The sequence below is a fragment of the Nelumbo nucifera genome, chromosome 3 (assembly GCF_055504915.1).
Source record: "Nelumbo nucifera cultivar China Antique chromosome 3, China Antique-T2T, whole genome shotgun sequence".
Taxonomy (NCBI): Eukaryota; Viridiplantae; Streptophyta; class Magnoliopsida; order Proteales; family Nelumbonaceae; genus Nelumbo; species Nelumbo nucifera.
This window is the reverse complement of record NC_142651.1, coordinates 98,676,284-98,798,179: the sequence shown is the minus strand read 5'-3', so window position 1 is coordinate 98,798,179 and position 121,896 is coordinate 98,676,284. Positions and strand designations below refer to the sequence as shown.

Below are 121,896 nucleotides of genomic sequence, written 5' to 3'. Positions count from 1 at the left end.
CATTATTTTGTTTTCCAATAATTTGGTAATTTATAATCATGCTAATTCCAATAATTACTATTATTTAAAATAATTTTCAATAATTTTATTATTAGATATTACTGAAAATAATTTAAATTTTGTTATTGAAAACAATTATTGCTAATTATTTTTATTCAAGAATTTCATAACTTCATAATTATGGTAATTTCAGAAATTTTATTATTAAAAATGACAATTATTCATAATTAAATAATAATTACACTAATTGTAAAACAGAAATTATCATTATATTATTTTCAATTTCTTCTTTTTATCTATTTTCATTAAGGGTAATTATGAGAAAATCAGTAATGATAACAAGGATTATTGAATAATAATAATTGTTATTAAAAAATAATAGTAATTACAATAATTTCAAATATGATAGTGACATAATAATAACAATTATAATTGTCCCATAGGCTCAGTTTGGAAGGAGTACAAATACAAATATATAGAGTGCAAAACCTTACATTTTGTATTACTTTGTATGTATTTATACTGTACATATTTGTATTTGCATTCCATCCAAACTGAGCCATAGAAATTATTGATAAATTCAACTTTATTGGAAATTATTGATAATTCAAAAATAATAACAGTAATTTTTAAAATAACTTTTGTTAAATTTAATTTTTTATTTAATAATTTGTTATTTTAGAAATTTGATAGTTATGGAAATTTGAATAATTACAGTAATTTTGTTATTCAATAATTTGATAATTTTGAAATTATTGAGAGTTTCAAAATGATTAAGGTTATCAATAATCAAAATTATAGATAATTATTTTTAATAAGGACTAATAAATTCATAATAAAAACTACTGAAATTACCATCATTATGAAATTATCAAATTTTGAATAACAAAATAAATATCAATAATTATTATTGAATTATCAATAATTTTCAATAGTTTTTGTACTAATTATAAAATCATTTTAAAAATTACTTTTCTTATTTTTTAACTATTAATACCCTCAATAATTTCAAAATTATCAAATTATATCCTGACATTTCTTTCCCATCATAATCTCCATAGTACCACCTCCAAATACATCTATTTTTAACAAGTTTACATGAAGTAGAAGTGGGTTCTCACTTCTTTTCATGTGGCTTCTGCAATGTAGAAGTAAATTGATAGAAATCATGTAGACTTTTTCTATACATATATTTGTGTTTTTGGGACACCTATCTCTATTATATGTAGGGGAAAAATAGAAGGCTGACAATTTGGTTGTCAATACATTCAAAGATGTATTAAAAGGGGTAAAATTGGTAACAAAAATCAGGGAAGGGATAAAAATGCTAACAAAAATAAGGGTGTTTGATCAAAGAAATTGATCATTCTCATTTTTTTTATAAATACTAGTGGAATGGCCCGTGTGATGCACAAGGTATTTGATATTGAGGGTGATGTATGACCATACTTTTATATCTTAGGCATAAATGAAAGTTTACATACTGTTCAAGTCCTAAGACAATTATACAATACATAAAAAAGACTATCCTCACAAAATGCCAAGATATAAATTTTATAATATGCATATAATGTTGGTTGCAAATACATTAGATTGAAACATTAATGCACCAAATCAATGATAAAATTACATTCAACAACATTATATACAAATATAGTTCATCCCAATGAAACACAAAATTTATGGAGAATAGGAGATGCCATTCTTAACTGATCTCCTGTTTTGTAATAACCTAAAACCTATGAAAATAATTACTATTAATGGTTAAAAGTAAACAAAGCTATTACGTTAATTTACACAAGTAACCATTGAATAGCAGAAGTCATTATCTAAGAAGCATTTTCTTCTTACTTTTTAATTAAGAGGAGATAAAGAAATTAGTTGGAAGCAAAATTTATCAACCAACCACTAAATGCAAACACCTTCTAGGCATGTTGAGCACCTCTGCACATTTATCCAAGAATAAAACAATCGAATAATTCATAATGTGTTACAATGTTGCATACAACTAAGGATATGAGTTGTAGGCCCTACTTAACAACCGCAGACATGATAACATACAGTTCTAGTGGCCAAATGCCCTTATAAGACCTAGGCCTAATTGACAAACATGTCCAGGGCCCATGGAATAAAATTTCTATATTTTCATTTTTCTGTAATTTATGGTTTTCTTTGTTTTTTGTAATTTTTGCTATTTTTCATCAATTTGTATCATTCTCTACATTTTTTGTGTGTTTCTTTGTTTTTGTAATTTATATTATTTTATTCATTTTCTATGTTTTTTATAATTATTTTGTAATTTTTTATTTTTTCTTTAATTTATGTTATTTCTACACTTTATATCTTTATTTATATATTATGTTTTTATTATAGTTATATTTTTCTAGAATTTATGTATTATGTGAAAAATTAATGGGTTGGGTTATGGTAGGTTTGGATTGAACCCAAAATAGGTCATTAGTGGGTTGATGGGTTAGGTGGGTTGGGTTCAAACTCAACCCAAACCAAAATACCTAACCCACCTAATTTCTTTGTAGAAAAGACAATGATTTTTTTTCCCAACAATTATCACGCACCCTCATATAGAATTGGGATGTTAGAATAACCAAAAAACTAAGGGGTAGAATTAGTAGGAAAAATCAAGGTCTTTTGACCACACTAACTGAATCATTCTCATTTTTTATATATGGTAGAAGATATAAATTTTTATTTTATTCTACAATTTTTGTTCATTTTTCTATAATTTATTGTTTTTATTTCTTTTTTGTAATTTATTTGTTTCTTCAATTTTTTTGATTTTCTGTATTTTCTTTTGTAAATTTTCTCTCTGTTTCTTTGTTTTTTGTAATTTATATTATCTTCTTCATTTTGTGTTTTTCATAATGATTTTGCAATGACATATATATAATGGGAAAAAAATAGAAAGTTGAGGGTAAAGTTGGAAAGTAAAATTAGGGTGTTTTGACCAAACCAATTGCAACATTCTCATTTTTTTTAGTATGGTATAGAAATTTCTATGATTTTCTATATTTTTTGTAAATTGTCTTTGTATTTCGTTGCTTTTTTGTAATTTATATTGTTTTCTTCATTTTATATTCTTCATAATTATTTTGTAATGACAATATGTACAATGGGGAAAGAATAGAAAGTTGAGAGTAAAGTTGGAAAGTAAAATTAGGGTGTTTTGACCAAACCAATTGCAACATTCTCAGTTTTTAGTGTGGTATAGAAATTTGTATGATTTTCTAAATTTTTGTAAATTTTTTTGTGTATTTCTTTGTTCTTTTTTTTGTAATTTATATTGTTTTCTTCATTTTGAGGAAAAAGGTGCGTAGGATAAGAAAGACGTCATTTTTGCTTCCTCCTTCCTACTATAAAGTAGGGGGAATGGATAAGATTATGCAGTAGAGGTGTAAAGTGGGCTGGCACGGCACAGCCTGTGGGCGGCCCGCGCTAAAGACGGGCCGTGCTACCCTCCCTGGTGGAAATTTTGGGGGTTAGCCCGGCACGGCCCACAGCTCAGGCCCAGGTGGGCCCGTGCCATGCTGTGTTGTGGGCCTGGGCCGAACCAGGCTAGACTCACTGAATGGATTATGGTCATATCAAGATCAGGATTCAGGACAGGATACGAATAATAAATTAATAATGAACTTACCATTACCCAAAGAATAAATAAATAAAAGTATAAAACAATTCAAATAAGAATTTAAGAATTTTATTTCATTTAAATTTTAATGAAAGATGATACAAATTACAAAGCATACAACTATACAAATATTGAAATTATGAAATATACAATGGTTGGATACTTCATAAACTTCATACTTGGATGAATGAAATATGAAAATGGAATAAATTAATAAAATATAAAAAATACAATATAGAATTATAGACTATATAGACTATATAGTTACAAATTGAAAATACAAAATTACATTAATAGCAATAAATTAAATAAAATTAAAACAAAATTTACAATAATTTGACAAAATAAAAAATTGTGGGTTATTTGTTAAAATTTACAATTTAAACAAAATTTACATATACATTATGATGAAAGCATTCACACACACTTTCATCATCTGCTTCAGATGAAAAATGAAATATCCGGTGTATGTAGACTATAATAGTTTGTAGTATCATGCCCTCCTTTGTCTTGTAATTGTAAAGTTGTAATTTATATTCTGCATCATGATTCATGACTGCATCTAGCCAACCCTGGTACAGTGGTAGTGTTGTAGTGTGGTACCTGTAGGTCCTGCACTAAAACAACTAAACAAGACTCAGATGGAAAATGTAGTCTGTAGACACCAGAGAGGTTAGTAGATCACGGATCACGTGCCATGGCGGGATTGGCGGCGAGAAAATGTCTGGTCAAATGGCTAGTACCACCCTTGCTATAATAGTCATTTCTTCTTCCTTGTGGGTTATTTCAAAAATTCATTTAAATTGTGGGTTATTTCTTCTTCCTTCTCATGTGTGAGAAAATGTCTGGTCAAATGGCCAGTACCACCCTTGCTATAATAGTTAAATTCTTTTCTATATTTTTGGCAAACTGCTCTTTCCCCCTTCCCCTCAACATCCTCTATTTTAAATATTCTCCAAATCGGGCTACTAAACTTGGGGTTTTGGGAAGAGCTGGCCTTTTTTTTTTCAAATTCTAAAAAAATAAAATTAATTTAATTGAACATACCCCCAAATCCCAGATTGCCGGTTCAGAATCCCAACTTGATTTCAACGGTTAAAGCCTTTCAACGTGACAATGTCCAAAGCTCCAAGCCTCCCAAATTGCTAACTTGGAAAATCAGCTAATCAGCCAATCAGACTACGAGACTATCAGAGTTCACTCAGATTGCAGAGAATGTATGAGAGACTGAAAGAGGAAAGATTGAAGAGATTAAGAAAATAACTTAATAGAAGAATTGTTGAATGTTGATTGTTGAATTGGTGTGATGAGAATGGTGGAAGATAGGGCTATTTATAGGAATTGAACATAATTTAATTGCCCAAAATACCAAAAAAAACTAGCTTTATTTAGTTGTTGTGAGGGGTATTTTGGCCATTGTAAAGTTATTTATAACTTTATCCAAAAAGCCCCCTAAACTAGTTGTTATACAGCTGTTGGGGGGCATTTATGTCATTTTTTAACCCCCATAAGCAAAAATGCAAAATACACAAATACCCCACTAATATGGTTGTTTATAGCTGTTGGGGGGGGGGGGGGGGGGAGGGGGGCAACGACTATATAGGATATAGCCTAGAGGTGTAAAGTGCGCCGTGCTGGGGGGCCCAACTGCTATATTCCGGGCGGGCCAAGCGTGGCCTACTACGGGCCCCGTGGGCCATGCCGCAGGCTAGGCCAGGTCGGCACACTGGCCGCAGGCAGCTCGACTGTCGTACCATGTCGTGCTGCCCCATGGGCCTCAAACCCCCGACCCAACATGGCACATACCTCTGTGCCAGGCCTGGCACGACCCGTGGGCCTTCGTGTCGGGTCGGACCGCACACCTCTACTATGCAGAGAGGGGTTTAAAGAGAAAACTAGGATTTTAGAATTTGTCATCGCTTCATGTACGAATGATGACATTTTGGCCTTTTGCCTCGTCATTCTACTCATCAATGGTGGGGCCATTATTTGCATATCTAATGGCTAGCAACAGGATATAGGTTGATCCTGATTCATTTTTATTCAGATTCGAATTGAACATCCATCCAATTTACATAGAAGAGTTTGGATCTCCTACCAACAAAATGCATTCCAAACCCCTACGATATTATGTTGGTAGGGTGTCAGATTACCAGATCACTAGATTGGCCCAATGATCGTCAAGAAAAAACATCCTAAAATGAATCAATATAATGATAAGATCATTTCCTGATCCAATACAACTTATTACATTAACGGAGACAATTGAAAAAAAAACAAGGAGAAAAAAAAGCTTCATTTAATCATCTAATTGATTGTTCCATGATGAAAAGAGAGAGGTTGAAAAAATCCATTCCTCCCTTCAATTCAAATTCGTGGTTTGGACAAACCATCAGATACTTGACACGCGTTGGCTCTAACCAATGAAGAGGTTCATCAAGTAGGCACTTCGGGAGCAGATTAGATAAGACGAGGAGTAGGCTCCACAACAGTCCTATTATTATTTTATTTGCTTTATCCAATTACAAGTGCTAACCATTAATTAAATAAAATAAAAAATATATAACAAAGGGTAAAATGGAAAGTGAAAATTAGGTTTTTTGACGAAACATTGTCACCATCCTCATTTTTATAAATGGTACAGAGATTATCCAATTACAAGTTTTAACTATTAATTAAATAAAATTGGAAAAATAAAAAAAAACATAATAATATAAAGGGTAAAAACAAAAAGTGAAAATCAAGCTTTAAAATAAAAAACATGATAAAGGGTAAAAATGGAAAATAAAAAATCAGGCTTTTTGACGAAACATTGCCACCATCCTCTCATTTTTATAAATGATACAGAAATAAAATAAATAAATAAATGGTAATAGATAACGGTTATAGGGGAGGTCTTATCCATTTTGGAAAAAAAGGAAAGTCTCGATATCTAAGAGAAATACTAACGGAGGTTTAAGTCTTCTAAAATCTCTCTCTCTCTCTCTCTCACGTTCCAATAAACTAAATAATCTAATATCCTAAAATTTCTCCTAAACAACCTCCCCCACTATCTTCAACTTTCTCTTAATTATCTCTAATTTAGTAGAGAGTTTCTCTTCTAAATTATCTCTAATTCTTATTTTTCTCCCCCACTTTTTATCTACATCTATCTAAAGAAAGTTTCAATTAATAAATTTAAAAATTACTTAGATATTCTAACAAAATTATATATAACTTTAAAATATTTATTAAAAAGACAAAAAATAATTATAATCAATTTAATAATATTCATGTTATTAATAATTATATACTTTTACAAAACTTATCACGAAATTGTGTACAAACAATATAAATTATGATTTTTCTTGATTATTCAATCTAAATGCTATTCAAATATTGCAATAACTAAATATCCTAAATAACAAAATATTAAAATTAATATTTTAAATCAACTAATAATATATTTTAAATAGTTAATGAATAACTTTCAATTATAATAAATAGATTAAGATTTTAAATATTTAGTTAAATAACTAAATATTTTAAATAACAAAATATTTAACATAACTATATTTTAAATAGTTAAAACAACAAAGTTATGTATTAATGGTACTATAATTTTATCGATTATTAAATTCAATAAGTAATTAATATTTCAAAATTTAAATAATGATATTATTTCAATAAATAAATAATATTGTAAACAACTATACAAATTAATATTTCTTGAAAATAACTTTCATAAAAATTAATGTTTATTAATAATAACTTTAAAAACTTAATCTATATTTATATATACTAAAATTAACATTCATTGTCTTTTAGTAAATATTTATTGTTTTTTGTGATAAATACATTTTCAATAATTATGTATACATCTATTTAATTATCCATAAAACCATAATTTATACTATTATTACGTAATTTTATTATTAATTTTGTAATATATTAAATTATTATTAATTTCAATATTATGTTCTAATTATTTTTCTACTTTAAAGAAATTTTTTAAATTTATTACATACTTTCGTTATTTGAACTATTTAAAATATAGTTATGATACATATTTAGTTATTTAAATATTTAAATAATCTATAGAATATTTAAAATTTTTTGTTATTTGAATTTTATTTATTTAAAGCTATTATATATTATTAAATATTTAAATTAATAATCCGAAAAAAATATAATTTAAATTGTTAGTACATAATTTCGTGATATATTTTGTAAAAATATAAAAATATTTTTTTTTGTATTTTTAATAAATATTGTAAAGTTATTATATAATTTTATTAGAATATTTAAATAATTTTTAATTTTTTTAATCTAAATTTTTTTAGATAGATATAGAAAAAATGTAGGGGAGAGGATAAATAAGAATTAGAGATAATTTTGGAAAAAGTGAGGGAAGTAGTTTAGGAGAAATTTTAGAAAAAAATATTATTTATCTTATTAGAAAAAGTGCATCTTGTTATTTCAAAAATGATATGGAATAAAAAAAAAAAAAAATTTCTTGACCGATTTATTTTAATATATTATATATATATATATATTTTTTTTTTCGAGGGGTAGGTGGCCACTGGCTACTTGTTAAATTCCACATTTGTCGCATTGATTCTCCTTATAAAAGCAGTTGAGCTGTGGCAGCTGGAAGAGTTTTCTGTGTCGCTGCCTTTACTGTATTTCATCACAGGAGCGGACGATCGAAGCCTACTCTTTCTCTGTCTCTTTCTAGGGGGTGTTCTGAGGTAAAGCCCATGCTTCTCCGGGCCTTCTCCGATTAGAAGCTTTTTATAGGGTCTAACACTTTCAATCGTTGTTTGTGTTTTAGGGTTTAACACTTAAATACGATTCTTTGAAGAACATATGCTCTCTAGGTTTTATGTCTATTGTTCTGTTTTTTACCTTTTTTCTGGGCTTGATCTGGACGCCGATCATTTGCCTTTTCCGACCTTTATCCTGTATTTTGATTTTTTTTTTCCAATTTTCTGTTTGGCTTCTCAGCATGATGGAATCGAGCTCATTTTCTGAACTTATAGATTTAGGGTCTGTCTCGTTCATTTGATACTTCCACTTGAAAGAAATTAAGAGTATCTGTTGATTTATTTCTGATATTTAAGGACCGTACGTATGAACTGCTTTGAACTCTATTCGACACTTTTGGTTCTTGCTTGGACTCTAATTTCTAAATCTTCTGATGTAGATCTGCTGGATATTTAGTTGAAATAACTAGAGATATCGAATATAGATTGAATGGACCGGAGTATTCTAATTATAAGAAAGGAAGAAAAAAAAGGATAGCCTCGTTGTGTTCTTTGTTTATTTTTCTAAGCCATTGACATGGTTAACTACTATTATAATTTGATGTACTTTATAGTCTTGACTGTTTTAAATGATAAGGTGTTTTCTGATAACCTTTGTTTTTTCACTGCTTTCTTTATTGTGAATCTTTAGAGAAAAAAAATGAAGAAATCACGATTATGCTAACAATCTGCACTAGAACTTTTGGGGATTGGAAAATGCAACTCCAACTATTGATTCTTTGACTTGAAATTTAAGAATCTTTACAGATTTTGCATCGTTTCCTCTTCTAGTTAACTATTGTAAGAGAATAACCCGTTATAATGCCAAGAAAAACTCCCCATCTCCTTTTGCCCTCTTTCCATCACTCCCCTCGTTTCCTCTATTCTTTTCTCTAGATTTTCTTGTTATTGTATATCTAATTAGGTTTTATGTTTAGATCACATAGAACGATGGTGAAAGCTGTTGCCGTTCTTAACAGCAGGGAGGGTGTCAGTGGCACCATTTACTTTACCGAGGAAGAAGATGGTAATTGCATTTTAGTTCATTTGTTTATTTAAAAGTTGGAAGTATTAACACTGTTTTGTAAGATCAAACTCATTTTTGCAGTTTCATTTTTTGTTTTAGGATCAACTAAAGTAACAGGAAGTGTCTCAGGTCTTAAACCCGGGCTTCATGGTTTCCATGTCCATGCCCTTGGTGACACCACAAATGGTTGTATGTCAACAGGTATTATGCCTTTCGAGTAATACTATGACCTTTTTGTAGCACCAAAAAACAGGAAAACCATGAACTTCCCTTTTTTTTTTTTAACTTTAAAGCTGGATTGTCTGCTGATTTCCTTTTAATATTGCTTGGTTGTTCAATTTTTAGGACCACATTTTAATCCTCAAAGCAAAGAGCATGGTGCTCCTGAGGATGAAAACCGTCATGCTGGTGACCTTGGGAATGTCACTGTTGGTGAGGATGGTAGGTGTTCTTCGGTTTTCTCTCTTTCTTGCATGGCCATAACCGTCATCATCATATTGCAATTCTTGTTATTTTAGCTTTTGTTTGGATGTTCTTTGGGTTGGGATTTCAGAGAGGGGGGTTCTTAGTTTTGCCAAAAGCATAAAATCCCATCCATATGGTTACAAAGAATTATCACATGTTCAGAGAGGTGGGTATAACACAACCGGCACAGCTATACAAGCAAAATCTATTTATTTTAGTACAGTACTGCAGTTACAGTGCTGTATAGACTTCATTTGTGTCTAAAAGCTTGGGTTTCTTATCATTCAGGTACTGTTAACATCACCATTGTTGACAAGCAGGTAATTTGCCTTATCTTCTATTTTTCCCTCAACTTTCATTTGTAAATGCCCATTACACTTGTTATGGTCCATTTCGTCAAATGTTGATTTATGTTTGCAGATTCCTCTTACTGGACCCTATTCAATTATTGGAAGGGCTGTCGTGGTACATGCTGATCCTGATGATCTTGGGAAGGGTAATTACTTAAACTTCCTTTTTTGTTGGTAATTTTTGTTTTCCTGGACAAAGAGAGGGTATCTGCAATTATCAAATAGCTTGAGTTAATTGCAGAACAATTTTAGAAACCGGGGGTTGGTGTTTGTTAGTATTGGAAACCCCAGGTAGTGAATTTGTAATTTACCCTAAAAAAGAAACAAAACAAAATAACACAGCAACAAATAGAAGGGATTGAGGAATCGTCAGCTATGGAGCTAGAAATGATGCTTTTTTGTTCTTCTAAAATGGTCAAATGGATGCAATTTCTAGAATTCCAGGTGTCTCCGTAATCTGATGAGTTGGCAGCATGGCTGAAAAGTACCCAGGTAGTGAATTTGTAATTTACCCTAAAAAAGAAACAAAACAAAATAACACAGCAACAAATAGAAGGGATTGAGGAACCGTCAGCTATGGAGCTAGAAATGATACTTTTTTGTTCTTCTAAAATGGTCAAATGGATGCAATTTCTAGAATTCCAAGTGTCTCCGTAATCTGATGAGTTGGCAGCATGGCTGAAAAGTTAATTGTGGATTTGATGCTAGAGCCTATAACTCTTTTTATGCCTGATCAAATGAAGGTTACCTGTCACCACTGGCTGTATTGAATGATTACAAATGGCTTTTACTGTTTACCAAAAGGTTTCTATGTATTTTACACAAAGGAGAAACCCCCAATATTCCACACTTCTGAATGAAGGGGAACAATACTAACAGCTAATGACTGACGTACAAAACAAGATCACCATATATTTACACATTAATTCCTTGGCCTGGTGCTCGCAGTTCAGTTCTGTGGGCCAGCCTATCACCAATTTACAATTGCATTCCTCCACCAATCTGTTCTGTTCCAGAGAATAGGCTAGTTTTAGGCTTTTGAACTGAGTAATAAACTGAGCCCAATGTATCTTCACCTGTTATACCTCGGTTGCTTTGCAATGTATTTCCAGTAGTCTCTAAAAATACCAACACCTACTTGAGAGGGTTCTGGGTTAACAAGGCAGCAGTTGTCAACATTCACTTTTATTCTTCCCTCCACTGCAAAAGCTTAGACCCTCTCAAATGGCATCTATATTTACCCTCACGCACAATTTTTTTTCCCTTAGTAGCACTCAATATTGCCACCACGATCAAATTTCAAATCAATAACAGTATATACATCTTGCTTGGTTTCAAATTTTGACTGGTGTTCCTAAAGTTTGGTATCAGATTAGATAACTGGGCTGTAACTTGAGTTGGTTTTAGCCTTACCTAACTTGAAAAAAAGTCAGCTTCGGTTGGATGGTTGAGAAATAGCTAACCAACTAAACTTCGGGTAAGGCAAAAATTAATGCTAAAAGCACCATAATTACGTCCTTGTACATATGATAATGTTGAAGTGAGTTGTGATTCTTAAGTCAAAGAAATAAAAAGGTTTTAGCAAAAAGAGGCAAAGTAATTGGGCCAACCCGAGCACAACCTAATGCTAACTCAACCCAAGAGCCTGTCCTAACCTGGCCCGACTTGTACCCTTAGTTGATTACTTGTAAGGTGGTAAGGCTTGGATGGTATGGCCTTTCTTTTTCTAGGTGGGCTAGATTCTTATTTTCTCATGGTAATTAGAAAGGTTGATCTTACCACTAAGAGTAGATTGTTTAGGCCTAAATGGTTTACAAATTATAATAGTTGGGTTTATTTATAGTAATGAATACTGTAAGCAATTCCACTAGCTTAGTCAACAGTGGAATTTGAGGATACTTAAGCATACTGTATCAATTGATTATTTAGTTAATGCTGATTATGTGCAAGTGTTCATTGGTTTATACTTTCAAAGTAAAATCCATTGGTTTATTTAGATTTTAAACTTATCTAAAGATGTATTTGTGCAGGAGGACATGAACTTAGCAAAAGCACCGGGAATGCTGGAGGCAGAGTAGCTTGTGGTATGAAATTGTTTTCCCCTGTATTCCTTACTATTGTTTGTTTCTCTTAGATCATGCAATAGACCAAATATGGAATTGATCTGGTCAAATCCCGATTAATATCTCAACAACAAAAAATGGTTTTGATTTGAAGGTGTACCTAGGTGCTTAGGTGGGGCGCATATTAAGGTGTGCGCCTAGGCATGCATCTGGTGCGCCTTTTTAATTGTTTGTCCCCTTTGTTCATTTTTTAACCTAACAGTTGGGACAAGAGCTCCAAACCCCTAACCAAGCCCCTCTAGGCAAGCCCAAACAAATCTATATCTATGTTAGGGTCTTAAGTTCTTAATCATTACACAAAAATAAATGATTTTATAATGTTAATTATCTTTTGAAAAGATAATTTACTAGGATGAATGAATGAACAACGTTAGTAAATAGGGGGTTCTCAAACCTTTGGTGAGCAAGCAAAGCGAGCAAACTATTTGAAGTAATGCAATTGAGGAGAAAAAGGAATTGTGGGTTTTACATGCTTGAAAATGTTTTATATGTTTTATTTTAATTTTAAATTTTCATTTGAATATGTTTTACATGTTATATTTATGTATTAATTTTAGATAATAGGTTTTTTAAAATAATCATTTTGAAATTAAAGTTTATTTATATTATTATAAGTATTTTTTTTTGAATTGTTTTGCCTTTTTTTTGTAATTTTGCACCTTGCTTCGAGAACGCATGCACCTCGAGCACAAATGTTGGATATCAATGTTTCTTTTGTATTTTTTAATTTTGTATGATTAGTATTTTGTATTTTTGCACCTTGCGCTTATTCTAGAATTAGCAAGTGTGCGCATGTTTTGCATGTGGCAATTCTAGATGATGATAATGATAGTAATCATATATCCAAAATTTTCTATAAACTTTATGTAATTTTTATTTTTTGTTTTTTATTATTAATTAAATGTGGATTGCAAAATCCAAGTCTGATTACATAAATACCTCATCCAAATATGTGATAGTTGGATCAAGTTGTGAAGCTTCAAGTATCATTGATACGCCTACCTACTTGTCTACTCTTCTTTTTGTAGTGTTTTATCCTTTTGGTGTATTTCTTCTTTTGTTCATTAATAAAAAAAAGTGTAGAGGAAATTGAATGAGCTGAAAAGTAATAGTTCAATTACAATTTAAATTCTATAATTAAATAGGGACTAAATTCAAAAATGAGTATTTTAGTTAAATTCTTTTGTTCAATAATAGTTTTTTCTATAATTTTTTTTATATTTTTGTGTAAAAATAATTTTGATACATCACACTTTTTGTTTAATATGATAAATATATGATATTATATATGTTCCCAAGTGCTTTTTTGTTGAATTATTTATTATTAATTTTTATATTTCATTTTTGGTCAGTTCTAAATTATGTTTTTTATTTTCATTATCAATAAAATTCAGTTTTGTTTATTACACTTTTTTAATTTGATCAATAAAAATATCATAAATGTGTCTAATGTTTTATATATTTTTATAATTTTTATAATTATTTTTTATTTTAAAAATGTTATTACCTAACTATGACTTCATAGGCTGATCAATATGATTTGGATGGTTGAATTGTTTAGTCACCACTTGGATAAAGAATAATTTTGTTTTTGAGTCAATTTTAAAATATATAGGTTTATATTGTTAAAAATCTTGACATAGATCTAATTAGTATTATTTATTAGTGAAAAGTAACTTAAAATATAGAATTTAACAAGAGAAAATTGGATTTAATACCTTAAGTATAAGACTTAATGAAAGGGGATTAAATGGGGTGAAAAGTAATAATTGAAGTTACATTTTTAACCCTTAGTAGCCTTTAAAGCTGTCATTTAAAGCTATAATAAATTGACTTTTATACCCTTTCTCAAACAAAGAAATAGAGGATAGTTTTAGCCAACAAAGTTTCACACTGTATCCACACTTTTATATATAGTATGGATATGAATTTTTTTGCAATCCACACCCAAATACTAGATTTGGGTGTCACAAGTACGCCTATAAACGGATCGAATTCGAATCGAATCAGGCTAGATTCGAATTCAATTCGCCGGATATCGAATGTTTCAATTCGAATTCTATTATTAAATCGAATATTCGAATTGATTTGAATTCGACCGGCATCAGGCCTATAATATTAAATGATTGATTTTGGAAAAAAAACAAGTAATTAGCTTGAGAAAAGAGGCAGGGGATTGACGGCGGTGGGCCAAGTGTGAGTGTGTGATGGTGACAGTCGTGGGTTCCTAACAGTGCGATGGTAGTGAGCAGTGCTGGCTGGTGATGCTGGACTGTTGCAGAACAATGACCCATGATGTTGGACAGTTGAGGGCCTTGAGGTGTTGAGTTTGAATTTGAACAGCGGCGAAGGAGATGGTAGTGGCTGGTGACTGGTGTTCGACTGCCATCACTGATGCTGCCATCGGTGCTGATAGCTTGCAAAGATTGGAAATAAAAAAAAATAGGGAGAGAGAGGAAGAGAGGAGAAGTGCTAATAGAAAAGAGGAGGAATAAGAATGAAATTAAAACTTAAAAGAAGGAGAGGAAAGGACAAGAGAGAGGGAGGGAGGGAGGGGAGAGGAGAGGAAGGGTCATCGAGAAGAGAGAGAGAGAGAGAGAGAGAGAGAGTGGGGGCAGGGGAAGGGTCATTGAAATGAAATGACCACTCGACTAGGTAGGTGTAGGTGATATCATTTGTTATATACATTTAAAATCTTAAAGAGGGAGCTTCACTTACCGAGAGGAATGAATTCGAGTAGTAGCCAGGGCTTTGAAAAAGAATGAAGTAGAGCCGCGAGCAAGAGCTAGAAAGAAGCCCTAGCCCTAGAGCTATAGCAAGAGCTCAGTAACTAATAGCGAAGGGCGGTGGGTGTAGAATTCGATTCAATTACGTCGGAAATCGGATAATTGGAAACCGTTTACACCCCTAGTCACAAGGATCGACTTTCCCTTGCTACATTGCATGCTGGAAAAGAGAAGTATGCCCTATTTATTATTGTGTGTGGGGGCTGTCAAAAGTACTTCATTCTCATCCAATATATCTTCGACTGGTCTTTACATTTGTGTGTAGTTATATAGAGATTATAATTAATAAATGTATTAATATGCATTCAGAAAAGCCTAATCTATATGTACAAGACAGTAACAAGTTTTTTCTTTCCTTTTTTTTTGAATCTTTTTTTTTCTCTTGGAAGATGATCAGTCTTAGGTAATATTGAAAATTCAAAATTCTGATAGGATCCAAATTGATAAAATACCCTAGAATCAAATCAACACCGCCTTCTCTCTTACACGGTGGTCCCAAGCCCAGATAGAGGATGGTTGTATCGGGTTGACAACCGGCATTAAAACCCCATACACTTGTAAACAATGATCTAATGGGGAGGTTTCTGTCAATGATGCAAATTATAGCCATATGTGTATGTAATGTGTGCCAATAATATCTATCCTGAGTGTCCAGAAAATAAACATACAATTAATAAACTTTAGTCATTTATTGAGGTTTAGGTGTTGATTTGCATTTGATTTATTTAAGCTTTTTTCTTGTGTAGGTATTATTGGCCTGCAGGGTTAATCTGCCACCTCTTACTGCTGTTCCATGAAAAATTCTCTCAGGGTTTCTACGAAAAAAGACAGGTGTTCCTTTGGAATAAAAGGATAGGCATGTTGCTAAAACCATGATAATATTATCACTTGTGTTTCTGTGCAACGTGTAGTTCGTACTCTTTTTTGTTAGAGCGCAGATACTAGTAGTCACTTCATCCACTTGTTATTTTTATTCAGTACATGAAACTACCAAATCTTGCACTCTTGTTTGCCTTTAAAATCACAATATTAGGCTTAGTTTGAGAAGAGTGCAAAAATCAAATATGGAGTGCAAAAACTGGTGTATTTCTAAACTTTTGTATTTGCATGGTACATATTTGTATTGCATTCTTTACAAACTAATCCTTGTAAAAAAAATTGAAACACATTCTTTAACGATGTTTTTGTTCTAAGAAATGGTTTTGCATACTAAGGATCAAAATTTTGTCACGTATCGGTTGATATGTATCATATCGGAGTCTTCCCGATATGCTCCTATAGGGGGGTGTTTTGGGTTTGCAAGTAGTTGAGAGGGTGGACTGGCCTTAAACCAGCTCCTCTGAATCAGTTTCGAAAAAAAAAATAAAAAACAGTGCCGATACAGGCCGAATGCCCTATTGGCGTATTGCCCTGTATCGATATTTTGAACATTTGCTTACAAAAAAGCAAACCATTCTCGTCTTTTTTAAACTATGGTAATTTTTTATTTTCTTTCAGTTTTGGAACAAAAGCATATACAACCAATTATTTTGGGGTGTGCGTCCTCGCTTAACCAATTTGTTATCAGCAAGGTTCAAAATATTGATATAGTTCGAAATGTTGGTAGGGCTGCATCAGCCCTCGCTCCCTTTTTTTTTTTTTTTTTCTTTTGTGAACTTGGTTCAAAGGGGTCGGTCTAAGGTCCTTTGGCCCCCTCTTAACCAATTTGTTATCAGCAAGGTTCAAAATATTGATATAGTTCGAAATGTTGGTAGGGCTGTATCAGCCCTCACTCCCCTTTTTTTTAGTTTTTTTGTTCTTTTGTGAACTTGGTTCAAAGGGGTTGGTCTAAGGTCCTTTGACCCCCTCAATCGGGTAAAACCTCAAAACACCCCCTGTAGGGTGTACGAGGCTTGAGGCTTCCGATACGATATTTATGTTTATGCTTATATAAATGTATATAAATAGAAGTATATATTTATATATATAATGAATATATATTTATATATAATACATAGAAAATATGTGACATGTATTAAATATATGTATAAAATATACATAAAATATATATATCGGTTGGTTCAGTTAACCATTGGTTTTTTTGTAGGTTAATCGAAAACCAAATCGGTCTTTTGGTTTTTCAAAAATCTCAAATCGAAACTGAATCGGTCGATTTAGATAACCTCATTTTGTAGTTTGGTTTTCTCAGTTCGGTTTTTCGGTTTTTCATGGACACCCCTACTCCCAAGAAACACTTAACATGGGAGAATGCCTCTAGTAGCCTCTTAGGGTAAGTAAATCAAATAATCTCTTTATGGCAACTATCCTATTGTTTCTTAGATGGTGCTGTATTTTTAGGGATGAATATAGAAGATTGTACACCAACCGGTAACCACCCACACCCATTAATAATTCATTTGGATATTTAAAACAATAAAAAAAGAATCTTTAGGTTTTTCCTGTAGTGTCGTATGTGTTTACCTGGTTGGTTTAACCCTAACACAAAAATTGGGCTTCATGAAAAATGAATGAGAAGGAGAAGGGAGAGACTAAAGAGTAGAGAAAGGGGGTGAGAGGAGAGAGAATTGGGGTAGAAACAATTTTGTTTTGTGGAGAGGGCAGAGGGATCTGGTAAGTGGATGGAAAGTTGGGAGGGTAGATCACTCATTTACAATTTGTAGATGACACAATTTTGTTTTGTGGAGGGGATGAGATTAGGTGGGTTAGAAACTTAAAAGAGATGATTAATGTATTTAAACATGTGACCAACCTCAAAGTCAACTTTGATAAGAGTTGTGTGATTGGTATTAATATGAGGGCCGGAGAGGTGGAAGAAAGGGCCCAAATATTGGGATGCAAGATTGCACAGTGACCACTGAAATATTTGGGACTTCCCTAAGGGGATAATCCTAGTAGAAGGGACTTTTAGAATCTGATGATTGAGAAATTCACAAAAAGGCTAGTTTCATGTTATAAAAACTATTTTTGGGTGATAAGATAATGTTGATTAAAGCAACCTTGGCGAACCTCCTAATATTCTGTCTGTGTTTAAGATTCCTGAGGGAGTGTGTAGGGTGTTGGAGAAATTCATGAGAGATTTCCTATGGGAACCTGGGGAGGAGAAAAGGGACCATAGAGTTAGGTGGGATAAGGTAACTGGAGCTAAAAAGGATGGTGGTCTTGACTTGGGTAACTTGTAGAAGAAAAATGAAGCTCTATTAGGGAAATGGTTATGGATACTAACAAAGGAAAAGGATAATCTGTGGGCTAAAATAGTCTTAAGTATTCATGGCCAAGAGGCAGACAGTTGGGACACGGGTGTTTCATCTAGGGCTACAAGAGCTTCCCCCCGGGAGTATATTCGTGCTGTTTTTCCATCCTTTTATCAGGTATGACCTTTGCTCTGGCAATTCTGTAAGATTTTGGGAACATATCTGGGTGGGCAACACACCTTTGGAAGAGTAGTTTCCTTCTTTGTTCTCTCTCTCAAGGTTTAAAAATGAGCTTGTTGTTACTTTCCTAACATTTTCTAATTCTGGCCCTGTTTGGAACCTGGGCTTCCGAAGGCCTCTTAGAGACTTTGAATTGGATTCCATATTTAATTTGATTAAGATTCTAGAGGAGGTAGTTGTTGACCCCTCTAGATTGGACAGTAGGATTTGGGCTCCTACTCCTTCGGGTATTTTTTCATGCTCTTTTTTCTTCAAGGAATTAACCCATTCCCATTCGGCCCTTCATTTTCCTTTCCCGGTTTTGAGAGTTTGGGGTAGACCAATTCCTCCAAGAGTAGGTGTTTTATGCTGGGAAGATGTCCTATGAAAGTGTAACACTTGTGACTTACTTCAAAAGAAAAGGCCAAGATGGTGTTTATCCCCGCACTGGTGTATCTTATGTAAGAGGAATGGTGATAGCTGTTATCACTTATTTGTTTCCTGTCCTTTTTGTTTTAGAAATCTGGTGTTGGTTTTTCTCTCTTTTTGGTTGCAGGTGGCCCACTCCCCAAAGTGTACGAAGCTTGTTTAACTCTACTCCAGTGAGGGGTTTAAAAAAGAGAGGTAAGATCTTGTAGAGATGTGTAAGAGCAGTTGTATGCTAGACAATGTGGGATGAAAGAAATCAACGAACTTTCCAGGAAAAAGAAAAGAACAAAGAAGCCATCATTGATTTAATCTACATTAGGGTGGTTCATTGGGTCAAGTCTATGAAGCTTTTTGAAGGCTTCTCAGCAAGAGATATCATTAGAAATTTGAAAGAAGATGCCTGGTCTGCTTGGTTGATTAATGCCTTTGTTCCAGCTTGGTCTCCTCCAACTATGGGGTTCACTAAATTGAATTTTGATGGCAGCAGCGAAAGGAACCCAAGCCCTTCAGGTATAGGAGGAGTGTTCAGGGATGAAGAAGGCTGAATTATGGCCATGTTTTTAGGGCCTATAGGTTGGGGGGAATCTCTGAGAGCTGAAATTTCATCAGTATTAGAAGGAATAAAAAGATCCAAACAACTGAATATTAGGAAGCTGCTAGTGGAGGGTGATTCCAAATTGGCTATTAACTGACTGTAGAAGGAAGAGGCTAGTTTATGAAAGTTCTCAAATGAAAAAAAAAAGAAAATTTACCAGCTCACTCAAGACATGCAAATTCAGTTTTAGGGTGGGGTAAGAGATTTTACCCCCCCCCCCCACCCACCCACCCCTTCTTGTTGTATATTTTCCATCTCCTTTTATTAATAAAAGTTTTTGTTATTGATAAAAAAAAGTTAGAGAGAGAGAGAGAGAGAGTTAAAAAAAGTAGGGGTGGCAAATGGTTGGGTGGTGGGAAGAACTAGTTTCTTTTGGGCTGTATTGTAATGTGATGTTTTATTTTTAGGGTGGGGTAAGAGATTTTACCCCCACCCACCCCTTCTTGTTGTATCTTTTCCATCTCCTTTTATTAATAAAAGTTTTTGTTTGATAAAAAAAAAGTTAGAGAGAGAGAGAGAGAGTGAGTGAGTGTGTGTTAAAAAAAGTAGGGGTGGCAAATGGTTGGGTAAGGGTTGAATACCAATCCACCCATATTGATACATCAATTCATCATCAATCCTTGTTAAAGGGTCATAACCCACCCTAACCCTAACCCACCCTGACCCACCCATATTGATCCATTTGACTCGTCCATATTGACCCTTAACCACCCTCACCTGTACTAACCCACCTACCCTCACCTATAAATACAAAATTGATTGAAATGGCTTGTATACCTAAAATAATAACTTTTGAGAGAATAATCTCTCTCAAGACTGTCACGTGACAAAAACGAGTCGGGTTAACTCGTATACCCAAAAATGCAAAAATTGTAGATAAATGCAGAAAATAGTAGAAAATGCAAAAAAGTACTAAAAATTTATAGAAAATTCAGAAAAATACAAAAAAAATACAGAAAATGCATGAAAAACACCATAAAAATGCAAAAATTATGCAGAAAAGCACCAAAAAATTGTAGAAAATGCAAAAAAATACCATAAAATTTTAGAAAATGTAGAAAAGTATTAGAAAATTGTGAAAAATGCATAAAAATATAAAAATTTACAAAAAATGCAAAAAATAGCAGAAAATTCAAAAAAAGAATAACTTTTATATAAGTGCTTTTGCAAAAGTACTTTTGTAAAAGTGCTTTCGTGTTAAAGTTCTTTTATTCTTTCATAAAAGTACTTTTATAAAAGTGCTTTTATGATTTCATGAAAGTGTTTTTGTAAAAGTACTTTCATAAAGTGTTTTCATGTAAAAGTGCTTTTGTAAAAGTAATTTCATAAAAGTGCTTTCGTAAAAGTCCTTTTCATAAAATTACTCTATAAAATTGTTTTTGTGTAAAATTGCATGTGAACATGAAAGTTAATAAAATCTATTTTATTTCACTTTTAATCTCAAAATGAAATATGGCATGGTGGTTTAGAATTGTAATGAGATGCAAACACGTTAAGAGGTATGAGTTCGTGTCACTTCAACTGTTGTTTTTTTTTTTTGAGATTTTGCGAGTATAGATGGACCTGACTTTGACTCAACCCATTTTGATCTGTGCAATCCAACCCACCTTGTCCCTTTTTCACTGATCTTAATGGGTTACTCGACCCATTTTGACCCGCCAATAGATTGGGTGGGTATGGGTGGTTTCCAAGGTGGGTGGGTCAAATGGGTTGGGTTCAAGATTGGCAGCCCTAAAAAAAGTCAAGCAAGAATAAATTTGTTCGTTGCTTTCATTTGAGTGGTTGAGGCCATTTCGTAATATAGCTTCATGGCCAACCAAGGCTTGGTCCGGCCATGAGTTTCAAAGTATCCATATGGAATATCCACGTGTACTTGGGGAACAATAGGATATGCTTGAATAATTTGGATGGATTTGGATGTGAAAAGAAATAAATATAAACTAGTCAGGGCCCATGTGATGCATGGGCTTTATTTTCAAGTAAAATTGAAGATGTAACTCTATGACATTTCTAATTAAATGGTGTCCATCTAAATTCAATTCAAGTATCATTTTTTGGGGCTATGTCTAGTTTATCTAATCACAATTTAAGTGGTGCTTTAGTGAGAGTGGCCAATTTTCTATTCCCTATATAAATTTGTGTTTTCCTTGTATCTTAATGCTAATTTTTATTAAAATTTTGAAAAGAATATTTATTAATTTATTATTATTTTTAGGTAAAATTATAAAAAAAATCCTCTTATAACAATTCTATAAGTTGCCTTTGTGTTTTGACCCTAACAAAGGCCTCCCCTATGGTTTTGAAAAAAAAAGGTGCAAATACCTCATTTCCCTTGGCTTTTCAATAATAAAGATATTGAAGTTACCAAAATACCCTCACCAGTCATCATTATTATGCATTATCATATATAATATTAAGTTTTAAATTTATCCTCCACTAATTTATTTTGCTAGACAACTTTCAAAGAACAATTCTCCTTACTTCTCTTGGACAAAGCAAGGTCAAAAGGCTGAAGTGAAGTAAAATTAATGCATTATGCCAACATTTTTTATTTGGAATGCTGATGTAAGGAAGGTATTTGCACCTTTTTTCAAAATAATATGCGAGGTTTTTGTTAAGCTCAAAACACTAGGGAGTTTCATAGGATTGTTAGAAAGCCCAAGGAGGTTTTTATAATTTTCCTTATTTTTAAATGAAATTTAAACTGATTTTAAAATAATTAAACTATATTTGAAATTAAAATTTTTATTAATTTTGTAAATTAGTAAAAAATGAATTTATTTAAGTATATTAAATTTTTATTGCTTATGAAATTTAATTATCTATATAATTTTTTTAATGGAACTTAAGTTGGTTTTAAATTAATAAAATTTAATTATAAAACTAATAATTGTTTGATAATTTTGTATTAGTTTTATATTAATGTTAAACCAATATTAGTTTTTTGTTTATCTTATTCCTTTTACTAATGATCTTTTTTATTATATTAATAAAAATATTTTTATCAATAACAATAATTAGTAATTATTTTTAATTTATCTTATTCCTTTTATTAATTAAATCCTTTTTATTATATTAACAAAAATATTTTTATTAATAACAGTAATTAATATAAATGGATTATAATTTTAAATTGAAGTAGATTATTTAGCACAATAATATATAATCGAATATCTAAATTTCAATATAATTAATCTTTACTAATAATTACAATATATAGATAAAGTTAATGTATTTTATACAATTTAATGGAATAATGGAGATGAGGGAGAATTAGTGGCATGAGTTGTTAGGGGTGAGCAAGAAAAATAAAAAAACCGAATCAAACCAAAAGATTGATCGAAATCGAATAAAAAATCCGGTTAACCAAACCGATCAACATACATATATTTCTATATTTTTCATATTTTCTATATAAAGCATGCTATATTGGTGGAATGGTCGAAACTCAATATTATTATCCATATCCATATACTAGCATAGGTCCATTATCGATTGATACAAACCGATGCTTTGAGGTTTGAGCATATTGGCTGAATTGCTTGAATTTTTTTCCCTATTTGTTTTGGTCTTCTTAAATTCAAATTCAAACATCTCTCTCCTAATTCATTTCTATATTTACCTGTTATTCATGGATACGCCTTTATAAGATATCTTTCCTAATTAATTTTCTTATTTAACCTCATTGACATGCCTAATAAAAAGGTTACTGGAGCCTGCATCAATGGGTTGCAAGCAACGTTCAAAGTATCAACATTCAATACTTATTTTAGTTTCAAGCATGTAGAGCGTATAATGTTGCTACGTTTTGTCTAATTGATTTTTATTAAAAATTTAAAATATAATTGATTATTAAAATTATATATATAGATATTGATAAGTGACATTGTTGCATCTACAGCCCCTCTATTATTTTGAGCTGATAGAAGTGGCAAAATTACTGAAATACCCAACTTTGACCGTTTGAATGGTAAACTGGCTTCTAAATTTGCCCTTCCCTACTATGATCATAAAATTCATAAAGTTAATGTTTTTTTTTATGAATTTTATGTATTTTCTACATTTTCTATTTTTTTATTGAAATATATATATATATATATGAACTTTTTGTCATTTTCCATGTTTTTTTTCTATATATTGAAAATTTTATCATTATTCAAACAGGATATAGATGACTCTATTGAGATATTTTGGTTAGTGTAGAACCACATATTCTCAATCTTTACATATAAAAATGTTAAGATGATGACATTAGCAATTTCGATTAACATTCTAACATCGAAATGATGGAGAGGTGTTGTAGATCAGAAAGTTGCTATTAGCATGAAATAGGGTACTGAACCACACCTGTCAAAGTACAGGGGAGGTTTCAGCAATTTTACCAAAAATAAACGAATTAAGATGTTTGATACAAATACCGCTCCTTGCTGATTAGAAAAACCAGATATGTAGAAAAAAGAAAAATGAAACTTATTGTTTTAGTAAAATGCCAAATAGGAAATTTGTTTTGTTAAATTACCAAATAGAAAGATTGGTAATGTTCATACAACAATGCTTCCAAGGAGCAGGAGACCTTCGCTAGAAGTTTATGCTCCCAACTGTGAATAGATTGGCCTGAATTAAATTTCAAAGGGTCATCTAACGAGGGTTTCAGCTTCTTTGTAATATCCACTTTCAAGGAGCTGGCTGCAGGAACATTTGTGCACATTCATGCCTCTAACTTCTTCCAGATGGGGAAGAAAATGCTACAACCAGCATGAAGAATAGCTCATTATGTCGCCAAAGCACACAATATCTCTGGCACCGATTAGGGGTTTTGATTCTGCTGCACGAAAACAGAATCAAAACAGAATTCCTGAAAATATCAAGCAAATTGAATCTTCTTATTCATGCCCAAAGAAGCCCATCAAAGCCAATTTCCAAATTTGAGACAGGGCTATCGCCAAGGTCGTGACTTGTTGCTTCACTGTCTTCTGATGGATCCACATATGGCTCCAAGAGGTCAGAAGACCTCTCAGAGGGAATCCCGTAATCCTTGAGAATGCAAGATGAAGCTGCAGCAGCTGCCTCCCGTTCCAAAACGACAAGGAAGTTGTCCTCGAACTCAAAAATCAAATATTTATCATTGCATGCTACACAGGAGCAAAGACAACTCAGAACATTGGAACAATTCAAGGAGAAAAGGAAAAGTGGTTGGAAATAAGGGCAACGAGTACATACAGTCAATAAGATGTGCAAGGTGCCGTATGTTTTTTATTGGTGTCCCATTGAACTTCAGTACCTGTTATTGTTTTTCTTTCGTCACCTCAAGTAACACTTCGTTTTATAAATGGGGGAAAAGGTTTAAAAAATGGTTAAGACTTGCCTGCTGATTACCCATGTCCTCATATCCGATATTTACTTCATTTGCTAAGACCTGTGGTAGATTAATAGATCAAAAATATTTGGTCATTCCCACAAGTCAGATGAGTGAATACCAATATTGCCCAATTTTCTTGACAGAAAAGGCATGAAGATAACCTGTGATAATATCACGATTTCTTCTCCTTTGAACTTTGCCAAAGAGTAACGTGCCTTTGCCAGTAGTTTCAGCTGAACATACAAGACATTATTGCATTTGAGACAATACATAGAAATGATGATGAAATACACAAGCAAGAGAAGGCGGAAACAACCCTTCACAAAGAATTATTGATACTTGTAGAACTTACCCCTATAGTGTCTTCACACTCCTCACTGTTAAAAACAAAACAAAATAAAATGTCATTTCTTTCCTGAAAATCATCTGGGAAATGCTATAAATGTAGAATACATTAAGAATATAAACAGTTATAAAGGGTAATTATCACTAAGTTGCAGAAATCCAGCAAAACATACTCTATCAGTGGTTCAGAGAGCGGAGTGAACACCAGTCCAGCAATTATCAGATATGAAGGCTGTCCTCCTTCAATGTGATATGGAACCTTCAAAGGGCATTAAGAGACCCATAACATTGAAATGTGCATATTTGACTAAATTATGATTTATTAAACAGAGGAGGCATAAATCATGCATTTTGCTTAACCAGAAATTACTAAGGGCATACCAAATGCACTCGTGGTTTTAGGACTGTTTTAACTTTCATGAAAGTCCCTTGTCGAATGATACCAAGCTCTGCCACATCACCTGAAAACCTGATTATTCAAACATCATTTGATTCAAAGGCCTCTATCATTGAGAGTAGATAAAAGGGAAATGGAAATGCTCCATACAAATTTTTACAGAATCATGCTAAAACCCAATCCCATGATCCCATCTATTTAGGACAAATTGCTAGAAGCAAAAAAAAAAAAAAAGTCTAGGACAGATCCTGGTTATCCACTTTGTAGACCCTTGTAGATGTGCTCAAAATACACCTAAGCACAACTTAGCTGATGCAGCCCAATCTAGAGTATCCTTGCCAGGCCCATCCTTTGTGGGCCTGACCTAGGGATGTCAATATGTCGGGCTTGCATGGGTTCACCGCAACCTTAACCTGACCCTACAACATTTCAACCCAAACCCAACCTGACCCAACTAAATAACAAGCATTTTCTAAGCCTGAAGCATTGCCTTTCAATTGTATTTTTGTAACATATTTTTTAAATCCCAATAGTCATTAATTTAACTTGAAATTTGGTTTGTGTTTCAAGATGTCACTTCCTCCACAGTAAAAGAAGAAAAATCCAAAAGAAACATAACAACGTTAATAGGGATCAGTTGTTTTGGGCTTCTTTGTAATTTGTTGCTTTTAGTTTGGGAGGGTGCACCTCACACCTCTCATTGAGCCTTGTACTGCTTTTCATTTCTCTAATAAAATTCTCTTACTATTGATCAAAAAAAATTTTAAGGTTAGGGTTAGAAGGCATGCAAAATTATAAGAATATGTAGGGGCATCATGACCCATTAGACCCAAGCCCGACTTGGATTGAAGGATTGGAACCATAACCTGACCATAAACCCAAATAAGCCCAAACCTAATCCGACTCTATAGGGTCGGGTCAAGTCGGATTTACCATTTAACCCAACCCATTGACATCCCTAGCCTGACCTGTGTGATTGGGCTGGGTAGCCCGATGGGTCGGCCCGACCGTGCCTGATCTAAGTCGGGCTTGGACATGATATCAGGCCCATGGACTCAAGCTCGGGCTTAAAACATCGAGCCCGACCTTTTTCAGGCCGGGCTCGGGCTTTCTCAAAGAAGCCCAGCCCGAGCCTAACTTGATAATGTATTTATATAATAAAATATATATAATGTATTTATATAATAAAATATATATAATGTATTTATATAATAAAATATATATAATATATTTTTTCTTTATTATTCTTATCTTTTTTCAAGTAATAGTGAGATCTTTCATTATTTTTTTGGTTTTGAGGTCTTTTAATATAAATAAAACAGTTTTTTATTGAATAAAAAAAAGAAAAAAATCTTTTTCCAATTTTCTGGCCGGGCTCGGGCTCGGGCCCAAGCCCAGGCCCAGGCTTTAGGCTTTATATAAGGGTCGGGCTCGGGCTCAAGACCTAGGCCCACTGGTTAGGCCGGGCTCGGGCTTGGGCCTAGGTATATTCTGTTAATATAGAGACAAAGCCTGGCTTGAACCCGGCCCAGCCCGGCCTGGCCCATGAACAGGTCTATGTGTGAAGATAGCCCAATCAAGGGCGGTTCAACCAGGCCCAAGTCCCTATGCAAGGGACAACAGTGGCCCCATACTCAAAATGATACTGAATTAGTGCAATGGTTAGCCTAGTTAGAGCAGAACCTTAGAAGAATCCAAAGGATATATATCAGCTAGTACAATAGCTGATCTTGATATCCTAGCCCACTTGAATGAAGTCCTCATTCAAGTTGAAGGCCATAAAGTTAACTACTTTTGTATGTTGACTAAGCTTTACTTCACAGAATAAGACTTATAATGACCCAAATGGATTAATTCCTTGCATAAGTGATCTTATGGGTGGGTACTTATTAATAAATAAATAAAGTGATCTTATGGGTAAAACCAAGTGAATATTTTCTTCAAGCCCCTATATCTATCTGCTGAAACACTTTGTTTCATTGCTGTACCACATGAGATCTATCACCAAGGGCTATAGTAATATGCATTTCCGTGTTCTTTTTTTTTTTTGCTAATTATATGCATCTCTATTGCAGCACTGAAAAATGCACATGACCACTAAAATAAATAAATAAATGTGGAAATCTTGAGAAACGTGCAGAGAAATTATTAGCATAGAGATTGTAGACCATTACTTTTGGCTTATAAGGTAGCGGAATGCAATTCGCTCAGTTGATCGAAATGGCACAGTTCCTTCACACCCTACAGGAACACCATCAAAGCTTACAATCACGTCCCCCTGGAAAAACATACTCTGCAGAGATTACTTTCAGAGTATTGTAATAATTCTTAGAATACTATTAACATTTAATTTCCTTTTAACAGACTAATAGATGATGGGGCTCAACAACAATATAGCAAAGGGCAGGCTCTATTATCAACAGAGCCCAACTCAACCCGCACCTAAGCTGATCCTCCCAAGTCCAAATGAATGGAACAGAGGCATAGAGATAATGGAAAAGCTTCAAATAAGAAAAGGAAAAGAAAGAAATAGAGAGGACACAATTGTTTTTTGTTTGTATGTATGCATGAGCCCACCAATTTCTGCTACATGGGGGGATCATGTGGCAGATCCAAACCTTCCATCAGATAGGGACCAGATGATTGGCCATGTCTGCAGTTCCACAGTTCATCAGCCCTATACCCAACCTTGTATTGGAGTTTAGCCTAATGAACAATAGGCTATTCTTGGACTAAACGTGGGAGACTGATGCAGGATCTTTGTGATTCAGCACTATTCTTGCAACCAACATATATCTAGATGTGTAGCACAAACAAAGAACTAACAGAGAAAAAAGAGAAGAGATGGAAATAAGATGAAAACCCTAGGCAATCACACCAAATTCTGTATAGAAACTTGTTCATTAACCAAAAACTGTTCTTCAAATGAGCCTTACAAGCTTAATAAGAAGAAACTTGCCCCTCCTCCAAGTTAGCTTGCACAAGGCACTTACAAAAAGAAGCTAGATTAGACTAAACCTGCCCCAAACAATTACAAACATAAAACTAAATAAAGGGAAATTACTAGACTAAGACTTGTCCCCAAACATAACCCTTAAACATGCAAAATTACAAAAATACCCTTGCTGTCCAAATGTAAGAAAGTCAAATAAGTCCTGTCCAGCAGCAAACTCAACCACACAAAGAGCATGTTAAGGTGGATTGAAGACTCTAGGGTCATCCCAAGTTGATCCACTGCTAACATAGCTCCCATGTGAGCCCCACATCATCATAATGATGCCAAATAAGCATAGGAGCAGCTTTGCTTCTCTTTTGATATGCCCTAAGTTGATCCCCATCAGAGACTCCTTTTGATTTCCAAGCTAAGTTGCCATTTGGAAGATTCTAATTCACTTGGTCATCTAGGGAAACTTCATAATACGGCCTAACCCTTCCCATACATACATAAATACGTGCACACATACTTCCATATTATCTTCACAAACCATTCTTGTAGGGCTCGTGCATGTCAAGATGTAGTTTGATATTTAAGTGCTTGCATACCTTCTTCAAAACATTATTTGCATCAGAAGTTGGTTCAACTCTCCGCACCAGTACACCCTGCAACAGACATGTCAAGGGGGCAATAAATATGAAAGAATTGGAATTATGATATGCAAACAAATGATCAGTGATAGGTTGGATGTGGGACAATTACAAGGGTTCCTGCCTTCCTGGTTACCACACCATCAGAACTTGGCAGTATAAGCTTTACATCCAGAATGAAAAGCTCATTCAGATGGATCTAGAGGCCAATTAACTTCATCACTAACAGTCTTAGCAGGGATTAAGATGGGGGTTAATTTGTATCTCTGTAGGGATAAGTTTTTTTTTTTTTTCATTCCAGAGCAGCTTTTTTTCTATGTTTTCTATCTCCTCCCAATATACCGCCTTCCAATAACTGATCCAAAACAATACAACACTCAGCTTAACAAAGCCTTGTCCCAGTAATGTGAGGTCTTAACAACAACAACAACAACGATAATAAGTTTGAGTTACCTAAAGAAATATACCTCATTATATTGCACTTTTAAGCATGAACGAAGTGCTGGATTCTCCAATTTTTGTAGCAAGACTCCAAGGCAAGGAAATCCTGAAAGTTCATGTCTAAAGGATTACATGGTGGATAGACCATGGATATGTAAAACAAGGCTGCTCTTAGTGTGATTAATAACGCTGAGTTAAAAGACCTGTAAATAATTAAAGAAGCATGTCTATAACAGGGTTGCAAGTTTATTATATTATGTATAATGAGCATATCCTCATAAGAGTTCTATATTCTAATGCGCATGTCCACAGGCATTCACATTTACTAGCCACATGGCACATGCATTGGACATACAATCTGTTACAAAGAATGGAGAGAGAGAGAGAGAGAGAGAGAGAGGTTGGACATAGGTGGAGAGCAGTGGAGAGAGAGGGAGAGAAACTGAGAAAGAGAGTTAGATTAAACACGGAACTTTTAAGCAAACCAAACATTTTTAATTCTACTCATGTTACTGGGCCAATCATGATAAACCACACCAGCTTCTTACACATGGGTCTCACATGTCAGGCTGATGTGGCCCAGTATCATCCAGAAACCATAGAGGATTTGGAATCAACCTTTTAATGGGTGGATATAAAAGGGGACACAAAAGGAAAAAATACTTTGGTAGAACTTTAAGTGGAATGTAGAAATTTAGGAGACAACCAAAAAGGGGGTTGAACTCTTCCTTTTATATAAGGCAAGAGTTGGGGTATAATGTGGAGACTCTATAACTTGATCTATCTTATTAGTATAGTCCTTGTTGTACATTACTTATACCTCTTGTTCTTCTTTTCTCTTTCAGCCCTATATGGGCATTCTTGTAATTGTAAATATCTTCTAATATATAAGAGACTCTTTGAGGTGGGGGTCATTCATCCTTGACACCTCTAAGATTATTCTTGTTCTTCTCTCTATTCAGACAAGAGTGTTGACATGGTATCAGAGCAGGTTGCTCTCTGATCTATTTTCTCTCTCGTGAAACTCACTAGAAGCAGTAATCCTGTCATATTAGGGCTGTTTTGATCAACCCTTTTCTGTTCAGTCTTCTTTGTGCAACCAGCAGGAGAGATTTCGTTAGATCTCTCTTGTGAGACATTGGTTCGAGGCCAAACTTCAGATCTGGTGTCACCTAGACCTGATCTACTCTTCCTACAAACAGCATCTGATTTGGTGAAGTTTTCGAAGGAGTTCTGATCTTCTTGGGGTGGCGACACTGCACAGTTTCCTTTTTTGAACTGCAACAGCTTTGGACTTCAGATCTGGTGTCACCTAGGCCTGATCTATTCTACCTACAAACAACATCTGATTTGGTGAAATTTTCGAAAGAGTTCTGATCTTCTTCTTGGGGCTGTAACACTGTACAATTTCCTTTTTTGGACTGTAACTCTTTTTTTTTTTGGACTTCTGGCCTTCTACATCAGCCTGCGATTTGAGTTTTTCTCTCCAGATTGAAGGATTCTCTCAAGCTCTTCTTAATCCTACACTCAGTTTCTGGTTTGGAGATTTCTAGGGACTGTTTCGATCAGCACAAGATATCTCCTTATTCTTGAAAAAGACGCCTGATGTGTTGGTAAATCACAATTTCCTCTCAATTGGCTGACTCGATCAACCTATAACTCTAGATCTGGTGTCGTCCTAGGGTTATCTTGCTTCCCATTTATTTGATTCAGACTTCAGATTCATGTTTGAATGGTTTTAGACTTGACAGTCTTAAAACTTGCATTTTTTGGACTGTCATCCTGAGTTCTTGATTGCTGAATTTGGTTGTATCTGATATCCTTGTGCCTGGACTGTTGTTTTCTTGCTGAAATGGCCTCCAATAGAGAAGATATTATTCCTATAAAGTTGGAAGGATCAACCTATGGAATTGACATTGCTACTGTAGCACATGGGAGTAAGAAATCTACTATTGGTGGTGATTCTTTTGTTAAAGGTGATTCTCTGGAATCTATGGTTGAGGAAAACATTCAACAACTGGTAACTTCTGCTATTTCTTCTGCTCTTTCTGCTATTGGCTTACCTGGTGAGTTTTCCGGTTATTGTGCTTCTTCTTCTCATACTTGGATCATTGACTCTGGAGCTACCAACCACATGACAAGAGCCTACCCTAACCAACCAAGTAACCTTACTAAAACCCATCACAAACATATTGTTACTGCCAATGGTGAAAAGTTAAACATCATTGGTAGTAGTGATCTGTCTCTTAAGCTTTCACCCACTGCATCTTTCCCTCTTACCAAGACCCTTCTTGTTCCTAATCTCACTACAAACTTGATTTCTGTTTGCTAATTAATTGATGAAGGTAACATTCTCATCTTCTCTCAGGCTGGATGTTTGATTCAAGACCAGAACACTGGGAAGGTGAAAGGGAAGGGGCGCAGGTTGGGTCGTCTGTTTGCATTGGAGTTCGAGAAGACTCAAACAGCAACATCATCAGTTTATTTCAGTTCCTCCACTTCTAGTTCCTTTTTGAGTCATAGAAATAATGTTTGGGACTTATGGTATAAACGTTTGGGTCATTTACATTCTGAAAAATTAAAATTTTTGTTTGATTCAGGCCTTATTAAGAATAAAGTTCCTTCCTTGCACACCTTTGATACATCTTATGTTTCTTGTTGCTTAAGAGTCGTACCTTACCATTTCCTCACATATCTGAGCATGCTACCTCTCCCTTCGAGCTTATACATAGTGATGTCTAGACTGCTTCTGTCTCTTCTCGGCTTAGATACAAATATTTTGTGTCGTTCATTGATGATTGTACCAGGTACACATGGATATACTTTCTTCGCCACAAGTTTGAGGTGTTCCCAACATTTAAGTTGTTTCATGCTATGGTGCGGGTTCGGTTTCAATCACAAGTGTGTATTCTTCGTTCGGATTCAGGGGAAGAATACACTGATGGAGATTTTTTATCCTATTTGAAAGACCATGGAATAAAGTGCAACAAAGTTGTCCATATACTCCTCAACAGAATGGCGTGGCCGAGCGCAAGAATGGACATATCCTTAGTGTTGTGAGGACATTATTGCAGGAGTCCCATACTCCACCTTCCTTTTGGGTAGAGGCAGCCAATACAACTGTGTTTTTGATCAACTATATTCCTTCCTCAGTTCTTGGTAATATGTCTCCCTTTCAGAAGTTATTTGGTCGTTCTCCAGATTTATCTATGCTTCATGTTTTTGGATGTGTGTGCTTTGTTCATCTTCCCTCTCGTGAACGTTCTAAATTGTCTACACAATCTGTCATGTGTGCCTTTGTGGGTTGTCCTGACCACAAAGGATTTCTTTGTTATGATCCCTCTATTTGTCACATTCGTACATCACGTAATATTGTTTTCCTTGAGCACTTTTCATTTTTTGCTGGAATTGCTAGACTGTCTGCACCATCAGTTTCTATTTTGCCAAACATTGATTCACAGGATGCTCCACCTCCTACTGAGAAGGACTTTCTCGTCTTCTCTCGCAAGCGGTTATGTGCTCCAGCTCCTGCGCCTGCAATTCTCCTTCCTCCCAATTCAGATCATCATCCTACCACTGCTCCTGTAAGTGATACCTCTACTTCAGACACTCTTCATACTTTTGTTCCTCTTCGTCGTTCTACTTGTATATCTAGACCTCCTGACCACTATGGTTTTCCTTTAAACCATAGCTCTTTGTCTATTGTCCTATCCTCCACAGATGTTCCTCGCTCCTACCAGGAAGCTAATAGTATCCCTCATTGGAAGGAAGCCATGGATGTAGAGATTCATTCTTTACATGAGTATGACACTTGGGATCTTGTGCCTGCTCCTCCAGATGCATCCATTGTTGGGAGTCGTTGGGTTTACAACATTAAGCTGAAGTCTGATGGATCTCTTGATCGATACAAGGCACGTTGAGTTGCCCAGGGATATAGTCAGGAGTATGGTATTGACTATGAAGAAACCTTTGCTCCTGTTGCAAAGATCACCACAGTCTGTGTTCTTTTAGCAGTGTCTGCTGCTCAATCTTGGACCATATGCCAGCTTGATGTGAAGAATGCCTTTCTTCATGGTCAGTTGAAGGAGACGGTCTACATGACGCCTCCTCCTGGATACTGTAGTGATCCTTCTTTAGTATGTCGCCTCAAAAAATCTCTATATGGTCTAAAACAAGCTCCCCGGGCATGGTTTGAACACTTTCGCGATGTTGTACATTACTTATACTTCTTATTCTTCTTTTCTCTTTCAGCCCTATATGGGCATTCTTGTAATTGTACATATCTTTTAATATATAAGAGACTCTTTGAGGTGGGGGTCATTCATTCTTGACACCTCTAAGATTATATTCTTGTTCTTCTCTCTATTTAGACAAGAGTGTTGACATATAATACAGCAACAAATAAATAGAAATGGCAAAATAGTGGGAAGCATGTTCCTATTGATTCTATGTTATGTTTATTAGGGTAGGGTCAGGTTTGGGTAAGAATAAGCTGACCCATGATAGGTTCCATCTGGAGTCATGTTAAGGCCAATCTGAGCTTACCCCCAACCCATCATTTTTTTTTAATTTTATAGTATATTAAAAGAAGGTACAAGGTTTCGATAGGGTGGTGAGATGCCATAAGAGATTTACAATAAAAACATTTGAGAACTAATACAATAACTTAAGGTTTCCTGATGCAGTTCTAAAATGGTCCAAAAGGATGACCCAAAAGCTTTTCGCTGGACATCTTTAAATTCTAGATGTAGAATAATCCTATCCAATATCGTGTTTCCCAATGACACGTACAATCATTGATGATTCTTCCAATACCATCGAAGATTCTTCTATTTCTCCCCTTCCAGTAGAGGTTTAAAATGTCGATGTCGATGGAAATGTCACTTACCAAAATATAGGATATATGTCAGAAATGTCGAGGGGAAATATTGTAAAAATTAGAGACATTGTGGAAATATGCAATGATATTTGAATCCGATCGAGAACCCCCTATTGCTAATGTTGTTCATTCATTCTTTCTAATAAAATATCTTCTTAAAAGGCAATTAAAGTTATAAAATCATTATTTTTAATGTGAGAAGTAAGAATTTGAAACCCTAACATAGGCTTGTTTGGGCTTGCCTCAAGGGGCGTGGCCGGGGGTCCGGGGGCGGAACCCCCGACCCAACTGTTAAACTCAAAAAAAGGCAAAAAGCGCAAAATTTTAAAAAGGTGCATGCCTGGGCTGAGGCACAAGGCGCATCAGGCGCAGCCTAGGCGCACCCCAAAATGCGCCTTTTGAAACGGGTGCGCCTAGGACCTGGGCGAGGCGCATACCCCAAAATGCACCTTGCCTGTGCGCCTAGGTGCGCCTTTTAAATAACTAAGAGCCCCAATCAGAAGTATGAGGAACTTCTCTAATTTTATTTCTAGACACAACTTGTGTGACCTCCCCCTTAATAATGGACTCTTCATCTGGTCAAATATGCAAGAAAATGTCATAAGTTATGCCGACTGACAGATTTTTGCTTTCTCATCCCAAAGAAAGGGGGAGCCTTGGAAGTTAAAGACTTTAGACCAATAAGTTTGTTGGCTAAGGTTTTGGCCAGAAGACTAAAAGAAGTCCTAGAAGATCTAATTTCCCCAAACCAATTTGCTTTTGTAAAAGGGAGACAAATTGTGGACTGCATTCTAATTGCAAACGAGTGTGTGGAAGACAGAAAATCTTTTGGGAACCCGGGGGTCCTTGTCAAACTAGATCTGGAAAAGGCGTACGATAAAGTGGATTGTGATTGTATTTTAAATTGCTTAAAGATGTGAAGCTTTGGTAGAAAATGTATCAGGTGGATTAAAGGCTGTATTGGTTCTTCATGGTTTTCAGTGTTGATAAATGGTGAAGCGAAAGGTTACTTCAAGGCTGCTAGTAGGGGTCTCAGACAAGGTTGCCCGCTTTCCCCCTTTCTATTCATTTTGGTAATTGGCATCTTTAACTATCTCTTTGATAAGGCTATTCTTCTTAATTTGGTGAAAGGATTTGAAGTGGGAAGGGACAAGATTCACATGTCACATTTACAATTTGCTGATGACATAATTTGTTCTTGGATGCCTCCATAACCAACATCAAAAACACTAAAAGGATAATTGAATGTTTCAAGCTTATCGTTGACTTGAGGGTTAACTTTTGCAAAAGTAGTATAGTAGCTCTTAACTCAGTGGGAGAGGAACTTCTAGAAAGCTTCAAATCTTTGTTGGGGTGTAAAAAGGAGAATCTTCCTATTTCCTAATTCCTATCTAGGGATGCCTCTTGGAGGGAATCCAAAACCTCTCAACTTCTGGAGGCCGGTGGTGGAGAAATGTGAGAAGAAACTAGCATCTTCGAAGAAGTGTTATCTTTCAAAAGGGGGAAGGCTTATTCTCTTGAAGGCCTCCTTAGCAAATTTGCCAATCTATTTCCTTTCAGTCTTCCAGATTCCAACCAAAGTCAGAAATCAGCTTGAGAAGCTTCAAAGGAACTTTCTTTGGGAAGGAGGTGGGGAAAATAGAAGCCACTTAGTCAATTGGAAACAAGTATGCAAGCCTAAAGAGGAAGGTGGTTTGGGAATTGGACACTTGAAAGAGAAAAATTCTTCTCTCTTAGGTAAATGGCTGTGGAGGTTCCCTAAAGAACCCAATGCTCTTTGAACAGCTGTCATCTCAAGCAAATATGGATCAAATGTAAATGGGTGGGATAGCAATCTCCATTTGAACAGGGTAAAGTCCACAAATCCCTAGAAAAGTATCATCTCCACCCATACTTCTTTCTTTCCTTTTATAAGATATAAAGTGGGAAATGGTTCTAAAATAAAATTCTGGAAAGACCTTTGGTGGGGGAGAAACTACCCTTGCAGCCTCATTCCCTAGACTTTTAACCTCACCCTTGACCAAGAAGCCACTATTTCTTCCTGCCTTCCAGACCAAACTGTTGAGAACACCCTAAACCATTAACTACTCAGAAGACCTCTAAGGGACCCAGAGATTTTTGAATTAATAGACTTAATTCAGACCCTTAAAGAAGCCTACATCTCCCCCTCCTATTCTGACACCCAAATCTGGACCCTTCACCCTACTGGCGAATTCTCTTCTAAGTCTATGTTCAAGGTTTTGATTGCTGATGAACAACATTCCTCTTTTCCATTTAAGAAGATCTGGTGTATCCACATCCCTTCAAGAGTCTGTTTCTTTGTCTAGAAAGCTTGTCTCCAGAAAGTAAATACTAGTGATCTCTTACAGAAAATGTATTTGGGAATATCCCTTCAGCGAAGGTGAATCAGCAGATCACATGTTTCTTCACTGCAAGTTCACCCAAAAGATTTGGTTCCATTTCTTGAAAATGGCAGGTTACAGCTGGATTATATCAGAACACATTATGGACTTTCTGCATCAATGGCAAGGAACAGGTTTAAGTAAAAGGGTAAAGTTTATTGGCAATCAGTGCTACATGCGGTCTTGTGGGGAGTTTGGGATGAAAGAAACAAACCTCTCTTTGACAACAAATTCAGGCCCCTGGAGGAGTTAATTTCAGACATTACTTACCTTTTCAACCTCTGGACGGTTAATTCAGATATGTTCAAAGGACTCCCAGTCAATGATCCCAATAGAGATGCTTACCCCTTTCTGTTTTTCCCTCACCTCCATCAAACAACCTTAAGACGTCCCGACCCCATCAGTGAAGTGCTTTAGGTAACCCTGGCTTAGCTGGTATTGGAAGCATAGTAAGGGATGAAAGGGGCAACATTTGTTGGATTTTCAGCGGTCCAATTGGTTTTTCTGATTCCACAAAGGCTGAAGTGATGGCTGCTCTCACAGGAATCAGAAAAATAAAAAGAATTGGGAATCCAGAATTTAATCATTGCAGGTGATTCAGCAAATACTATAAAATGGTTAAGAGACAAAGAGGGGGGACCTTGAAGACTGAGTCACTATTTGGCAGAGGCTAGGGACTCTTTGAACTGTTTAAATGTAAAATTAGTTTGGATTCCTAGGGAACACAATCATACAGCAGATGGCTTAGCAAAATGCGGCGTGTATTTGGATCATTTGTATAGCAACAAGCTTCCTCTTTTGTAATTTGTTGGGGTTCTTCCCCTGCTTTGTACATCTTCTCATGTACCTCTTCTTCCTTTAATGAATCCTGGTTAAATTTTTCTCAAAAAAAGAATATGGGAGCATGGGCACCACATGGAAACAAGTAGTGAGCTTAATCTTTCAAGGATTTAAACCATTGGTCGAAAACCAATAGAGCATTGGTATTATTAGTTTAGAAGCTAATTATGCATTGGAGCCACTATCGAGATTTGCAAGAAAACATGCAAATCTTTCTCTCTTTCTCTCCCTCAATTCCTCCACCTCTCTGAGGCATGCCTTTGAAAACATTGCTCCCTCTCCGTCTCTCTCCCTCCCTCTCTCTCTTTTGTTTTATGATTGTATATTAGAATGGTAAAGCAAGATAAAGCATGGACCAAAATAATTCAAATATCAATCACATCTATCATGGTGAATGTATTTCGTCAAAAGAAACTATAAGAACAATACTTATTGGTTTCAAATATGTTGGACTTTAAGAATGGAATACCAGTACAGGGAGTGAGTGAGAGACTGAAACTTCAAGAAGAGACAACAGAAAGATTAAATGCAAAAACCCAGACATAAAAATCATGAGGTAAAATCCAGAATAACATATATGGTTGGGTTGTGCATGGATACCCAGCATGCTGCACAAAAAATGTGTATAAATTAGTTCAAGAAAACAACTCACCAGTATATTTTCCATTCCTATCATAGTCATCTAAGAAATGAGACACAACAGTAGTGGGTATCACATATCCAATATTCTCAGCTTCATCAGATCTGAAAACCTAAAAGGAATGCCTGGTCAGAAATATAATATATAAATATAAAAGAAAAAGAAAAATTCACAGACTTCCAAGAAATATATCAAGGATCATTTACTTTAACCTAATAAGGATCAAGTAATATTCAAGATGTTTATCATTGGATAATGGGGTGCCCTGATTATACGATTTCAGATTCAGTGAATATATGGAACCAGGAAAACATTATCGTAATTGGTTTAGTTAATCATTTAACCTGCCCCTTTCTCTATGCAAGAACATTGAGTGTATAACAGAAAGCTACCTGAAATGCAACCCCTATGCACTCCCCTTGGTCATTGAATGCAGGGCCACCACTATTTCCTATAATATAACAAGTATAAGACATTGATGTCTGAAGAAACCAATCACAGGAAGAAAAGATCATAATCCTGAAATAGTCACATATAGCCACCCACAAACCAGGATTTATTGCTGCATCAATTTGAATTCCTAGCAAGTCAGATGTTCCATGAGCATATGATGTTACCTGATAGAACAAAATGGAACAAGCTAAATCTTTGTATGCTTTTTGGAAAAAACAATTTCACAATGTAGAAACACTTCACGAAAAGATAAATTGCTTGATCAATCAAGAGAGAGAGAGAGAGAGAGGTTGTGTTTGTTGTAGTTCCAATGTTCTTTATAGAATACCAAAGAATTTTTTTGTAGCTCCAATGTTCTTTATGAAATACCATAATTGCCATTAAGGTAGCATATTGGATTAAAAATTTGGAGGTGCTCCAACCTTTTTCTATCAATTAAATTATCAGAAGTTGACAAGTGGCAACATCTTCCTCAGCAAGAATCTCCCACAACCATCCTTGGAAGCCTCTATCTCATAACACAATCAAGCTGAACTTGAATGGACACAGTCTGGGAAACCCCAGATTTTCAGGAATAGGGGGGTTTAGAAACTATGAGGGAATCATTCTTGCTACATATTCAGGACTTATATGTTATGAGACATATAAGGGGGGTTTAGGACTTATATGGCAACTCAATCTGAGCTGAGCTTGAGGTAGTACTACAAGGACATCAACTGGATAAATCTCTTATATACAGCAATCTTTTGGTAGGAGACTCGTAAATATTATGGGATGGCTAAGGAAGAATGGTTTGGCCCACGGAAATATGGATGCATTATGAAGTAGGAAAGTTGGATGCTGTACTGAGAAAATAATTTAAATGTACTCTGAGATCTGCATATGGGGTGACAGATGTGTTATCAAAACAAGAGGTTAACAGTAATCAGCTGCATTTGGGACATGTTAAAAGGTCATAATTACCAATATTGTACTCTGAGATTTGTATTCCATTCCTTTTCACATATTAATAAAAGGTCATGGTTACCAATAAAAAAAAAACTTGGCATGGAGCATCTTTAATTGAAAATAAATACCTCCATCCAAGTGCAGAACATGTTTCTTTTAGATGTGAAACAGATTTTATTTGCAAATATAAACCAACTTGGAGAAGCATGCAGTTGTGAAGCTGAAATTTAAGACATTTGAATATATTGGTTTTGTGTCAGGCAAATGGTGCATGAAATCCATTATATTGTTTCACTTCAATTCAACAAAAATAAAAAAAGGGCAGCCCAGTGCATGAGGCTCCCACCAATGTGGGGTCTAGGGAGGGGCAGGTGTATGCAACCATAATATGATGGTCACCCAGTGATGCAGGATCTTTGTGATTCAGCACTATTCTTGCAACCAACTTAGGTTTAGATGTGTAGCACAAACAAAGTACTAACAGAAAAAGAAGAGAAGAGATGGAAATAAGACGAAAACCCTAGGCAATCACACCTAAGGGTGAGGACAATCACACCCCCAACTTGGCAATCACACCAAATTCTATAGAGAAGCCTTCATTGTTCATTAGCCAAAACTGTTTTCAAATGAGCCACACAAGCTTAATAAAAAGAAGCTTTCAAAGGAAGAAACTTTCCCTCCAAGTTAACTTGCCCAACAAGTCATTTACAAAAAGGAGCTAGACTTAGGGGTGCAAATGGATCAGATCATGGTCCGATCCAAGATTCCAATCCCTCCCCCCTCGATCCGATATATATGCCATATATTTATTTATATAAATATATATATATATATAATACATGTATATATATTATTTATTTATTTATAAATATATTATTTATATTGTATTTTTGTAAAATTTTTATATTATTTATTTTTTATAAAAACATGTATATATATGAAAATAATTAAAAAATACTTGTATTTTTTGCATTTCTTTAAAGAAGACAAAACAGATCGGATCAGATCCGAATATCTGACTTCCCGATCGGATTCAAATTCAGATCCATGTCTATCAAATCCGATCGGATCTTCGGGTCGGATCATATTTGCAATTAACAGTGTCGGATCGGATTCAGATATACCTTGGTTCGAATCCGATCCAATCCGATCCGTTTGCATCCCTAGCTAGACTAGACTAACCTGCCCCAAACAATTACAAACATAAAGCCAAACAAAGTGAAATTACTAGACTAAGACCAAGGTTCAAAATATGTCGGTAGGGGCATATCCTGTATCGAAGCTCATTTCTCCTATTTTTTTAGTTTTTTATAAACCTGGTTCAGAGGGGTCGGTTTAAGGCCTGTCTACCCCCTGAACTGGGTTAAACCCCAAAACACCCCCTATAGGGGCATATCGGGAAGCCCCCAATAGGATACGTATTGGCCGATACGGCCCAATACGTATTGAAATTTCGAACCTTGACTAAGACCTGTTCCCAAACATAAGCACCCCACCCCCTAAACATGCAAAATTACAAAAATACCCTTGCTGTCTAGAAATATAAGAAAGTCAAATAAGTCCTGTTTAGCATAAAATCCAACCACAAAGAGCATCTTAAGGTGGATTGAAGACTCTAGGGTCTTCCCAAGTTGATTCATTGCTAATCCAGCTCCCATGTGGGCCCCACATCATCATAATGATGCCAAATAAGCATGGGAGCAGCTTTGGTTCTCTTTTGATACACCTTAAGTTGATCCCCATCACCCAGGTCACAATGGGTGACCATCATATTATGGTTATGCCACCATCATGTTTTCTTCTTGCATGCACTTTTTACTTGATCCCCATCACCCAGCTCCCATGTTTCCTTCTTGCTGATGTTCTTCTTGCATGCACTTTTTACCATAATATGCCACCATCATATTATGGTTCTCTTTTGCACTTAAAATCTGATCAATGAGTTGGCTATCCTTTACAAATGCCCCTTTTCATCTCCTTAATCTCCCCCTTGTTTTATTTTATCCCTACTTTTTAAATTCTAAGGTATTTGCCCATAAACGTAATTTTGCATTTAATCCTTCATTGGTTTCATCAATTAAAACATCATTAGCAAACAACATATTTGTCAAGGCGGGCACCTAGGCAACAAGGCACCCTTGGAGGCTCACCTTGCCCAGTCGCCAAGTAGTTTTGTGCACTATGTTATAAAATACTTTTATATTTTTAATTTTTTGACATTATAATTATAAAATAGGCATTATATAAACTAGAATACTCATTTTATGTGTTTATGTACTAATTTCTTTTTATTATATTCCTATTTGTTAGGGTTTAATCAACACAAACATTGCTAACTACTGTATTGAACCCATGGTTCAAAGTATCAATACACCTCTGTGTATCGGTAGAGGTGTATTAGTACTTATAACAATACTCCCCCTATTTTTTTTATTTCTTTGGTTTTCAATTTCATTTTTCAATATATATATATATATATATATATATATTATTTTAAAAAATGGATTCATGAAAACACCTGTAAACATGTGTATTGGGGCGCCAAAGATACAATACAATACACCCGATACGGGGCGTATCGTATCAAAGTTTTGATCCTTGGTTGAATCCTCAAAGATTTCAGAACCTAAACCAATAAGCAAGGGAAGAACTTAAAATTTTCTCTAATCAACACATTTTCTTCTTACAGATCTTCTTCTTCCACATTTTCTTTTCTTCTTTTCCTATAACAAAAGTAGGGGTTCAGCCCCTATATTTTTTGAATTTTCTTTCCTTTGTTCCTTTTCTTCTCATAAAATGTTGATTTTCTGAACTTAAAACATGAAAATTATACTTCTCTTATGAAAATTATGGATAATTATTAAGGAAAGATGGTTATGGAACCTAAGGAACTACCCTAGGATATATGGTTTTACTTAAAAAAATCCATCACCAAGGTGACTAGGTGACAAGGCGCCCCTCTATTGCCTAGCCTCACCTTAGTGCCTTAAAAACTATGGCAAACAATATGCACCATGGGACTTCTAGGACCTCTTCCTGAATATGTTTAGTCAATTCATCTATGATAACTGCAAATAAATAAAGGCGAAGTGCTGAACTTTGGTGAAGACCCATGATGACTGTAAAATCCAATGTCTCTCCTATAGGTGCTCTAACATTGTTGTTGCACCCTCATACATGTCCTTAATGATCCATATACCCTATTTTTAACTCCTTTCTTTTTCAAGATCCACCATCTAGGGAATCTATCATGTGTCTTCTCTAAATCAATCAGCACCATATGAAGATCTCTCTTCTTCTCTCTAAACTTTTATATTAATCATCTCATAACAAAGATAGCTTCCATGGTTGAAGTCCCTGGCATAAACCCAAATCAGTTCTTTGATATACTTGATCCATCCACAGATCAATGGAGCTTGTTGAGTTCATTGGGACCCTCTGTTGATTCTGTTCTATGAGTGCACTTTTCTCCGTAAGCGCTTTCTACATGTTCTGCATGTATCCATTCATTCTACAAGTTAAATCTGTAACCAGATCGGAACCAGATGCATCAGCATCCACATCCGATTATCAAACCTCTAGATCTGCATCTGCTTCTGCATCCGATTATCATGTCAGATTTTGGATCAGATTTGGATTAATTCACAACTGTCTTATTGTGTTTAAAATAACCAAAAATTAAAAGCTAATTTTTTAACTTGTATATGTATAATAAATGTATATAAATATAAAATATTAAATTATCAATTATAAACTTTATACACATTATACTACATATATACATAAAATAATAAGTTTTTATCGGATTCAGCTTTTAATTGGATTAATTAAAATATTAAGTTTTTAATCAGACATACATAATTATACTACATATATACATAAAATAATAAGTGTTTTTCGGACTCGGATTTTAATCAGATCAGATAGGGTTAAATCCACATCCGACCCAATTATTAATTGGATGCAAGTTCTAACATCCAAATCAGATTCAGAGTCAAATTGGGTATCAAACTTTCAGAGTCCATTGACAGCCCTACCACAAGTGCACCTTATCCATTCCGCAAGCACACCATTCTCATCCCACAAATCATCACATTACAATTATTCTCCATTCCATGAAACCCATTCAGCCATATAACCACATTCTGCAAACACTTATTCCATAACCTAGTACATTCCCCCACCCTTATACCATATAACATATATATAAGCTTGTATGGACTATGAAAGTTTCACATACTAGTAATGAACTCCATAAGTTGTATGTGCTTATAAGTCTAAATACATATACCATAGGTCTTGCACAGGAAGAAGATATCACTCCTACATTGAGCCTTAATGTCAAGAGGATACTAATGCCACATAGTATATAGGGTGAAATATATATAATCATAAGCTATGGAAATAAAAAGTAACCAGAAATTAATGGTGGTGGATTGAGCTGTCTGTCACATCTCTTGCTCTGGTGATTGTATTGGGTTAGTTTTTTGTGGTTGGCTGTGCCTGCCTGGTGGCCATGTTACCTAGAAGCCTCCATTCGGTTTCTTTTTTCTTCTTTTTCTTTTTCTTTTTCCTTTTCCTTTTTTTCTTTTTGATAGAAGGGGTGAGTAACTGGTCTCTATGTTTCTCTTCCTTTTCTTTTAAGGTTTTCCCCTTGTATTCAGCTTGTACACTTGTCCTTTCTGGAAAAAAAGTAAAGAATCAATACAAGAGTGGTTTCCATGCAAAGTTAGGATGTATAACCATATGAAGGCTTCTAGATAATCACCACCATTCATATTGTAGTGTAAATAGGGAATATGTTTCTCTTAGAGCACATATACAAACAGCCTTGTAAAGATGGATTACCCTTCCCACCATGTGTTGCAGGCTTGCAGCTACACACACACTCTCTCTTCCAAATGTAGTTTTGTGCATATGATCAAGACTTTTTTTTGAAGTTAAAAAGAGAATTTTATTGAAAGAAAAAAGAAATACAAGAAAGGTAATAAGCAATCACCTGAGAGAAAGAAAGCCCAAGGAAAAAAAAACCGAAGAAAACTGAAACAAGCCCCTGATCACACAAGGACAAACCCTCCAAAAAAATCCCTTCAAAGAAAAAAAAAAAAACATAAGAAACACCACAACTCAAAAGCACCAAAGAGCCTGACCAACATCCCTCAAGAAACACAGTAGAAATCCTATCCCCCCAACTATCACCATTTTTTATTTCTTCTTCTCTGTTTCTTGAAGGCGGTCTTCTTGTCTTCTTTTGATTGATCTTTTTTCACTAACTTGTTAGGCCCAACCCCAAACAATCCTCCTTTTATCCCTATGATATAACTTTGCCATGTTCATCAATAAGAGTTTCATTCACATGATTGCAGTGCAAGTGCAAAACATGAGAACTATAACATCAAATATGAGGTAAAGAATCTAAAGATTCAAAGTGCAAAACAACCGATCATAGTAGCACATGACATCCAAGTGATAAGTAACAACGTTATAGTAACTGATACAGCTGAGGAGATCATTGGCATATAAAGACTTTATGATGGAGGGTGACTCATAATAGGGTGGCTGAAACAGAATTATCCAATTTCTTGGAAGCATAGAAACATTGTACGAGAAGAAAGGAATATAGCAATGGAGCTGAACACCATCTTTTCTTGGGTACCGAGTTCAGAAAACAGTATGGTGGTTGATATTCTAGCAAGACAAAGCGCTAGCAGACATCAATTATTTTGGGGTGTTGAATGAGGAAGGGTATTTTTATCTTTGTATATGCATTTGTAATGAGGCACCTAATGGAGGTTATTTATGTAATTGTGCTCATTAGTATAAATGAAAACATATTAGGGTGTGAGATGATTTTGAATCTCACCCCATTCTAAACCCTTTCTTCCTCATCTTTTTCTTCTTTCTCTCCTTTCTTCTTCTTTTTCTGCGATCTTTCTTTTCTTTCTTGTAACTTGGGAAACCAAGGATACAGCGATGGAATGATGTAATGTAGAGAAGGGTCAAACAAAGGGTTAGGTTGTGGGCAGAACATAAAACAATGTAGGGGTGTGCTAGGTACTACCTGCACCAATTGTGTTGTATTTACTTACTATTCTTTCTCACATATTAATAAAATTAATGACAAGTTACCAATAAAAAGACATTATAGAAACTGATAGTAGTTGTAACCAATCAAACCTCTATGCGTGACACCACCCCCTTTGTCACTGATATGGTGTCTCCTCCAAGTGGGTATCCTACAACAGTTACTGAATCCTGCTCCCAATCACAAGAAACACATGCAACATCTTAGATGTATTCATAATATCACTTAAGTATTTACATTATGGAATAGTAACCAAAGGTAGAAAATATATTAAAAAATTAGGTATTACATTTGGTTATGGATTTATAACAGCACCGATGACTGGTTCTATGCCCAATTCCAGTCATTAAAGAACCATGTCCTGAAATAGGGATGCAAGTGGATCGGAATCATCGGATCAGATTCAAATCAGGGTATATCCGAATCCAATCCAATAATGTAAATCCTACATCTGATACAAAGATCCGATGGATCTTACAAAGATTGATTTGAATTCGAATTTGCTAAGAATGCCGGATATCTGAATCTGATTTAATTATTAACAGGAAAAAAACAAAGCAGTCTATACAAAGAAAAAAAACACAAGCATGTTTTTCAACCATTTTTGTCATATATAGTTTAAACAAAATGGGGATATACATGTCTTTTTACAAAACAACATAAATAATATAGAAAATAAAAATTACAAAAATGCAATATAATATATTTATAAATAATGTGTGTACCAGATTCTTTGGATCAGTAGGGGTGATCCAAATTTGATCCAATTATTAAACGGATCCTATTTCTCAATCCAATCCAATCCAATCCGAAAATCCAACAGAGGGATATCTGGATCCAGAAATAGGATCAAATTCGAATTAGAATTGGATCATGATCCTGTCTGTATGCACCCCTATCCTGATATTCATATCAGATTTTTTTTTGAAAAAAGTAAGTATTGAATTAATATCAACTTTATAAACACCCATGTACAAAGAGCTTCTGTACAATCCACAGGGCACCAAGAAGAATTTTAGTATTATGAGTAATTGCTTAAAAGATTTTACAAACGAAAATTCTTATTTAGTTTAGGTCAGTGAAAACTGTACAAAAGTTTATCATTTATAGTAGAAATCACTGATTGCAGTTTTAGATAAATTCCTTGTGAAGAGAAAGAAAAAGAAAATGAAGAGTTTCAGCAGTAGAGAAGAAAATAGGAGAAGAAAAGGAGTAGGATGTCAACCAGAATTGAATTAGTTCTGGCCGCCAACCTCTCTTTGTATTATATACTTAAGTAGGGCGGCTACTTAAGTAGCTGAACAGTTACAACTTAAAAACATTAACTAATGGGCCTAAAGCCCAACAACTTCCTAACTTAACAACTTAAAAATATGAAATAAATAACTGGGCCCAATAACTAGAAATCGGCCCAACTCAACACTCCCCCTCAAGTTGGGAGTAAATGTCAAACATTCCCAACTTGCGTAGATCATGCTCCAACTCAACACTCCCCCTCAAGTTGGGAGTAAATGTCAAACATTCCCAACTTGCGTAGATCATGCTCCAACTTGTTTCTTGCAACACCTTTTGTGAGAACATCAGCAAGCTGCAGATCAGAAGAAATGTATGGGAGACAAACTTCCCCAGAAGTCACCCTTTCTCTGATGAAGTGTCTATCCACTTCAATGTGCATTGTCCGGTCATGCTGAGCTGGGTTATGGGCAATGTTAATTGTTGTCTGATTATCACAGTACAACATCTTAGGTTCTCCTGCCTTTACACCAATCTCTCCTAACAAGGAATGGATCCAAAAAAGTTCTGAAACTCCATGTGTCATGGCCCTGTATTCTGCTTCTATGCTTGATCTTGCCACCATGTTTGTTTCTTGCTTTTCCACGAGACTAGGTTACCCCCAACAAGGGTGCAGACTCCTGAGGTAAGTCTCCTGTCATCAAGGCATCCTGCCCAATCAGCATATGTATAAGCCTCTAGCTTCAACTGTCCATAATCAGCAAATAGTATGCCTCTGCCTGGGTGTCCCTTCAGATAAGCAAGAATCCTGTCAACAACCTCCCTATGCTGGACTCGTGGGGCATGCATGTATTGGCTCACCACATTCACTGCATAGGAGATGTCTGGCCTTGTCATACACAAATACAGCAAACGCCCCACAAGTCTCTGATATCTCCCAATGTCCTTTACCAGCTCACCTTCTGATACATTAATTTTGTGATTCTGATCAATAGGAGTACTGACTGCCTTTGTTCCAAGCTTCCCTGTTTCTTGTAGAAGATCCAGAACATACTTCCTTTGAGAAATAAAGATTCCATGTTTTGATCTTGCAACTTCAATCCCCAAGAAGTACCTAAGCTCTCCAAGATCCTTAATTTCAAATTCCCTGTGTAGATTCTTCTTCAAACTGTCAATCTCACTTAGGTCATTCCCTGTGACAACAATATCATCCACATAAACAATTAGGACTGACACCAAGGATGCCCTCCGCTTCACAAACAGGGTATGGTCAAATTGAGTCTGAGTGTAGCCAAAAGCAACCAAGGCCTTCCTGAACCTGTCAAACCATGCTCTGGGTGACTGCTTTAAACCATAAAGTGACTTCTTAAGTCTGCATACCTTTCCCTTTTCAGCATCACTGTAGAAATCAATAGGAAGATCCATATACACTTCCTCTTGCAAATCTCCATTTAGGAAAGCATTCTTTACATCAAGTTGAAATAGGGGTCAAGAGTATGTGGTAGCAAGAGAAAGAAGTATCCAAACAGAAGTCATCTTTGCAACTAGTGCAAAGGTCTCTAAGTAATCAATGCCATAGGTCTATGTGTACCCTTTCGCAACAAGTCTGGCCTTATACCTTTCTATACTTCCATCTGCCTTATATTTGAGTGTGTAAACTCATATGCATCCAACAATCTCCTTGCCCTCAGGTAGATCCACAATCTCCCATGTTTGATTCTTAATTAAGGCTTCCATCTCTTCCTGCATAGTTGTCTTCCACTTAGGTTTGGAGAGAGCCTCACTGACACCCTTGGGTATAGATACAGAGTCAAGAGAGGAAACAAAAGCACGGTAGGAAGGAGAAAGTCCACTGTAGGATAAATACTGTGAAATACAATGAGCAGTACACTTTCTCTTCCCTTTTCTGAGAGCAATAGGAAGGTCCTGGTTATCTGTAATGGGATTAGTAGAATCAATGGGAACTGAAACAGTAGAGGGGTCAAGAGGAATACCTGAATCCGTGTCAGCTGAATCTTGAGTATCCAAGGAACCGACAGGAAGTGATGTGAGTTCTGCTGCAATTGAATTAACCTCCCAGTGGAGTCTCTGTCATGAGTAACGCTGAGAAGCAGGATGCAAGGGAGGTGCTGAGGTAGGTGACATAGGAGTATCAGATGCAGTAGTGGACACAGGAACTGAAACCGGAAGAGGGATAGACTACTCACTCACTTCCCCAAAACACTCCTCCTAAGAAGGATTCTTCGAGAAGAAGGATGTGGACTCAAAAAAGGTGACATCCATAGTAACATACCAACTCCCAGAGACTGGATCATAGCAGCAATACCCTTTCTAATTTTCTGCATATCCAAAGAAGGCACACTTCTTTGCCTTTGGGGTCAAGTTTCGAACGATGAGGACCAAGAATATGTGCAAAGCAAACACATCCAAACACTCTGAGAGGAACATAGAACATCTCCCCCTCAGGAAAAAGGAGACTGAATGGGGTGCTAAATCCAAGTATACGGGAAGGCACCCTGTTAATTAAAAAGACTGTTGTGAGAACTGCATCACCCCGAAAACAAACTGGAACTGCAGATGTGACCATCATGCTCCTTGCAATCTCAACAATGTGCATGTTCTTCCTCTCTGCAACACTATTATGCTGTGGACTGTAGGAACAGCTGTCTGATGGACAACACCATATTCTAATAGATACGAAGCAAGATGTTTTTCAAAATATTCCCTAGCATTGTCTGATCTGAACACCTTTATTCGTATCCCAAACTGTGTTAGCACCATCTGATGAAATTGCCTTACCAAGGATGGTACCTCATCTCGGGATCTCATTAAGTAAATCCAAGAATATCGAGAAAAATCATCCACAAATAAGAGAAAATATCGATAACCACCCATAGAAGGAACATGATAAGGTCCCCACACATCAAAAGGAGATGAACATCTTTTATTACTAGCTTTAAAGGAATGTTTACAATGTTTTCCAAGTTGACAACCTTCACACTCCAGACTTGACAAATTAACAGACTCAGAAAGCTTTGGAAACAAGAAACTCAAAGAAGAAAAAGACAAATAACCTAAACGATTATGCCAAAGCATAATCTGACTCATAGACCCTGACTCACTATCCCTGCTGACATGATGACCCTGATGAGGAGGAAACACATCTAGGAGGTAAATTCCATTCACTTCACGACCACTCCCAATCGTCCTCTTTGAATCCAGATCCTGCAAAATACAATGACTAGGAGAAAAAATTACTGAACAGTTCAAGTTCTTAGTCAAACTACTAACAGGTTAGTACTCAATCTAGGAACATGAAGGACAGAAGGAAGGGAAATGGAATCACTAATCTTAACAGACCCCTTCCCAGCAATGGGAACATGAGATCCATCAGTTGTGGAGATTGTCTCTGCCAAAACAGAGCTAGTAAGAGGAAAAGATAGTGAAACTATGGGTCATGTGCTTTGAGGCTCCAAAATCTATAACCCAAGGAGGTCCCTCCTTACCTGTAGTAGAAACATAATTTGTAGTGGCATGTGAACTACCTATGTGAGCAAAGTAGAATGTGCTCCACCAAAACCACCTGTACCTGGTTGTCCACTTGTTACTAAATTAGAACTGATTGTATCCCGCTGATTCAGGAACTGCCCATATCTCTCAAGTTCGGCCCTCACTGCAGCAGTTGCAACAGACTCTAGAGTAGCTGTAGTGGGAGGGGCTGGTATGTCACCAGTGACTTCCATGTGAGCATTTCCCTTCTTTTTTTTTAATCTATTCGGCACCAGATGAGGATGAAGCTTCCAGCAAGTATCTCTTGTGTGTTTAGGCTTCTTATAGTAGTCACAAATCAAATCCTTTTTATCTTCCTTCTTGATTTCACTGCCACCCCAGTCTCCACTTTGTTTAGGTCTCACAGTGCTAACCATGGTTGATTGATCAAAACCAGAATTTTTCATCATCACATTTCTCCTGCTCTCTTCCCCTGACACAAAGGCATATGCTGGGAGAGTAACACTGTCCCTGGAAAGAATATACTGTCTTGCAATATCATACTCGGGATTAAGACTAGCAAGAAATTCAAAAACACTATACTTCTCTAGGAGCTTCTGGTAGGCAGCTGCATCCTTAGTGGTTTCCCAAACAACTATCTCTAGATGGTCAATCTCCTGCCACAGGGTTTTAAGGGCTGAAAAATAAACAACAATAGGTCTATCTCCCTACCTTGTAGCAATAATCTGATTTCTCAACTAATAAGTCCTAGCAACATTCTCCCTCTGTGAATAGGTTTCTGCAACCTCATCCCATATTTCCTTAGTTGTATTTGCCCACAAAAAATTTTTACTTATATGGGGCAGCATCGAATTACACAGCCAAGTCATCACCATATATTTTTCCTATACCCACCAGGAGCTGTTAGTTTCGAGTTTTACTTTTTCACTAGTGATATACCCTAACTTCCCACGAGCACCAATGGCCATCTTTGTAGATTGTGACCATTCTAAGTAATTTGAACCATCCAACTTAACTGTAGTAATGATTCTAGCCCCAAAAAGGTCTCTGGTACCTCCTTCTACTGGTCCCATTTCACTCCTAGGCTTGTTTTCAACTCCATTACCCTCCATAATTATCAAAAAGGGGGTAGAAGGTTACTGTAATATGCAAGAATATCAAATGAATCACTTTTGGTACCAACAACACCCTTCTGGTGCCCTAGATGGTCCTCCCACAAAAGATTCCTTTTTTGCGGGACGAGAGAAGAGGCAGTCGTTCTCTCCAGAAACCTCCAAAACAGGCAGGACTTGAACCGCCCCCCTCAGAAAACTCCCAGGAACCCTAAAAAATTAGGGCACCACTTCCTAGGTCAAAATTGAAGAGTCCAACGGAAACAAGACTCTCCCCCTTTCTCCAGTTTTTTCTGATTTTGATGGGAAACCCTAAACCAGCTACAGGGCAAAACAGATCCACCAAAAAAATCCAAAAACTGGGCTTACCTGATCTTCGATCAGCCTCTTAAATCACCAAGCAGTCGGCCGATCTAGGGCTGCATGATAGAACAGCTCAAGAAACCTTCGGCCTGCTCTGGTACCAAGTAGAAATCACTGATTGCAGTTTTAAATAAATTCCTTGTGAAGGGAAAGAAGAAGATGATGAATAGTTTCAGCAGTAGAGAAGAAAAGAGTAGAAGAAAAGGAGTAGGATGTCAACCAGAATTGAATTAGTTTTGGCCGCCAACCCCTCTTTGTATTATATACTCAACTTAAAAGAATAAGAGACTACAAGAATGCCCTTAGTAGGGCGGCTACTTAAGTAGCTGAACAGTTGCAACTTAAAAACATAAACTAATGGGCCTAAAGCCCAACAACTTCCTAACTTAACAACTTAAAAATAAGAAATAAATAACTGAGCCCAATAACTAGAAATCGGCTCAACTCAACATTTATCAAAAAAAAAACTGTACAAAAGTTTATCATCCACAAGGCATCAATAATAACTGTTATTTAGTTTTGGTCTACATTCCAAGGCACCGAGCCACCAACCACAATAATATACGCTACTTTTAATTTCTGAACAGTTCCAAAATTTGTTCATGAACTGTTTACAAATGAAAACATTTTACAGCAGCACTCTAAAGCCCTAAAAAAATCAATATAATAAGAACATTAGAACCATAATTTCTTGGAAATTCACAGTACACAGCAATTTAACGGCTTTCATGTATAGAATAATTTTTCGAAATTGTGCAAGTTTCTTATTGTATTGGTTTTTTACAAGTTCTTATGAACTGAGACATACATTGATATCAACTATATCTTCCAAAGAATTTTGATTCTCCAATGTCTACCTATTCCTTCATGGAATGGTTGTATTGATCTGTAGCCTGTGTAGATGACACATGAAACGAAACTGTTGCTTTTTTATAATCATATTATTGCATTTTAGTTTTCCATAAACTTCAGCCCAAAAATGAATTAATTTTCAAGAAAATTTGAAATTATAATGATTAAAAAAGAAAATCTTAAGTGACTTCATTCTAACATTTTATAAATAACAATGAATTCATTTTAGATGGTGAGCTGTGAAATGTAAAGGGAAACCACAATGAGATCATTTCATCTTACTTTGTGTTCAAACCTGTCAGTGCAGTTCGAACTAGAGAAGATGAACAGATTTGGTGGTGTGCCACATAATTCAACCACACCAAGAAAATGATATTTATATTAAAGAAAAATACAAGGACAATTCTGTCCCTAAAATACAAGAAGTAATACACAATAAAGAATAAAAGAATGTGCACAATGAGCAAGTAAAATTACAACTTTAACCCTCACTCTCCCTGTCTCAACAATGGTAAGCAATATCACAGAGGTTCGGCAAAATTTCCACAAAATCTCCCCATTTTGCTCAGTGGCAATACAAAATTTTCCAAGAATCTTTTTATCCTAATATTTTCAATATTTTGTCGATATGTTGGCAATGTTTCAGATTTGATTGATAAATCATACATTTAAGCTGTGTTTTAAGACTCAAACCGGACACAAAACCAGAATGCTTACTAAATCACGGGTCAAACAGTGACCATTAGTTGCATAAAAACCATATATAATAGATTTTGTAAATTAAAATAGACATGAAAGTGGCGGCTAGATGGTAAAAGTGTTGGTTTTTGATATAAATGGCCAGGGTTCAAATCTTTCAACTTGTATTTTTTCAAGGTATAGACGCATTTAATTATGTATTAAAAGAGGCAACAATAAGCACAGAAAACAAGTTGGATTGATGGTTTAATGCTAACACTTGTAATTAAGAGAACTTAGATTCAAATATTCTTACTGTTAGAATGCTCGAGTCAGGGGTATTTTGGTCATTCTGGTGTATCTTATTGAAAGTGAAATGTCTATTGTATCTGAGTTCAAGTTATGTGTCCCATCTTCTATGAGGGACAACATTGTCTTTCTTGTAACTTAAGTTTTATGAATAAAAGTCAAGTGGGTCGGCTAGGAGAGTGTAACTTTCACTTTTCTCTCTTCTAGTCTGGCCGAACATTCTTCTCCTTCTTTCTCTTTTCTTTCTTCTTCCTTCTTCTCTGCTTTAACCTAGAATCAACTAGGGTTTATTCACATGGTATCAGAGCTGTAAGGTCGTATACTTATTTTTTTCTTGTTGCTGTTCTCTTTCTGGGTTCGCCGCCAACTTTCACAGTCGTCTTCTTCTTTTTCGATTGACCTGAGTGGAAGTTCGATAAGGGGCTGAAAAGGAGCTGTCGTTTTGTGGGTCTGGAGGTGAGAATGCCTCCAGTCGTTGCTGTGGTGGTTGTTGAAGTGGTATACTAAACCCTCTATTCAGTATCGAAGAGGGCTGAATGTGGACAGGTATGAATACTACTGTTGTTTGTCCAAGTAAGGGACTGTAAATGTTTTCTTGTTGCTTCAAAAGTTGGTTGTGGTGATGCTTGGTGCGACTGATATGCATTTCAGTCGTATTCCTCTGCATTCATCTTCATATGTATGTTGAAAGAAGAGTTGTCGACTGCTGAGGTTCACAACAGCAGTAGTTTGGTGGTGGTTGTGTCGTGGTGATTGGTGGTAGTGGTGGTTGGGTCCTAGACCTTGTGTGTAATCAGTTCTGCAGTGTGCAACCCAAGTATTTGATGTGAAGACTGAGTGATTTCAGCCTTAGTGTGTGGTGGTGAATGGTTTTGCAGTGTGCAGCCCAGGTGTTTGATGTGAAGACTGAGTGATTTCAGCCTTAGTGTGTGGTGTGTAATGTGTATTTAAAGCTGGGTTTGGTGGTGCTATAAGTGAGATAAGCCGTGTGAAAGAGTGTGTGGTTGTGTTGTATACTTGAAGGTGAAATAACGGAGATGGCTTCTTCCGTAGATGGGAATGACAACAAAACCAGCATCATGCTTTCTTCAGATTATATAAGTGTTCAAATGACATCCATCAAGTTGAATGGTGAGAACTATGTACCATGGGCAAAATCTGTGGAGGTGTTCTTGAAGGCCAAGAGGAAAGTAAAACATGTGAGGGAGGAGAAACCTTCCTTTAATTCTCCTGGGTTCAGTGATTGGGAACAAGATGATGCACAGATAATGACATGGCTTTGGAACAGCATGGAACTAAAGATTAGTGTGAACTTCATGTTCCTAGATACAGCCAAAGAGATCTGGGATCATGCTAAAAAGTTGTACTCTGGACAAGACAACACAACTAGGGTATATCAGTTGTACCAAGAGTACTTCAATTTGAAGCAAGGAAGTCAAAGCTTAGAGGAGTACTATGCAAGTTTGAGGAACATCCGCAATGAGCTAAATGTGTATCACCCTCTAACATCAGATGTCCAGATCCAACAAAAGCAACGTGAACAGCTTGATGTGACTAGGTTTCTTGTGGGCTTGAAGGTTGAGTATGAGCCTGTCAGAGCACAAATATTGGGGGGATCAGCTCTCCCTTCACTTGAAGAAGTTTTTGCCCGTCTCAAAAGGACATCCATTGAGCCGGTGGAACATTCTTCCTTCTCTGATAGATCTAGTTTGGTAGTGACTAAAGGGAGTGGCCGTGGAAGTAGAAGTGGTGGTGGCAGCAGTGGCCCTCCAAGCAACCGTGGTGGACACATATTTAACCGGGCTAGTGGCCGGACTGGAGGCCGAGAGTCGGGGGGAGGCCGTGGAAGAGGAAGGAGTAATGCTCAGAGAAAATGTACACATTGTGGCTTACAGGAGCACACAGTTAATTTCTGCTACGATTTGCGTGGTCCACCCAACACTTGGGCTAACCATGCTACATCTAAGAGTAGTAGCACCATCACTGAAAGCCAGCAAACTGTCCCAACCCCCTCCACACCCGCTTGTGCTTCCGGGCAGGAAATGGTGATTGTACCACGGGTAGTGTATGAGCAGTTCCTTCAAACATCTCAGCAGAACATAGCTACACTTGCCCATTCAGGTATGGCTTGCTTGGCTTCCAAAGCCTCACCCTGGATCATTGATTCCGGAGCCTCGGACCATATGTCTGAGACTCTTGATATATTTTCTTCCCTTTCTCGCTCCTCCACATCTCAGTCAGTTACTCTTGCTAATGGTTCTACATCTATTTGTGGTGTTGGTGATGTTGATTTCTCCTCCATGTCTTTAGCATCTGTTTTATATGTTCCTAAGTTTCCGTTTAATCTTATGTCTGTTAGCAGATTAACCAAGTCTCTTGATTGTTCTATAACCTTCTATCCTTCTTCTTGTGTGTTTCAGGATCTCAAGATGGGGAAGAAGATTGGTGGAGGGCATGAAGCAGGTGGTTTGTATTACCTTGATGGTGGTGGCCCCCCAGTGGCTTTTCAGTCGTCTCTTACTCCTCTCCAATGGCACTGCAAACTCGGTCATCCCTCTCTCAAGTCTTTGAAGCTACTAGTCCCTTCGTTGAGTCATCTTTCATCGTTAGATTGTGAGTCATGTCAGTTGGGAAAACATCATCGAGTCTCATTTAGTCCAAGAATTGATAGTCGTGTCTCTAGTCCCTTTGCTTTAGTTCATTCTGATGTATGGGGTCCAGTTAAAGTTGTGTCATACAATGGGTTTAAGTACTTTGTAATCTTTGTTGATGACATTTTAAGGATGACATGGATCTACCTTATGAAAGACTGTAGTGAATTGTTCTCTATTTTTCAGAAATTTCATGCTGAAATACGCACTCAATTTGGTGTTCATTTGAAAACACTTCGCTCCGATAACGCCAAAGAGTACATCTCCTCACCATTTCAGCAATACCGAGAACATCATGGAATAATTCATCAAACTTCTTGTGCCTACACCCTGCAACAAAACGGTGTAGCTGAACGGAAAAATAGACATCTTCTTGAAGTTGCTCGGTCCTTGATGATCAATATGCATGTCCCAAAGCATTTTTGGAGTGATGTTGTTCTTACATCCTGTTTTTTGATAAATCGGATGCCCATGTCAATCCTTGGAAGTCAATCCCCTTTCTCCGTGTTGTTTCCCACTTTGTCTCCCTTTCCTCTCACCCCAAGAGTCTTTGGTTGTGTTTGTTTTGTTCAACACTTGGGGCCTGGAGTAGACAAGTTAGATGCTCGAGCTACGAAGTGTATTTTTCTTGGCTACTCGAGGACTCAGAAAGGGTATAAGTGTTATAACCCAAAATTTCATAAATCGTTTGTGTGCTCTGATGTCACCTTCTTTGAATCAGTTCCATTTTTCTCAGATGTCGGGGTCTCTTCTTCTCCCTCCGTGGTTCCTCTTCCTGTACCGGTTATGGACCCTCTTCCCATAGCTCCCATTCCTACTGCAGATGCACATCATATGCCTGTTACTACAAAGAAACCGCCAATTACTCAAGTGTATACCCGCAGAAGTGCTTCGGCCCCTCCTCCACTTCAGCACCTGTCGACAGATCCTGCTACTGCCCCTTCTCCCTCAAATCTTGATCTTCCTATTGCTTTGCGGAAAGGTAAACGTACTTGTACTTCTCATCCCATTTCAGACTATGTTTCCACTGCTCACCTTTCTGCTTCTCATTGCAAGTTTATATCATTACTCTCATCGGTTCCCATTCCCAAGACTGTACAGGAAGCCCTTAGCTCCTCAGGGTGGAGGCAAGCCATGGAAGAAGAACTCTCTACTCTACAACATAATCACACGTGGGAACTCACCACCCTTCCTCCTGGTAAGCACACTGTTGGGTGTAAATGGGTCTATACAGTGAAGCATCTTCCTGATGGCAGTGTGGAACGATTGAAAGCACGGTTGGTGGCCAAGGGCTATTCTCAGTTATATGGTGTGGACTATATGGAGACATTCTCTCCTGTGGCTAAAATTGGTTCAGTTCGGGTGTTGAACTCATTGGCTACTATGTATGATTGGCCTCTCCTACAACTTGACATCAAAAATGCCTTTCTACATGGTGATCTTGTTGAGGAGGTGTATACAACCACCAAGGTTTGTTGCTCAAGGGGAGGCTGGTAAGGTGTGCAAGCTCAAAAAGGCAATCTATGGACTGAAACAATCTCCTCGTGCATGGTTCGGCAGGTTCAGTGAAGTGGTGAAGGCCTTTGGGATGAAACAGTGTCAGGTTGATCATTCTGTGTTCAGCTATAACTCAAAAGATGGAAAAATCTTGCTAGTCGTGTATGTGGAAGATATTGTCATAACTAGAAGTGACAGCAATGGAATTGACAGACTGAAAAAATTCTTACAGGATCACTTCAATATGAAAGATTTGGGGAAGCTAAAGTACTTCTTAGGAATAGAAGTTGCGAGGTCAAAACAGGGGATCAACCTATGTCAGAGGAAATATGTTCTTGATCTACTTGAAGAAACAGGGTTGTTAGGTGCTAAACCAGCAGAGACTCCTATGGAACTCAATGCCAAGCTAAGTGTGGATGCAGGTGAAGAGTTTGATGATCCTGGAAGATACAAAAGGTTGGTGGGAAAGTTGAACTATCTGACCATTACCCGACCAGATATATCATTTGCTGTTAGTGTGGTGAGTCAGTTTATGCAACATCCCCGGGTTCCTCACTGGGAAGCTGTTCTGAGAATTGTTAGGTACCTAAAGGGTGCTCCAGGTCGTGGTTTGTTATACCAAAAGGGAGGAACTCTTGAGATAGTAGGGTACACAGATGCTGATTGGGCTAGCTCTATATCAGACAGGAGGTCAACCACAGGGTATTGTACCTTCCTGGGTGGCAATCTTGTAACATGGAAGAGCAAGAAGCAAACAGTGGTGGCAAGAAGTAGTGCGGAAGCAGAATACAGGGCTATGGCCCATACCACATGTGAACTAGTATGGCTGAAGAACCTACTACAGGAGATGGGTTTCTCAATTGACAAACCCATGAAACTATACTGTGATAATCAAGTTGTTGTTCACATCTCATCCAATCCTGTCTTCCATGAAAGAACTAAACATATTGAGGTGGATTGTCACTTTGTGAGGGAGAAAGTGATAAGTGGGGTAATAACTACATCTCATGTGAGCTCAGGAAATCAGTGGGCAGATCTCTTCACAAAAGGATTGTCTCGGGGAAGAATAGATTACATTTGTAACAAGCTGGGACTATATGATATATACTCTCCAGCTTGAGGGGGAGTGTTAGAATGCTCGAGTCAGGGGTATTTTGGTCATTCTGGTGTATCTTATTGAAAGTGAAATGTCTATTGTATCTGAGTTTAAGTTATGTGTCACATCTTCTATGAGGGACAACATTGTCTTTCTTGTAACTTAAGTTTTATGAATAAAAAGTCAAGTGGGTCGGCTAGGAGAGTGTAACTTTCACTTTTCTCTCTTCTAGTTTGGCCGAACATTCTTCCCCTTCTTTCTCTTTTCTTTCTTCTTCCTTCTTCTCTGCTTTAACCTAGAATCAACTAGGGTTTATTCACACTTACCACTATTTTAAAATTTGTAACACTTTAGTGACCCAGGTGGGTCGTGAAAACCAGCTAGGTTGTTGAAACCTAGTCAGTTTTCAATGGTCCTACTAGGTCTTGACCAGTTCTACCAGTTTTTCAGAAAAATGAAAACCGGGGGTTTGATAGACCACTTAGGCTCGGCTAGGGCAGGTAAGATTGATAACTGAAAGCTTGAAATTCAAGGTAAGCAAAGAAGAGGTCAAGGGCAAAGGGCATAGAAAAAGCAAGGACAACAAACAAAGAGACCAACCAAATGCAATAAAGTATGGTGCCCAACCAGAACCCATTCTGGTTCCTGGGTTGACTGGTCCGACCATCCCATCTGGTCCAAGTCTTAAAACACTACATTTAAGGTTTAAAATTTTAGAATATTATTAGAAACTTCTAATACTTCGTTGAATTCATCATAATTGACATACTATTTTGATATGACTCACTTACTAAGTCACTATAATTCAAAAGAAAAAGAAAAAGAAAGAGACGTGCAACTATAAAAAAGAAAAATGTTAAAATGGAAAGAAAATGACACACATAATGTAGAGAGGACAGATAAAAGACTGACAAGGGGGAGATGGGAAGATATCTAGTTAAGTCTCTTATCTTCTTTTGTTTGATCTATACAGTGCTTTTCTTTTTCTTTTTTTTTTTTTTTTTGAGCCTTCAAATGCAAATGTACAGTGCTTTTCTTTTGTTTGTACTTTTTCTAATGATTCCTTCAAGGTTTATTAACTAATTCCATGTTTTTAGAAAGTTTCACTGATTTTTTAGATTTCCCAAATATCTTAGCAGAATTAATGAAATACCTCTGAAATATCTCCATCTATGCATGGTGAAACATTATGTCAAAATTGTAAACCATGGTTCAAGCAGGCTTTTAATTATAAAAGTGAAATAATATAGGCAAATGACTGTGTTTGCATTTCCAGAAGTTGGTGTTTCAAATGCTGTGAGGACATATCAAAATAGGTATGTGTCATATTACCTGGTGTCTAGTTTAAGTGTGCAACTATTACTTCTTTCAAAAGGATAAGATCAAAACCTGAAGAAGTGGTAAGCGCCCAAAACGAAGTGGTTCAGATCCTCTCCAGAATTCCTCACTCTCAACAGTAAGCAAAGCAATGTCACATTCAATACCTCTAGCTAAAACCTGTAAATCATATCACAGAAGAAATAATTAGGAAATCCACAATTTTCAATAAGAATTAAAAATATCAAGGTTGAACCACGTTAGCAATCGCTCAAGTACATTAACACCTGCAAGTTCATATCTGCAAGCTGTTTTGCCACAAATATAGGGAAATTCTTGTGGTTCAACAAACAATTGTATAAATCAATCAGCCATGACAATCCCCTTCCCCCCAACAAAACATATTGCTCAATATGCAAGAATGATAAAATAAGGAGATTATCAAGGATCGAACATGAAATTAAATCCAATTATTAGATGGAAATATGGCAAGCAAACAAACAGGAAATAGCTCCTTTCTCAATTACAAAACACTATTGAACAAAAGATGGGGAAAGAATTTTTTTATAAGATTGATACAAGGATAAGTACCAATCAAGAAAAGAAGGGGAAAGAAGCAAGTTCTACTAAAATATGGCAAATATACAGCCAATAAATGCATTTATTAGGTCCTATAAATAGATCCGATTTTAATGATAAGTTCTACAGAACCTCTTCAGAAAGTCCATCACTGGAGAACTGCCATAATTATGAAGTTTTCCCTCACTGGAACCAAGAGGGATAAAGACACGTCCTCATGCAAGAGAGAAGGCCAATTGAACATGGCAGAACCTTCTAATTATTTGGTCCAAGATTGATGCCACCAGAGGAGGTTCTAACTATATTTGAGGGATACTCTATGGCACTAAGGCCCTTAAGCTATCCCTGAACCTGAATCACCATCTGTAAATCTCCCTCTACCTTGACTTTGTAACACTAATGCCCAACAAAGTACATCAATTGCAAGACTTCAGGAGGAGCAACTCAGCTTGAACAGAATCACCGTAGACAATGTCATTGGTATAAACCCAAAAAATCCCATGGCTCTTGAATACGCCTCTAACCCTTGAAGGTCCTAGAATACCCAACAAGCAATAGAGGGTATACAAAAACATAAGAACAGTGTATCTGGATGCAGAAGAGAAAGATAGGTAGAACATCTTCTCTCTATATCCTCCATGCTAAAATTCTGAACTCTTCCCTCGTGCAAACCCAATGGCCCAACCCCCCCCCCCCCCCGAAAAAAAAGTCACCATATTCCACTAAGGTTCCAGATGTCTGTTCCACTCCATTGAAGATTTTGGAATTTGTATCTTCCCAGACTGACCATAGAATAGCAGCTCTAGACATCTCACTTAATTTTCCTCCTAGATGTTTGAGGTGAAAATACTATATCTTACCACTTGGCTCCTGCATTATTAACACGTGACTAGAGCATTCAGTTAACTCCATGTTATATTCCTACAATCGGCTCACCACCCCTTCCTTTTTTAGCAAAACATAAGTTTTCTTTTTCCTCTTTTTATTAGGTCATTTCTTAGATCTTAACACAAGGTTTAAAATGTCGATGTCGATGGAAATGTCGCTTACCAAAATAAAGGACATATGTCAGAAATGTCGGAAATGTCGAGGGGAAATATTGTAAAAATTAGAGACATTGTGGAAATACTATGAAATATGTGGAAATATGCAAAGTTATTTTGTGAAATGATAAAAGAAGCATTAATACATATTTCTAGACTATTATCTTATTCCCAACCATTATATAAAGCTAAGAAACTAAGATCAATAAAAAATTAGTAAATGGCGACTTACTGATTTATTATGCATTTTGATGTTTTTACAAGGTTATCTGATATTTTCTTTTCCTATTTTTAATTCTGATTTATTATAAATGCTAATATAATTATTTCACACTAGTAAATAGAAATACATTTATTTTGATTTTTTTAAATATTAAAGTTATAATACATTATGTTTTATTATAAATTTAATAAACTGATTCTCCTTTTTGTAGTATTAAGATTATGATAAATTCTGATTTCTTATAAAACTTAATGAATTTATTATGATTTTTAATACTAAATTTATAATAAATTATGATTTAGTATAAAATTTATTAAATTTATTCTGATTTTTTATATTAAATGTAGAATATGATTTACTATAAAATTTAATAAACATTTTCTGATTTTAATAAATATTTTAAAAAATACTAACTAGTTAATATTTTATTACTTGAAAAATATTTTATGTTTTATATTATAAAGTAATTAATTTATTCTTTTGTTTTTATATTTTGTTAATTCTTTTTTATAAATATTTTATTTGAAATATTAAATAGAAATTATTAATGGAATAATCTTTATTAATATACTGTATTATATTAATATAATATACTAATATATTATATTTTTAATGTACATTAGTCGACATTAGTCGACATCTTGTCGGCATAATAGGAAAAACTGTATTTTTTTTTGTTATTTGGACCGATTTGGTCGAAATTTCCAAATATAGGAAATGTCAACCGACATAATGTAATTTTTATATTACCATCCATTTTCATGTTGGTGAGCCTCGACATCGACATATGTCGGGCAACATTAGCGACATTTGGCGACATTTGAAACCATGTCTTAACCTAAGTAGCATGATAATCATCATGATCACAAATATGAACCAACATATCCTGTTTAAGTAGGTATGGCAGCAAGAATCGTGCCTATTATGCTCTGCCAGAGACCATATTGTTTGTTAAAGAATGAGCTAAATATATCTTCAGCTTATAACAACCTAGTCCTTGTCAGTGCAATGACTGCTTTTTATTCTACATGGCAATGTCATTGGAGTTTACTCTTATCTCTCACCAATTGATGCTACCCCTAAATTCTCTCTAATGCACTTATTTCAACTATTATCTCTCCCAGTTTTTACCACTCATTTATTTCATTTTCATCTCTGCTGCACACCTTTTATGGATATGTTGTTTCTTGATCCATAAAATGAGTGTGGTGGAGAAGGGGATGTTGGCATGGACATGTGGTAAAACTAAGATGGATAAAATTTAATATTCAAGTAAATATTGTCAACATTTTGCAGAGGATCATTCATCTCCATTCTCTGCCTGCTTTACTAACATTTTCAGTGAAGTGCTTTTAGAAGTTTGAAAAGTTATGACTAATTAATCCGATTCATTAATGTTCATGTTTTAATATATCAAATATGAAAGTTGTGGCATGTCATCTTCCAGAAACATACAGATAGAATGAGAAATATCCTGTAGAGTTAGCCTTGGTACAAGGCACATCCTGCCTATACCATTCTTGGCCAATTAAGGGGTGCTCTATAGTGTGGATATTCCATCGATCAGTTGATTTTGGAACACAACACACCCATTGAATGTTCTTTTGAGGGTGTGGCATGTTTTAAAACCATCTATAGATGGTTCTAACCACAAATTTTCTGTCCACGGTAAAATACCATGGTTCTGTTCACACAACCGTGGATTGAATTTATTATATACCATCTTAAAAAAAAGATGGTGTTTGCAGATAACACAACCACACCACATTACAGAACACCTCATGGAGTGCACCGTGGTTCAAACCATGTCATTCCAACCATACCACAGCAGGGATAGGAGATTCAACCACACTACTGTACCAAACGTTTCCCTAATCAGCTATGGCTCTTTGGCTGATACTGACCTAGTGGAACAAGATGTTCCCTCTGGTCACCAGAGATCTAGCCTCATTTATAAAATGTCTAAATAGAATTTTTTTTTATTTTTTGGGATGGTGGAGGTATTTTGGTCATCTTGTTACTTTTCTTCCATTCTAGTTGGCGTCATAGTTAGGCTATGTATGAATTTTCTATTATAGTATAAATATTATCAGAAGTTAAGTAGTTTTCTTTGGTTTGAAGTTTACCAGTGGTATGATTATAATTGTGAATTCTTAGTCTAAGGAATTCTTATAGCCTTGTGCACGAAGTGGTAAGCAGTATTTTAAAAGTGCAAGATGCAAGAAAAGCACAAAGACGTTCTAGCACCCTAGTCACAAGGCGACGCATGCATCTTTTTGAAGCAAGCTCAATTTAAAAAAAAATAACAGTAATACATGAAAAATGCAAACCCAATTTTCAAAATAAGTTAAATGTGTTGTTAGAATGATTTATTAATTGTTTCTGCTGTTATAGTTTATGCTGTCAGTCCTAGAGTGTTGTCAGCTTGTTTACTGCTTTTTTTATTATTGTTTTATTAGGGTGTGCCGCCAGGGGCAAGCTTGTAAATCCTCATATTTTATTTTTCATCTCCTTAATATAAATATAAGGCTGGGCACCTCCAGCCTACGGTTTTGGCTCCCAAACAGCCGCTCTCTCTTCCCCTTCCTCTTCCTCTTCCTCTTCTCTTCTTCTTCTCTCTTCTTCTTCCTTTCTTCTCTTCTTCCTTGAAGAAAACATGCTATCAGAGAATACTTCTGGGCAATAGGAGGACTCTTCTCTGGGTTATTCCTTGGTCGTAACACCAAGGAAACCCTAGTTGGTGACAACCGATGCTGTGAAGGCTGTGTTATGGTTATGTTCACCATCGTACAGGTGCTGTATAGGGGGTTGTGTACTCCCTTGTGACAGTGGTGTTCCATTCTAGGAGGCAGATTTGTGTGTGCTTTGTGCCCTACGTGTGTTGGATAGTAGAAATAGGGTGGAGATTTATTTCTGTGTACATCAGTGGCTCTTCTTGAACTGTAAAACCTCCCTAATATGGTAACTGATGATTCAGCTTCATCTGGGGTTACATCAACCCGTGGTACAGTTGGCATGAATGCTGAGAATATGTTTTTCCCAATGCCAATCATCCCTTTGAATGGTTTGAACTACCTAGAGTGGGCTAAAGGTGTAAAACTATATATTACAGCTAGGGGAAAACCTGGATACATAAATGGGAGAGTAAAAGAACCTAAAGATGAGACAGCTGAACATGATAGGTGGGATCAGGAGAACAGTATGGTGAATTGGTGATGTCTTGGCTACTTGCAGCCATGAAACCAGGTGTAAAGAAGAATTTTATATGGGCAGAGACTGCAAATGAGATATGGGAACAAGCTAAAACTACCTGCTCTGAGCAAAGACACTATGCCAAGATTTATCAGTTACAGGCTGAATCCTCAACCTATAAACAGGGTGACCGCAGTTTGTCAGCATATTATTCAGCCCTTACTTCTGTTTGGAAGGAGTTGGATCACTATCAAACTATAGAATGGAAGAATAATGATGATGCCAAAGCTTATAAGAAGTTGGTATCTCAACAGTGGGTCTTTGCTTTCCTGTTGGGATTGAATCCTATGTATGAGCCTTGTGTTCTTTCCTGAGAGAGAGAGAGAGATGAGAGAAAGAAAAGAAGAGAGAGAGGTTCGATTGAGAACCAAAGACAAGGGCTGGCGGCTACCAGCTTGTTATTTATATTCTCATAAAATAATAAGATCAGAAATTACAAGAATGCCCCTGGCGGCAATTCCTAATAATAAACAAATAACAAAAAAGAAAAAAAAAAGAAAACTAGCTGACAGCACCTAGGTTGACTAGGCTGACAGCATACTAACAGCAAACCAATAAATAAGTTTCACAACACTCCCCCTCAAGTTGGGTTGCATATGTCTATCATGCCCAACTTGTCACACAACTCATAGTGCCGCGAGTATGGAAGTCCTTTTGTGAGGACATCAGCAAGTTGTTCATTGGAGTTGACATAAGGGATGCAAATTTCCCTTTTTTTCAATTTTTCCCTTATGAAGTGTTTGTCCACTTCAATGTGCTTGGTCCTCTCATGTAGGACAGGATTGTTGGCGATGTTAATGGCTGCCTTGTTGTCACAGTAAAGAGACATAGGATTATGAACAGCAACTCCAAGCTCCCCTAGAAGATTTTTTAACCAAAGAACTTCAGCCACCCCATGTGCCATAGCTCTATACTCCGCTTCAGCACATGACCTTGCTACCACACTTTGTTTCTTGCTTTTCCAGGTCACTAGGTTTCCTCCCACAAATGTGCAATACCCACTTGTGGACTTTCTGTCATCCACAGCACCTGCCCAATCAGCATCTGTAAAAACTTCCACCTTTAGATGATTATGCTTACTGAATAGTAGACCTGTTCCTGGATACTTTTTTAAGTATCTAAGAACTCTCTATGCTGCCTCCAAATGAGGTTTCTTAGGAGAGTGCATGAATTGGCTCAGGACCCCAACTGAATAGGCAATGTTTGGACAAGTCATGGACAAATAAATTAACTTCCCTACTAACCTTTGGAACTGTTTTACATCTTTCAGAGGTTCACCATCACAGTTACCCAATTTATGATCAACATCCATAGGAGTATCTGCTAGTCTTGCACCTAACTTGCCTGTGTCTTGTAACAGATCAAGAGTGTACTTCCTTTGAGAAATGAAGATACCCCTTTTTGAGCGGGCAACTTCAATTCCAAGAAAATACTTTAGAGGACCTAGATCTTTCACTTCAAATTTAGATGCAAGGAATTGTTTCAACTGTTGTATTTCTGAACTCCAATTTCCTGTGATGATGATATCATCCACATACACTATCAAAACAACAACTTGTTCCTGACATCTATTTACAAAGAGTGTGTGACCGAACTGACATTGCTTGAACCCTACTTGTTGAACTGCCATATGAAACTTACTAAACCAAGCCCTGGGAGATTGTTTCAAACCATAGAGAGACTTTCTTAGCTTACACACCTTATTCTCACTTTCCTTGGCATAGAATCTCAGGGGTTGAACCATGTACACCTCCTCCTCTAGGTCACCATTTAAAAAGGCATTCTTAATGTCTAGTTGATACAATTCCCAAGATTAGCAACTAATGATAGAAGAACTCAAATTGAGTTCAACTTAGCTACTGGAGCAAATGTCTCATCATAGTCAACTCCGTACACTTGAGTGTACCCCTTGGCTACTAATCTTGCTTTATACCTTTCAATTGTCCCGTCCGCCTTGTATTTAACTGCAAACACCCACTTACACCCCACTGGGTCTTTCCCCCTTGGAAGATCTACTGTTATCAGTGCAGTGATGGAAGAGAAAAGAAGAGAAGAGAGAAGAGAGAGAAAAGAGAGAGTAGAAGAGAGGAGAAAAGATTGAGAGTCAAAAAGCTTGCTAGTGGCGCCAGCTATTTTGTTATATATACTAGGGTGACAACAACGAAAATAATAAAAGGGTAAAAGTACAATAGTACCCCTGTGGTACTATACTTAGGAAAATAAAAACTTTCAACACTCCCCCTTAAGTTGGGACATAGATGTCAATCATGCCCAACTTGTCACATAAATCATGATGTTGTGAGTGGTGTAGCCCTTTTGTAAAGATGTCTACAAGTTGATCCTTAGAGCTCACATAAGGAGTACACACTTCCCCTGTGACAACTTTCTCTCTGATAAAGTGTTTGTTGACTTCGATGTGTTTAGTTCTACCATGCAGCACTGGATTAGCAGCAATGTTTATGGCTGCTTTGTTATCACAGGATAGGGTCATAGGTCTGTTCACTGAAAACCCAATTCACTCAACAGATTCTTTAGCCACATAATTTCAGCCACTCCATGAGCCATTGCTCGATATTCAGCTTCAGCACTGGATCTAGCTACTACATTTTGCTTTTTGCTTCTCCAGGTAACTAGATTTCCTCCTATGAAGGTACAATAGCCACTAGTTGACTTTCTGTCATTTAGGGATCCTGCCCAATCTGCATTAGTGTACACTTCAACTTTCAAATGTTCGTGCTTTTGAAACAACAAACCAGCACCTGGGAACTTCTTAAGATATCTAAGAACCCTTTCTGCTGCTTCAAGGTGAGTGGTCTTGGGAGCATGCATGATATGGCTAAAAACACCAACTGCATAAGCAATGTCGCGGCGGGTCATAGAAAGATATAACAATCTTCCCATAAGTCTCTGAAACTGTTTCACATCCTTGATAGGTTCACCTTGGCAATCACCTAATTTGTGGTTTGGATCAATAGGGGAATCAACTGGCTTCACTCCCAATTTTCCAATATCCTGGAGTAGATCTAGGACATCCTTTGGGAAATGAAGATACCCTTTTGTGAGCGAACAACTTCAATTCCAAGGAAGTATCTTAGAGGACCTAGATCCTTTACTTCAAACTATGTAGCAAGAAAAATCTTCAACTTTTGGATTTCATCCTTCCAATCGCTAGTGATAATTATATCATTAGCATATACTATCAGAGCAGCAATTTTTCCTTCCCCTCTTTTCACAAACAATGTGTGATCAGATTGACATTGTTTGTATCCTTTCTACTGAACCGATGCATGGAACCTGCTGAACCAGGCTCTCGGTGATTGATTCAGCCCATATAATGACTTCTTCAACCTGCACACTTTCTGTTCATTGCCTTGAACCCGAAAACCAGGGGGTTGTACCATGTAAACTTCATCTTCAAGGTCACCATTCAGGAATGCATTCTTGATATCAAGCTGATGTAGATCCCAGTCAAGATTAGCCGCAAGGGAGAACAGGACTCTAATGGAGTTCATCTTGGCAACGGGTGCAAAAGTCTCTGCATAATCAACTCCATACACTTGTGTAAACCCCTTTGCCACTAAACGATCTTTATACCTCTCCACCGTGCCATCAGCCCTATGTTTGACTGTGAACACCCATTTACATCCAACTGGATCCTTTCCCTTAAGAAGATCTACTAGTTCCCATGTGCCATTTTTATGTAGAGCATTAATTTCTTCCTTCATAGCATTTGTCCATTTAGGTACTGAAAGAGCTTCTGCCACATTCTTGGGGATAGGAACACTGTCAATGGAAGTAGGAAAGGCCCGAGAAGAGGGTGAAATGTTTTCATAGGAAACAAAGTGGGAAATGGGGTGTTTAGTGGTGCAAGATCTAACACCTTTCCTGTGAGCAGCAATAAGAAGGTCAAGGTCATTAGCAACAGAGGTATCAATAGTAATAGGGTCAGGGACATCGATAGGAACCAAGATACCTTGGTGAGTATAATCCGCCCCCGAAGAATTTGATGGCATTGGAGGTACAACTTCTAGGTTCTCCACAGCTTTTGAACCTGGTTAGCCTTTGTGACGACGAAAGAAGACACAAAAAGGAGGAGGATCAGGAAAAGGAGGGAGTTGAACCAGTTTCTCCTCATTCCTACACTCCCCCTGAGGAGAAACAGGGAAAAAAGGCTCACTCTCAAAGAAAGAGACGTTCATGGAAACATAAAATTTCCGAGAAACAAGATCAAAACAACGGTATCCCTTCTGAGTGAAAGAATACCCCAGGAAGATGCAAGGAATAGCGCTAGGGTCTAATTTTCCACAAGTGGGTGACAGATTTTGGACAAAACAACGACAACGAAACACACGAGGAGGAATGGAGAGAAAGGGAGCCTTAGGAAAAAGAAGCTGATGTGGGGTTTTGCACTCTAACCAATGAGAGGGCATACGGTTGATGAGATAGGTAGCACAAAGGACTGCCTCAAGTCAAAATCGTTTTGGGACATTCATATGTGTTACGAAATTATAGGCTGTAAATATGTAGTATTAGCCCAATTAGGAATAGCTTGATTATAGGAATTATTCTTTCTTTGATTTTCTTCCTATTTAGTATCTACCTTTTTTGTATCTACAAGGCTGTATGATTTTCTTCCTTTTTTGTATCTGCAAGGCTGTATGATTTTCTTCCTTTTTAGTATCTACAAGGTTGTATATATATGTACTACTTTCTCAATAGAAAGACATCAATTTCTTCTAATTCTTGTTCTATCACATGGTATCAGAGCTGGAGACACCAATTCCAGTATAAAACTAATTTCTGGTTTTCTTCCCTCTGCTACCCAAGTGAGCAGCTTTGAATTCTTTACGTTGCCCAAGTGAGCAGCAGCTGCGATCTCTAGGTCACCCATTCCGAGTGACATCTGCATCTCACCGCCCCTACCAGTGGAAGCGGAATCCCAGATCGGCCTACCCACCTTCACCCATCTCTTCTTCACTTCAATCGGGAGAGGGCTTTCAAGTCTGCAACAGGTCGGAGAGTAGCACAGCAGCCTCGGTGTTACTCCTGTGGTGTTTGTTTGCCCATTAGGAAAGTCTTTCTTCTCTGTTCTTTTTTATACAGTTGATATTTCGGTGTTGCCAGTTGTGGTTTCTTGCTGTTTGGGTGTTGCATCTGCTACCGATTCTGTTTTATTGGCTTTGCTGGTTGTTAAAAGTTTATTTTCCTATGTTTATGATGGCGGTTGAACAAAACAACTTGGCTATGCCAAGTGTTATCCCCATTCTGTCTAAGATCACTGAACAAAAACTAAATGGAACTAATTATTTAGACTGGAGTAAGACTGTTCGTTTGTATTTACGGAGTATCTCTAAGGACAACCATCTGACTAAGGACCCTCCTACTGATGAGACCCGCACTGAATGGCTAAGGATTGATGCTCAATTGTTTTTGCAAATCCGCAATTCTATTAAGAACGAGTACGTCAGTCATGTCTCTCACTGTGAGTTTGTAAAAGAACTAATGGAATATTTGGCTTTTCTGTTCTCTGGTAAAGAAAATATTTCCCGTATTTTTTATGTTTGCAAGACATTTTATCGGGCTGAACAACAGGATCAGTCTCTTCAGACCTATTTCATGAATTTCAAGCACACTTCTGAAGAATTGAACGCCTTGTTACCTTTCAGTACTGATATCAAAGTTCAGCAGACTCAACGTGAACAGACGGCTATTATGAGTTTTTTGGCTGGCCTTAATCCTCAATTTGATGGTGCTAAGTCACAGATTTTGTCTAATCCTGAGATTACCTCTTTAAAAGAGGTCTTTACTAGGGTCCTTCGTACAGATACTGGTTCCCATACCTCACCTGTACAACAACCTAGTGCACTTGTCAGTCAGAATAATGGATCAACTGGCCGGTCTCGTTCTCAGAACAGTAGCAGAGGTGGCAGTAATAGTGGTTGGAATGTTGGAACTCAGGCCATAGGAGTAGTTTGCTACTATTGTCATGAACCAGGACACACTAAAAGGACTTGCCAGAAATTGCTAAAGAAAAACCAGAAGTCTTCTGGGTCTCAGTCAGCTCATGTTGTAACTACGGGTGATGCTCCTCATCCATCGTCAAATCAGACCATTACAATTTATGCAGATGAGTATGCGAAATTTACCCAGTATCAAGAGGCATTAAAGAACTCCTCTCAGTCCATCACTGCCCTTGCTGAGTCAGGTAAAACTAATACATGTCTTCTTTCTTCTTCCTCTCAGTGGGTCATTGATTCTGGTGCAACAGATCATATGACAGGTAATCCTAGTCTCTTTTCCACTTTCCAATCACACACTTTTCCTTCTTCAGTCACCTTAGCAGATGGTTCTATTTCTTCTGTCCTTGGTTCTGGCACTATCAATCCCACACCAACACTTTCTTTGTCATCTGTATTGAGTTTACCAAAATTTTCTTTTAATTTGGTATTTGTTAGCAAACTCAATCATACTCTTAACTGTTGTATCTCATTCTTTCCTGATCATTGTCTGTTTCAGGATCTTATGACGAAGAGGATTATTGGTAAAGGACGAGAATCAGAAGGTTTGTACATTTTGGATACCTAGGAACCTCAGACCATTGCCTGTTCCAGTACTTTATCTCCTTTTGAAGCTCATTGTCAGTTACGGCATCCATCTTTACCTTTGTTAAAGAAGTTATCTCCTCAGTTTCATGATGTATCTTCTTTAGATTGTGAGTCTTGTCAGTTTGCAAAATATCATCGTCTATCGTCTGTTTCTCGAGTTAATAAAAGGGCTAGTCATGCTTTTGAGTTAGTACATTCAGATGTTTGGGGACCTTGTCCTATTATGTCTAAGACTGGATTTCGATATTTTGTTACCTTTGTGGATGATTTTTCTCGTATGACTTGGCTTTATTTAATGAAATCTCGTTCTAAGTTGCTTTCACATTTTAAAACCTTTTGTGCTGAAATAAAAACCCAGTTTGATGTGTCTGTACAAACATTGCGAAGTGATAATGCCAAAGAATATTTCTCTGATTCCTTCCAGACTTACATGACTCAGAATGGAATTCTCCATCAATCATCTTGTGTTGATACTCCATCTCAAAATGGAGTGGCTGAGAAAAAAAATAGACATCTTCTTGAAACTGCCAGGGCTCTTTTATTTCAAACACATGTTCCTAAACAGTTTTGGGCTGATGCTGTTTCTACGTGTTTTTTGATTAATCGCATGCCTTCCACTGTTCTAAATGATCAGATCCCTTATAAGATTCTGTTTCCTAATAAATCTGTGTTTCCTGTTGAACCTCGTATCTTTGGATGTTCTTGTTTTGTTCGTGATGTTCGTCCGCAGGTTTCCAATTTGGACCCCAAGTCATTAAAATGTGTCTTCCTGGGATACTCTCGTCTCCAAAAAGGGTACAGGTGTTTTTCTACTCTCTTGAACAGGTACCTTATGTCAGCTGATATTACATTCCATGAACATCTTCCTTTCTTTACTGCTCCATCTACACCTGTGTGTCCACAAGAGGATGATGATCTACTAGTGTATCATGTCACCAGTCCAGACACTAGTGTTGTTCCAATACCCCCACCACCACCTTCTCAACCAAATTTACCTATTACTCAAGTCTATTCTCGACGACCTAATCCTCCTGTGACAAGTCCGGCACCGGTCTCTTCTTCGTCATCAGATCCAATGCCCAGTGATATTGATCTACCTATTGCTCTTCGGAAAGGTAAACGCCAATGTACTTATCCAATTTCCTCTTATGTTACCTATGATCGTTTGTCCTCTACTTCTTGTTCGTTTGTTGCCTCTCTTGATTCTGTAGGGATTCCCAAAACTGTTCACTAGGCTTTATCCCATCCTGGGTGGTGTGATGCCATGCTTGAGGAAATGAATGCCTTGACTGAGAATGGTACTTGGGATCTGGTCGATTTACCTGCTGGTAAGAAAGCGGTTGGATGCAAGTGGGTCTTTGCAGTCAAATTTAATTCTGATGGATCAGTGGCTCGCCTAAAGGCTCGCCTGGTGGCCAAAGGCTATGCACAGACATATGGAGTGGACTATTCTGATACTTTCTCCCCTGTGGCAAAATTGACTTCAGTTCGATTATTTATTTCTCTGGCAGCTACATATGATTGGCCACTTTACCAGCTTGATATTAAAAATGCTTTCCTGAATGGAGTTCTTCAGGAGGAGGTTTATATGGAGCAACCACCTGGGTTTGTTGCTCAGGGGGAGTCTGGGAAAGTTTGTCATCTTCAAAAATCGTTGTATGGACTAAAACAGAGTCCTCGAGCTTGGTTTGGAAAATTCAGTCAGGCAGTAGAGAGGTTTGGGATGAGGAAGTGCAAATCTGACCATACTACTTTCTATAAGCAGCCCACATTTGGCATCATTCTACTTGTTGTATATGTAGACGATATTGTTATCACTGGGAGTGACACGAAGGGAATCTCATCCTTGAAATCCTTCTTGTAGAGCCAGTTCAATACTAAAGATTTGGGGCACCTAAAATACTTCTTGGGGATTGAGGTGGCAAGGAGTAAAAGAGGCATTTTCCTGTCTCAGAGGAAGTATGTTTTGGACCTGTTAACAGAAATTGGGAAACTGGGAGTCAAACCATGCAGTACTCCAATGCTTCCTAACCAGCAACTCACAAAGGATGGAGATGCTTTTGATGATCCTGAACGATATAGAAGATTAGTTGGAAAGTTGAACTATCTCACAGTCTCGTCCAGACATTGCTTACTCAGTTAGTATTGTAAGTCAATTTATGTCCTCTCCTACAGTGCACCATTGGGCAACCTTAGAACAAATCTTGTGTTACTTGAAAGGAGCTCCTGGACGGGGGATACTGTATCGGAATCATGGTCACAGTAACATTGAGTGTTTTTCTGATGCGGACTGGGCAAGTTCCAAGATTGATCGAAAGTCCACTACTGGCTATTGTGTTTTCATTGGTGGTAATCTGGTTTCGTGGAAGAGTAAGAAGCAAAATGTGGTGTCGCGATCTAGTGCAGAATCTGAGTATAGAGCAATGGCACAAGCTTCGTGTGAGGTTATGTGGGTTTCTCAACTCTTAACTGAGGTCGGTCTTAAAGTCTTAGTTCCAGCGAAGCTATGGTGCGATAATCAAGCTGCGATTCATATTGCTTCAAATCCAGTTTTTCATGAACGAACTAAACATATCGAGATAGACTGTCATTTTGTTCGTGAGAAAATTCAACAAAACTTGATCTCTACAGCATATGTGAAGACTGGAGAGCAGTTAGGAGATATCTTTACAAAAGCTCTTAATGGAGCTCGGATTTCTTGTATTTGTAACAAGCTGAGCATGATTGACATCTATGCTCCATCTTGAGGGGGAGTGTTACGAAATTATAGGCTGTAAATATGTAGTATTAGCCCAATTAGGAATAGCTTGATTATAGGAATTATTCTTTCTTTGATTTTCTTCCTATTTAGCATCTACCTTTTTTGTATCTGCAAGGCTATATGATTTTCTTCCTTTTTTGTATCTGCAAGGCTGTATGATTTTCTTCCTTTTTAGTATCTACAAGGTTGTATATATATGTACTACTTTCTCAATAGAAAGACATCAATTTCTTCTAATTCTTGTTCTATCACAATATGGATTAGTAAACCCCGGGCCACTTCAACGAGGTGTCGGTTCTTTCTTTCAGCAACACAATTTTGTTGTGGTGTTCGGGCACAAGAGCTATGATGAAGTGAACCACGTGAAACAAAAAATTCCGTGAGATCACTATGAAAATACTCTTTGGCATTATTTGATTGAAAAATTTGGATTTCAGTTTGAAATTGGGTGAAGATAATCCGCTGAAAATCTTGGATAATTTTTGGTACTTCATCCCTTTTCCGCATGGAATATACCCATGTATATCTAGAATAATCATCAATATGGTAATAAAATAGTTGTAGCTACTCTCAGATGGTAAAGTAACAGGGCCCCACACATCAGAATGAACAATGTGAAAAGGAACGTCAGATTTATTATTCTTTGAAAAAAAATGAGTTCTACACTGCTTACTCAATTTGACAAGAAAAATCTAAAACTGACACTAACTTAAACAATTTTGGAAACACCACTTTTAAAGACTCAAAAGATAAATGGCCAAGATGACAATGCCATAAATAGACTTGACTCTTACAGGACTGACTCTTAAACTCTGTGACTTGAAGACCAGCCTTATTCTCCAGCATGTAAAGTCCATCCACCATACATCCTCTACCAATCGTCTTCCCCGAGGCCAGATCCTAGATCACACAGTAAGAAGGGAAAAAGGTAACTGAGCAGTTTAAGGAATTAGTAATACTACTAATAGAGAACAAATTAATGGGAAATTTCGGGACATGTAAAACATTAGAGAGTGTAAGGCCAAAAGGAAGAGAAATGGTTCCTTGACCAGCTATGGTAGTGTATGATCCATCAGCTAGTCTCACCTTGTCTCTTCCAGAAAGGAGGTAATAGGTTTGAAAGTAAGAGGATGTACCAATCATGTGTTTAGACGCTCCAGAATCAATGATCCAGGGAGTGTCAGGGGGATGATATGCAACATGGAAGGTTGTGGCAGAATTACCTAATGTAGACGCAAATGAAGTAGAGGGAGGAGCATCCATCTGACGAATTGCTCTACCATGGAGCTCTAAATGGTCACGGAAGGAATTAAAAAAATCCTCCCTTGGGTCAGATTCAGAGACGTAAGTTGGTGTCACAGTAGTAGTGGGGGGCTGATTTTCCTGAGAGGCCATGTTTGCCATAGTGTTCTTTCTTGTACTTTGTTGTCCTGACTTTTTATTCAGATCTGAACCTTGCTTCTTATTCAAATCTTGAGCCCATTTTGGCTTCCTATGGAGATCCCAGCATGTATCTCGGGTGTGTCAGGGTTTCTGGCAATGAGTACACCACAGTTTGTCTTTGTCATCCGCCCTTTTTTGAGAGGCCATGTTTGCCATAGTATTCTTTCTTGTACTTTGTTGTCCTGACTTTTTATTCAGATCTGAACCTTGCTTCTTATTCAAATCTTGAGCTCATTTTGGCTTCCTATGGAGATCCCAACATGTATCTCGGGTGTGTCAGGGTTTCTGGCAATGAGTACACCACAGTTTGTCTTTGTCATCCGCCCTTTTTTGAGAGTCCCCTCTCTTAAAGGTGTTCCCACCACCTATAATCACACTTCCTTTTGTTGCCAACCCAACTGCATCCCCTCCAGAACTGTTCATCAAATTCTTTCTACTTTCTTCTAATTGTACAAGAGCATAAACTTCCTGGACGGAGGGAAGATCCTTGCTACCTAGGATCTGAACTCTGATGGATTCATATGTCAGATTCAAGCCATGTAGAAAAGCAAACACTCTCTGCTGAGATGCAAGTTTCTTGTATAATTTTGCATCTTCATCACACTTCCAGTCCACACTCTGATAATGATCTAACTCCTTCGAGACAGAGGTCAAGTCTGAGTAGTACACATAAAGACACCTCTCCCCCTGTTTATAAGTGGATGATTCTGCCTGTAACTGATAAATCTTTGCATAGTGACGCATCTCATAATAGGTTGATTTTGCCTGTTCCCAAATTTCGTTTGTTGTTTCAGCCCACATAAAGTTCCTTCTAATTTGGGGTTGCATAAACACTAAAAGCCAGGACATAACCATGCTGTTCTCCTGGTTCCATCTGTCATATTCAGCACTCCCATAATTGGGTTCTTTGATTTTCCCATTTATATAACCTATCTTTCCCCTTGCAGTAATGTACAACTTGATCCCTCTTGACCAATCCAAATAAATTAAACCGTCGAAAGGAATAACAGCCATGGGAAAAGATAGGTCCGCAGCCCCACTCATTCCATTCGGCATTGAGGAAACACTGGATGTAGCAGAATCTTCACCACTCATGATTTCAGATTCAATAAAACACTCTTAAAGGGGGTACACAGCCTTAAAAAAATCCTAACACTGAGGGAGAAAGGAAAACCCCTTTTTTCTTCGGAAACACACCTCTTTTCTGTAAAACACAGGTGCTGTTACAGCACAAACAGGTCATCCTTTGACCTACAGAATTAACACAAGTGTGTTGCCACAGTGCATACAGGTCATCTCTTGACCTACGTATCAACAGGAAGGCTGTTACAGCAAGTACAGGTCACTTTCTGACCTTCAGTTCACCATAGAAGCTGTTGTTGCAGCACACAATCTGTTACAGCAAGTACAGGTCACTTTCTGACCTCTAGTTCACCATAAAAGCTGTTGTTGCAGCACACAAAAGGTCCTCACGACCTACAATTTTACAGGGATCAGCCAACCCCACAAAAAAGGAAAGAAAGAGGTGTGGATCACCTCACATCCAATCAGCAGACCTAGTACAGGTTCTGCCCTGGCACACGACCAGAAAAAAGGAGAGGGAGAAAAGTTACTTCAGTGCGTGAGATCTTCAATCAGCCAAACAATAGATGAGGGCGGCAGATCTGGAAATCTGGTGCGAAGAAAACTATTCACTCGACTTCTCCTTTCAGATCTGATAGTCCCGCTCTGATACCATGTTATCAGTGCAGTGATGGAAGAAAAAAGAAGAGGAGAAGAGAGAAGAGAGAGAGAGGAGAAGAGAGGAGAAAAGATTGAAAGTCAGAAAGCTTGCCGGCGGCGCCAGCTATTTTGTTATATATACTAGGGCGACAACAACTAAAATAATAAAAGGGTAAAAGTACAATAGTACCCCTGCGGTACTATACTTAGGAAAATAAAAGCTTTCAACACCACCAATTCCCAAGTTTGATTTTTATGGAAGGCATTAATCTCCTCCTCCATAGCATCTGCCCATTCAGGGTATTTTAAGGCTTCTGCAACATTTCTAGGTATAAGGATGCAATCAACTGCAAATAGGAAGGCTCAGTATGAGGGAGAAATGTGATCATAGGAGACATACTGGGTGATGGAGTGTTTGGTAGTGCATGACCTGACTCCCTTTCTTTGAGCAATACAAATGTCAAGGTCATCCACAGTAGGAGCAAGGGTGTCAATAAGTATAGTAGGGTTTGGACTTACCTCCTGTGAGTTTAACGGTGTCGGATGCTCAGTGTTTGGTAGCTCCATATCTCTGTCACATTGCTGATCTCTACGGCGTGTACGTAGGAAGACACGAAAGGGGGCCAGATCCAGAATAGAAGGAAGAGAGACTTGGCGGACCTGAACTTTCTTCTCCCCTTCCACACTACTCTCCCCCTGAGGAGAAGTAGGGAAGAATGGTTCAAACTCAAAGGACACATCCACAGAGACAAAAAATTTATGACTAACGGGATCAAAGCACTGATACCCCTTTTGAGAGGAGGGATACCCCAGAAAGATACAAGGAATGGACCGAGGGTCTAACTTTCCCTGAAACGGAGACAAATCATGGACAAAAGCATGACAACCAAAGACTCTCATGGGAATGGAAAATAGACGAGACTGAGGGAACAACAACTGATGAGGGGCCATGTAGTTCAGCACTCTGGAGGGCATGCAGTTGATGACATAAGCAACTACAAGTATAACATCCATCCAAAACCTTTTTGGAACATTCATGTGTAACATCATCCCTCGAGCTACCTCAAGAAGGTGTCTGTTTTTTCTTTCAGCAACACCATTTTGTTGCGGTGTTCTTGCGCATGAGCTCCAATGAATAGATCCATGGGAGGCAAAGAACTCATTAAGCTCACCAAGGAAGTATTCCTTGGCATTTTCTGATTGAAAGATCTGTATTTCAACATGGAACTACGTAAACACCATCCGTTGGAAGTCTTGCACAATCTTTGGAACTTCATCTCTACTATGCATCGGGAATACCCATGTATAGTGGGAGAAATCATCGATCAAAGTGATAAAGTACTTATACCTGCCCTCAGAATTACAGTAGTAGGCCCCCATACATCAGAATACACAATATGAAAAGAAAAAATGGACATTGTTTACTCAACTGACATGTTTGACACTGAAAATCGAACACTGAACATGACTTAAATAAAAATGGAAACAAAGACTTCACTATTTCAAAAGAAACATGACCTAACTGACTATGCCACAAAAAATTTGACTCTTATTTGACTGACTATATGACTCCGAGGACGACACCAAGAGACTAGCTTTGTTGTCGAGAATATAGAGACCATCCATTAGGCTTCCTCTACCAATCGTCCTCCCAGAAGTTAGATCCTAAAAAACACATGAACTAGGAAAAAAGGTTACACTACAGTTTAAAGAGTTTGTGATGTTACTGATTGAAAGCAAATTTATAGGAAGTTGGGGAACATGCAACACACTATTTAGGTTAAGGCCATGGGGAAGGGATATTGATCCTTAGCCTGCAATGGAGGAGAATGATCCATCTGCAAGCCTCACTTTATCCCTTCCTGACAAAAGGCTATAAATCTGAAACAAATTCGGCTTAATGGTCATGTGGTTAGAGGCCCCTGAGTCAATGATCCAAGGGGAATCAGTGGTAGTGGTGCCATGGAATGTGGAAGCCGCATTACCTGATGTAGATGCAAATGAAATAGGAGTACCAATAACTGAACTATCCATCTTCGCAAAGCCCTACCATATGACTCCAAGTGATCTCTGAAGGAATTCATGATATCTTCCTTGGGGTCAGAACTAATAAAGTGGTCCCAGGTAGTACCAGCAACCTGAGTATCTTGGGTTGCCACATGTGCTGCATTATGTGCTGTATTCGGCTTCTTCTGACCTTGCACTTTACCCTGTTCTTGGATCTTCACTGCCCACTTGGGCTTCCCGTGAATGTCCCAACATGTGTCACATGTATGTCACAAGCGCTGATAGTGGGTACAAAACAACTTGTCTTTATCATTAGCCTTCGTGGAGTCACTTTTCTTCCCCTTATTGTTATTACCCATTGCAGCCAACGCCACCTGTTTCTCCCCCTCAGTTGTAACCATCACACTCTGCCTACTTTCTTTAGATTGAACAAGGGCATATACCTCTTGAACCAAAGGCAACTCTTTGCTTCCTAAGATCTGAACTCTCAAGGGTTCATAAGCAGGGTTCAGTCCCAACAACAAAAGCAAACACCCACTATTGAGAAACCAGCTTCTTATAGGCCTTAGCATCATCATCATGTTTCCACTCTATAACCTGAGAGTGATCCAATTCTTTCCATATGGAAGTAAGGGCTAAATAATAGGCAGGCAAACTACGATTTCCCTGTTTGCAGGTTGAAGATTCAGCTTGCAACTGGTAAATTTTGGCGTAATGTGTTTGCTCAAAATAAGTGGTTTTGGCCTGTTCCCAAATCTCACTAGCAGTGTCTGCCCACATAAAGTTCTTCTTCACCTCGGGTTCCATGGCTGCAAGGAGCCAAGACATCACCACTGCTTTCTTGGTCCCACCTATCATGCTCAACTGTCTCACACTTGGGTTCTTTCACTCCGCCATTTATGTAACCAGATTTTCCCCTTGCTGTTACATAAAGTTTCACACTTTTAGCCCACTCCAAGTAGTTCAGGCCATTTAAAGGGGTAATTGGCATGGGAAACATCATGTTTTCACCCCTCCATACCAGCTGTACTACAAGTTGGTGTAACTCCAGATGATGGTAAATCATAGTTTGCCATTGAGAAAAAAGGGTCACAAATATACCAGACCAGATCCCACACAAACAGAATGCTAAACTCCCAAGAATTTTCACTTTTGGAAAGAGAAAAAATACTGCTGAAAAACAGTCCAGCAATAGTTCAGCTCTTAGAATAGCCTAGTAATCAGTCCAGCAACTAGTCTACTAACAGGCTACTGAAAACAGTCTATTAACAGCAAACCATACACTGAGCAATGTAACAGCAATAGTTCGGCCACAGGGAGTCATTAAAAAGGCCTACTAACAGTTCGGCAACAGCACATAATTAAAAAAAAAAAACACATACCCCTGTTCAGCATGAAGATGTAAACCTCAAAACCACGTCCTTCACAGCTCTTCACAGCATAGACCACAGAGAAAAAGGGGACACATACCACTGTACGAAAATGCAAGCCCAGAAAATATTTTTCACAGCATCGAACTAAGAGAGGAGAGACATTCCAGCATCGCCCCTCTTCTATTAAGGTTTCCTTGGTGTTACAACCAAGGAAGAACCCAAAGAACAATAGCCACAAGAACTTTGACCAGTCCTATTAGAATTCTTCGTCTTCCACGTCCAAGAGATCAAGAGAAAGAGAAAAAAGAGGACTGAGATTCAGATGAGGAGAAAAAAAATTCGAGCCCAGAATTATAGCTCTAATACCATGTGTTCTTTCCTAAGAGAGAGAGAGGGATGAGAGAGAGAAGAGAAGAGAGAGAGAGGTTCAACTGAGAACCAAAGACAAGGGCTGGCGGCTACCAGCTTGTTATTTATCTCTCTTAAAATAATAAGATCAGAAATTACAAGAATGCCCCTGGTGACAATTCCTAATAATAAACCAATAACAAAAAAGGAAAAAAAAAAAGAAAACTAGCTGACAGCACCTAGGTTGACTAGGCTGACAGTATACTAACAGCAAACCAATAAATAAGTTTCACAACAAGCCTCTAAGAGTTCAGATTTTGGGAAGTCGTGAATTGCCTTCAGTTGAAGAGGTGTATGCCTTGGTCCAATTTGAGGAAAGTAGACGGAGTGTAATGGTTGCAAATGAGGGGGAGCAGCAGATTGCATTAGCTGCAACAGGAGGTATTAATGTAGGAAAGAAAAGTGATCCCAAGAAAACTGATGACAAGGACAAGTTGTGGTGTACTCACTGTCGGTGCTCAAGACACACTCGTGACACACGCTCGGAGCTCATTGGGAAACCAAAGTGGGCTATAAAAAAGGATGAGCAAGGTAAAATGCAGGGTCAGAAGAAGTATAGTGCAGCAAATATGGCAGCTCAAGATTCTTAGTCTACCGATAACTGGATGCTACACAGAAACATTCCACGAGTTCTGACCCTAAGGAGGATATCATGAACTCCTTCCGTAATGATCTGGAATTGTATGGTAGGGCCTTACATCAGATGGACAACTCAGTTACTGGTACCCCTTCTACTTCATTTGCATTTACATTAGGTAATGCGGCCTCTGCCTTCCATGTTTCCATTGCCACTGATTCCCCCTGGATTATTGATTCAAGGGCCTCAAAGTCCACATGACCGGTAAGCCAAACCTTTTCCAATCTTGTAGTTTGTTGTCTGGGAGAGATAAGGTGAGGCTTGCAGATGGATCATTCTCATCCATTGCAGGTCAGGGATCAATATCTCTTTCCCATGACCTCAACCTTAATAATGTGTTCCATGTACCTAAACTTCCTATCAATTTGCTTTCCATTAGTAGTATCACAAATTTCTTAAACTATAGTGTAACATTTTTCCCTGGTTCATGTATTTTTCAGGATCTAACTTCTACGAGGACAATTGGTAGAGGAAGCTTAGTAGATGGTCTTTGTACTCTCGACAGCAAGGCTGGTTTCTCGGTGTCATCTTCAGTTGGGTCATCTTCAGAGTCATGTAGTCAATTGGGTCAGTCCAATAAGAGTCAAGTTCTTTTGTGGCATAATCGTCTAGGTCATGTGTCCTTTGGAATACTATAGTGTTTGTTTCCATTTTTATTTAAGTCATGTTCAGTGTCAGATTTTCAGTGTCTAACGTGTCAATTGAGCAAACAATGTAGAACAACTTTTCATTCAAGCAATGAAAGAGCAAAATTCCCTTTCCATATTGTGCATTTTGATGTCTAGGGGGCTACTACTATAACTTCGGAGGGTGGATATAGATACTTTATCACACTGATCAACAACTTTTCTCGTTATACATGGATATTTTCTATGCATACCAGAGACAAAGTCCCAAAGATTACAAGGGATTTCCAAAGGATGGTGTTCACGCAATTTCATGTTGAGATTCAGATTTTTTCAATCGGAAAATGCAAAAGAATATTTTCATGGTGAGCTTAATGAATTTTTTGCTTCCCATGGAACCCTTCACAGGAGTTCATGTGCAATAACACCACAAAAAAAATGGTGTTGCTGAAAGAAAGAATTTACACCTTCTTGAAGTAGCACAAGGCATAATGTTGCATATGAATGTGCCGAAACATTTATGGGTAGATGTTGTTCTTGCTACTGCATATGTCATCAATCGCATGCCCTCTAGAGTATTGAACTACAAGTCCCCCCATCCAGTTGTTGTTTCCTCAGTCCCCTCTGTTTTTTGTCCCTATGAGAGTGTTTTGTTGTCATGCCTTTGTCCATGATTTGTCTCCTTTTCGTGGGAAGTTGGACCCTCGGTCTATTCCATGTATCTTTCTTGGGTACCCCTCCTCTCAAAAAGGGCATTGGTGTTTTGATCCTGTTGGTCATAAGTACTTTGTCTCTATGGATGTTTCCTTCTTCGAGTCTGAACCATTCTACCATGCTTCTCCTCAAGAGGAAAAGCAGGTTCGCCAAGTCTCTCTTCCCTCTTTTCCGGATCCAGCTCTATTTCGTGGCTTTCTGCATACATGTCGTAGAGACCAACAGTGTTCTAAAGATGTAGAGCTACCAGATACTGTGCAACTGACGCCATCAGACTCCCGGGAGGTAAGTCCCGATGAGCTAGCCACCCTTATCCTTGTTGATTCCCTTGTTCCCATTTCGGTTGTGGATAATCTTGACATCCCGATTGCTCATAGAAAGGGAGCCAGATTGTGTACTACCAAACACCCCATTACCCACTATGTATCTTATGACCATATTTCCCCCTCTCATCGTGCATTCTTATCTGCTATTGATAGTATTCCCATACCCAAAAATGTGGCAGAGACTCTAACTTATCCTAAATGGACAAATGCTATGAAGGAGGAGATTAATGCCCTCCAATGCCCTCCATAAGAATCACACTTGGGAGTTAGTGGATCTTCCAAAGGGAAAGACCCTGTGGGATGTAAGTGGGTGTTTACATTAAAACACAAGGTTAATGGAACAATAAAAAGATACAAAGCAAGGCTGGTAACAAAAGGGTACACCCAAGTTTATGGTATTGATTATGATGAGACATTTGCCCCTGTAGAAAAGATGAATTCAATTCGATTTTTGTTATCATTGGCTGCAAACCTTGACTAGGAATTGCATCAACTTGATGTAAAAAATGCTTTCTTAAATGATGATCTAGAGGACAAGGAGGTTTATAATGTTCACCCACCAGGCTTCTATGCAAAAGGAAGTGAGAATAAGGTGTGCAAGTTGAGAAAATCTCTCTATGGCCTAAAACAATCTCCTAGAGCATGGTTCAGCAGATTCCATATGGCAGTTCAACAGGTAAGATTCAAACAATGTCAATCTGATCACACTCTCATTGTTAAAAGATGTCACGAACAAGTTGCAGTGTTGATAGTGTATGTGGATGATATCATCATTACAGGGAACTAGAGCTCTAAAATACAAAGGTTGAAGGAGTTCTTGGCCTCCCAATTTGAGGTGAAAGATCTAGGTCCCCTAAAGTACTTCCTTGGGATTGAGGTTGCCCGCTCAAAAGGGGGTATCTTCATCTCTCAAAGGAAGTACATCCTAGATCTGCTACAAGACACAGGCAAGCTAGGTGCAAAACCAGTTGACACCCCTATGGATGTTGGTCATAAATTGGATGATTGTGATGGTGAACCTCTAAAGGATGTGAAACAGTTTCAAAGACTAGTGGGAAGATTGCTTTACTTGTCCATGACACCCCCGGACATAGCTTATCCGGTTGGTGTTCTAAGTCGGTTTGTGCATTCTCCTAATTCTCCTAAGACACCACACATGGAGGCTGCAGAACGAATTCTTAGGTACCTAAACAAGTATCCAGGAGCTGGCTTTCTATTTCATAAGCACAACCATCTGAAAGTGGAAGTCTATACAAATGCTGATTGGACAGGTGTTGTGGATGACAGGAAATCTACAAGTGGGTACTGCACTTTCATGGGAGGAAATCTAGTGACATGGGTGAGTAAAAAACAAAATGTGGTTGCAAGATCTAATGTTGAAGCTGAGTATAGGGCTATGGCACATGAAGTGACTGAAGCACTTTGGTCGAAGAATTTACTAGGAGAGCTTGGGTTCCCAGTTAATAGCCCCATGTCTCTCTACTATGATAATAAGGTAGCTATAAACATTGCTACTAATCCTGTCCTACACGATAAGACAAAACACATTGAAGTGGACAAGCACTTCATAAGAGAAAAATTAGAAAAGGGTGAAATTTGCACTCCTTATGTTAACTCCAAGGAGAAGTTGGCTGATGTTCTCACAAAGGGACTTCCATACTTGCGACATAATGAGCTATGTGACAAGTTGGGCATGATAGATATATTCAGCCCAACTTGAGGGGAGTGTTGTTAGAATGATTTGTCAATTGTTTCTGCTGTTATAGTTTATGCTGTCAGTCTTAGAGTGTTGTCAGCTTGTTTACTGCTTTTTTTATTATTGTTTTATTAGGGTGTGCCACTAGGGGCAAGCTTGTAATTCCTTATCTTTTATTTTTCATCTCATTAATATAAATAGAAGGTTGGGCGCCACAAGCCTATTTTTTTGGCTCCCAAACAGCCGCTCTCTCTTCCTCTTCTCTTCCTTCTTCTCTCTTCTTCTTCCTTTCTTCTCTTTTTTTTTTTTTGATGAATTTCTTCCTTTCTTCTTTTCTTCCTTGAAGAAAACAAAATGCTTTAAAAAGTCTATTGACTCAAATTAAAATACATAAGCACAACATTTAAAATATATTCAAAGTGAAAATGTTGAAGTGAAAGCAAATATATGTGGATTGTATTTGTACCAAAGTGCTTCAAGCACTCAAAAATCCAAACATGTGAAACTTCCAATGTGTTTATGTCTCCTGATTGTTTACTTCAAGTAGCTAGTGTGATGTTCCTAATCCTAGGGGATTGGCCCTCCACCTCCATAAAGGCCTTTGAGGCAAGCCCAAACAAGTTCATGAGGGGATTTGGGGCACCATCCCCAACCTAAACTTTTGGCCAATACATTGCAAAACTCAATAAAGTGTAAGAAAATGAAAGAAGAGAGGAAAATAAGAAGAAGAATGAGAAGAAAAAGAAGAGAAGAGAAGGAAGAGAAGATGTTCGAATAAGTGGGATAAGTTATTGTTAACACCACAAAAAGAACAATTTATATTTAGATCAAAAATTACAAGAATGCCTTTAACTAGGTGCTTGAACCCCTGCCCAACTGCACATTCTCAACACTCCCCCTCAAGATAAACATGGATATCTACCATGCCCAGCTTGGTTTCTATGGAGCTTGAGCTTGTGAACTCCCTTGGTGAGACAATCAGCAAGTTGATATTCTGACTTCATAAAAGGTAAGAATATTTCTTCACTGGCTATTCTTCCTCTAATGAAGTGTATCCACCTCAATGTGCTTTGTGCGATCATGTTGGAAAGGATTATTGGCAATGTTTATGGCTGCTTAGTTGTCACAATACAATCTCATTGGAACATCAGCTTGCACCCCAATCTCTATCAACAAGGTCTTCAGCCATAGTAACTTTGATACACCATGAATAATAACTTTGTATTCAGCTTCTATATTAGATCGATCCACAACAGATTGTTTTTTACTCTTCCAAGATACAACTTTACCTCCACCAATGCACAATAACCAGAGGCTGATCTCCTAGCATCCACAGAACCTGCCCAATCTGTATCAATATAAGTTTCAACCTTGAGATGTCCATGGTTGGAGACTAGCATTTCTTTGCCCGGACATCCTTTCAAGTAGGCAAGAATCATATTCATAGCCTGCATATGTGAAGTTGTGTTGTGGGTTTATGCATATACTAACTCACCACTCTTAATGCATAGGAAGTAGGATATATCAGGCCTAGTCAAACACAAGTAGATAAGTCGACCAACAAGTCTCTAATAAACACCTTTATCTAGCAAAATGCCCCCATCATCAATATTCAACTTATAAGAACATGCCTCCTACTTTCCTCACCTATGTGTTTTGGCATCTTTTGTACACTGCCAAATCATTGTCCCCATTAAGTCAATCTCTTGCCAAATAGATTTCAGCATAGAGTAGTACATTGCCAATGGTTTCTCCCCCTATTGAAGATTGATTACATCATTCTTCAATTCATACACCCTGGCCATATTCAGTTTCTAGGAGTATGTCTCCGCAACACTATCCTAAATCTCCTTTGCAGAGTTCATCCATAGGTAATGATGATTGATGTGGGGTTGCATGGAATTCACCAACCAACCTATTACGGTAATAGTTCCCCTGCATCCACTTCTCATAGGAGGGATCATCCTCCTTAGGTTGCTTCTTACTACCTGAAATATAACCCCACTTTCCACTACTACAGAATCTATTCTCACTGACTGTGGCCAAGCCAAGTAAGTTAGTTCCATCAAGTTTCACAATTGTCACAACCAAAAGAGAATCTACAAGTGCTCCCGGACCCAGTTCAGATTCAGAGTTTGCTTAATCTCTGTTCTGAAGTCTTCCATTAAGTCAAAACTTCAAGTGAAGGTTTTCAAATAGTAGACAGGGATAACTAGGTTAACAGGATCCCAAAACTGACCTGAACAGCTCCAAAATCTAGGGTTGTGCACAACCCTGCAACCCAAAAGAAACCTGAAAACTTCAGCCGCTTCTCAAGGGTACAACAGAATTCTGTCCAGCTTGGATCAATCTCAATGGTAGTCAAAAAAACTTCCCTTTAAGCCCTAAGCACCTGATTGAAAACACTTCCAGGACCCTTGACTTATTTCTCTCCAGTTGACTAGAGTTTCAGGTAAAACTCCAAGTAGCAGTCTTGGGCACCAATATGAAAGTATATTTCTCCAGCAACCCTCTACAAACTAGGCCACATGTGTATCGCCAACTCAGTTCCCCATACACACTGTGTATGGGATTAAAGAAAGAAAGAAGAAAAGGTTGGACTGCTCTGATACCAAGAAGAAAAATAACCAACATGTGTGTTGAGTTTATTCAAGAAAATACAGCAAGAAGAAAAGAGAAGATCACAGCAAGAAGAAAAGAAGAAGGTGGGAGAAAGAGGGAGAAGAAGAAGAGAGGATCATACAGCTCTCTCTAGCCCCTAATTAGCTTAATTAAAACCGATTAGAGACAAATAATGAGTAACTTACATGAATACCCTTGACAGAGTGGTTGCCTATAAACTTTAAGAAAAAAGGTTAACAGGCCCATAAACACACAAAAAAAAACATATTAAAATAAGACTGAAATAAACTAAGGCCCTTCTGGCCCAATATTTCTAAAGATTAAAGGCTAATCTAATATGCAATCATGGTTGGAAGCAAGGTTCAAAGTATCGACACGTATTGGCCCGTATCGGCTGGAACGTATCTTTCTGGGACCTCCTTGATACGCCTCTACAGTGGGTGTATTGGGGTTCTGACCGATTCAGAGGGTGGAGGAGCCTTAAACCGACCCCCCTGAACTGGTTTTGAAAAAAATAAATAAATAACAGTATCGATATCGCCCAATACGTCCCTATCGGCATATTGGGTGTATCGATATTTTGAACCTTGGTTGGAAGTTGGTACCCCACCAAGCTTGGCAACTTTGATAGGAATCATAAGTAAAAGCACAATTATCATTCTTACTATTAAAAAGGATACCTTAGCCGCATATTTGGTGTCATCTCCCCTTCTCTTCACTTTTACCTGAAATCGTGGAAAAGATTATATAGTTCATCAAGACCAAATGACAAAATAATCAGCTTACAAAGGAAAATAGCCATGCAGTAACTTCATCAAGACCAAAATCACTTGTCAAAAGAAATCAAGTAAAGAAAAAACCAACAAATGACCTTTAAATGATCAAAAGATAGACTAGTTCCTCAAATCAATAAAGGGGGCATCAGGTTTTTAACATAGGCACACAGCCTGTTGGTTATTTACCTACCATAACATTTTGACAAACAGAAGGCATCAGGTAGAGATTTATCTACCTTCAGACTTAAAATCTTAAATAACAATTTATCTAATTGATTATTTGTGTCTATGAGCAGAAAAAGAAGGCACCACCAATAGACTGCGAACACATAGATACCACCATCACCACAACTCCCTCTACCTCTTTTTTTCAACCTCTATCTCTACCTCACCTGGTTCAACACAATTTGGACCCACCATCACTAATCAAAAAAAAGGGAACCCACCAAGTTGTATTCTTTGCTGCACCCTTCACTAGCCCGATTCATTGACGTCTCATCTGACTATGATTTTTCCATCTCTCTTTCTCCTTTCTGAATGTAGTCCTAACACAATCCTCTCCACAAGAAAAAATAACCCAAGAGCTTTTCCCATTTGCACCTCATGATCTGCAATTTGCTCCAAGGGGAGTTTCTTACCTGCCTCATGAACTTCAACCATAAAAACCTCCAAGTTATCTCCATCCTCCAAAGGATCAATCTCTCAAAATTTCCATCCATTGGCCACAAGATTATCCCCTAAAAACTTCATCATCCACCTCCAACTCCTCCTCTCCAAGCAAATTAGGTGTGTTCTCTATTTAGGACAATTGGCAATAAAGAATTGTCCTTCAAAGTAAGAAACTCATCAACAGATATCTTGCTTAATCCAAATAAGAATTATCAATGCTCCTTAGTCCTCACCTCCTGACTCCTCAGGAGTAGGCAAAGCAGCAAGTGAAAGGTTACCTTCTGTGGCCAATGACCCCTGGATTTTTCTCAATTGAAAACCCCATGTCTGCTTATGTGCCTTCCACAAAACTGAGCAGTCAAGGCATGAGTCTCCAAATAGAAGAAATAAGAACACAGCCTCTAACCGCTGACTTGTCCTTTTTTAGAAAATGTAGAGGCATACCTGTGTATCATGTTCAACACAATGAGCATTTGTCAGAAGCTTTCCATCCCCTATCATAAAAGCACTGCAAAAACAAGAGTATCTTAGCAAAGATCTACAAAAGAAGAAAAGAAGAACCTAGAGCACAATAAGAAAGAAAGAGCATTCTTCAGGGACAACTAAAAGCAACAAAACACAAGACATACCTTCCTGTACTTGTATATTGTCTTTGTTTTTGCCAAGGAAGGGAATAATCAGGTGCCGTATGGGTGCAATAAACCTATACAAAAATTAAAGAGACAAAAGATAAAAATAAGTAAAAGAATGGAGCAGGAAACCAAAGAGCCAAATATGGAATTTTCTGAAATTTTCATGTATTTTTAGACAGTAGGGTATTTTGGTCATTCACATTGACTATGGGTCCAGCCTAGTAGTTTGACTTGTCTATTGGTTGTATTTAAAATTTCTGCCATTGGTTAAGTAGCTTAGGGGTTATTTAGTTTCTTGTGATAGTGCCAAATATGAAATTTTTTTCCTAGTTCTAGTAGAACTGGCCGCCCCAATAGTGTCTGTTCATTATGTTTGTGTGTGAAGTGCAAAAATGTGGAAATGATAACTGAATGAAGCTTATTATAGATCTTACAGCTTATGCTATTTGTGGTAAGTGATTCCCATGCTCTAGAGTGATTCTAGGTACCCTGTTCATCTGTTGAGTGATTTCAGGATTTCTCTATCTTCTTTCTCTCTCTATTTTTTTCTTAATCATTCAAGAAGTCAGTAAAGTCATTGACAGCCATCTGATCAAATGGGAAGAGTGGGAAGGGTGACGATCAGATAGGCCTGTCAACGAAGCAATTATAATGTTCTAGAGTATCAAAGTTTTTGTGACCAGTGGGATCAAAATAGGGCTGGAGGCATCTATCAAGCACACTTCGTTAATGTGTACATAAGAGGATCCAATGTATAGAGGAGAACATACATAGAGGTCATCTCCTTCATCCTGAAGGAGTGGCATTATAATTATTTTTTGGTGGAATTTTCCTTTACCTTTAATACAATACATCATTTTTATCTTGCCGCCAAAAAAAAAAAAAAGAATCTCATCAAAAGACATTTATTCAACACTCTCAAGGAATGGAATTGATCCATGTGAGTTTTATTTGTATTTTCATCAAAAACATGAAAATTTCTCATCCTGGCCAATTTCGCCTTTTTGTGTCAAACCATCCTTCATCCCTCCCATATTTGAAACCTCCTATACATTCTTGCATCTTTTCATCCATCCAAATATCATCCCAAAGTTCCATCTAGAACCCCAGGTTCTATGGATTTCAAGTTTTCCCAACATCCTAGAATTTTTATCCTTTTTACAACATGTACAATTGTACTACAACCATACAAAACTGGGTCACCATTTACATTTATTTGACTAACCCACATACAAAATTTCAATGAAAATTTCCAACACTGGAATTATTTTCACCAATTTGAAATTTTCAAAAATTTGGAACAAATTCACAATTCAATTCATGCAATTAATTAAGCTTTTTCCTTTATGAGCATTCGTGTGATTAAGCCTTTAGACTTTTTCTTATCAGCAACACAAAATAAAATTCATTAATATTAGAGAAGAGCAATACAACAAGAAGTTGTGAAAAAAACAGACTAAGGGAACTAGTCCAACCCAAATTATTACAATTGAACCCAAAACATAGATTGCCTCTGAACCCCTTGCTTAGCTAAACTGTCTGCTAGACTGTTTGCAGATCTCCTAACCCAGTTAATTTGGATAGTTGTAAAGTTTAGAGATGTTGAAGAGAGAAAAAAAGAAGAAGAAGAAGAAGAAGAAGAAGAAGGAAGTGTTGAGAATGCTTGGTGTGGCACTGATCACACCAAGAGACTTTTCATTTCTTCTTCATAAGCAAAATCACAAAGGTGCCCTTGAATAGGCGCCCAAATACAAAAAACACTGTTGAAGATTAATCAGTTTTATGATGTTTTTTATGAGTAAATGTTTTATGTTAGTTGTTAGATAGGAGGTGGGGACCATAGTAGTTATGTGAGTCCAAATTTTATTATGTTTTTGTGTCTTATATATGCTGTTTTATGTCTTGCAACCCTATAAGGGCATAGTTGTCTTTGTACTGCTCTATTATTTTTAATATAAATAATAAGTGAAGGGGGCAGCCAGATTATTGCTCTCCTTTCTCTTCAACTTCTCTTCTTATCTTCTTCTCCTTCTCTCTTCCTTATTTCTTCAAGAAACTCCTTTTATTTCATATTTTTTAATTCAGCAAGCTTTCTACTTGGTATCAGAGCAGTGGCTAGGGTTTCTAGAAGCATTCTCATGCAGCCCTAGATCAGCCGAATGCATGAAGTAATAAGGGGCTGATCGATCTGCTATAGATTGCCCAGTTCTTGGATTTTTTTGGTGGGATCTAGTCATCAGGAAGGTGATCTACTGTTCGGCATCAAAATCAGGAAGAACTGGAGTATGGGGAAGAGTCCTAGAAAAGTTGGATTCTTTGTTTTTGATCTGATCTTGGGCAGCCAGGTATTGTTAGCATTCTTTTGATTTCCTGAAGAGTGTGGTTTGCTTTCTGGATTTTTCTGAGCCTCCTGGAGTGATCGATTCACTCATCTCTCCATCGAGAGGCATGGGGAGGAGAGAGATTTCTCTCTAGCTAGGGTTTTATTCTTCCGGAAGGGTTTGTTTCTGTGTGTGTGATATTAAATTGTTTTTCGAAGGTTTCCGATCTATTTTTTCTTACTGTTGAACTGTTTGAAGTAAGATGGAGAGTTGGAATACCGAGATGAAATCCACCGGTACTGTGGGACTGGGTGTTGAAGGTAGTAGTGATATTTTGGGGTCTGGGATCATTACTATAGTAAAACTTGATGGTACAAATTATTTAGAGTGGGCACAATCAGCTAAGATGGCTATTGGTGCCCATGGAAAATTAGGGTATCTCACTAGGGAGGAGAAGAAACCTGATACAGACTCTTCCCGATGGGTGCAAGAGAATTACATGGTAATGTCCTGGCTGTGTAATTCTATGTTACCTCATATTGCAAAAAATTTCCTATTGGCTAATACTGCTAAGGAGATTTGGGATGGAGTGACTGAAACCTACTCTCAAAAACAAAATGAAGCCAGAGCCTATCAGTTAAAGAATCAGGTGATAAGTATGAAACAGGGAGAAAAACCTCTTGTTGTGTATTTCTCCATGCTAAAAACCCTATGGCAGGAAATAGATCACTTAGAAACTGTGGTATGGGAAAGTGTAAATGATGCAGCAACCTATCACAGACTAGTAGAAAGGAATAGGGTTTTTGAGTTCTTGGCAGGGCTGAACCCTGAATTCGACATTGCAAGGCAGCATATTCTTTCTAGGGAGGGTGTGACACTCTCTCAAACCTATGCCTTTGTCTCTGGAGAGGAGAGTAGGAGGAATGTAATGCTGAGACAGCCTGGGATTGACCAGTCGGCTATGGTTGGTATAACAAAACCTAAGACAAATGGAGACGGGGGGAGTAGTGAAACTAGAAGGGAAGACAAGAAGGACTTGGGGCAGCACCTGCACCTCCAGTTTCATTACCTGAGCCACTACGGGCAGCCTCACAGAAATATCAGTGCCGGCAAATGATGGTTGACTCCACACATCCTCAACCCACATGACTCTCTATCAGTCCTTCTGAAACTCCAGATTCGGCAAATATAGTTCCAGGTATTCCTCTCGAGCCTGAGCCTGTTATGTTTTCTGATGATAATGTTCATGTCCCTAACACCATTGTTGCAGTTAATCCCACTAACCTTGATCTTCCCATTGCACTTCGTAAGGGGAAGAGAAAGTGTACAACCCATTGCATTTCACACCATCTTTCCTACAATGCCTTATCACCCTCCTACCGTGCTTTTCTTTCTTCCCTGGATTCTATGTCTATACCCAGGAATGTCACTGAGGCTTTCTCCAAACCTGAGTGGAAAACAGCCATGCAAGATGAGATGGATGCTTTGGTTAAAAACCAAACTTGGGAAATAGTTGATCTTGTTAGACAGTTTTGTATGCCCTTAGCTTCAATCAGAATGATGTACTTTATGAGTTTATTGTAAATGAATAAAGGTGCATATTTGATTCATGTTCCCTTGGTATGTTTCTGTGTAATACCCTTAAGCTGGACACTTAATGAGACTCGTGTTAGTTTAGAATGTTCACAGCCAGTGGGTCGGTCTGGGGAGACCTATCCTGACAAGGCTGACACTGTGGTGCCACCAAGTCAGTTGGGGTGGCCTGTCTCAGCTGCCAGGGTGAGACCCTAGGCACATACAGTGTAGGATTAATTGAATCTTTGAACTGGACCAGATTTCTAGTATTGCCCTGGACCTTGGAGATTGATGGGCAAAACTGGAAAGTTACACCCGACCCCTAGACTCGATTATGATACTACACTAGGTGTCGGATTGGGCTATCTTTGATGTACCAATCAGTGAGATACTTAGCGGGGGTCAAAACCTGGGTATGTTGGGATAGTCCGAGAATTCATCTGAGTGGGTAATCATAGTGACAGGATCAGTCCCTTTGTCGGACAAAGGTAATGATCGGGGATGCACTCTCACTGATGGAAACCAAGACTGCCGGCAGCCGATTTCAACCGTTGAGATTTGTTTTGCAAAATATATTTTATATAAGATATAAAAGTATATATATTATGGTTTCCAAAATGTTTGCAAGAAGGTTTTAATTCCCGGGATCCATATGAGTGGAGAGTGCAACACTGTTCCTTGCAGCCGAGGGAGAGGTCCTCTCTTGTCGGGCAGTGTATGATCATTATGGGCTGAGAGGTTAAGTGTAAGACCATTGAGGATAATACCTGATGGGCTAATCTTGCATCTGCCCACAGTCCCTGGGTGTTACAAGGTGGCTTGGCCCAGGGACCTCTTAGGGTAAGTGTTGGGCCCGTAGAGCCCATTTGATGGGTTTCAGGGGGTGCACTGTCATTAACAGTATATTCGGCCAGGCCTTGTAACAAAGGCTGGGCCGAACCCATGTGGCTGATGTGTAGATCAATGCTTGGGTCCACGCCATACAAGGAAGCTTAATGGGCCTAAAGCCCAATTCGAACTGGGCTGTTTATTTAGTTAATAATGGGGCGAATTCTGAAGTGGATCAGCTAATAGGATTGGGCTTAGACCCTATCCACTTAGAGAGTCCAAGATCTGAATAAGATTTAGATCTGGAAACCTCCTAATTAGATTAGGAGATGACTGATCTGATCTCCAGATAAGATAAGGATTATCCCTTATCACTTAAAGGGACTTCTAACCCAAATGTGATTTGGATTAGCAACTCCTAATCTGATTAGGAGCTGATCCCTTTAAGATTATAAAAGAAGAAGGGGGCGACAGTCTTTACACAGATTATCAGGTTTTCTTTAGTGCTGAAAAGAAGAGAGAATTCTGCTCCCTGCAAATACTCTCTTGCCGCCTCCCTGTTCTTGCTGCCCTGTTTGCCAGTTCGATCTCCAGTTGTGGGAGAAGTCAAGATTGGATCTTGACATCAATTCTTTGAGAAAGGATTGAAAGGAAGCTGTGCTCACGTACCATCTTGCTGATTCTTGCGAATGACAGAGTTCTTGGAAAGGAACACTGCTGATTCTGCTCCACCTGCACTACGCCATCTTCAGTGGGAGCAGTCTTTGGATCCTTCCTTGGGCGTGAACACCTTCGTTGGGAGATTCCACTTCTCCGTATCAGGTATAGTTCTCTCCTACTCCTTTTGGTTCAGATCTGGTTCAGTTTAAGGTTCAAGAATGATCCTTGAAAATATGATTTTCTAAATAGGGAATATGATTCCCAGTTGAAGGGAGAGAAAAATTTTTGAAATTCGCCCCTTATTCCGCAATCTTTGGGCGTCCATGGGATGGATCTCTCATCCCTTCAGATCTCCCCCCAGACAAGGAGAGACAGTTGGATGTAGATGGGTATTCATAGTGAAGTATAGGGTTGATGGCAAGATAGAGAGGTACAAGGCAAGGTTGGTAGCAAAAGGGTATACTTAGACCTACGATGTTGATTATCTAGAAACCTTTGCACCAGTAGTTATGATGAGTTCGGTTTGTATCCTTTCATCTCTAGCAACCACCTATTCATGGCCTTTGTTCCAGCTTGATGTCAAAAATGCCTTCCTCAATGGTGATTTACAGGAGGAGGTATATATGGACATTCCAGCAGACTTTTATGAGAATGTTGGTAAGGGAAAGGTGTGCAGACTCAAAAAATCTTTGTATGGACTGAAACAGTCACCTAGGGCTTGGTTTGGCAGGTTCCGAGGGGCACTCATCCGTTTTGGATATGCACAGACACAGTCTAACCACACCCTCTTTGTGAAGAGGAGAGATGCTTTGTTGTCAATTCTGATTGTGTATGTGGATGATATAGTGGTGACAGGAAATTATCTGGAGGAGATTGATGATCTCAAAAAATCGTTGCAGCAAGAATTTGAGATCAAAGATCTTGGTGAGCTCAAATACTTCTTGGGGATTGAAGTTGCAAGATCCAAGCATGGGATCTTCATTTCACAGAGGAAGTATGTACTTGACCTATTGCGGGAGACTGGGAAGCTGGGGACCAAACCAGCAGACACTCCTATTGATCCAAATCACAGAGTTAATGGTGTGGATGGTGAGTTGGTAAAGGATGTAGGGAGATATCAAAAAATGGTGGGCATACTGTTGTATTTGTGTATGACACGACCAGATATTTCTTATGTTGTCAATGTTGTTAGTCAGTACATGCATGCACCTATGGTTCAGCACTGGGAAGTTATTGAGAGGATACTTGCATATCTGAAAAAGCACCCTGGCAGAAGCATTCTTTTCTCAAATCATGAGAATCTGAAGCTAAAGTCCTATACAGATGCAGACTGGGCAAGATGCTTAGATGACAGGAGGTCTACATCAGGAGTGTGTACCTTTGTAGGTGGAAACTTGATCTCCTGGAAGAGTAAGAAGCAAGTGGTTGTGGCAAGGTCAAGTGCAGAGGCTGAGTATAGATCCATGGCCCATGGTGTCTCAGAACTTCTTTGGGTTAGATCTCTTTTGAGTGAGATTGAGGTGAAAGCAGAGGAACCTATGATGTTATACTATGACAATCAGGCTGCAATCAATATTGCACACAATCTAATTCAACATGATAGGACAAAACATTTTGAAGTTGATAGACACTTTATAAGAGAAAGGGTAACAACCGGAGAAGTCTGTTTGCCTTATGTCTCTTCAGAGTTGCAGCTGGTTGATGTTCTCACTAAAGGGGTGGCAAAGAACAAGCTTGAACATGATCTACGCAAGTTGGGAATGTGTGACATTTACTCCCAACTTGAGGGGGAGTGTTGAAGATTAATCAGTTTTATGATGCTTTTTATGAGTAGATGTTTTATGTTAGTTGTTAGATAGGAGGTGGGGACCATAGTAGTTATGTGAGTCCAAATTTTATTATGTTTTTGTGTCTTATATATGCTGTTTTATGTTTTGCCACCCTATAAGGGCATAGTTGTCTTTGTACTACTCTATTATTTTTAATATAAATAATAAGTGAAGGGATGGCCAGATTATTGCTCTCCTTTCTTTTCAACTTCTCTTCTTCTCTTCTTCTCCTTCTCTCTTCCTTCTTTCTTCAAGAAACTCCTTTTATTTCATATTTTTTAATTCAGCAAGCTTTCTACTAACACAAAAGGATAGAGATGCCCTCACACTCTTAACACTCCCCCTCAAGCTGAGCATAGATATTTATCATGCCCAGCTTGTTCAAATTGTTGTCGAGCTTTGATTTGGGAACACCTTTAGTAAGACAATCAGCCAACTGGTCTTCAGACCTCACATAAGGTAGAAAAGTCTCTCCACTGGCAACTCTTTCTCTAATGAAATGTCGATCAACCTCAATATTCTTTGTACGATCATGTTGAACAGGGTTGTGGGCTATGTTTATGGCAGCTTGATTGTCACAATATAATATCATTGGAGTATCAATTTGCACTCCCATTTTTGTCAACAAGTTCTTCAACCACAACAATTCTGAGAATCCATGTGCCATAGCTTTGTACTCTGCCTCTACACTAGATCGAGCCACAACTGATTACTTCTTACTTCTCCAAGATACAACATTACTGTTAGGTTGAAGGTTTTTTATGTATTGATGGTTCGGCTGATAAGAGTTCTTATTAGCCTGTATTTGAGTTTAAGTTATTATGTATTGGGCCTGTGTTAATGGGCCTAAGTTTGTTTAGTGCTTTAAGTTGTCTGGGTGTCCCATCACTAATCAGGGGCATTCCAGTCTTTTCTGTAACATTGTACTATACAGTAATATAAATAATAGTACTGTCGACTGGGTTATTCAGTTCGACAGTCTCAGCATCTCTTGGTCTTCTTCTCTCTTCTGCTACTTCGACTACAGCACTTCAGCTTTCATGGTATCAGAGCATTGAGCACCTTCCTGGTTACAGCCGACGCCATCTCCTCTCTCCTGCTGTCTTTCTTCTTCTTTTTTTCATCTTGGTTGCTGCTGTGAAACCCTAGGGTTGCAGGAGAACAACACAAAGTTCGAACCTAGGGTTTCCCTTGGTTGTAGGGCGCAAGGGAAGGAAGACCCAGAAGCTGATGTCCTACTAGACTGTTTCTAGTAGTTAGCAGCTATTCGACTGCTAAGAGAGGTCTGTATAGGACAGACCTAGTTGAGGACTGATTCATCAGTCCTAGTATTGGCTGTAAAGAGAGTGCCCCTCCTTACGGTTGCAGTACTCGAAGTTCAAGTGGAGTCTGCATAGCACAATAGTGGAGAGCCCTTAGTTCCAGGTCGGTTACCAGCCCAGAACTCCTCACTTGCTGCTGCAACTGAACTGCCATCAGAACTGTGACAGTCTCGGCAAGTCTGAGACTGTGTTGAGAGCTATCAGAACCTACTGTGAACACTTCGACTAATCAGAACCTGCTCCAGAACTGCTTCAGAACCTGCTGTGAACACTTCAGCTAATCAGAACCTGCTCTAGAACTGGTTCAGAACCTGCTGTGGTCACTTCGGCTAATCAGAACCTGCTCCAGAACTGGTTCAGAACCTTCAGAACTGCTTCGGCTAGTCTTAATCAGTGTCATCTACACAGGCTGCAGTCAAGATGTCTTCAATATCCGGAGAGGTTTCTTCTAGGGATAACAGACCTGCGGCAAGGTCTTCCAATCTGGAAAACCCTAATCTGCACAGCTTGCAAATTACAAGTGTGCTGCTGGATGAATACAACTTCAGGGAGTGGTCAGTTTCCGCAATGCTGCTGAATACTTTGAAAAATCCTTGAACTTATTCATGGAAGATGCTAGCATATTACATCAATCATCCTGTGCTAATACCCCCCAGCAGAATGGGGTTGCTGAGCGCAAGAATAGACATCTATTGGAGACAGCTCGAGCCTTACTATTCCAGCACAAAGTCCCCAAGCAATACTGGTCTCAATCTGTACTTACTGCATCATATCTGATAAATCGGATGCCATCTAAGGTGTTGGGTATGAAAATCCCTTTCTCTATTGTGTCCCACTCTTCCAAACTTTCCCCTTCCTCCTCGGGTTTTTGGCTGTATATGTTTCATACATGTGAAGGATCCAAAGAAGACCAAACTGGATCCTAAGGCTACAAAGGGAATATTCTTGGGGTACTCTCCTACACAAAAGGGTTACAAGTGTTATGACCCTGTCTCCAAAAGAAAATATGTCACCAGAGATGTGGTCTTCTTTGAGTCTCAACCCTATTTTCAGTCTTCTCAAAATCCTCTTCAGGGGGAGACTAGTGGGATGGAAGAGGATTATCATTCTCCCTCCTTTTTTGTTCCCCTATCTGCCTCGGGTCTTCCATCCTCTTCTTCTACTCCTTGTTGTGGCATTCCGGGTCAACCCAGTGAGGCTCCCACTGTGCCGGTTACCTCTCCTGATGCTGCAGATGTTCCTGAAGGCTCCAGTAGGCAACAGAAAGAGATACTCACATACAACAGAAGAAAAAGGGGCCCCCAACCTCATGACAGCAACCAGTTGGACTCGGATCAATCTGTCTCTACAATCCAAGGTAATTCCAACTCACATACTTCTGATTTGGATCTTCCTATTGCTCTCCGTAAGCCTATCCGCTCTTGCACCACCCGGCACCCCATTGCTGATTTTGTTTCTTACTCACATTTATCTCCCGCCTATCACTCCTTTGTGTCTGCTCTTTCCTCTGTGCATGTTCCTTCTAGGTACTCAGAAGCTGTGTTTGATCCAAGGTGGAAAGAAGCTATGAATGAAGAGATGAAAGCCCTAATGAAAGCAAGAACTTGGAAATTAGTGGATCTGCCAGAGGGGAAGAGTACTGTTGGGTGCAAGTGGGTGTTTACTGTAAAGCACAGGGAGGACGGGTCCATTGAAAGGTACAAGGCCAGACATGTGGCAAAGGGGTTTACTCAAAAAGAAGGGATTGACTACAAAGAAACCTTTGCCCCAATAGCAAAGCTCAACACAATTCGGGTTCTACTGTCACTAGCAGCAAATTTTTCATGGGAACTTCATTAGTTGGATGTGAAGAATGCCTTCCTAAATGGTGACCTTCATGAAGAGGTATTTATGGAACCTCCACCAGGCTATGACTTTGGTAGAAAGGTGTGCAAACTGAGGAAAGCATTATATGGGTTGAAGCAATCTCCCCGTGCATGGTTTGAGAGGCTTTGTGGGGCCATGAAGAAAGTGGGGTACACTCAGAGTGGTGCAGACCATACCTTGTTCATAAGGAGACAAGATAGCAAACTTACTGCACTCGTTGTTTATGTGGATGATATGGTAATTATCGGGAATGACTTGGAAGAGATAAAAAGACTAAAGGAGTTTCTAGCTTCGGAATTTGAGATCAAAGACTTGAGCCATTTGAGATATTTTCTTGGGATTGAAGTTGCTAGGTCAAGAGAGGGAATCTACATATGTCAGCGGAAGTATGTTCTTGAGCTCCTAGAGGAAACAGGCATGATGGGGTGTAGGCCAGCAGATACTCCAATAGAACAGAATCATGGCCTACAGGAATCAGTAGGGGAGGACTACTGTGATAGAGAGAGATACCAAAAATTGGTAGGGAAGCTGATATACTTATCCCTCACACGGCCAGATATTGCTTATGTTGTGCATGTTGTCAGTCAGTTCATGCACTCTCCAAAGATCCCCCATATGAAAGCAGTTGAAAGGATTCTCAGGTACTTGAAGACTTGCCCAGGAAAGGGAATTCTATTCAGGAAAAACAATAGAATTGAAATTGAAGCTTATATTGATGCAGATTGGGCTGGTTCTGTTGGAGACAGAAAATCAACTTCAGGATATTGTACATTTGTGGGAGGGAACCTGGTCACATGGCGCAGTAAGAAGCAGAATGTAGTTGCTAGATCAAGTGCGGAAGCAGAATATCGAGCTATGGCTCACGAGGTTGCTGAACTCCTATGGCTCAGGACCCTTCTTAATGAGCTTGGTATTAAAGTTGAGGGTCCTCTCAGACTGTATTGTGACAACAAGGCTGCCATCAACATTGCAAATAACCCTGTGCAACATGACAGGACAAAACATATTGAAATTGATCGACATTTTGTTAGAGAGAGAATAGTCTCGGGAGAACTCTGCATTCCTTACACTCCATCTGAGATGCAAATTGCAGATGTACTGACTAAAGGGTTGGCTGCAACAAAGTTCATGCACCTTCTTGGCAAGCTAAACATGATTGACATCCATGCTTAGCTTGAGGGGGAGTGTTAGGTTGAAGGTTTTTTATGTATTGATGGTTCGGCTGATAAGAGTTCTTATTAGCCTGTATTTGAGTTTAAGTTATTATGTATTGGGCCTGTGTTAATGGGCCTAAATTTGTTTAGTGTTTTAAGTTGTCTGGATGTCCCATCACTAATCAGGGGCATTCCAGTCTTTTCTATAACATTATACTATACAGTAATATAAATAATAGTACTGTCGACTGGGTTATTTCGTTCGACAGTCTCAGCGTCTCTTGGTCTTCTTCTCTCTTCTGCTACTTCGACTACAGCACTTCAGCTTTCAATTACCACCCACCAAAGTACAATAGCCAGAAGTAGACAGCCTATCATCAATAGAACTTGCCCAATCAGCATCAGAATAGGCCTCTAACTTCAGATGCCCATGATTAGTATACAATATCCCCTTTCCCGGACATCCCTTCAAATAGGCAAGTATTCTATTCACTGCTTGCATATAGATGATCTAGGCTTGTACATGTATTGGCTGACCACACTCACAGCATATGATATATCTGGTCTAGTCAGACACAAGTAGAGAAGGCAACCAACAAGTCTCTGATACACACCCTTGTCAGCAAGAACATCTCCATCATCAACTCTCAGCTCATGATTGGGACCAATTGGAGTTTCAATCGGTTTACAATCCAATTTTCCTACCTCCTGAAGCAAATCAAGGACATATTTCCTTTGAGAAATATAAATGCCCCTCCTTGACCTTGCTACCTCAATCCCTAGGAAATACCGGAGATTTCCGATATCCTTAATTTCGAATTCAGTTGCAAGGAAAGACTTCAGTTCAGCAATCCCAAAGATATCGTCCCCTGTGGTAACAATATCATCGACATATACTATCAACATAGTTATTTTTCCATTTGCCCTCCTAATAAACAGGGTATGGTCAACTTGTGATTGTGAGAAGCCAATTTTTAAGACAGCTTTCCTGAATCTATCAAACCAAGCTTGAGGGGACTACTTAAAGCCATAAAGGGATTTCTTCAAACGACAAACCTTTCCTTCACTCCCAGGGATGTTCACTACTGGAGGAAGTTCCATGTAAACTTCTTCCTAAAGGTCTTCATTAAGGAAGGTGTTCTTAACATCCATTTGATACAAGGGCCAAGAATAGTGGGCAGCAAGACTAGGTGTACCCTTTTGCCACAAGTCGAGCTTTGTACCTTTTAATTGAGCCATCATCTTTATGCTTCACTGTGTAAACCCACTTGCATCCAACAGGAACTTTGCCTTTTGGAAGAGAAAAGTTTTTTTTTTTTTTGAGTGCCTCCATTTCTTGGTTCATAGCATCCTTCAATGAGGGAACTGCACTGCCTCAGTAACATTGTGAGGGATAAAAACAGAAGCAATAGAAGAGACATAGGCACAATAAGAGGGTGACAAAGTATCATAAGAGACATAGTTTGAGATAGAATACTTAGCACATGTCCATCTTGCTTTACAAATTGCAATAGGAAGGTTGATATCAGAATCTACAAGAGGAGGCTCAATAATAGATTCAACACAGGCATCGGAAACAGGAAGAGGTTCAAAATCCAAATGACCTGAGTCCAAGAGGTCAAATTGTAATTGGCACTCAATCTCTAGAGTCGTCCTCTTTCTTCATCTAACAAACCATTGATGCCAAGACCGAGGAATAGGAGGAGACAAAGGAGGAGGCACGGGAGGAGGACTACTACGACCACAGGGAGGAGGAGAAGAAGGATTGACAGCACCAGTTGCAGGAATTGGCATACAAAAGGGAGTCCGATCTTCACTAACATCCTCCCCCTGAAGAGAAGGACGAGAGACAGAAAAGAAGGGAGTAGACTCAAAGAATGTGACATATTTGGACACATTCCTTTTTCCAGAACAAGGGTCATAACAATGATACCCTTTTTGGACTAAAAAATATCCTAAGAAGACACACTTGATAGACTTTGGGTCAAATTTCAGCCTAAAAGGGCTCATGTCATGGACGAAGCAAACACACTCAAAAACCTTGGGAGGAAGATGGAATGTATCCTCATCAGGAAAAAGAAGTTGATGAGGAGACTGGAGATGTAGGCTTCGCGAGGAAAGTCTATTAATAAGATATATAGCTGTTTGAGCAGCATCCCCCCAAAACCGAGTTGGAACATGCATCTGGAATAACAAGCCTCTGGCAACTTCAATCACATGTCTGTTTTTCCTCTCTGATACCCCATTTTGTTGGGGAGTATGAGGGCAAGAACTCTAGTGAATCACTCCTTTTTCTTCAAGGAAGGTTTGTAAGTGCTTCTCAAAGTACTCCTTGGTGTTGTCAGATCTAATAATCTTAATCTTCTTCTCAAACTGTCTCCACCATACTAAAGAAGCATTTCACAATTGAAGGAACTTCATCTCGGCTCTTCATCAAATACAACCAAGTATACTGCGAGTCATCATCAACAAAGAGAATGAAATATTTGTAGCCACCCATACATGGAATGGAATAAGGTCCCCAAACATCAGTATGTATTAAATGAAAAGCAACATTACTTCTTTTGTTACTTGCAAAAAAGGTTGTTCTACATTGCTTTGATAGTTTACAGACTTCACATTGTAGACCAGAACTAGACAAGGACTCAAACAAACTAGGAAACAAAAACTTCAAGGAAAGGCACATGCCCAAAACGATGATGCCACAATTTCAATTGACTTAGTTTCTCATCATGACAAGACACTGACTGACACATCAACCCTAACATTGGAGACTGATCAAGAAGATAAACTCCATTGGCTTCATGTCCACTACCAATCGTCTTCCCCACACTCAGGTCCTGAAAGACACAATGAGATGGAAAGAAGGTTGCAGAGCAATTAGGAGACTTTGTAAGAGAACTAACAGATAAGAGATTTCTATGCAATTGTGGAACATGGAGTACAGAGTTCAAAGAAAGGCTATTGGTAAGTTTAACTTCACCCAAACCCAATATTGGGGTCTGGGATCCATCAGCAATGGTAATCGTACCTTTCCTTGAAAAAAGTCTATAAGTGGTAAAGTAGGAAGGCATACCAGTCATATGATTACTGGTTCCTGTGTCAATTATCCAAGAGCTAGAGGGTGGGACATGACATGCAAGTGCAGTACCTGCTTTTGCAAAGGCACTAGAAGAAGCATTTGAACCAGTAGATGTAGGCAACCCGCTCTTTTCAAGATGGAGTAAGATGCCTCTCAATTTTTCTATCACATCAGAGGTGCCATGAGTAGATACCGGGGTAGGACGATTTCCCTCAAGCATGTTAGTTTGAGAATCGTGACTTGCAATAGCAACATGAGCATTTACTTTCTTTCTAGTTTCAAACTTCTCAGGTTTCAAGTGGGGATATAGTTTCCAACATCTATCCTTGGTATGCTTCAGCTTCTTACAATATTCACAAAATACCTCTTCATGTTTACCAAAACTCTGCTTAGGCTTTGTGGACACAAGTGCAATGTGCTCACCTACAGACACTTGCATCATAGCATTCCTCCTACTCTCTTCATTCTATACAAGAGAATATGCTATGGAGAGTGACAAAATATCAGCACTAAGGATGTGTTGCCTAGTGAAGTCATAATCAGCATTCAGCCCAGGAAGAAAATCGAAAACTCGAGGTTTTTCAATGTACTTCCTATATTGTTCAGCATCAACAGGATCTTTCCACTCCAAAGCCTCAAGATGATCAATTTCTTCCCAAATTGATTGTAAGGAGGAGAAATACATGGCCACTGATTTCTCCCCCTATCGCATATTACAGGCTTCTCTTCGCAATTGATAGATTCTAGCAGTGTTTTTTGCTTGAGAATAAGTTGTAATTAGTTTGTCCCAAATATCTTTAGCTGTTGGAAGGAACATATAGTTACAGGCGATGTGTGGCTGCATAGAGCATACAAGCCATGACATAACCACCAGATTATCCTGCTCCCATTTGAAATAGAGTGGAACTTCAGGCTTCAGCTTAGCTTCCTTACCGATAATAAATCCAAGTTTACCTCTTCCACCGATTGTAAGCTTGGCTGATCAAGACCATTCAAGAAAATTTGTCCCATCAAGTTTTACAGTAGTAATCTGTCCTCCGACATTGTCATTGCTCCCGGGAGAACATAGGTAAGTACACGGGTGTCTTTGTATTAATCCATTGATCACAGCCCCTCCAAAAAAAAAAATTCTCACCAGCTACACAGCCTTCCAACAACCGCTGAACTCCCAAACACCTTTTCCACAAGGTTAGACACGAGTTACAGCAAAAAAAACCTAGGAAAAATATGGGAAGAAAAAAATTCCCAAAATAAGTTTTAGGGCTCTAAAAAATTCAGGACTACTTCCTACAGTCCCAGGGGTTTACCACGACTCAAACACAAGAGGTTTTAGCAGAAACCAATCCACCATACGAGAATGCAAGCCCTAAATTCCAGATCTGGATTTTTCGCCAATTTTCATCCGAAAAATCCAAAACAACTTCAAACCACCGTGAAACCTATACCAAAATTACCCTAAAATCAGGGCGAATCAGCGACCATCAAAGGTGCCCTTGAATAGGCGCCCAAATACAAAAAAAAAAAACAAAAAACAAAAAAAAAACAAAAAACACTAAAGGACAGAAATGCCCTCACACTCTTAACATGGATCAAGATATCTATTGACAGCCATTTGAAGTGTCTGAAATCATTCCTTAGGTGCCAAGTCACTTCTCCCCCCTTTTTTTAACGCAATGCACAACTGTTCTCAAGTCACTTTCAATAATCAGTCTTTTGATACCCAATTCTTTGGTTTTTTTCAACCTCATAAACTGCTGCCAATAATTCTGATCTAACCACATCACCTTGCTCAACTGACCCTGAATACAAAGCAAGTATGTTTCCTCCCTCATCCAGTCATCCCTAATTACCCCTCCAATACCTAAGGGCTAAGGGGCCCAGATTGCCCACATAACTACCATCAAAATTCAACTTCTTCCAACCACAATTTGGGGGTGACCACTCCACAGAAAGTTTTTGTCTTCTGGAAGAAGAATCAGCTATTGCACCCCTGAAAAAGTCTTCAACCTTAAGTCTGAGAAGAGATTCAAGGTTTTAGCCCAATGTGCCACTCTTAAAGTTACGACCTCTAGCAAAGCTTCCTTACTCCTTTCTTTGTCTTCCAAAATTCTTAAGTTCCTTTCTTCCCAAATTATCCAGACCACTGTTGCCCTAGTACATCTCCACATTATCCTACCCTTCCTTTTAGTGCAACTAAAAACATAAGAGTTAAGGTGTTAAACAACCCTTCCAATCTGTCAGGAGGGGACCATCTACAACCAAAAAGTGAAGAAAACCAATCCCAAATAAAGCCAAGGGACAAGAGATTAAGAGATGAAGAGCAATCTCACTATTCAACTTACATAAGAAGCACCAGCTGGGGGATAATCACCACTTTGGTCTTTTCTTTTGAAGCAAATCATAAGTATTAAAACAACCATGAAATACTTCCCAACAAAAAGCATGGACTTTTGGAGGAATAGGGAAAAACTAAACTTCCTTTACAAGAAATGAAGGAGAGGGGAGGTAGCTATAGGGGATCTAAAAAGACTTACAAGAGAACAACCTTTAGACCTTTTCTAACCTAAGCAATCCATGTCTTTAGTCGAATCACCTATTAAACCCTTTTAGACTCATCCCTTGGCCATTCAATTTTCTATGTCATGGTATCAGAGCAAGTGATCCTACATCATAGGATCAAACAATGCTTTAAGAAAGAGGAAAAACTGGACTTATCATTTGATTAGGACCATCCTCGATGTAGGAAATTGCCTAGGAGGCCCAAAGTTGCGTAATACACACCACCATGTTTGTGCCCCATGTGACGGTACCCAAAGTAGAGTTGAGAAATTTCCCCCTTCGCACCATTGGATACTGGTCCCTTACATAATTATATGAAGGAACGCTTTCACTTAAAATGTACAAGGGATGAGTGGGTGTTTTTGCTTTTCTGATTTGGAGTAGCTGAGTATATTTGGGATTTAGGTGGTGGTTCAGGAGGTTGCTTCTCGTTAATAGAGAGGTCTGTATTTGGAGTAGTATGGCTCATGGCTAGTTTGTGGAATGTGGTAATAAATTCTCCTTTTTAATGAGTAATAAATTCTATTTTTATTTATTACAAAAAAAAATAATTATGTGAAGGAATATGGCTTTGCAGCTTTGAACTACTTACTAAAACGAAAGGAATAGAACAGGTAAAATTCATAGCCATCAGCAAGCAGCAATCTTTATAATATATATTCCAGGCCATACCTTCACAACAGCATTAAGAAAAGCTGCATCTTGAAGATCTCCTGTGTCTTTAACCTGAAAACACAGCATTGTTTCCCACCTTCAATGCTTCTCCACATATTGATAAAGGAAGAGACATGTGCACAATAGACCCAAACTACAAATTAGTTCCCCACCCCCACCCCCTCCAGATTGATTGCAGGAATGACAAATCACAAATAATTGTCATCTAAATGAATGGCTTCACAGTAATCAGCTATCACACAATCAACAATAGTTATTCATTTTGGGGGTTCAGTAAGACAGCCTTGATTCAATAATAACAGGAAATATTAAATATATCCACATGGACAAATAAAAAACATGACCAAGTTTGTCATAATTGCTCTTCAGTTAGGAAGAGAAAAGTAACTGGTATGGTGAAGTTGGGGTTCAACCAATTATCAACTTTTGGATGGTAATACAGCCATGGGACTCCTAGTTAATGGGGTAGTTAATGGTTTTTTTCCCAACTAGTAGGGGTTTGAGACAAGGTGATCCCATGTCACCTTTCCTATTCACTCTAGTTGTCGACGCTTTTAGTAGACTCCTCTCAGAAGTGGATAGGGCTGGGTCTTTAAGAGGGTGGAGAATAGGTAGAGTTTCAGTTACCCATCTTCAATTTGTAGATGACATAATAATCTTTTGTGAAAGTTGTGATCTGATGGAGGTAAGGAGTCTGAAGGATTTAATAATTCACTTTGAGAGGGCCTCAAATTTGAAGATAAATTTTGAGAAGAGCTGTGTTGTGGGAATAAATTTGAACAAAGAGGAGATGGAGTCTATAGCAGCCTCTTTAGAATGCACTTGATCTCAGTGGCCTTTATCCTACCTAGGACTTCCCTTAGGTGCAAATCCAAAGGAAAGTAGGTTTTGAAACCTGGTGGTGGAAAATTTCAAGAAAAGATTGGCAACTTGGAAGAAAAATTATATTTCCTTGGGGGGTAGAGTTACTTTGATTAAGGCAGCTTTAGCCAACTTGACATTATTATACTTCCTGTCAGTCTTTAGTTCCTAAAAGGGAGGCAAAGAGGTTGGAAAAACTGATGAGGGTCTTCTTATGGGAAGCTAGGGAAGAAAAAAAAGATCACTTGATTAGGTAGGAGGTGGTGAGTCGAAGCAAAAAAAAAAATGAGGCCTAGGCTTAGGGAATGTAGTGAGTGAGAATAAAGCTCTTTTAGGTAAGTGGCTTTGGAGGTGGCCCCTAGAGAGGGAGAGGTTGTGACATGAAGTAGTGAAGAGTATCCATGGTTGTTCTGGATCAGACTAGGATGAAGAGGTATCCTGAAGGGCTTTGCTCACAACACCCTGGAAGGCTATTTCTGGCATTCTTCCTAAATTCCTCAGGTTTGTAAGGTATGATGTTTGTCCTGCAAACTCTGTTCTTTTTTGGGAAGATATTTGGGTGAGCACTCAACCCCTAAAAGACCGTTTCCCTTCTCTCTATTTCATCTTCCTCTTTAAAAAGAAGCCCATTTCATGATTCCTTCCCCCCCCCAGTTCTCCCTTTGGATTTAAACTAGGATTTTGGGTTTCAAAGAGGATTAAGGGATGAAGAATTTTCTTGTGTTTTAGAGCTCTTGTTGCTTCTAGACTCGGTGTGTTTGGACCCCCCTTGTGCATCTTTCTTTAAATCCCGGTTGGCTCCTTCACTTGTGCATCTTTCTTTAAATCCCTTTGCTCCAACCCCTCCTCTCAGGTCTTCCCCATTAAAGAGGTCTGAACAAGGCCAATACCCCCTAAAATAGCAGTGTTTTGTTGGGAAGCCTATTATGGTAAGATCAATATTGTGGAAAATTTGCAAAAGAAGAAACCTTATATGTGTTTGTTCCCAAATTGGTGCTTTATGTGTAAAGTGAAGGGTGAGGACTATAACCATTTGTTGATATTGTGCTCTTTTGCTGCCAATATTTGGAACTAGGTTGTTTCGTTATTTGGGTGCAAGTGGAACTTGCTCTCCGAAGTAAAGTTGTTGTTCACTCCGTCTGCCTTTGGGAGAATGACAAAAAGAGGGAAGCTAATGTGGAAATGTATCAGAGCTGCTACCTTGTGGACGTTATGGGAGGAGAGAAATGCTAGAATATTTTTAAGGAAAGAAGTCTTGTTGAAATCAAGGAGTACATAATGACAAGGACAACCTCGTGGCTGAAATCTTCACACTTGTTGGCGGTTTACTCCTTTGATGACTTAAGGAGAAATTGGGAAGCAGTGGCTTCTACAGTATCCACAAAGAACAAACCATGAGTTGAATGGAAACCCCCACCGGATGGAGTGGTAAAATTGAATTTTGATGGTAGCTGCCAAGGTAACCCAGGGCCATCCGGAATAGGAGGGATTCTGAGAGACAAAGACAGCAACATGTTGTCTTTATTTTCAGGACCAACGGGTGTTGGTGATTTTGTAAGGGCCGAGATACTAACATCAGTGCAAGGTATACAGCTGGCCAGTCAACTTGGAGTGAACAATTTGATAGTAGAAGGGGATTCCGAGGTAGTAGTGGGATGGCTGACAAGTCCAGAAACAGCTTGTTGGGGCTACAGGGATCTGTTAAAGAAAGTTAAATGGCTGACAAGAAATATGACAGTCAGGGTTCAGTGGGTCAGCAGATCAGCAAATGCAATGGCTGATTCTCTAGCCAAGCAAAGGGTATCAAGGAGAGATCTATTTTGGGCTACCTTGTAATTGTGTTTCATGCTTGTGTATGTTTAGTGCTTATGGTTCAGTCCTTGGGGGTGGTAACACCTCGTGCCTCCTCCTAGGCTGACTGTACTTTCTTTATTTGAATTAATAAAACTACTCTCACTTATCAAAAAAAGAAATACAGCCATGGGACTCATAACAATCCTAATATAGTAAACATAGTTCTAATAAAATAAGAATCGTTATTTACACATGCAGTGAATAAATAACTTCAATTTGGAATTATTTGAACCTTTCAAAAACAATGAAAAGTTCAAGTCTAATCATATACATGGAAGGTAAGAGATGATATACCTCTAGCTATATCATGAGCAATAGAGTAAAACAACCAATCATCAATTGTGTTTACAAATGTGATTTTAGAGAATTCTATAACGACTATAATGCAAACATTCTTGTTATGTTGGAGGGGGTAGAAAGAGAGAAAGTAAGATGCCTATCAAAACCAACTTGTTCTCCTACTTCATGTGTTATTTATATATTAAATAATGCGGTGAATGGCAACAAAGTTCATTTATGTTCCATAAACTCATCACAAAAATTGCTTGTTGAACAATAAAGAAACATTAAGACACTAGGAAAGATAGCATAACAATAGCTTGTTGAGGGGATGCCAGTTATCATGCCTGTTGTTCTTTAAGATCATATGCAGACCCCTTCTTGTCTTTTCTCTGTGTGCCAATTGATTTAAAAACTGTTGGTTGAGATCGACTCTTATTTCCTCCACTGTCATTTGGAGGCAAATATGACATTTCATTCTTTGATCTAGCAGGAAATCTCTTTCTAGAAATGCCTTCCATCTGAACTTGCATATGCAAGTTTTAAAAAGAACAAATTAGACAATTAAAATATTGTTCTGGTAAAAATGCAATATTGCAGAAAAAAACAATAATAATAACTTGACAATAGAAAAAAAAATGATTAAAACTAGTGAATTTTCACAAATGAGATGCATTTACTATGCAATTAACCAATGACATTCCATTATTCATAATTAAACCATTTCAATAAATCACTATAACATTGTTCCAACATTGAGAAGCCACTTTCGTTATTGACATAAAATAAATAAATAAATTTGATTTAATTTACAACTTCTATTGTCATGCGAATGATGAATGTCAGCTCCGTTCTAAATGATAACTTTTCTGTTCAAGCACGGTGGAAAAAGATACTCCGTTTTGACGTGGTCTACAAGCCCCCCGATGGATGAAGGAAAAAATAGTTCGGGAATAACTGAGTAATAACGTCATCTCAGCTGAACCCAGAAAGAAAAAGCATATTGACCAATAAACAAACAAAAAAAAAATCATTTGTTGGTTAATCACAGAATCAGAATAGTACAACATTGGCTTATATGTATTGATTCTGTGCGAATATTTATAAACTAAATCAACACATAATCCTAAATGCTCGAAGAGAATAATTAAGAATAATACAAATAAAAAAAAAAAACCAGATTCACATTTCGCGAAATTATCAGATAAAAGACCTCCATTGGTATATAAGCGAAGCATGAGTAATGAGTAGTGAAAAATGAGGTTTATAGTTCACCTTTTCTCTGGCTTTCCCTGTAGGAAAGCAGTCTTTCTTCAAGGCTCTTCGTTTCAAATGCACGTCTTTATTCATATCTAAAGAAATGGTTCTCCGCAAAGTGGCAAAGCGGCAGTTAAAAATATATGACGGGGTAGGACAGGTTTCCGTGATTCTGAACATGGAGAACGAGCAACTAGCTGTTCCCATCGCCATTGAAGAGATGAGAACAGTTAATTAAAACGAACAAATAAAAGGCGATGAGTTTAGAGCCGATAGAGTGAGCGCGAATATAGTAAGGAAGTGTAGGCAGTCAATAATCAATATCACCTTATCCTCTCGAATTTAGATTTTTTGATTTAAGCGTTGGGACGCCTCAATGCCTTGATATCTTACTAGGAATGACCCCGTACTAAGTACGGGGCAAGAGCTATGTATCTTTGGTTTTTTTTTATAATAAATATCATTTTATTTGAAATTCACTGTATTTAATAATTATATTTAATTTAAATAATTAATTAAACCAGATTTAATGTATATACTTTATAAAAGTTCTTATAACGAATTTTTATTTGAATTAATAAATTGAGTTGCAAATATTAATATGGCCCTCACATCCCTTTTGGAGTTTATATTTTTTTACATGTAGTCATGTGTCTCAAGTTATTTTTGGAGTGAATCCATTTTTTTATGGATAGTTGTGTGCATAAAGCTATACTTTTTTTCTAACATTAGAACTAACTATTCATTATTTTATGATAATATGTAAAGACATGTGTGAGGAATAAAACTTCTATTTAATCCAATAAAGGGTGAATTAGGGTATAAAAAAAGGACAAATTCCAGATTAGTACCTGTTGAGAATGGTTATATATGAGTGTTTTGGTCTTTTCTCCTTTCTTATATTCTCTCATTATTTGGGCACCCAAATAAGGACCTTCTTGTAATTATAATTTTTTCAAATTATAAAGTAAACTTTTGAGGGTATGAACAGTGAACTACACACCTTTCAACACACTACTCTCTTCTTTCTCTCTTTGTCCGTCTCCTTCTTCGTCCTCTTATTCGTCTTCTTCTTCTCTTCTTTCTTTTTCTCTCCTGAAACTCTAGTTTCTGCAACTTGGTATCAGAGCAAGTAGAAGCATCTCGAATTGGTTCTCTGTTGGTCTGTGGTCTCCAACCCAAAGGCAACTACTAGCATCAAACAGCCACCAGATGACGTCAGCAGTCCGTACAAGTGTTGGCAGTAGTCTATAAAATCAATACAGTTTGATTCACCTTGATTTTAGAAAAATTTTGGTATGACTCTTGTCATTATATGAAACCTCTATGATTTTTGGTGGATTTTCAAGGAGAAAAATCGCAGAAATTCCATATTTAACGTAGAGCCAAGTACAACAAGTTTAATGATTTTTTTCTTTTGTAAAACCTAGACCACTCAGGTATTTTCTCAATTTGGGATTGATGAGAAGTGGTCCCGTAATTTTATGAGCACTGTGTGATTTTTGGGAGATTTTTTTCTCCCTCTATTTTGCTGCCAACCTAGTTTTTTGGGTCTTCCTTTGGTTCTTAACCGCATGGTAACCTAGTTTTGAGTCTAGAACATCGGTTAAAATATTGGGGGTCCTTTTTGGTTGGTGAAAATGTGTATTGTTAGAATATGGAATCATCTAAGGACTTTCATATGGTTCCCGACGTGCTCCCAAAAACTACAAATATTTTCAGTGGTATGATAACCACTATTAAACTGGATGGAACTAATTTTTTAGAGCGGTCTCAGTCTGCTAAACTTACCATTACTGGGAGGGGTAAACTGGGATTCATGATAGGAAGGGAAGTGAAGTCGAGTCCTAAAGACCCAAAATTTGCAAGGTGGGAACAGGAAAACTCCCTTGTTATGTCATGGCTGATTTGCTCAATGTAACCTCATATTGCCTAAAATTATATGTTTCTATCTGCCAATGATATCCGGGATAGGGTAGTTGCTACTTATTCCCAAGTTAACAATACTACTAGAGTGTATCAGCTTTAGAGGGAAGCTTGCAGTATGCGTCAAGGGGAGAGATATGTTGCCATATATTTTTCTTCTCTATAATCTATCTAGGAAGAAATTGATCACTTGAAAGCTCTAGTTTTGAAGTACCCTGAAGATGGTGATCAGTATCGGAAGTACATATAGGAGAATAAAGTCTTTGATTTTTGGCTAACTTAAACCCAAAGTTTGATTTCACCAAGCAACACATTCTTAATGCAGGCATTGTCTCTCTTGTTGTTGCTTACTCTCTTGTACAAGGGGAAGAAAGTCGAAGAACCACCATGATGCAATCCTCTGTGAGTGATCATTATGCCTTTATGTCATCTCAACCCAAGCAAAAGGTGTTGGAAGCTCAACCCTCATGTAAAACCAGAGAAATACAAAACTGGGAAGAAGGGCAATGCTCACTTGGCTACAGTTGGTAATGATGCTCAGCCCTCAAATGTGCTTAACTCCTTTGATGTGATGGACAAACTCAGAAATATATTGTTGCAGTTAGAGAATGGTGGTATATCCTTATCATCTGGTTTTGGACTTAGTAATCTATCTAGTTCATATGCCAAGATAGGTACGGCACTTTCTTGTCCCACCTCTTTTAGCCCATGGATTGTAAACTCTGGGGCTATTGCCCATATGACCGGTATGCCTTCACATTTTACCTCATATAAGTTAACCCCGAGGAAAGGCAAGACTATTGTTGCTAATGGATCTAAGACCCCAATCTCGGGTCAGAGTGAATTCATAATCACTAATAACATTTCGCTTGACTCTATTCTACATGTGCCCCGGCTACAAAAAAAATTATTGTCTATTAATTCTCTAACAAAATCCCACAATTGCTCAGTGACCTTTTTTCCCACCCATTGTGTTTTTTATGACTTGAGCATGGGGAAAACGATTGAAAGTGGGCATAAAATAGATAGAGTCTACCTCCTAAATGGACCTTCAAAGCATGGATTGTCAAGCCAAATTGAGTATTGTTTAATGAGAAAATGAGTCTTGAAATTATGACATTGTCGCCTTAGTCATATGTTTGTTAATTCTGTCATGTTTTTGTTTTCAAACTTGTTTGATTCTGTATCCAAATTGAATTTTGAATGTGGAATTTGGCATTTATCCAAACAATGTAGAAAACATGTGTTTCTGCAAACAATAAAAGAAGTAATGTTGCTTTCCACTTGATCCATACTAATATTTAGGGCCCATATGTTGTCTTATGTATGGGGGGTATAAATATTTCATTCTCTTCGTTGATAACTACAATCGGTTTACATGGCTTTACTTAATGAAAAGTAGAGATAAAGTTCCTATGATTGTTGAAAACTTCATGAATATGATCGAGACACATTTTGTGAAAAGAGTTAAGATAATAAGATCTGACAATGCCAAGAAATATTTTGAACATCACTTGCATAGATTTCTCGAATACAGGGTCACCATTCACCAAAGTTCATGTAGTCATACTCCACAACAAAATGAGGTGGCTGAAAAAAAAATGGACATGTGGTAGAAGTTGCTTGAGGCTTATTGTTCCAACTCGTTTTTGGGGTGATGTTTTTGAGACAACTATGTATCTCATTAATAGACTCCCATCAAGGGTCATTAACCTTCATTCTCCTCATCAACTACTCTTCCCTAATGAAACTCTTTTTAATCTACCCCCTAAGGTCTTTGGTTATGTTGTTTTGTTCATGATATAAGTCCTTCCCAGCGCAAGTTTGATCATAAATTAAAGTGTATATTTGTTACTATCTAGTCCAGAAAGGCTATAAATGCTTTGGTGCTCTCTCTAATAAGAGATATGTCTCTAAGGATGTTACCTTTTTAGAATCCTCTTCATTTTTCCAGTCATCATGTCATTTTCTTCAAGGGAGAATGCAAGTGAATATTGGATTCCTTTATGCCTTCATGTTCCTACTTCTATTCCTACATCTATTCCATCCCCTCCTCCTCCTCCTGTAAATCGACGTCGGTCCTGGCAGTAGTCTTTCATCAGGCACAATAAGAGGGTGACTCATGAAACAGAATGCCCATCACAATCTGATTTCCCAAATTCATGTAATCTTGAACCTCCTGACAATCCTATTCGAAAATGGAAGAGGACATGTAACAAGTATCCTATCACTAACTATGTGTCTTATGATGCTCTCCCACCTATTATGTCTATATTTCTGACATATATTTTGTTTCCATCCTTCGTAGTGTTATAGAGGCAATGTAGAGCTCCCACTATAATGGAACTATGAACTAAGAAATGGAAGTCCTAATAAAGAACCAGACTTGGGAGATTGTTCCGTGCCCTAAATATAAGATTCTTGTTGGGTGTAAGTGGGTTTATACTATTAAGCACAAGACAGATGACTCAATTAAAAGATACAAAGCTCGACTTGTAGCCAAATGATACACTCAAACTTATGGCATTGATTATCTGGAAACATTTGCTCTACTTACTAAAATGAACTCTATTCATATGATCATGTATCTTGTCACCCATTAGTCGTGGCCTTTATATCAAATGGATGTAAAAAACACCATCCTTAATGGGGACTTACAAGATGAAGTGTATATGGATTTACCACTTGGGGTAAATTTTCCTAACAGTAATAGAAAAGTGTGCCGCTTGAGGAAGTTTTTGTATGGACTAAAATAGTCTCAAAGAGCATGGTTTGATAGGTTCAGGCATACCATCTTAAAGATTGGTTATTCTCAATCCCAAGCAGACCACACCTTATTTATCAGAAGAGTTGATGGTAGAGTAACAATTTTGATAGTATATGTTGATGACATTTGTTGTGACAGGTGATGATATCACATGTATCTCTCAGTTAAAGTCATTCATTACTTTTGAATTTGAGATTAAGGACATTGGTGATCTCTGATACTTTATTGGCACTGGAGTTGCAAGATCTAAGAAGGGGATTTTCTTGTCACCAAGGAAATATGAACTTGATTTACTTCATGATGTTGGGAAATTAGGGTGTAAGCCTATAAAAACTCTAACCACAAGTTGAACTATACTGAAGGAAAAGTTCTTCCAGACAGGGGGTATATCAAAGATTTGTGGGACACCTTCTGTATCTTTGTTTGACTAGACCCTAACATTTCCTATGCTATTGGAGTGATTAGCCAATATATGCATGAACCTAGGACATCTCATATGTAGGCAATTAACATAATTTTAGCCTACCTGAAAAGATGCCCTGGCAAAGGAATGTTGTATTCCAACCATGGCCATCTAAAGATTGAGGCTTATACAGATGCTAATTGGGTAGGGTCCATCGATGATAGAAGAATTACATCCGATTATTGTGCCTCAGTTGGAGGCAATGTGGTTTCCTAGAGAAGTAAGAAACAATCTATGGCTGCTTGTTTTAGTGCTGAGGCAGAATACAGGGCAATGGCTCATGGAGTGTCTGAACTACTTTGGTTGAAGACCTTATTGACTGAGATTGGCATCCAAGCAAATGTAAAAATGATACTATATTGTGATAATCAAGCAGCCATAAATACTGCTCACAATCATGTTCAACATGATCGTACAAAGCATATTGAGGTGGATAAAAACTTTATTAGAGAAAGAATTGTTAGCAGAGAGATTTGCCTTCCTTTTGTAAGGTCAGAAGACCAACTAGCCGATTGCCTCACTAAAGGTGTTCACCATTCAAAGTTTGCTATGAACCTTGCCAAGTTAGGCATGATTGACATATATGCTCAACTTGAGGGGGAGTGTTGAGAATGGTTAGACAAGGGTGGCTTTGGTATTTTTCTCCTTTCTTATATTCTCTCAGTATTTGGACACCCAAATAAAGGCCTTCTTGTAATTATTATTTTTCAAATTATAAAATAAACTTTTGAGGGTGTGAATAGTGAACAACACACACCTCTCGACAAATTGCTCTTGATGATGTGCGATCTGTCATCTCCCCGCTAGCTAATGAGTCGGATGCCGAGTTGGGTAAGGTTAAGCTAGGAGTTAGCTCACATGACAAGCTAAGTTAATCGATAAACTGTGTAGTTCTCTGAGGAGACCTGCAGGGAAATGGTATTTGAGTGCCCGGGTTACGTTTACCAGGGGTGGGCACTCCGATGCTTAAGTCAGCGAGTTGGGAATTTTAGAAGGAACTAAAATGCTTACAAGATCAAAGTATGCGAAAGCTGAATCGCACGTACATTCTCTCAGGAGAGTGATGCCTTCATATAGGTGTAAGGGGCTGGAGGCCCCTTGTAATGGGCCCGAGATTCCCAGAGATCCACTCCCGCTATGTTCAAAGAGAATATCTTAGTCAGTTACGTGATCTACCTAGATGGCTAATGTTTGTTTAATCAACTCTGATGCGAACGATATGGATAGGCGGGCTTAACGGTCGAGCGTTGTTACCCCCAGAGAATTCGGTCTTGATAACGGGCTTAAAGAGCAAGTCAGCGAGCACGTCTCGTAGGTCGCTACCGGTACCCAAGTCATCTCGACTGGTCCTCGGAGGAGGTTGCTCCTTACACCGAGGTCTGTTTGGTCGGCCAGGCTGAGGTACTATAGGTCGGCCCTGTACGAGGTGTTGCTAGCCGCTCTACCAAGGTGATCTGCCTACTTAGTGTTGAGGTGTCATCTAGCTTTTCAAGAATTCCACGTGTCATGATGTCATTCGGAAGACCAAATTACCCCTCATCAACTCTCTTCTTCATCTCCTTCTTCTTCCTCTTCTTTTTATTCTCTTCTCTTATTTCTTTCTCTCTCTTGAAACCCTAGTTTTTGCAACTGTACCCTATATATTGGGTCTAATGCCACTTTGGTCCCCAAACTTTAAAATGCGACAATTAGGAGTGTACAATCAGTCGATTTGGTTAAACCAAAAACTTAACCAACTATTCGGTTTGACCATCTATCCCAATCAAACCGAATTGGACAACAATTTGGAACCGAACCGATCCTAACCAAATTTAGTTTGGTTTGATTCGGTTTTAATAATTAATGAACAATTAGCTATTAATCTTTAGTATAGGTTTTAATGAAGAATTAATACAATTAAAGTCATTTAATGAACAGTTGAATGACAAATTATAAAAGCAATTACACTCATTTTTGACAAACAATTAATAATAGGCTATTTTATTAACTATTATTAATTAAAAGCTGGAATAGGCCCAACCGCCCAATGCACAATGGGGAATTGTGAATTGACCATTGCCCATTGGAAGAGATAATAATTATTAATTAATGAGTATAAAGTATTGAATTGAATATATATATTTAATATACTTAATTAAATACAACTACTAATTCAGTTTTTGGTTTGATTTGGTTGAAAATCTCAGTCAAAATCGAACTAAAAAGAATTTTTTTAGAAAATAAAAACTGAACCGAATCAACACTCAAATTAATCGAACCGAATTAGCTTGTTTGATTTTGGTTCGATTGTATTTTCGGTTTGTCAACCGAATTTGAACATCCATATCGACAATTCATTATCTGAACTTTCAATTATGTGTATCTTGTGACGTCGTGTGCGACTTAAACTTTTAAAATATCAAAACTACCCTTAAAAATAAAACACTATCCATCATCTTCTTCTTCAAGAAAATGAAACATATGTATAATCCCATTTGATATCCTGCCCAATTTCTTTCCCGAATGCATCTCGAATCCTTTGAGATACAAACGTGTTCTTCATAGCCATTCAATTGAGCATATTTCAACTACGTTGATCCAAGCGACTCCGTTTTATGACCACGGTATTGGGCCTAAAATTGCCAATTCCATAAAGCAAGTTGGTTCAGTGCATCTCTCTATTTATTTGTGGTTATTTAAGTGTTTTGGGATATGGGTTTGGAAGGGGAGAGAGAGAGAGCACTACCAAAACAATGCTTTGTTACTATTGTTGCCAACGACAACGTTACGGTTATTCCTGAGCAGCATATGCTTGCTCTCCGACAGCTCTCACTGGTTTTTACTTGTCTCCATCACACGATCTATTTATCTTCACTTTCCCCTTCCTTCACCATTGCCCTTCTCCCTCCATCTTTCTAACATATTGGTCATCAACTCCGATCCCCTTTTTCGCCCTTTAACCCTAAACCAAAGGTGTAATCTCCTCGCACTCAAATCCTTCCCAATGTTCCGTTTTGCTCTCATTGTTTTCCTCCTCTCTTTCTCTCCCCTAGCTCCATTATTTCAATGAAAAAAAAAAATATTTCCTTATCTTTTTCACCCCAAACCCATCACCTCTATTTCATCTTAATCCGTTTGCCCCCAAATCGTGAACTCCTGTTACATTTGCGCGTCGATCGACCAAAGCAGCATGCCATAACCAGAATCAGATTCTCTATTCATCGTTGGTTGGGTGTCAAACATTTAAATTTCAAACACAAATAAGAGATAAGATGTTTCCCAAATCATTGATCGAGTACAACCATTGTTTATCCATTTACTTGTTGCAACAGACCTCCCCGGTCCCAATCAATACCACACACTAAGTTATAAACTCCCTTATTCATAAAAAAAAAATAAGAGGGGATGTTTGATCCTTCAATCTTTTTCTACTAATGCTTTTAGTTTTCAAATTGTACCATTCGCCTGTTAAATGCTACTCGGTGATGATTAGATTGCCTAACTTGGTTTCTCTCTCTTTTCTTTTGCACCTTTTTATTTCTATTTGACATAATACTCTAGTGAGTTTGATATGAATTAGATGGTTGATAAAGAATTAGATCACTCAAAAGGGGCATTTGAGTCTTTTCAAATGCCACTTGACAGTTGGTTAATAGCAAGTACCGGATTGGGACATTTTGAAAGTTTGGACACTAAATTGTCACGTTTTAAAATTCAAAGGCCAATGTGGCACTAGACCCAAAGTGCAGGGTACTAATCAAGAATCCACCCCCCCCCCAAAAAAAAAATAATAATAACAAACTCCTAATGGTTTCTTTTTATATCAAGAATGTTAGTGTGTATGAATGACTAAGCATGGCAAATAACACGGAAGATTTATAGAGATTCAAATATCCTTTCCTATGCCCTCTCCTTGGG

General features: G+C 37.8%; 2 protein-coding genes across 5 annotated transcripts; one reads left to right on the top strand and one right to left on the bottom strand.

The window, feature by feature from the left end:
• Positions 1 to 8,217: 8,217 nt before the first annotated feature.
• LOC104590242 (superoxide dismutase [Cu-Zn] 2) lies at positions 8,218 to 16,185 on the top strand. 4 transcript variants are annotated; one of them, XM_088900181.1, is made up of 8 exons: positions 8,218 to 8,376; positions 9,369 to 9,457; positions 9,539 to 9,658; positions 9,803 to 9,898; positions 10,211 to 10,242; positions 10,343 to 10,418; positions 12,303 to 12,356; positions 15,928 to 16,185. In XM_088900181.1, the coding sequence occupies exons 2-8, from the start codon at positions 9,382 to 9,384 to the stop codon at positions 15,948 to 15,950; spliced, it is 477 nt and encodes a 158-aa protein (XP_088756307.1). In that variant the 5' UTR covers positions 8,218 to 8,376; positions 9,369 to 9,381; the 3' UTR covers positions 15,951 to 16,185. The 4 variants fall into 4 exon arrangements, with proteins under 4 accessions (XP_088756307.1, XP_010247119.1, XP_088756306.1 ...); XM_010248817.3 differs by having other exon boundaries at positions 8,242 to 8,376; positions 9,557 to 9,658; XM_088900180.1 differs by having other exon boundaries at positions 8,252 to 8,376; positions 9,378 to 9,457.
• Positions 16,186 to 23,933: 7,748 nt separating this feature from the next.
• On the bottom strand, positions 23,934 to 113,190 carry DEG2 (DEGP protease 2). Its single transcript, XM_010248816.3, has 21 exons — positions 112,862 to 113,190; positions 111,934 to 112,107; positions 108,590 to 108,643; positions 90,719 to 90,792; positions 90,534 to 90,597; positions 89,325 to 89,369; positions 60,680 to 60,787; positions 46,082 to 46,159; positions 39,054 to 39,120; positions 38,896 to 38,954; positions 38,516 to 38,615; positions 29,769 to 29,848; positions 29,260 to 29,316; positions 27,891 to 27,994; positions 25,701 to 25,788; positions 25,493 to 25,578; positions 25,327 to 25,351; positions 25,136 to 25,207; positions 24,981 to 25,031; positions 24,836 to 24,896; positions 23,934 to 24,747 (listed from the first exon to the last, which is right to left on the bottom strand). The coding sequence occupies exons 1-21, from the start codon at positions 113,054 to 113,056 to the stop codon at positions 24,503 to 24,505; spliced, it is 1,887 nt and encodes a 628-aa protein (XP_010247118.1). The 5' UTR covers positions 113,057 to 113,190; the 3' UTR covers positions 23,934 to 24,502.
• Between the last annotated feature and the right edge of the window lie 8,706 nt (positions 113,191 to 121,896).

Bases quoted from the DNA above. Each gene is read 5' to 3' on its own strand.
- LOC104590242 (XM_088900181.1), top strand. From the start codon at position 9,382: ATGGTGAAAGCTGTTGCCGTTCTTAACAGCAGGGAGGGTGTCAGTGGC. The intron at 10,243-10,342 runs GTAATTTGCCTT...TTATGTTTGCAG, and splicing joins TCACCATTGTTGACAAGCAG to ATTCCTCTTACTGGACCCTA. The intron at 12,357-15,927 runs GTATGAAATTGT...TTTCTTGTGTAG, and splicing joins TGGAGGCAGAGTAGCTTGTG to GTATTATTGGCCTGCAGGGT.
- DEG2 (XM_010248816.3), bottom strand. From the start codon at position 113,056: ATGGCGATGGGAACAGCTAGTTGCTCGTTCTCCATGTTCAGAATCACG. The intron at 112,108-112,861 runs GTGAACTATAAA...ATGCAAGTTCAG, and splicing joins CAGGGAAAGCCAGAGAAAAG to ATGGAAGGCATTTCTAGAAA. The intron at 108,644-111,933 runs GCATGATAACTG...CTGTGTTTTCAG, and splicing joins ATGATCTTAAAGAACAACAG to GTTAAAGACACAGGAGATCT.